Raw genomic sequence first — 144,179 nt, forward strand, 5'->3', positions numbered from 1 at the left:
GGCCGTGGTATGGGCAGTCACCGAGCGCTTTAAGCATTACCTCGCTTCTTCCCGGTTCACCGTATACACGGATAACAACCCGCTGACACACCTGGACACGGCAAGACTCGGTGCCCTGGAGCAGAGGTGGATGGCCCGTCTGTCCAACTACGAGTTCACAATTAAATACCGGGCAGGGCGCTCCAATACCAACGCGGACGCCCTGTCCAGGATGCCCAACCTGCCGGACGGAGGAGAAGATCCGGAGGGACTGGAAGAAGTTGAACTCCCTGCGTTCCACCGTCATGGGACTATCCAGTATTCCCACCGGGTAAGGAGTAAGCAGGCTGCTACGTTGAACCCCTTACCTCACTACAACTGGGCGGAAACGCAAGACAGCGACCCTGCCGTCCGACTGGTGAAGGAGATGCTGACTCGCCCGGAGGCTAGCCTGGAATCAGACGCTCCAGAGGAAGCCAAACAACTATGGGCAGAGAAGAGTCGACTGTTCCTTTACAAGGGGAAGTTGTGCCGCAGAATGGTTAACTCCAGGACGCATGAACTACTCTGGCAAGTAGTGGTGCCACGAAGAGACGCAGCCATGGTGATGGAGGCATACCACGACGGAGCTGGACACTTCGGGTGGAAAAAGCTGGAGTTCCTGCTGCGCGAGCGGTTCCACTGGGTAGGCATGAGGGGAACCATCGAGAAGTGGTGCAGAGACTGTGGCCCGTGCAATCTGAGAAGGAAGGACCGGGCCAGCCAGAAGACTCCCCTGCAGTCCATCGTCACCCGGCAACCGTTGGAACTGGTAGCCTTGGATCATGTAAAACTGACCCCCAGCAGAAGTGGCTACGTCTACGCGTTAACCATCGTGGATCATTACTCCCGGTTTCTGGTTGTCGTCCCCGTCAAGGACTTAACGGCTCGAACAGCAGCTAGAGCCTTCCAGCAGCACTTTTGCCGTCCACACGGGTACCCGGACCAAGTGCTGACGGACCAGGGACCTGCCTTTGAAGCAGAGGTCTTCCAGGAATTCTGCAATCTGTATGGCTGCCGGAAGATAAGGACGACACCCTACCATCCGCAAACTAATGGACTTTGTGAGAAAATGAACCAGGTGGTAATGGATCTTCTAAAAACGTTGCCCCTGGAAGAACGCAGTCTGTGGCCTGAGAAGTTGCCCGATCTGGTGGACCTATACAACCACATCCCGGTAGGTTCCACCAACTGTACCCCGGCTTACCTAATGAGGGCAAGACCTGGTAAGTTACCTGTTGACCTGGAAATGGGAGTCCTGACGCCCGAGGACACTTCACCAGAAACAGACTGGGACACAGAGAGGCAGCAGCAGTACCGGAAAGTACAGGAGAGCGTGGAGCGAAGTCTCTGTCAGGCTAGGGAAAGACAAGAGAAGACTTACAACCAGTATGCTCCCGCTGTTCCCCTGGTACCCGGAGAGCAGGTCTTGAAGAGGAAGAGACGGCTCCACAAGTTGGACGACCAGTGGGAGAAGGACCCGTACACCGTACTGCCCTCAAGCCACGAGAACCCGAAGGTCTGTACCATCAGTAAAGACGGAGGGGAAACCACAGCCATTGTATCCCGGGACCACCTGAAGAAGTGCCCCGAACAACTGAGGAACCCTGAGGAGGAACAGGAAGACCATCGACCCGTGGAAGAAAGGGAAGATATGGTTAGTACCGTGCTCGGGGACTTCCCTCGGTCTTGGACTCAAGTCAATGGTGCAGTTGTGGTACCCGTACTCACCTTCCTCCAACCATCATCCCAAGAACCTACGGAGCAACGGGTAGAGCTGGAAGAGCAGCCGGTCCAGGAGGCAGAAGACTCCACCCAAGCGGAACAGGAGAATCCACCCTCTGCTTATAGTGAGCCTGCCGTACCCCTAGTGAGACAAAGAGCCGGTAGACAGCTGCCCAGTTTACCCTTGACAGCTCCTACACCCTGTAGTTCAGGGCCAGACAGTCAGCTCCGTAGGTCCACTAGGGCCACTAGAGGCCAGTTACCCGCACGTTGGAGGATCTAAATGTTTAAGTTGTTTTACAATGTTTACCTGTTTATTGTTGCTTGTGTGTAATTTTGTGTTTCTAGTTGTTTTTAGGAGTCTTCGGTGGATTTACCGGGAATCCTTTGTATATAGTTGGAGCGTAACCCAGGATGGACTAGAGACTGTTAAGGACTCGGGGTAGGACAGACCCCTACCTGGTTACGTCTCCCTGTGTTGGTGAAATGGACACCTTTGCTTTTCTTCAAAGACTGCACCTGGTTGCGGACATCCGTGACCATCTTATTGTGTTTCCTTATTGTATTTTATTGTTCTTTGATATACCTTGTTATATTTTTCTAAAAAGTGTTTAGTCCCGGAGTACTAAATTTCACTAGGGGGGAGTGTGACACCCCAGGGGTCTGGTTGTCACAGTGATAGAGATATTACGTCTGAGAGCAGGTGGGAGGTCCTTTGGTCAGGGATCCTGTGCATGCCACACCTCCTGCCCAGCCTTGGGAGGGGAAGAACTTCCCCTGTATAAACCCGGGGCTGAGGCAGGGTTAGTAGGTCCAGGAAGAGTAGAGACAAGAGCAGCATAGGAAGCAGCAGAGTCACAAGGAGTCAGGGGCTGGCAGCTGCAGCGCTCGCCCTGACTAAGAAGATTCTTTACCGGACCCGGAGTCCGAGGCTGTGGGGACTAACTTCTACCCAGCAGCAGAATCCGTCAGGCAGGGGATTTCAGGTCCCCTGGCCCAGAAGCCCGAAGGCCCGGTCACACGCGTGGGACCAGCACCGCCATCGTGGAGCGGAAGCCATTAGAAGGCCCCGAGTCACCGGCCATATGGGTGAGCACCACACGGTACACTCAGGGACGTGGGCTACTTACATCAGCTTCTAGCAAGGTAGCCAGAAGAGTACAGTCAGCTTGGGAGGCCTACAACTACGCCTGGCCAGGGGAGATCCCATCTGCTCAAGGACTGACCAGGCCCCGTTCGCTAGCAAGTACTCCGGGAGGGTCTATCGTTGTTACCAGTAAAGACCCTGAACGCTACCATACCGTCTCTGAGTGGTTCCTGCTACCCCCATCATCCACGTCGGCTGCCCTGAGGCCATACCCCTCCCGTTGGGGGTTATACTATCACGCTGCACCATCCTTCCACCGGCCTCAGCGGTCTGCCCTGCAGCAGCAGCCCCCTGGCTGCATTCAACGGGTGGCGTAGTCATCAACCATTTTCTACCGCTAACAGACTGCCGTCCAGTTTGACTCCCTGGGCACGGACCGGGTCACCGCCACGAGACTACAACCCTAAACAGATCCGGCTCCGGGTAAGCTCCCGCGTGCGCAACGCAGCGCGACACAGGCCCAGGGGCGCGTCACATATATATATATTTTTTCTGGTTAGCCAGTAAAGGTATCACTCCGAGAATACTTTTGCCATTCTTGGGCATAAAAGTATTCACATAGAATTATCCCCTAATTAAAACAATTTATTTTTGCTAAATAAATGTATAAATTTTTTAAAATTTTATTTTATACATTTTCTCAGAGAACCTCTTTAAGAAGGAGATTTCAGAATGGGCTATAAGACATGTCCAACTTTGCTTTATTGACTCACCTTACTGTCCTTGTTGAACTGAGCTCCACTTTGTTCTTGGATGATATTGTAAGGAATGAAGACGTCTAGATGATACAAATCGGGACGTCCGACTAAGACTATTCTGTCTTCACCCAAGTCCAACACGAGATCTAGCAGAAGACTGTAAAGAGAAGACCAGCGTGGTAACAACGCTTATGTCGCTGAATGCTTCTGTACGGGAAAGAAAGTTGTAACCAACAAGTGCACAAAAATCTAAACTTTTATCTTGATACGTGACCAACTAGAAGTTACTGTGTAGCTCCACACGTCTCATACATTAAATCTGACACTTGGAGGAACTGCTCACAGAAAATGCTTCAAATATTTTTTATGATTCACACGGCATTAAAAGGGGTTGTCCACCACTTTAATACTAATGGAATATAGGATAGATCATCAATATTAAAGTGCCAGACAACCCCTTTAAGTGAGGCATAATGAATGGTACCAGAATTTCAGATAATGTAGCCTTCATTAGGCAGAAGGCCCAGTCGGTTATATGAAGAAATCTGGGGTCCCCAAAAGCAAACCCAGTAATCACCAGATTCCCGTGTGGTGACTACTTAATCTGCTTTTTGGGAAGACCAGAACTGACCCCTATATTTAACCAAGTGGGTCCCCTTAAGCTACATTATCCTGTCTGATGAAGGATACAGCTGAAACATTCTTAATCTTCATTATGCCTCATTTAACGCAATGTGAATCATGGACATGAGAAAAATCAAATTAAAAAATAAATACATTTAAAGCATTTTCTGTGCGATTCCTCCAAATGTCGCATTAATATAGAAAAAATAAAGAGCAGCGTGTTCTACACTATCGCAACAAGCCTCTTTCATCATTTATATCATCATTATAACATCATTTATATGCACCAGCACCATGGAATCAATGGCACTATATAATTAAATAATCTACTATATAATCGTCTTATCCCATCTGTCTCCCGGCCGGCAACAGCAGAAGGAACCCTACCGCTGGACCCATCTGCGGGACGGAGATGCAGCCGGGAGATGAGCGGCGCGAGGCGCTTATCTCCCGGCCGGTAGCAGCGGAAGGACCGCCGGCGCCGCTGACCTCCATGCGGAAGGGAGGACCGGGGAGCGGCGCTGGGGGTCGGGATACTTCTGCTGCGAGCACCCGCTATGTCCCGGGGTCTCGCAGCGTAAGTAGCCGCACAGGCAGCGCAGCTCCCCGGTCCTCACCAAGACGATTCGATGATTGGTCGCGGTCTTCGGACCCGACCAATCACTGATCTTAGCGCAAAACTTAAGCACCGCTGTGCTGATTGGACGCGGGCGCTGACCGCGACCAATCACCGATTTGGACGCCAAATTTAAATATCGGCCGCGATCAATCAGCACAGCGGTGTTTAAATCTGGAGCCAAGATCGGTGATTGGTCGCGGCCGATATTTAAATTTGGCGCCCAAATCGGTGATTGGTCGCGGGCAGCGTCCGCGACCAATCAGCACAATAGTGTTTAACTTTGGCGCCAAGATCAGTGATTGGTCGCGGGCCAAGACAGCGACCAATCACCGATTTGTGCGGCAGATTTAAATAGCGGCCGCGACCAATTGGATGTCAGCACCGCTCCACGGTCCTCCCTTCACACCCTAGCCGCATGGATGTCAGCGGCGCTGCCTGCGCGGGTACTTCCGCTCCGAGAACCCGGGACATGAGCGGGCGCTCGGAGCAGAAGTATCCTGACCCGCAGCGCCGCTCCCCGGTCTCCCTTCACACCCTAGCCGCTGATGTCCCCACAGTATCCGCATGGTGTTACAAAGGTCCGGACATTTGTGTTAAAAATCGCTGATTGGTCGCGGGCGCTGCCCGCGACCAATCACCAATTTGGGCGCCAAATCACCGATCTTGGTTCCACATTTAAACCCCGCTCTGCTAATTGTTCGCACCCGGCGGACGCGCCAATCAGCAATTTTGGCGCCAAATGTAAACCCCGCTCTGCTGATTGGTAGCGGTCGACGGCCGCGACCAATCAACAATATTGGCGCCAAATTTAAACACCGCTCTGCTGATTCGTCGCGGTCGCCGGGCGCGACCAATCAACAGTATTGGCGCCAAATTTAAATCTCGTTCTGCTAATTAGTCGCAACCAATCAGCCATATTGGCGCCAAATTTAAACACCGTTTCGCTGATTGGTTGCAGTGGCCGGCCGCGACCAAGCAGAGAAATTGGCGCCAAATTTAAACACCGCTCTGCTGATTGGTCGCGGTTACCGGTCGCGAATAATCAGTATTATTAGTGCCAAATTTAAACACAGCTCTGCTGATTGGTCACGGCAGCGACCAATCACCATTATTGGCGCCAAATTTAAATACCGCTCTGCTGATTGGTCACGTTCGCTGGCCGCGACCAATCAGCATTGTTGGCGCCAAATTTAAACCCCGCTCTGCTGATTAATCGTGACCGCCGGCCGTGACCAATCTGCGATTTAGGCGCCAAATTTTAACACCGCTTTGCTGATTGGTCGAGGCCGGCAACCGTGACCAATCAGCGATTTTGGCGCAAAATTTAAACACAGCTCTGCTTATTGCGCCCGGTCGGCCGCATACCTATTCTAGAATACCCGATGCATTAGAATCGGGCCACCATCTAGTATAATATATACATCTTCCCACCAGCTTGTTTTCCCTCTATCTCCTCTCTGGATCTATGAAGCCAGAACTGTCAAAGAAGAGGTGATGGTGGAGATGGAGGGGAAACAAGCAGGGGGGAAGGTTTATATAAATGACTGGTCCCGCTGTGAAGCACCGGGCGTCTGTGCTTGGTTTGAACAGTCGTTCTCTGCTGACAGAGTCATTCTTTCCCATTCCAACAGCTTGCAAACAACCCACCATGGTATGAAAAAAAAATTATATCATCATCATCCAGCAAATGTGTCACAACTGCCAGCAATTGGCTACTGTGGACACATCAAAGCTGTGATGATAAAAGTTGGCAGAGGAGGACTGGTAGCACGAGGTTGGCACAGACTTTTAATAAGGGAAGACTATTGGAAATCACATGAAATGCAAAAAGATCACAATCCTAAACCACATCTGAGGGTCTCACCACTTTAGGTAAAGAGATTTCAGCCACCAGAAAACTTGGGTGTCCTACAGGAGGTTCCGCCACAATCATGTAATTTGGTTTCACAGACACGTTTTTTGTGCAGAAATGTTCTTCCCTTGACAGTGTCCGATCGGACGATTTGACGACGATTGGTAAAAGCGGGGTTAAGAGCCAGAATACCAGGTAAAAAGCCATTTTTGAATGCCTCACAGCGTCAGAAACGTCTGCAGTGGGCCAAAGAACATTGTAAATGGACCACTGAACAATGGAGAAATGTTATATGGAGCGATGAGACACGCATATCCATCTTTGGCAGCGACGGTGTCTGCTACGTTCGACGACGACCTGGAGAGGACTGGTTGCCAGAGGGTACAGTACCCACCATGAAGCATCCTCTGAGTGTTATGGTAAGGGGCTGCGTGTCCAGAGATGCAGGTGGTAGGCTGCAGGTAATTGAAGGAACAGTTAATGCTGAAAAGGACATCAAGGAAGTCCTTCAGCCTAAACTCATTCCTTCGGCACATGATGTATTTAGTGAAGGGACACCGTTTATTTTTCAGCAAGATGGAGCCCCATGCCATACAGCTAAAAAATGTCTCTCTTGGTTCAAGGACAAAAATGTCCAGCTATTGAATTGGCCAGGAAACAGCCCAAATCTCAATCCTATTGAGAATCTCTGGGCTCGGCTCAAAAGAGAGGTGTCAAAACAGCGGGCTTCAAACAAGCAGGAACTCATTGCAGTCATCATCAAATCATGGCTTCATATCATCACACCATCTGATTTACACAAACTGGTAGATAGCATGCCAAGTAGATGCCAGGCAGTCATCAAGGCCAAGGGCTGTCCAACTGAGTAATAACATTTAGTGTTAGATATGAAAATAGGACAAATAAATGGCTTTTCTCCCACAGTCATCTGAGTGACAATAGTGTCCAATTTGTTGACAAATGAACAAATTTCCTGCTAATATTGTGTTTCTATATGAGATTTTATTTCTACTTAAAAACTTTACTGTGAAATCAAAACCATTCATGAAATTTGTATTTGTATTGGCAAAATGCTAAAAATTCATAAATCTTGGGGGTGTTGACTCAATTTTGGCCACTAGTGTATAGCGTTCCTCAGTATATTTATATGTTGTTCCCCATCACCTTTTTCATCTCTCCTTACAAGTATGCCTTGTATCTTAGCTAAAACATGATAGTAAGTAGCATATTACCCTTTTATAATGGGTAGTGTAGAATCGCTGCATATTTCAGGGTTATGCGCTCCTGAGGACTCATTAGTGCTGCCCTCCTCAGGCGAAACCTGGTTGTGACCTCGTATAATATGGGGCTAGCCGGTCTCACCTACCAGTTTGGGTCACAAACCCTTTTTCGTTTGCTTTGATGTTTTACTCATTGTTTATTAAGTTTACACCCCAAATCTCTCCTAATCCTGGAGATCAAACCTATGAAAGCAATTTATGAATGATCATAATACCTCTATGAAGGGTAATTATCATCTCCTTCATAAATAGACATTTATATGTATAAATACATATGTGGTCAATGCATAGTACTGGCACATGACTTATCACTTTCCAGGACCTTACAAAGCACCAGGAACATTGATAACAAGTGGAGGTGAGGCGATTCTGGCAACTTAATAGGAAAGGATTCTTTACAGATAGAGCAGTCAGACTGTGGAATGCCAACCACAAGATATAGTAATGGCAGATAGTATAACAGCATTTATAGAAGGGCTGGATACCTTTTTAACAAAACATGACATTGTGGGTTATAAATAATCTAGTAATAGAAAATGTATAACTTTGGAGGTAGACCTAGGACATTAAAGTTCAAACTTTTTCAACCTATGTAACTATGCAAGTATGTAGAATGCACATTAGGAAAATGCTTGAAATGCAATTCCCTATAATATTATTTTACAAGTAATTTCCTCTTAATTTTTGGCTTTGTAAAGTGCTAGTTATAAGCCCAATCTATGGATCTAAAAAGTGCAAAACACTCCTGAAACACTTGTAGGTATGTTCTATAATCTGTATTTCTTATGGTGCCTAAGGGAAGCCGTAATGATAAGACTTCTGCTTGGTAACAAGTGCAGTTAGTTGCCTCCATAATGAAAGTGAATTACCAATGATGAAAGGGTTAATACTTGGATCCTGCATCAGTAATAGCCCTTGTAGTAACCATGACAACTATTGTGAGGGCATAAACAAGTGTCATAAAGAAGATTCCATAAAAGAATGCCGCGCTGCCACGATCAGCGCCATTACTGATGATGCGCCTGAGGACCTTGAGCTTGACCACCCCACGTAATGTGCCAACGTTGGTGTAATTTGGAGGTTCTAGCAGGGAAAGGGGTTGTCTTCTTAGACACCCCGGAGGCATGGGAAGGTAACAGAGGGGGGGTCCCCAAAACAGGATCCCCTTCTGTTACTATGTACAAAGAGCTGCTCTTCTTTGGGAGTTCATGGATGGATCCTTGACTTTAATGGGTGATAAATTGGGAGGGGGAGGGGATACTCATCCTATTAGGGGTTATCCATAATGAGCAACCCCTTTAACCAAGTACCCAACTTCTTGAGAGACGGAGCTGGATCTGTAAGGGAGAAGTGGTAGATCCACCTGGGAAATAAGATCAACTAAATTCGTTCCAGCAATAAATGTGGTGACATATATCGCAGCCAGATCTCTCCCACATCCAGTTTATCACAATTATAGTCTATATTTGTTATGTCGTTCTCTGTAAATATGTACAAATTCTAAAACTCCGTCATATATCGGCACTAACTCTCTAAGCGCAAGGGAAGCGCAGCCCTCCAGCCATGGTTCTCTAGAGGTTTCCTCCACAGGGGGTTTTCCTCTCCTGAGCGCTGGAGGGTGACTCTTCGTGAATCGAGGGTTGTGCCATTTTCGGTGTCATGTAAATTTAAATAAAGTTGAGAACGTTTGACACCTAATTGCAATGCTTTGTGTATTTATTTTGTATGTGTCTGATTCATTTTGTTTGGGATTTGGGGTCCATCAAACATCACTGAGTCATACGTCTGGACATCTGCCGCCAGCAGTTTTGCCCCAGGGGTTGCCCCTGCTCTGGGGAGTTCGATGGAGCAGAGAAGACAAGAATTACAGCACTCATCCTCAGAATAAGGACTTCTATTACAGTATTACAAGCAGCTTCCTCGCCTCATTCACACAGTGAGTATTTTTGGCACTAATTTACATCAGTATTTGTAAGCTGAAAACCAGAGGGGAACAAACACAGTGAAAAATAGTAACTGAACACTTTCACCTCTTCTGTTTTGGATCCATTCCTGGCGTCTGCTAACAAATGCTGATGCAAAATATCACAATGGAAGTGCCCTAAATTCTTACTGACTGATTCGACTGTTTGAGTTGCAGTCAAGAAACAGAGGTTGCAAGCGTTAAAAGAGTTTTCTGGTATCAAAAACCCCTGTCCCCCTTGCCATTTTTCTCTATCCTGAACCTGTGCTGCCTGCCCCGATCTCAGACTGTCTGACCTAGTCTTTATCTTAGCTCTCCTGTATTTGGTACCCTGGTACCTCCGGAGTGCTGCTGCAGTCCCGGGGACTGCCCTGAAGTGGTACCTGGTGTCTACCGGCAGCCCAGTCTATCCTCACCACCAGAGGTTCTAGTGGAGACCCAGTAGACACCTAGTCACAACCCTCCTGTGGGGCAGTGGGTCTATATCTGACGCGCCCCCTGGGCCATATTCTTTTAAGGGAATATCCGGAGCCGGATCAGATGGGGGTTGTAGTCTTCCGAGCGGCTGTGACCCGGTCCGTGCCCAGGGTGTCAAACTCAGTGTTATGTGGCAGTCCTACAGATGTTATTAAAAGTTCTTTTGTGTCGACTACGCCACCCGTTGTGTTGCGGTCACTGTGGCCGCCGCTGCAGCAGGGTCCGCTGAGGCTGATGGTGGGTGCGCAGCTTGATAGTATAACCCCCAACGGGAGGGGTATAGCCTCAGGGGGGACAGGTGCAGAGGATGGGGGTTGTGGTGATGCAGTGCAGACGGCAATTAAAGACAGAGTCGGGTTGTGCAGTTTAGGGTGTTTACTTACTGCAGATGTTCCGGTCACTCCAGCTTCAAGTGACCACCCGAGCCGTGCTGCGTCCACCAGGTCCTGGATCCGGCCAACCCCCAAACAAGTCCGGAGCGTGGCCCTGAGCTCTCCTTTTGTCCTTTCTCTGGCCGTCCCCACCAGTGATCCACCTAGGTCCAGCTCCCTCGGGCCTTCTGTTGGGAAACCCTTGGCCTTGGGCTCCCTGACCCTCCACGTGGTGTGCCTTCGGGGTGGATGTGGTAGGTGGCCGTGGCAGATGCTGCCCACGGCCTCCGGTCTCTGGCTAGGGTGTGTTTTTGCCCCCACCAGTTTGGGTTCCGGTACCCTGTGCCAACTCTTCACCCGATGCTTTAATTTGGGTTCTTGGGTCCTCTCTGTTTTCCCCTCTGGGTACTCCTTCTCTGCTCCTCTCTCACTCTCCAGGGCCGCTCTTCTCCTCTGCTCTTCCTGACTTGCTCTCTGACAACTCACTTGCTGTCTGGCTCCTCTGCAACTGACCCTGATCTTAGATGGTGCCCTCCTTATATAACCCTCTATGTGTGAGCTCAGGTGACCAGCACCCAATGAGCTCCTAGCTCTACCCAGACTGCACCCCCTATCTGCCCCTACACTACAGGGATGTACCAACCCCCTCCCACTCCAGCCAGGGACAGACACGGTCGTACCTGCACATTTCTAAGTGGGAGTACCGTCGGCCTGCCCCTCGGAAATGGGATGTGTGTAGTGCATGCAGCCTACCGAGCTCAGTCCCACACTCCATCCTTACCCGGGAGTGGAATATCACACCTCTGGGTTGAGGTGCAATACTCCTGTAGCAGCCGAATCCTCAGGGTGCTACATTCCCCCCTGGTAAACCACAGCACGTCCTCGGGCTGTAAGACAAAAACACCAAAACATACAATTTTTTTCTTTTTCAATAATAACATAACATATAAACTTCATATAAAACACTATATAGATATTTATATAAATAACATTCTCGTCGTCTTCTAACTCCTCCTCCGGTCACTGTGCAACTGTTGACCGGGCAAAGTGCGACAGTCCTTTAAAAGGGTTTTCTATAAAACCAGTAGGGGGCGCTTTAGGAAGCGCAACTATATACAGGGGATGTGGCCGCTCTCAGTCCTCGGCCAGGTAAAGAGGGAAGGGGGATGGCTGCTCACAGTCCTCAGCCTGTGGGATTAAGGGACAAACGGGTAAACAGTTCACTGGTCCCAACGGGGACTAAATTTAAAGCAGCAACGGTTTCTTGGGTACCCCGACGGGTAACTATGTACAGTTTCTTTCAGTACCGTCCTTAACGACGGCGTCCTCCTGCTCCTTCTTTGTACTTCGGTGTAGCTTCAGACCCGTCCGGGTCCTCTGGCTCCTCCTCCTCGCACCGCAACTCCTCCTCCGTCAGGCGGTGTACGTGGAGGGCGTAAGGTCCTTTGGCACACTTGTGCCGGGTGAAAGTGACCTCGTCTCCGATGTAGAGGTCACGACCTCTATGACCCTCCGGCAGATGGGACTCGACATCTCTGCGCGTTACAAAAACGTCGCCGAGGGTGTTACGGTCCCGAATAAAGCCCCACCCATGCTGCTGGTTGAACTTGATCACCGTCCCGATGGTGCGGGGACGATGCGCTGCACGGGGGTCCCGCCTGGTCCGGCTCTTCTGCTCGGCACTCCGTATTTGGGCCTGTTGTTCTCGGACCCGCCTCTCTTCCCGCTCCCTTGCAAACTCCTCGAGCTGCTGACGGCAGCACTCAGCGCGCTCTGCTGCAGCTGCCCGGGTCTCTCCGGTGAACCCCATTAGATCTTCTCCAGTGGGGTCCCACTCAAATTGGGCTTCTTCCAGAGGGGGCGAGATCCGTGCCACGGGCTTCGGAGCCGGAATCAGGGGCTCACACAAGGGCCCTAGTCTCTCCTGCCGCTCCAGCTCATAGTACTCTTCGGGCCAGGTGAAGGGCCGCCCGTCCGGCCATGAGAGCTGGTTGAATAAGTCCTCCCCCAGATGTGGCACCCTTGGTTTTACGGGCGCGGGCGCGGTTGTGGCAGCGCCCGGGTTGCCCAGGCCTTGCGGCCAGGCCTGGGGCACCTGGAAGGTGAAGGGCACCGTTAATACGGCGGCGCCCTGGGCTACCTGGCCTTGCGACCAGGCCGGAGGCTCCGCGGAGGTAGAGGGCGCTGTTGGTGATGCGGCGCCCGGGGGTACTAGGCCTTGCGACCAGGCCGGAGGCTCTTCCTGCTTGGTCACGCTCCGGGTCGAGGCGTGTGACGTCACAGGGGTCGCGGCGGCGGCTTCCGGTCGGGGCCTAGTCCGTAGCGGTGACATGGCGGTTACGGGCACAGCAGGGGGACTTTCGGGCTCTGCGACGGGGAGCTGGGGCAGGTAAGCGGTTTCCCGGTTTGGGGTATAGACGTCCCCTTTACCTGCCTCCATGTGTTCGGCTCCCTTTTCAGCGCCGTCTCCGGCCTTGGGTCCTCCCGCGCCATCCTCAGAGGCGGTCTGTCTCCTCTTCCAGGGTAGCGTGCTCCGTTGACGGGTCTCAGCTTGCTGGGCCATCTCTCGGCTCCACTCTGCCAATATCTCGCGCTGTACCCGGGCCATCCTCCGTGCGAGGCCCTCCAGGGCAGTTTGTGCACACTCCCGGTCTCGGGGGAGCTGTGCCAGGACCTCCACTAGGCCTAGTGGGGTCGTGGATTCTAGCAGGCTCCTGACCATCGGGTCGGTGCTGCTCTGCTCTTCCTCCAGCAGGCTCCTGGCCAGCGGGCCGGTGCTGCTCTGCTCTTTCTCCATTCCCGGGTCAGCTCTCTTTCGACTGCTTGTCTCCAGGTGCGCTCGCTCCACACTCCTTGTCTCCGGGTGCGCTCGCTCTAGACTGCTCCAGGCGGCACCCATCTTCGTTCTTTTGTTCGGTCTCCTCCCACTTCGAGGGCGGTCCCGGGGCAACTCGGTGATTGTCAGCTCCAGGGGCAGTTCTTTCACGCTGACCGACACCTCTAGCATCACAGTCTCTGTTGGTGGGGGCGGTTTCCACTTTTGGCGCCATTTTCGGTCCTGGCCCACGATGGGAGGTGGCCTCTTGCCGTCCTCTGACACGCCCATAATGGCGTCCGCTCTTCCAAGGCGGGAAATCCTTGGAAATGGCGGGAATCGTCGCCCAGTGGCGGGAAACTCGGCAGATGGCGGGAACAAGCTGTTAATGGCGGACAACCGGCGGGAAACGACTGGTGATGGAGTCCGATGGCGTGGACCCTCCGGAACCGGCAGGAGACTTCTTTTTGAGGTAAACTTGCACTTTTCTTCAGGCACGCAGTACCCGGGTGTTGCGGGCACGTAATCCTGCCGACTACGCCAAAGTTGACGCGCCCCCTGGGCCATATTCTTTTAAGGGAATATCCGGAGCCGGATCAGATGGGGGTTGTAGTCTTCCGAGCGGCTGTGACCCGGTCCGTGCCCAGGGTGTCAAACTCAGTGTTATGTGGCAGTCCTACAGATGTTATTAAAAGTTCTTTTGTGTCGACTACGCCACCCGTTGTGTTGCGGTCACTGTGGCCGCCGCTGCAGCAGGGTCCGCTGAGGCTGATGGTGGGTGCGCAGCTTGATAGTATAACCCCCAACGGGAGGGGTATAGCCTCAGGGGGGACAGGTGCAGAGGATGGGGGTTGTGGTGATGCAGTGCAGACGGCAATTAAAGACAGAGTCGGGTTGTGCAGTTTAGGGTGTTTACTTACTGCAGATGTTCCGGTCACTCCAGCTTCAAGTGACCACCCGAGCCGTGCTGCGTCCACCAGGTCCTGGATCCGGCCAACCCCCAAACAAGTCCGGAGCGTGGCCCTGAGCTCTCCTTTTGTCCTTTCTCTGGCCGTCCCCACCAGTGATCCACCTAGGTCCAGCTCCCTCGGGCCTTCTGTTGGGAAACCCTTGGCCTTGGGCTCCCTGACCCTCCACGTGGTGTGCCTTCGGGGTGGATGTGGTAGGTGGCCGTGGCAGATGCTGCCCACGGCCTCCGGTCTCTGGCTAGGGTGTGTTTTTGCCCCCACCAGTTTGGGTTCCGGTACCCTGTGCCAACTCTTCACCCGATGCTTTAATTTGGGTTCTTGGGTCCTCTCTGTTTTCCCCTCTGGGTACTCCTTCTCTGCTCCTCTCTCACTCTCCAGGGCCGCTCTTCTCCTCTGCTCTTCCTGACTTGCTCTCTGACAACTCACTTGCTGTCTGGCTCCTCTGCAACTGACCCTGATCTTAGATGGTGCCCTCCTTATATAACCCTCTATGTGTGAGCTCAGGTGACCAGCACCCAATGAGCTCCTAGCTCTACCCAGACTGCACCCCCTATCTGCCCCTACACTACAGGGATGTACCAACCCCCTCCCACTCCAGCCAGGGACAGACACGGTCGTACCTGCACATTTCTAAGTGGGAGTACCGTCGGCCTGCCCCTCGGAAATGGGATGTGTGTAGTGCATGCAGCCTACCGAGCTCAGTCCCACACTCCATCCTTACCCGGGAGTGGAATATCACACCTCTGGGTTGAGGTGCAATACTCCTGTAGCAGCCGAATCCTCAGGGTGCTACATATCCACCAGCGTTACACCCACATAGCAAATGTGGTACCAATATTCAAGAAGGGGATAACATGTGAGCCTGGAATTTATAGGCTGGTAAGTTTAACTTGTACTGTGGGCAACATCTTTGTGGGTTTTCTAAGAGATACTAACCTGGAGCACCTCAATAAGAATAACCTATACATATGATTATGAGGGATCTGTCCTGCAAACTAATCTGAAAAGATTCTATGGGAGGTAAGTTCTAGGTTGGACCAGGGAAACTTAGTTGGTGTTGTCTATCTGGACTTTTCAAAGGCATTTGATACGGTGCCATACAACAGGTTGGTACATAAAAATTTTCAATATATTATATGGTAAACTTGCTCCATGAAAGAACAAGTCCTTGTGTGGTCGATGGAAAAATCAAGGAAAATATCAGTGATGTGGTCGTTACCTCTTGACAGCTCCATTTCGTACTTGTTCTCTTGTCCCTCCATGGCCACGGTGATAAAAAATTCCCTGAAAAGCTCATTATTCTAATAAAAAAAAATACAAAGTAAGGAGCTGACACAAAGGAGAGCAGACAGCTCGTATGTCAGAATAAGCAATTGCAGTTACCTTAATTTTCTCAAAGAAGGTGCCATTAATCACTATGTCGTATGCCGTGCAGCCGCCTCCACCTGTAGGACAAAGTGCACCAGGACTTAGATACTTTGCGGTGCCGACTCACCCACTGACCTTAGTAGGGCTGCTATGAATAAGTGGTATAAGTTCTTAAAGGGGAATCCAAGTAGTGGACAATCCCTTTAAGTCCCAAATCTAAACCAAAAAAGTTCAAAAGTCAACAACAAGATGTCAAACTGAAGTGGACCTACCAGAACCTGTGGAGATGGCACCTTCGACCATTGAGGATTAGTAAGTTGTAATACTTGCTATTTTAACCCCTTTAAGGATATCTCTGGACTACCCCTTTAAAAAGAGACGCGCTGTATTAAATTAAAAAAACAAAAAACGTACTATTATCAACTTCAACGTGGGGCTCTCCAAGGCTCATGGGGACTCGATAGCCGGAGGGATCATCAGATTCCAGGATGCTGACTAACTCCTGCTCCATCAGGTCCGGGGGCGCTGGGATCTGGTTCGACTTGCAGATGTTAATAAAGATTTCGGTATTTTTGGATGTGCGAGTTTTAATGCAGAAACCTAACACCGAAATAAAAACAAAAAGTGAACAAAAACACAATAAAATCGGCAAAAGCCAAGCAGCATTTACATGTAATCAATTGCATAAGAAAAAACAATGTGACCCCCACATTGGTTGCATCATGTGACCGTTGTAGTCAATAAGACCCCACTGCCCCACTGTGGTATCTGTCACATAATATGCACAAAGTAATCTGGATAATAATCAGAGGACGCCCATCTCACCCGGCTGGGGTCTGATCTGTCTGCTTTCTGGTAAGTTCGGTATTCTGCTCTGTATCTCCTGTTTGGCCTGAAATGAGGCAACAAGTGAGAATCAGTGAGTAACATGAACAGGATGGTTCTGCAAACTGATTTTTCCTGCCCCAAAATAGTACAACTATGAGGGGTCTAAAGCCAACAATACACATTAGTTAAATGTTGGAGACTGCAGCGCCCCCGGCGGCTGACGGAGGAGACATTCACCCGGTGATTGCTGGCCTCTCCAATTCATCTTTCGTACCTTCATCAGCATCTGTTAATACAGCGCTTCCTCCATGTGTAGCACCCCGAGGACTCGGCTGCTACAGGGGTATTGCACCTCGACCCAGAGGTGTGGTATTCCACTCCCGGGTAAGGATGGAGTGTGGGACTGAGCTCAGTAGGCTGCATGCACTACATACATCCCATTTCCGGGGGACAGAACTACGGTACTCCCACCAAGTAGATGTGCAGGTACGACAGCGTCTGTCCCTGGCTGGAGTGGGAGGGGGGTGGAACATCCCAGTAGTGTAGGGGCAGATAGGGGGAGTACTCTGGGTAAAGCTAGGAGCCCATTGGGTGCTAGTCACCTGGGCTCACACATAGAGGGAGTATATAAGGTGGGCACCATCTTAGGACAGGGAGAGTTCAGCCTGAGGAGAAGCTGAGGGAGAGTTCAGCCAGGAGGGCTGACAGGGAGCTGTGGCTCCGGCTGGGCCCAGCTCCAGGGCCAGGCCTGTAGAGGAAAGGAGGAAGAAGAAAGGCCCAGAGACGCAGAAAAGAGGGAACCCTGAGAGCCCAAGTGTGACCAAAAAGGGTGAAGGGTTGGCACAACAGGGTACCGGTACCCAAGCTGGCGGAGGCAAAAGTAATCCTTAACCAGGAACCGGAGGTCGTGGTCAAGTTTTGTCATGACCCTCACCACATCCACCAGGAAGGTACACCACGAGTAGGGTCAGGAAAGCCATAAAAGGTTTTACCATAGAAGGCCCAAGGGAACCGGACAAAGGTGGATCCCTGGTGGGAACGGCCAGAAGAGAGAGAGAGAGAGAGAGGGAAGCTCAGGACCACGCTCCGGAACTGCCTGGGGGTTAGCCGAGTCCCTCACCTGGTGGACGCAGCACGGCCCGGGTGGTCACTCAAGGCCGGAGTGACAAAAGGAACACCTGTGAGTAAAAACCCTGAAACTGCATCTTACGTCTCTGACTCTCCTTGCTGCACCATCACTACCTCCATCATCCGCATCTGCTGCCCTGAGGCCATACCCCTCCCGTTGGGGGTTATACCACCACACTGCACATACGTATACACCTGGCCTCAGTGGACTGTTCTGCAGCGGCGGCTTCAAAGCCGCACTCAACGGGTGGCGTAGTCGATCAAGTTAACATCTACTGCCATAGACTGCCACTTAGTTTGTCACCCTGGGCACGGACCGGGTCACCGCCACAAGGACTACTACCCCCTATCCAGATCCGGCTCCGGGTATCCCCTGAACATGGCCCAGGGGGTGCGTCACATGCTTGTGTTCATTTCTGCAGACAGCAGCGACTTGTCAGACGCCATTTTTTCGGTCAAAGGCAGAAGCTCAGGGATCTTGTTTTATAAGAGAAAATCTGAAAAATGAAAATATGTATTAATCTTCTCCACAGACAACGACAAGGGGAGAGTGCGGGAGCCTGACAGCCCACGACACGAAGGGGGTGCGGGAGCCTGACAGCCCATGGCACAAGGGGGTGCGGGAGCCCGACAGCCCACGACACGACGGGGTGCGGAAGCCTGACAGCCCACGACACGACGGGTTGCGGAAGCCTGACAGCCGACGACACGAGGGGGTGCGGGACCCTGACAGCCCATTGCACAAGGGGGTGCGGGAGCCCGACAGCCCACGACACGACGGGGTGCGGAAGCCTGACAGCCCACGACACGACGGGTTGCGGGAGCCCGACAGCCCACGACACGAGGGGGTGTGGGACCCTAACAGCCGACGACACGAGGGGGTGCGGGAGCCCGACAGCCCATGACACGAGGGGGTGCGGGAGCCTGACAGCCCATGACACGAGGGGGTGCGGGAGCCTGACAGCCCATGACACGAGAGGGTGCGGGAGCCTGACAGCCCACGATACGAGGGGGTGCGGGAGCCTGACAGCCCACGACACGAGGGGGTGTGGGACCCTGACAGCCGACGACACGAGGGGGTGCGGGAGCCTGACAGCCGACGACACGAGGGGGTGCGGGAGCCTGACAGCCGACGACACGAGGGGGTGCGGGAGCCTGACAGCCGACGACACGACGGGGTGCGGAAGCCTGACAGCCCACGACACGACGGGGTGCGGAAGCCTGACAGCCGACGACACGAGGGGGTGCGGGACCCTGACAGCCCATTGCACAAGGGGGTGCGGGAGCCCGACAGCCCACACGAGGGGGTGTGGGACCCTAACAGCCGACGACACGAGGGGGTGCGGGAGCCCGACAGCCCATGACACGAGGGGGTGCGGGAGCCTGACAGCCCATGACACGAGGGGGTGCGGGAGCCTGACAGCCCATGACACGAGGGGGTGCGGGAGCCTGACAGCCCACGATACGAGGGGGTGCGGGAGCCTGACAGCCCACGACACGAGGGGGTGCGGGACCCTGACAGCCGACGACACGAGGGGGTGCAGGAGCCTGACAGCCGACGACACGAGGGGGTGCGGGAGCCTGATAGCCGACGACACGAGGGGGTGCGGGAGCCTGACAGCCGACGACACGAGGGGGTGCGGGAGCCTGACAGACGGCAACACGAGGGGGTGAGAGACCCTGACAATATTGGGAGTGGGATTCTGCACACCTACATCTAGCTACTTATTGTCCTGAATGTAGTAATCACCTTGGTACAGTCCCATCTTCTTACCTGTAGTACAGACGCCAAACACCACTACTCTGACTGCAATCACCCAGCTACAGCGTCACCACGCCTCAGCAACAGGGGAGCGTCTAGATTGGAGTTGATTTCTTGAGGGGGAGGAGTGATTTCATGGAATCATGACGTCACCGGAGGGGGCGGGGCCTTCTCAGTCCAGTGGATATTAGCCGTGCAGCCGCAGCAGTGTGTACGTTGTGCTGGACGGGAGGACTGGTGATGAGGAGCTCCTGTAGTTGCTCCTGTAGTTGCTCCTGAGTTGTGCTGTGGAGAGGACTCCAGGACTCGGCTGAGGTTCCTGTACTGAGCTGTGTGCGGAGAGAGCTCCTGGGAAGGGAGGTTTGTTTTTCCATCTGGGACTTTTTGTCTGCCCCCTTCCCAGGAAAGAAGGCTCAGAGCGGGACTGGCCTCCGGGGCTGGGCCCCCGGCTCCCACCTCCCGGTCTAAGCCGGCGGGGGGTGGGAGGAACACCAACCAGGCTATGGCTGCAACATCAGGCCGAGGCAGCAGGGGTTCCAGCATGAAGACCTGGAGGACCCCCGAGGCTACGACCGCGGCGGCTCCTCCCTCTGGAGGTAGGTCGAGTGCCAGCAGAGGTGCTGCAGCGGTGCCCCCTGATTGGGGTACCAAGGTGGCGAGGGAGGCAACCGTCACCTATGCCTCCCGTGTCCATGCGCACCTCTGTGAGTATGAGGACACCGCAAAAAAGCTAAGTTCCCTCTGGGGGGAGTTGAGGGTAGCTCAGGAGAGGTCCGAGAGGGCCTCTGGCACCAAGAAGCCTGAGCTATCCGCCGCGGTCCTGAAAATCAAGCAAGCCATCCAAGAGCTGCAGGACCGCAGGAGCACCATATTGGCAGGCAGTGGACCCTTCATGGAGAAGCTGCGGAATGATGACCGGTTCAGAGCCATGACCGGTGGGGCTCTGGAGGGGTCGCAGGGCCCCGGCCAGGCGGTGGAGGAGGAGGAAGAGGTATGCGTGGAGGAGGTCGCACCCTACCCACCGCCTGGTGGCCTGGTAAGTGATCTCCAGGCATCGCATAGCGGGATAGCCCCTGAGCAGATGGCTCTCCCGTCTGATTCTAGCCCTTCAGAGGGCAGCGGGAGCGAGGGGGAGGATGAGGAGGATGGGAGTAGCAGCAGTGAGGGGGGCTGCCTTATCATGCAGCAGATCCAGCAGATCGAGTCCCCGGTACGTTTTGGTCAGCTTACATTCGGGGATGAGATCTGCGAGGATGAGGCACCCGGGAGGGGGACGAAGAGAAAAGCAAAAAAAAAAAAGAAAACATCTATTGCACATAAATTTGTGTATGTCCCCCTCTCTGGGGCCCCCCTGTCCCGTTGTGCGGCACCCGCCACCCACCCCGGCTTGGACTCTGTTGTGGGTCCACAGCGAGGGAGCAGGGAGAACATAGGCCATGGCACGCAGAGCGCTGCCTCTGTTTGTGGTAATGGAGGCAGTGGGTCCGATGTGTCTGATATGGAGCATGGCGCGGAGGGCGGCCCGACGGTGGGTGTCATTGGTGGTGGTGCTCATGCTGGAGCCCCTGTAAAAGGGGGGTCTGGCCTGGCACCTGGTGCTCCTGCTGGCATGCAGGAGGCGGCGTGTACATCTGCCGCTGCCTCCTGCGCTGCCGGCGGCGCACCGACAGCCGGGGCCGCGTCTCCGGCGGCGTGTGCTGGGTTGTCTGGGTCCCTCACACACGGATCCACTAAAAAATCTGGATCACTTTTAGGGACCCAGAAACCTGGTAAGGTAAAGGGCGCGGGGCCTGCGGCTCCGGCAGAGCCGGCTCATAAGCGTAAGGTGGGGCTTGCTCCCCTGGCAAAATCCGTGGTGAGGTCAGGGCCCCCTGCGCAGGGGCCCGGTAATGGGTCAGCGCGGGGGGCTCCACCGCCGCTGGGTGCCGAGGGGGAGTGGCCTAGCCTGGGGCCAGCCGCCGGAGCTGGGGTGGCCAGGCTTTTTGTGGCAAAGGGTGTGACGGTAGGGGGTGCTATGCCCCTGAGAGCTGGTGCCGCTGGTCCAGGGGCCCCTGTGAGTAGACTCGGTTCTGGGTCGGCTTCGGGGGTCCTGGCGCGGCCGGCTTTGGGGGGCGTGGCCTACCAGCCGTCCACGGCGCCAGTGGGAGTGGCCTCTGGGGCCCCCACCGTGCTGCCTGGTGCGGGGGGCGTGGCCTCCCTGTCACCAAAGGCACCGGTGGCAGTGGCCTCTGGGGCCCCCACCGTGCTGCCTGGTGTGGGGGGCGTGGCCTCCCTGTCATCCACAGCACCGGTCGGAGTGGCCTCTGGGGCCCCCACTGTGCTGCCTGGTGCGGGGGGCGTGGCCTCCCTGTCACCCACGGCACCGGTGGGAGTGGCCTCCGGGGCCCCCACCGTGCTGCCTGGTGCGGGGGGCGTGGCCTCGCAGACTAAACCCGTCCAAGTGGGCGTGGCTCTGCCCAAAAGAGGTGGGGCTTAGCGTTGGCAGCTGCTGGGAGCAGTGGTGCCACAGCTGTAACAGACAGCAGAGGTGGTGCCTGCCTGTCGGTGTCCCCTGTGCTCGTGGGCTTATCTGGGGCAGGGGCACCGGCAAAAGTCTCAGCACCTGGCTCCCAAATCCCCCCGGCAGGGAAGGTGCTGCCAGCAGGTGGCAGCAGTGGAAAAACTGCTGGCAAAAAATGAAAAACTGTGACCCCAGTGTGCATGTGAGTGAGAGTGGCCCAAGTGGGGTGACTGTTGACATGGATGGGGATGGCGTGGGTATGAATGTGGCTGTGGTTGAGGATACGAATGTTGGTGTGTCTGTGGCCGGGGGTAAGAATGGTATGTCTGTTGGTAGTGGGGGGAGTGGGGACAGGGCTGGTCCATCTGCCCCCCCGGCTGCTGGTCCTCGGAGTTTTGCGGGGGTAGTAGCCGGGGCCTCGGGGTCTTCTCGGGGGGCTTCCTCACCTCTGGACCTCAGGGATGGTGACTTGCGACGCCGTTTCCTGGAGGCCCTCAAGAAGGGAGAACGGACGATCCAGGTAGAGGGAAGAGAGGTGGACCTGGCCTTTTGGCTGGATAGACACGGCCTGGCCGCCTTCCAAGATAAAAGGGAGGGGGAGACAGTGTGGTCCCTCCCGACAGCCGGGCAGGGGGTGGCCAGGAGGAATGTAGTTCGTCTTCGGTAGAGGGGCAGTGAAGCGTGCCCGCCAAGAGCGAGGGTCGTGGAGCTCCTCCTGAAGATGGACTTCAGGGCGACTGACATCTTTGCCCTGATCCATCCTTTTGGTACCCCCGTCTTCGACATCAGTTTTGTTCGACCGGAGGGCCTAGAGCTTTTCTGGTCGAATTTTGAACTGGTGAAGGGGGAGCCCGGCTGGCGAGATTTTGCCGTGCAGGCGGTGTCTCGCCAAAATGGCGTAAAGAGGGTGACCGTTCTAACCAATAACGAGTCACTCTCTGGGGTCGATATCTTGACGTGGCTTTCTCGCTATGGGGAGGTCACGGACTTCCCAAAAAAGAACAGGGACGAGTTTGGCATTTGGTCAGGGGGCTGGACCTTCATGATGAGGTTGAAGGTCTCAGGCGGTACTGTCACCCACATCCCTTCCTCAGCATTTCTGGGGAGAGACAGGATCCTGATCTTCTACCAGGGGCAACCGAAGGTCTGCCACAGGTGCGGTGATCCCCGTCACTTCAGCGCGGGCTGCAAGGTGCAGAAATGTGCCTTGTGTGGCGGGGTAGGTCATCTTGCCGCGGCCTGTGGTGACATTAGGTGTCATCTGTGTGGTGACCTAGGTCACCCGTATAGCCGCTGCCCCCGCTCCGTTTCTAACACCATCTCTGGTCAGGCGGGGGAGAGCCGTGGGGGGGTCCCCAGCGGTGCATCCTCTGCTGGAGCTGGAGGTGGGGGCAGGAGAGGAGCTGAGGGGCCAGTGAGGGAAGGCGAGGCCAGTTCATCTGCCCACCAGCGGCAACAGGTGAGGCGCCGTGGGGGTAGGGGGCAGGATAAGCCTCAGGCGACTGGGGTGATGTCTGTCTCCACCCCAGAAGCGGCAGCCGGAGCCCCTAAGGCCCTGGGGGAGGAGGCGGTGAACGAGGAGATCAGGAGGATGGAGAGGGAGGAGGTGGCTGCTTCTGATGATTCCTCCCAATATGAAAGTCTGGACGAGGAGGTGGTGGAGCAGCCTAAAAAATCAGGTGACGGTAAGACCATTAAGAGTCGGAGGAGGAGGAACAAAAAAGGGGCAAAAACATCTAAAGCCCCCCCCCTGGCCGCTAAGGTGCCTACGGAAGGGCTCACCGGCTCCCCTCTGATCCCCCTCTCCAACCGGTTCCATGCCTTCGATGACTCTGCTGTGTCGGAGGTTGGGGGCGGGGGACCGGCGGTAACATCTGAGGTGCCTTCAGGGAGCGGCGGGGTCCATCCTCCGGGGGCTCACTTTCCTCTGGGGGGGGGGGGACTGCCCTGGGGTCCAGGTGTGAGGAACCCAGTACTGGGAAGGAGGTGGCGGGTACCATGGCCACCTCGGTGTCACTGAAGAGGAGGGGAGAGTCTGGCTCCTCCTCTGAAGGTGAGCGGAAAAAATCGGGGGGTACGGTCAAAAAGAAGGCCGTCTAACTCAATCACCCATGATGGCGGAACCTACCCAGTTGACTCTGGCGTCGATTAATGTCGCCAGTATAAAGTCAGATACGGCCAGATTTATGGCCTTTGATTTTTTCAACCGAGTTGAGGCTGACATTTTATTTTTGCAGGAGACCAGACTAACGGACATGGGGGCCATTTACAAAGCAAGGAGGGAGTGGAGGTGCGGGCCCTCATACTGATCTCTTGCGGCAGAGCCGTATAGCAAGGTAGCGGTCCTTTTTAAGGCCGCTTCGGTGGAATGCAGACGGGTGATCGAGGTAGAAATGGGGAGGTGCTTGGTCCTTGACGTCTTCATGGGGGGACAGGAGCTCCGGCTCATTAACATCTATGGTCCACAGTCAAGGTGGGACCGTAAATGTCTCTTCCTGAAGATCAAACCCTATCTTTTTACCAGCCGGCAGGTGGTCTTCGGTGGGGACTTTAATACTATAACTAGATCCCGTGATAGGGGAGGCCCCGGAGACCGAAGGCTGGATTTTGATAGTAATACTCTTAATAGCATAGCAAGCGAAGCTCGCCTGGTGGATGTCCACATCCGGCACACCCCAGGTCACGGGGGTTTCACCTTTCATAGGGGTAGTTGTAGGTCTAGGATAGATAGGTTTTTTTTAAAGGAGGAAGCCGTCTCTTCTGCAGTGTCCGCTGTTGAGGTGGAATTCTCCGATCACTGTTTTATTTTCTTTTCCTTGAATGTTACAGAGACTCCCCGGATAGGGAGAGGCCTATGGAAGCTGAATTCGTCCCTGTTGGGAGAAGCGGATGTAAGACAATCCTTTGAGGCATTTCTTCAGAGCCAGGTACCTCTCTTGGGTCTCTGTAGCAGTAAGTCTGAGTGGTGGGAGATCTTCAAAAGAAGGGTTGCGGGGTTCTTCCGTCAGCTCTCGAGCCTCAGAGTCCTGAACAGGTACCGCCTGTATCGGGAGCTGGGGAGGAAACTCGAGCAGCTCGTCTTGACTGGAGGGGACCGTGAGAAAATCTCCAGGGTGAAGGCCTTGCTCAAGGGGTGCCAGTATGATAGGCACACATCCTTAGTTTTTGAGAGGGATTTCGGGAGGTACCGCTCGCCCGACCCCTACAGGAACTGCAGGATGTCAGTGAGTTGCAAGATGGTAACAGGACTGATCGACAGTACGGGTTCCCTGAACAGATCCAAATCAGGGATCCTGGAGGTGGTCAGATCCTTCTACTCGCACCTCTTGGGAAGGAGGGATCCAGATCGGGATGAGATGTCGGCTTTCCTGGCTGAAACCATCCCTGAGCCAGGGGATGACCCCTCTCTTCATGTTTTGGCAGAAGCAATCAGGGAAGAGGAAGTGAGACGGGCCATTGATGGGCTCCGGCCCAAAAAATCGCCCGGTCCGGATGGCTTAACATCCGAGTTTTACAGGACTTTTAGGGACTCTTTGGTCCCCCTCATGACTGAGGTTTTTAATGAATGTCTCTCCTCGGACTTTCTGCCCGGTTCAATGAGGAAGTCCGCCCTGATTATTCTGTCAAAGGGTAAAGACTCGTCCCGTATTGAGAATTGGCGTCCCATAGCGCTTCTCAATACGGACCGAAAGGTTCTGGCAAAGGTGCTTTTCAATCGGTTGGTGAAGTTTGCACCCCGGCTCCTTTCAGGGGCCCAGCACTGCTCTGTTCCAGGCCGCAGTACTTTTAGTGCTGTGCTCGGTGTCCGGGAGGCAGTGGAGCAGAGCAGGGCAGGTCACTGGAAGGGGTACTTGCTGTCCTTAGACCAGGCGAAGGCGTTTGACCGGGTTAACCATGAGTACCTCTGGTCCGTCCTTCTGAGGTACGGTCTGCCCGGGAGGTTTGTTGATTGGTTGAGAGTATTATAGAATGGGGCAGAGACTTTTCCGCTTGTGAACGGTTGGGTCGGACCCCCTTTTGAGGTGAAGTCTGGTGTCCGCCAGGGCTGTCCTCTGAGCCCACTGTTATACGTGTTCGCGATCGACCCCTTTTTAAGGAGAGTGGAACGCGGACCGTTGGTAGGAGTCGGGATGGACCGGGCGGAGCCAGAGACCACCTTGAGGGTAGTGGCGTACGCCGACGACGTTTCCCTTTTTGTATCCTCGAGAGAGGAGGCAGACTGGGTCATGTCTGAGGTTGAGCGCTACTCTGTGGCATCTGGGTCCATGATCAACCGGGATAAGTGTGAGAGTCTCTGGCTAGGAGGGGGAGATCCTAGTTTTGATCTCCCGGACACCCTTCCAGGGCCTCAGGCCACAGCAAAAATTTTAGGCATCAGTTTCGGCCCGGGGGACTATCCCCAGCAAAACTGGGAGGGCAGACTTAAGATTGCCGCCCAGAAGGTGGATCAGTGGAAGGGTTGGTCCTTGACCCTGAGGGAAAGGGTTAACCTGGCCAAGGGGTATTTGCTCCCTTTATTAATATACCTGGGCAGCGTCTGCATCTTGCCAGAACCTCTTTGGACACGGGTCTACAGCCTGTTCTTCCAACTATTATGGGGGAATAGGCTGAACCTAATAAAGAGGGAGGTCACGTACCGCACGAGGAGACTAGGAGGGTTGGGTATGGTCAACCCAGTGGTGTTTCTAGTAAACACCTTTCTTAAGGCAAACATCGCCAACCTCTGGTTAGAGAGGGCTCCTCCGTGGGTATTCTCCTGTAGGGGGTGGTTTCGGCCTTTCTTCCAGCAATGGGAGACAGGAGGGCGGGTGAAGGACCTTCGCACGCCTCATGGGCATCTTCCGGCTTATGCTACCCTGGTTGTGAAGGTGATCCGCCGGTGGGGTCTGGGAGTGTGGGAGATCAGGACCTTGTCAAGGAGGTTACTTGACAATAGGGTTCTGTTGACCCACTTCCAGAAGCCCCTGGCCCTCAAGGATTGCCCAAGCCAGGATCTGGAGGTGGGGCTCGGGTTATTAAACTCTAAGCGGATCCCCTTGAAGTTTTGGGACTTGGCTTGGCGCTGCTTCCATGGGAGACTGTATGTGAGGGACAACCTGAAGTACAGGAACTCTGATGACCGGGATTGTCCCCGCGAGGAGTGGCGGCATGCTTGAAAGCATAGAGCGCTTCCTGCTTCGGTGTCCTTTTAATACAGAGGTCTACAAGAGGGTGGGTGCTTCCATTGGCTGGCCCAGGCTGGCAGGCCTTTCCTATGCGGAGTGGGCCTATGGGGCATTCAGATCCCTTGGTGGCCGAGATCGGGGCACTGTTTTCTTAGTTAGCTTAGTGACTAGGTTTTACACGTGGAACGCACGGTGTTTAGTGTCCACCCAGCAGAAAGTCCTCCCATGGGAAGAGGTGATTAGGAACATCCTGGGTGACCTGGCAAAAGTGCGCTCGCTGGAGTATGAGAGGCTGGGTGCAGGGAGGGCTTCCCTTCTATGGAGGGGGTTCTCATTTAATGTGCCCTAGGGAGAGTTAGGGAATGTGTGTCTGTGATAGGGTTAGTTTAGTCCCTTTCTATATTTTATATTTATTTGTAGGGTCAGATAGATGTGTAGGGTCAGGGAGGGACACGTAGGGACAGTCTTTAGGGACAGGTAGTTAGTATTAGGTTGGTAGTGAGGGACAGGTAGGGACAGGTAGGGAAAGATTGGTAGGGTGGTAGGGACAGATTTTTCTTTTTCTTTATTAGAGAGGGATAGGATTCTGTGTGATAGATTAGGGTGAGAGCCTCTGTAGTCTCCAGTTCCCGGTGGTGGGCTGTTACCCTCACGTGTAGTTTTTTGTTTTATGGTATTGGAACCCGTATATAGGGCTTGCAAGCACCGAACTTGGGTCTGATTTTGGTTCATGGTTGTTGTATATGGTAATGTGATTAAGTTTTTTAGGTTTATTGTAGTGTTATAAAGTTGCGTATATTATTTTTTATATGTCTGTGTATTATGATGTGTGTTTGGGGGGGGTTTAGTGTAGGTTGGGTGGGGGGTTTCAGGGGGGAGGGGGGGAGGGGTTTTGGTGGATGGGTTGGTGGTTTGGACATCCTAAAATGGATGGGAAAAAAGGCAAAAGGACCTGGTATCTTTGTGGGCCACAAACTTTAGTGGGACCCTGGTGTGATGAGGCCACAGACTATCGTGGGACCTTGGGTGTTGGGAGTGGGAACAAAAAAATAAATAAATAAATAAAAAACTACAAAAAAAAGGTTTGCTGTGTATTAAGTTTTTGTTTCGGCCAGGTGGCCTATTTCTTAGTTTTTGTTTCGGCCAGGTGGCCTATTTCTTTGTTTTTGGCAGTGGGCCAGTTTGTTGTTTTGTTTTGGGGGTTTAAGTATGAATGTGGAGTGAATGTTGGAAGGGGATATTTTTGGAAAAAAAGGGTTAAGGTCTTCCCTTGCTGGGGGGGACTTTTGGAAATGACGTTTTATGTTCCATGAACATTGCAGGACATTTTTGCCTTTTAATTCATACTGGACATTATAATTTGGACTTGTTTGTGTTTTGCAATTTGTTCTTTGTGCAGTGTGTTTTTATGGTTTGTTTTATACTTTTCTAATAAAAAGAGTTCCAGGACTCGGCTGAGGTTCCTGTACTGAGCTGTGTAACAACCTGTGCCCTGGCTACGGCTCTGCTGAGGAGCTCGTGTTCAGCATTCTGCTGTGAGGACTGATGCTGATCCGGAGTGGACTGAGGTGGGGAGAGCTGACCATGTGAATAAATGTTGTAGAGGCCTCCAGGGGGCAGCGTGGCTGGTGTGAGGGGGGCATGGGCTAGGTAGAGGGGCATCCAGGGGTGCTGCGTGGCTGGTGTGAGGGGGGCATGGGCTAGGTAGAGGAGCATCCAGGGGGGCTGCGTGGCTGGTGTTAGGGGGAATGGGGTATGTAGAGGGGTATCCAGGTCGCTGCGTGGCTGGTGTGAGGGGGGCATGGGCTAGGTAGAGGGGCATCCAGGGGGGATGTGTGCCTGGTGTGAGGGGGGCATGGGCTGGGTAGAGGGGCATCCAGGGGGGCTGTGTGGCTGGTGTGAGGGGGGCATGGGCTGGGTAGAGGGGCATCCAGGGGGGGCTGCGTGGCCGGTGTGAGGGGGGCCATGGCAACGAGTCCTGGTTCCCTGTCATGCGTGGTTCACCTTGATGGCCGTGCGTGACGTATCTGGCTGGGGCGGTTCAGCGTGCATGCGCTAATGGTCCAGGAGATGATTAGGGCCTGCGGTCACGTGACTGGAACGGACCAAAGTATATTTAAAAAGACATGGAATGTCCTATTAAACAATCCCCCCCCCCCCGAGGAATCCATAGGATATACCACGCGAAACACGCATTGGGGTCCTTGTTTATTCTGGGTGCTGATCTAATATGGGTAAGAGTGCAATATAATTCTTTAGCTTTTTTTCATAGGGCACTATAGGCCATATGGCACGTGGTACATATCCATAGTGATGAAATATGCCATAATTTTGTACCAGTGCATAAATGACTTGAATACTAGCACTTCTTGTACTTTGTCCCAATAGATATTTAACATCTATTATTATGTTGTATATGTGTCACCCAGTTTGGTTGTCTGTGTGTCGTCCTTTTTAATCATGTATGTCTTTTCTGTATATTGTTTACAATAAAGTTTTTTGATTCTTTGCCATATACTCTGTATTTGGTTCGTTTTTGCTATATAACAGCAGAAACAAGTCCGGGGGCGCCTCCCGCCAGGGAAAATATAGAAATAGTCCTTGGATGAGTTCAATGGATCCAGCAGATGAGGGACACAACACAGTCCCACGTGGCGGCTTCTATAAATCCACACATGCCACGAGGATCTGGCCGCAGCCTGAGACCCTCCAGCATCGGGAGGCCCCACGTAACTGACTGGGCCAAACATGAGTCTATTGTTCTGTCTACTGGGATCAGCCCCTGGATGGGGGAAGGGTTCACACCCTCTAGATGCAACAAGAGATGTTGACCTAGGCCTGATAACATTACAGTCCATGAACACAGTGGAGGGACACGCTGTTAGGCTGTGTGGCCACGATGCGTTTAAGCACCGGCAAAAACGCTGCAGAAACGCTTAAACGCATGGTAGAAGACCTGCCATGTTCCCCAAGGATAATCCGTGCTGTGCACATGCTGCGTATTTTTCCGGAATGATAATCCGCAGCATGTCCATTAATTTTGCGGACACGCAGCGTAATTGCCTCCATTGACTTGCATTGAAACGCATATCATCTGTGTCCGCACATTTGCACACATGGATAATATGCGTTTCTATGTGCGGATGGCACCCGGGTGTGGAGGACAGGAGACTCTCCTCCGGACCTGGGTACCATAGAACCTGTGAAAAAAAGAATAAAATAAAAAATAAATATTATTCTTACCTTCTGATGGCTCGCGGTGTCCCTTTCTTCACTTGCCGGCAGCGTGCTGTGGACTGAAGGACCTGCGCTGACGTCAGTCATATGACGGCAGGTCCTTCAGTGTACCGCGCGCTGCCGGCAGCCAGGACGGAGCGAAGCAAGACAGCGGGGGCCATCAGAAGGTAAGTATAGATTTATTTTTTACCATTCTTTCGGTCACACTATAAAAATCCATGCCGGTTGCATGGATTTATATAGTGTGACCAAGTTGTCAAGCACTTTCCAAGTGATGTTAAAATCGCTTGGAAAGCGCTTGTCAACCCGCATGCGGAAATGCAAGTGAAGAACGCTTCACATCCGCATGTGCAATCCGCATGTGCAATCCGCATGTGCAATCCGCATGTGCAATCCGCATGCGTTTTTTCTGCCAGGGAGATGCGGAAACTGAGCATTTCTGCATCGTGGGCACATAGCCTTACACTAAAGCAGGTTACATTACATAGAGTACATGAACACAGGCTGGGGACGGACACACTGTTACTGTCATATTGGATAAAACATAAGATGCTGAGGTTAGGACCACCAGGGACCCCAATGTTACTTAGGAAAGACTATGTCCATGTTTGATAAAATAATTTTCACGTATGCTTAGCACAGGTCTGTCCGTCCATTTATGGATTCTGTATGGGACTAATAAAAATAGGCCATCACAGCACTCGGCTATGTCATTTATGTACATAAATGCATACAAAATATTAACTACTCGAGCTAAATTGCTGCATTGTCACCTTAAAGAACTATGCACCTGATTAATGTCTTGATGAGAGGGCGGAGGTGAAGGACGCAGCTCCTGATTCATTAAGAGACATATTCATCAGAAGCGTCTGATGACTGGACAGCGCCTCCATGCTATGCCACTTACTGGAGGAGAATTTGTAGCGACCACCGCTGCTCATGATGAAGTTGCCAAACAGCAGTCATCACAACCCTGCCCACTTACCGATAAAAATGCCATTAGAAAGGAAAAAGTTGCAACATTTTTACATAGTCTTCAGTTGCATCCAAATTATACGATTGAGCATTTTATAACAGAATTCTGGAGTAAAAACTATGATGAATAGGGTCCTATGGGTTTTGTTCTGTTTAAGCTGAGTTGATGCAGGTCTGTGCTATGACGTCAATTCAAGTTAAACCCTTTTATCTACAGGTGCGTCTCACTAAATTAGAATATCATCAAAAAGTTAATTTATTTCAGTTCTTCAATACAAAAAGTGAAAGTCATATTATATAGAGTCATTACACACAGAGTGATCTATTTCAAGTGTTTATTTTTGTTAATGTTGATTATGGCTTACAACCAATGAAAACACAAAAGTCATTATCTCAGTAAATTAGAATACTTTATAACAGCTTGAAAAATTATTTTAAAATCTGAAATGTATGGTCAGTAAATGCCCTCAATACTTGGTTTGGGATCCTTTTGCATCAATTACTGCATCAGTGCGGCAATGTGGCATGGAGGCGATCAGCCTGTGGCACTGCTGAGGTGTTATGGAAGCCCAGATGGCTTTGATAGCAGCCTTCAGCTCGTCTGCATTATTGGGTCTGGTGTCTCTCATCTTCCTCTCGACAATACCCCATAGATTCTCTATAATAGATTCTCTATGGGGTTATGGTCAGGTGAGTTTTCTGCCAATCAAGCACAGTGATACTGTTGTGTGTAAACCAGGCATTGGTACTTTTGGCCGTGTGGACAGGGGCCAAGTCCTGCTTGAGAATGACATTTCCAACTCCAAAAAGCTTGTCGACAGAGGGAAGCATGAAGTGCTGTAAAATGTCCTGGTAGATGGCTGCGCTGACTTTGGTCTTGATAAAACAGAGTGGACCTACACCAGCAGATGTCATGGCTCCTCAAACCATCACTGATTGAGGAAACTTCACACTAGACCTCCAGCAGCTTGGATTGTGGCCTCTCCACTCTTCCTCCAGACTCTGAGACCTTGTGGAGTGTGTCAGTGACTGCCTTCTGGACATATGTCAAGCCAGCAGTTTTCCCCATGATTGTGGAGCCTACTGAAACAGACTAAGGGACCTTGTTAAATGCTTAGGAAGCCTTTGCAGGTGTTTTTTGTTAATTATTCTAATTTACTGAGATAATGACTTTTGTGTTTTCATTGGCTGTAAGCCATAATCATCAACATTAACAGAAATAAATGACGCGCCCCCTGGGCCTGTGCTGCTGCTGCTGTGCAGGGGGAATACCCGGAACCGGATCGCTGGAGGTTGGGGGTTGTAGTCTCCGTGTGGCGGTGACCCGGTCCGTGCCCAGGGTGGTCAAACCAGTGGCAGTCTATTTGTATTGTAATAAGTGTCCGACTACGCCACCCGTGGATTGCGGTCAGTGGGGACCGCCGCTGCACTGCAGACCGCTGAGGCTGATGTTGTTTGTGCAGCTGAGTATGGGATGACTCCCCACGGGAGGAGTATTGCCTCAGGGCAGCTAGTGTGGATAATGATGGGAGTGATGGTGCGAGTGTCCCAGTACTGATGGTGCTGGTGCGGCGATGAAACACAGAGACTTGTGGTGCAGTTTCCAAAGCTTTACTCACTGTTGTTGTTCAGATCACTTCGGCCAGCAGTGACCGCCCGAGCCGTGCTGCGTCCACCAGGTGAGGGACTCGGTCAACTCCCAGGCAATTCCAGAGTGCGGTTCAGAGCTCCCCTCTCTTCCTTTCTACTGGCCGTCCCCACCAGTGACCCACCTTTGTCCAGCTTCCTCGGGCCTTCTGTTGGTGAAACCTCTCTCCGGTTTCCCTGACCCTATGCGGTATGCCTTTCTGGTGGATGTAGTGAGGGGTCGCACCAAGATGTGGTGAAAACCTCCGGTTTTGGCTGAGGATTAGTCGCCTCCACCAATTCGGGTTCCGGTACCCTGCTCTGCCAACCCTTCACCCAGTATCTCCTCTGGGAATATGGGGTTCCTTCTGCCTTCGTGTCTCTGGGCCTTTCTCTGTGTTCCTCGCCTCCTTTCTCCTCTGTTTCAGTTCCTTTCTTACTCTCCTTGCTGTTCCTTCTCTTCTCTCCCTCTCTGCTGTCTCAGGCCTCTACTCCAGGCCTGGCTCTGGAGCTGGGCCCAGACTGAGCCACAGCTCCCTGTCAGCCCTCTCTGGCTGAGCTCCTCTCCTCTTCTCCTCCTGCCTGAACTGAACCCTGTCCTAAGATGGTGCCCACCTTATATACCTCCCTCTATGTGTGAGCCCAGGTGACTAGCAACCAATGGGCTCCTACCTATGCCCAGAAACCCACCCCTATCTGCTCCTACACCACTGGGTTTTCCTCCCCCTCCCCACTCCAGCCAGGAACAGAAGCTGTCGTGCCTGCACTCTGTCTAGTGGGAGCACCGTTGGTCTGTTCCTCGGAAATGGGGTGTGTGTGGTGCATGTGACGCACCCCTGGGCCTTCGTCGTGCGGCATCGCGCGCACGGGGGTTTACCCGGAGCCGGATCAGATAGGGGTAGTAGTCTCGTGGCGGTGACCCGGTCCGTGCCCAGGGAGTCAGACTGAGTGGCGGTATATAGCAGTTGATGTTAGAAAGTTCGACTACGCCACCCGTTGAATGCAGCTATGGAGCCGCCGCTGCAGGGCAGACCGCTGAGACCGGTGGTAAGATTGTGCAGCGTGGTGGTATAACCCCCAACGGGAGGGGTATGGCCTCAGGGCAGCAAGTGTAGATGACGGTGCAGCAAGGAGACTCAGAAACGTATCATGCAGTTTCAGGGTTTTTACTCACAGGTGTTGCTTCAGTCACTTCGGCCGGGAGTGACCACCCGAGCCGTGCTGCGTCCACCAGGTGCGGGACTCGGCCAACCCCCGGGCAGTCCGGAGCGTGGTCTTGAGCTCCCCTCTCTGTCTTTCTACTGGCCGTTCCCACCAGGGATCCACCTTTGTCCGGCTCCCTTGGGCCTCTCGATGGTAAAACCTTTTATGGCTTTCCTGACCCTACTCGTGGTGTACCTTCCTGGTGGATGTGGTGAGGGTCGGGCCAAAACTTGACCACGACCTCCGGTTCCTGGTTAAGGGTTACTTTTGCCTCCGCCAGTTTGGGTTCCGGTACCCTGTTGTGCCAACCCTTCACCCTTTTTGGTCACTCTTGGGATCTCAGGGTTCCCTCTTGGCTAGTGACTCTGGGCCTCTCTTCTTCCTCCTTTCCACTACAGGCCTGGCCCTGGAGCTGGGCCCAGCCGGAGCCGCAGCTCCCTGTCAGCCCTCCTTGGCTGAGCTCCTCTCTCTCTACTGACTGACCCTGTCTCTAGATGGTGCCCACCATATATACTCCCTCTATGTGTGAGCCCAGGTGTCTAGCACCCAATGGGCTCCTACCTCTATGCCCAGAGCCCCTCCCCTATCTGCCCCTACACTACTGGGATGTTCCACCCCCCTCCCACTCCAGCCAGGGACAGACACTGTCGTACCTGCACATCTACTTGGTGGGAGTACCATTGATCTGTCCCCCGGAAATGGGATGTATGTAGTGCATGCAGCCTACTGAGCTCAGTCCCACACTCCATCCTTACCCGGGAGTGGAATACCACACCTCTGGTTTGAGGTGCAATACCCCTGTAGCAACCGAGTCCTCGGGGTGCTACACATGCAGCCTACTGAGCCCCGGTCCACACTCCATCCTTACCCGGGAGTGGAATATCACACCTCTGGTTCGAGGTGCAATACCCCTGTAGCAGCCGAATCCTCAGGGTGCTACATAAACACTTGAAATAGATGACTCTGTCTGTAATAACTCTATATGAGTTTCACTTTTTGTATTGAAGAACTGAAATAAATTAACTTTTTGATGATATTCTAATTTAGTGAGATGCACCTGTATTTTTAGAATTATCACACCAGTACACCTGTTTTCTCATTTGCAAGATTTAAGTTAACCTTGTATGATATCATTTGTGAATGTCCTTATACTTTCAAGCAGAACCTAGAAACCCCACAATGCAATAACCCATCTATCACTATAAGCCCTCCGTTTTCCATGGATATCCATATTATGGACTGTGTATGACGCGCCCCTGGGCCTGTGTCGCGCTGCGCAGGCGAGAGCTTACCCGGAGCCGGATCTGTTGAGGGTTGTAGTCTCGTGGCGGTGACCCGGTCCGTGCCCAGGGAGTCAAACTGGACGGCAGTCTATTGGTAGAAAATGGTTGATGACTACGCCACCCGTTGAGTGCAGCCAGGGGGCTGCTGCTGCAGGGCAGACCGCTGAGGTCGGTGGAAGGATGGTGCAGCGCGTTAGTATAACCCCCAACGGGAGGGGTATGGCCTCAGGGCAGCCGACGTGGATGATGGGGGTAGCAGGAACCACTCAGAGACGGTACGGTGGAGTTCAGGGTCTTTACTGGTAACAACGATAGACCCTCCCGGAGTACTTGCTAGCGAACGGGGCCTGGTCAGTCCTTGAGCAGATGGGATCTCCCCTGGCCAGGCGTAGTTGTAGGCCTCCCAAACTGACTGTTCTCTTCTGGCTACCTTGCTAGAAGCTGATGTAAGTAGCCCACGTCCCTGAGTGTACCGTGTGGTGCTCACCCGTATGGCCGGTGACTCGGGGCCTTCTAATGGCTTCCGCTCCACGATGGCGGTGCTGGTCCCACGCGTGTGACCGTGCCTTCGGGCTTCTGGGCCAGAGGACCTGAAATCCCCTGCCTGACGGATTCTGCTGCTGGGTAGGAGTTAGTCCCCACAGCCTCGGACTCCGGGTCCGGTAAAGAATCTTCTTAGTCAGGGCGAGCTCTGCAGCTGCCAGCCCCTGACTCCTTGTAACTCTGCTGTTTCCTATGCTGCTTCTTGTCTCTACTCTCCTTGTCTCTTAACCCTGCTTCAGCCCCGGGTTTATATAGGGGGAAGTCCTTCCCCTCCCAAGACTGGGCAGGAGGTGTGGCATGCACAGGATCCCTGACCAAAGGACCTCCCACCTGCTCTCAGACGTAATATCACTATCACTGTGACAACCAGACCCCTGGGGTGTCACATGTATACGTTTCTTATGAATGAACTGCGCACCCCTTGGTGAAGACAGTGAGTTTTTTGGGGGTAGCTTATGGTCGGCTCAGGATATGAACACCCCCTGATCTGCTTGAAAATATAACTGAAATAAAATGTTGAGAAAAAATTTAAAATATCACGTTGACCCTTCAAGTCACTGTCTTGTAAATCTTTATCACTTCTCCACAGAATAGGTGATTGGTCTGAAATCACTCGGGGTGTAAAGAGAATCTGTCATCACAGAATAACTAATCAAACCAAATCGCAGCCCCTCAGTATATCATGGCACCCTGTATTTTGATTGGCAGCTGTAGCTTTATAGACTCGAGTGGGGGTCTCAAACATTTGGCCACAGAGGCTGCTTCATGCAGCCCGCAGGCACCATACACCTTGAGGATTGTGGCACGTCAGCACTTTTTCAGTGGAACATATTGCAGGTGCCGTGCACAGACAAGCTCTTTGCTCAGCTATACCAATGCCAACTGTGGGTCAATCACAGGCCAGCAGCTAATGTCTGCAGGGGACCAGGATGGGAACAGTACTAGAAGATGAGGATCAGGATCTTGACATTACTACAAAAAGGGGACCAGGAAGGGACACGTTACTGTGAGATAGGGAGCCGAATGGTGAGATTGCTACAAAAAGGGGACCAGGTAAGAGGATATTTCTACAAGATGGCCATGATGGGAGACAATAAAACAAGATGAGGACCATGATGGGGGACATAAGCACAAGATAGGAACCATGATGGGGACATTACTACAAGATGTTGGCCAAAACTACTATATGGCGCTAATAGTAAGATTGTATTACAAAAAGGGGCTAAAATGTAAAAGAAAACAAAAAAAATATAGATTGGAGTTGCTGCAGGGTGTTTTATTATTTCTTGGCAGACATTATACAAGATTACAACCACAATTCATGAAGAAACAAATTTTGCATGCCAGTATTTAATAAAAGGTGAGAGGTAGAAAGCTTTTTTTTTGTTAAATTAAAAAATTTGTTTGTTTTTTATATTATCACTTTTCATAGTTTAAAAACTTACACAAAGCTCTGATTGTTCATGTTTGACAAAATTTTACTTTTCTTGTCTGTCCACCAGTCCTGGTCAGCACCTGTATTTTGAAGAGCGGGTGGACATTATCATAATTTACATCACAAATGTGGCAGAAATGATCACATAAATGTTGTCTAGCTCCGCCCACGCTTCAGAAATGTCGCTGCTGTGGCTGGGACTGGTGGAAATACAGTAAAAGTCAAATTTGGGCAAAACTGAACAAGCAGTGCTGTGTGTAATTATATATGTCACAAAAAGTGACAATACATACATACATTTATAATTCCTATGCCACGAGATTGGAATCTATGAGGAGCTCCTGGAATTAACTCCATTCTGGAGGTTTCAGTCATGAGCCGTCTAGATTGGATTTGATCCTATGAGGACATCGCTCCAGCAACTCCATTCTAGTCAGGTCACCAATGAACTGTACAGAATAGAGGCTACAGGGAGATCATCTAAAAATCCACACCGATCTAGACGGCTCACTAGTGATTCAGCTAGAATGGAGTTCCTCAAATGAGGTCCTCAAAAAATCCACTCCAATCTATATGGCTCACTAGTGAATCAGCTAGAATGGAGTTGCTCAAATGAGGTCCTCAAAAAATCCACTCCGATCTATACGGCTCACTAGTGAATCAGCTAGAATGGAGTTGCTCAAATGAGGACCTCAACAAATCCACACCAATACAATGTTGTAAATTATGAGGACTCTGTTGCTGCGCTCTGTTACGTTACTCCCTGCGAAGCTCCGCTCACTCTTTGAAAAACTCGATTCCAGTCACCTCAGCACCAAACAGTACAGTTTGGAGGCTACAGGGAGATCCTCAAGAAATCCACTCTGATCTATACGGCTCACTAGTGAATCAGCTAGAATGGAGTTGCTAAAATGAGGTCCTCAAAAAATCCACTCCAATACAATGTTCTAAATTATGAGGACTCTGTTGCTGCGCTCTGTTATGTTTCTCCCTGCGAAGCTCCGCTCATTTTTTGAAAAACTCGATTCCAGTCACCTCAGCACCAAACAGTACAGTTTGGAGGCTACATGGAGATCCTCAAAATACCCACTCCGATCTAGACGGCTCACTAGTGAATCAGCTAGAATGGAGTTACTAAAATGAGGTGCACAAAAAATCCACTCCGATCTATACGGCTCACTAGTGAATCAGCTAGAATAGAGTTGCTCAAATGAGGTCCTCAAAAAATCCACGCCAATACAATGTTGTAAATTATGAGGACTGTGCTGCTGCGCTCTGTTACGTTACTCCCCGCGAGGTTCCGCTCACTCATTGAAAAACTCGATTCCAGTCACCTCAGCACCAAACTGTACAGAGTGAAGGCTACAGGAAGATCCCCAAAAAATCCACTCCGATCTATACGGCTCACTAGTGAATCAGCTAGAATGGAGTTGCTAAAATGAGGTCCTCAAAAAATCCACTCCAATACAATGTTGTAAATTATGAGGACTCTGTTGCTGCGCTCTGTTATGTTTCTCCCTGCGAAGCTCCGCTCACTCTTTGAAAAACTCGATTCCAGTCACCTCAGCACCAAACAGTACAGTTTGGAGGCTACAGGGAGATCCTCAAAATACCCACTCCGATCTAGATGGTTCACTAGTGAATCAGCTAGAATGGAGTTACTAAAATGAGGTCCTCAAAAAATCCACTCCGATCTAGACGGCTCACTAGTGAATCAGCTAGAATGGAGTTACTAAAATGAGGTCCACAAAAAATCCACTCCGATCTACACGGCTCACTAGTGAAACAGCTAGAATGGAGTTGCTCAAATGAGGTCCTCAAAAAATCCACTCCAATACAATGTTGTAAATTATGAGGACTGTGTTGCTGCGCTCTGTTATGTTTCTCCCTGCGAAGCTCCGTTCACTCTTTGAAAAACTCGATTCCAGTCACCTCAGCACCAAACTGTACAGAGTGAAGGCTACAGGAAGATCCCCAAAAAATCCACTCCGATCTATACGGCTCACTAGTGAATCAGCTAGAATGGAGTTGCTAAAATGAGGTCCTCAAAAAATCCACTCCAATACAATGTTGTAAATTATGAGGACTCTGTTGCTGCGCTCTGTTATGTTTCTCCCTGCGAAGCTCCGCTCACTCTTTGAAAAACTCGATTTCAGTCACCTCAGCACCAAACAGTACAGTTTGGAGGCTACAGGGAGATCCTCAAAATACCCACTCTGATCTAGATGGTTCACTAGTGAATCAGCTAGAATGGAGTTACTAAAATGAGGTCCTCAAAAAATCCACTCCGATCTAGACGGCTCACTAGTGAATCAGCTAGAATGGAGTTACTAAAATGAGGTCCACAAAAAATGCACTCCGATCTAGACGGCTCACTAGTGAATCAGATAGAATGGAGTTGCTCAAATGAAGACCTCAAAAAATCCACTCCAATCTATACGGCTCACTAGTGAATCAGCTAGAATGGAGTTGCTCAAATGAGGTCCTCAAAAAATCCACTCCGATCTATACGTCTCACTAGTGAATCAGCTAGAATGGAGTTGCTAAAATGAGGTCCTCAAAAAATCCACTCCAATACGATGTTCTAAATTATGAGGACTCTGTTGCTGCGCTCTGTTATGTTTCTCCCTGCGAAGCTCCGCTCACTTTTTGAAAAACTCGATTCCAGTCACCTCAGCACCAAACAGTACAGTTTGGAGGCTACATGGAGATCCTCAAAATACCCAGTCCGATCTAGACGGCTCACTAGTGAATCAGCTAGAATGGAGTTACTAAAATGAGGTCCTCAAAAAATCCACTCCGATCTATACGGCTCACTAGTGAATCAGCTAGAATGGAGTTGCTCAAATGAGGTCCTCAAAAAATCCACGCCAATACAATGTTGTAAATTATGAGGACTGTGCTGCTGCGCTCTGTTACGTTACTCCCCGCGAGGCTCCGCTCACTCTTTGAAAAACTCGATTCCAGTCACCTCAGCACCAAACTGTACAGAGTGAAGGCTACAGGAAGATCCCCAAAAAATCCACTCCGATCTATACGGCTCACTAGTGAATCAGCTAGAATGGAGTTGCTAAAATGAGGTCCTCAAAAAATCCACTCCAATACAATGTTGTAAATTATGAGGACTCTGTTGCTGCGCTCTGTTATGTTTCTCCCTGCGAAGCTCCGCTCACTCTTTGAAAAACTCGATTCCAGTCACCTCAGCACCAAACAGTACAGTTTGGAGGCTACAGCGAGATTCTCAAAATACCCACTCCGATCTAGATGGCTCACTAGTGAATCAGCTAGAATGGAGTTACTAAAATGAGGTCCACAAAAAATCCACTCCGATCTACACGGCTCACTAGTGAATCAGCTAGAATGGAGTTGCTCAAATTAGGTCCTCAAAAAATCCACTCCAATACAATGTTGTAAATTATGAGGACTGTGTTGCTATGCTCTGCTATGTTTCTCCCTGCGAAGCTCCGCTCACTCTTTGAAAAACTCAACTCCAGTCACCTCAGCACCAAACTGTACAGTTTGGAGGCTACAGGGAGATCCTCAAAATACCCTCTCTGATCTAGACGGCTCTCTAGTGAATCAGCTAGAATAGAGTTGCTAAAATTAGGTCCTCAAAAAATCCACTCCGATCTAGACGGCTCACTAGTGAATCAGCTAAAATGGCGTTGCTCAAATGAAGACCTCAAAAAATACACTCCAATCCTATGTTGTAAATTATGAGGACCGTCGGCTGCACTCTGCTATGTTTTTCCCCGCGAGGCTACACCTTCTCTTTGAAAAACTCAATTCCAGGTGTGTCACCCTGGCCTGGATGCCACAAGTATAATTAAAGCTGTGTCTGAGAGCAAGGGGGAGGTTCTCTGGTCAGGGGAACATTAGCATGCAATGCCTCCTGTCTCAGGCCAGTAGGGGGAGCAGGCTGCCCCTATAAAAGCTGGTACTGGGGGCAGGGTTAGAGAGAACTTGATGGCCTGTCTCAGCATTGAGACTTGTCCCAGAGCAGAGCAGGGACAGACAGTTGCACTGCACCTAAGAGGAAGTGTGGCAGGAGGAGAGCCACAAGCCAGAGACAAGAGGCGAAGAGAGCCTGTCTTGGCAGATAAAAGACTTACTTTACCAGACTTTGGTGTCTGAGGCTGGGAGGATTCCACATTCTCCATCAGATAACCAGTTCGCAAGGGACTTTATATTCCTTGGCCTAAGAAGCCTGGAGGCCCTGCCACAACCGAAGGGACCAGTAAAGCCGTACAAGGCTGGGAGCAGAAAGGAACCCACGTCGCAGGCCATACAGGCGAGAATACACGGAAAGCTCGGAAACGTGGGCTGTTACCCTATAACGAGGAGATAGCCAGAAGGAGCGCAGAAAGCACGGTAGGCCTACACCCTCACCCTGACCAGGGCCAATTTCCCCATTGCTCTCAGACATCCAGGTCCCCTCCTAGCCGGGACTGTTTATGGGTCAGTTTATCTGTTTTAGTAAAGACCCTGGACTGCAACTTGTTGTCTGTGTGCTCCTTGCTCCTCCAGCACTATCGGCACCGGGACTCTCACTACCATCACTCCCACCATCCACCACACTGCCCTGGGGCCGCACTCTTCCCGTGGGGAGTCACACCATCCCAGCTGCATATATCATCAGCCCCAGCGGTCTGCCCTGCAGCGGCGGTTCCTAATGACCGCAAATCCACGGGTGGCGTAGTCGGACATAATCAATAGCACATAACGGACTACCACTGGCCTGACCACCCTGAGCCACGGAACCGGGTTGCCACTACTACCCCCATCGCTCCCTATTGCCCGGATCCGAGTGACCCACGGCCCAGGAGGCGAGTCAGCTTTGGCATAGTCGGCAGGATTTCGTGCCCGCAACCACCGGGTACTGTGTGCCTGAAAAAGACTTTTGTAACTTACCTGTGGCGAAGTTTCCCGCCATCCGGAGCCGATTCCCGCCATCAGACGCCATCTTGGACCGTTTCCCGCCGTTTTCTGCCGTCTTCCCGCCATCCGCAGCTGCTTCCCGCCATCGGACGCCATCTTCAGGACGCCGCGCGGGAAGAAGAGGTGCGTGGACGTCAAAACCGCGCGAGATCCGAAGCTCCGCCCCACGCACCGACGCTGCGCAAGGTCCTGGAAGGGAAAGAGAGTGACGCTGACGTCATCAGGACGCGACGCCAGGTCCTCGTCCATAGCAGCAGCAGCGGAGCCGCGGCCTACAGAAGAGGATCGTCGGAAGGTTGGCCACGCTTAACTAGGGGGGAGAAAGATGTCGGATACAGAGGCGCCCACTACCACCAACGCAGCTGCAGCAGCGGTGATGCCCTTTTCCCTGCCCTACATCCCTGGAGAGGCCTGGCTGCCCAAATACTCAGGGGAGCCCCATGCCCTAACTGACTTCAAGGAAAGGCTATACAGTTTGTTCCAAGTTTACCCCCTGACAGAGGAACAGAAGGTCAGCATATTAACAGGGCAGTTAACTGGCGCAGCCCAGAGGGAGGTAAAATCATGGCCCACTGAGGAGAAAAGAACTGTGAAGGGTATTCTGGCCCGGCTGCGGGGTACCTTTGACACACGTACCTCCGCTGAAATTAAAATGAGGTTCTATGGGTGTAAGCAGCGGGCACAGGACAGCATCAGAGACTATGCCCTAAATCTGCAGGAAGCCCTGAGGGCTATTCAACAAACTGACCCTGGCAGTGTGCAGGAAACGGATAAGCTGCTAACAGAACAATTCATAGAAGGTCTGCTGTCTAGCGCCCACAGGGCCCAACTGCGCCTCATGTTCTTTCAGAACCCCGACCTGACCTTTGCCCAATTTAAGGACAGGGCCATAAGGGTGCTCCGTGAATCTGCAACCAGTGGCGCTATAAACCCCCGGCGCCCTGCACTCACCAACCACCAGGAGGCGGCGCCCTCCTCTATGGATCTCGTGGGGGCTGATGCACAGGCCCTGAACCAAGCCCCGTCGAAAGACCTGCACCACCAAGTCCAGGAGCTGACCAGGAGCGTCGCGGCATTGACCAGGACCGTCCAGGCGTTGCAAGTGGACACGTCAAGACCCATCGAGCTGGCTTCAAGTCCGGAGGATGTCCCGTGGCGTCGACAGAGGAGGATCCCGTCGTTCCGAGGGAGGCCCACAGACCGCTACGCAGAGGGTGGACAGCCCATTTGCCGTCGATGCAACCAGCCCAGACACATTTCCAGGTACTGTAATTTAAACGGGTCCAACCTGGGGCAGAGGGCCAACCCCCAGGCATAAGATCACCAGGCCCTTACAATTGGCGTAATAAGTACGTTGGGGGGCGCCCGGTTTTACCCGTGGTGCTGGACGGTATCCCCATGAGTGCCTTGCTGGATACTGGGTCACAAGTAACCACTATCCCTTATGTACTTTTTAAGCAGTATTGGACTGATGCTGATATCACACGGTATCCAGACAGTAACTTGAGCATCATCGCCAGTAATGGCTTACCCGTGCCGCAGATGGGGTTCAAGGAGATGACCATTAAAATTGGTAAAGTTGAACTACCGACACAGGGAGTGATTATTGTGGACATTGACCGTCGTGAAAGTCACCCTAAAATAACAGTGGGTACTAACGTAATTGAAAATTGTCTTTCAGAGGTAATTGTAATCTTACAACAGGTGGCGGTGAATGCTAGTTCCAGCCAACAGAGAGTCCTCAACAAGGAGATAAAAGCCCTGATGAGACGGCAGCAGGTAGAACTGTCTGGTGGTGAGATCGGTAGCGTAAGACTGAGTGACCCATTCCCCATTTCCATGCCTCCCAAAAGTGAAATGATGATCTGGTGTCGGACTGCAATCGGGTTGAGAGGTAGAGACTACCAAGCCATGGTAGAACCCGTGTACTCAGACAGCAGGCCCACCATTTTGACAGCCCGGGGGGTGGTTGATGTCCGTCATGGGAAGGTGCCCATCCGCATTCTCAACATTGGGGAGAGGGAGGTACACTTACCCAGGTACGCTACACTCGCCAAGCTGTTTGTGGTCGAACACAAAGCTATCAGGGCCGTGGAACCCTTGCCTCCATCTCCTCAGGCGGAGGGTAATGGCTCCCAGAAACAAAAGGAGGACTGGTGCCAGAAACTCCACGTGGGTGCTGACTCCACTCCCCTGCACCAAAAACAAGGAGTCTACCGGGTGGTACAGGAGTACGAGAGAGTCTTTAGTAAGCACCCGCTAGACTTCGGCAGAGTAAAAGGGATAGAACACCACATCCCCACAGGGAGCCACCCACCGATAAAAGAAAGACACAGACCTGTACCCCCTGCACATTATCAGAACGCAAAGGGCATGCTAAGAGAGATGAAAGAAGCTGGGGTCATTAGAGACAGCTGTAGCCCCTGGGCAGCCCCCTTGGTTCTGGTGAAAAAGAAAGACGGCACCATGAGAATGTGCGTGGACTATAGACAAATCAACCGTATCACCCACAAAGACGCATATCCGCTGCCTAGAATAGAGGAGTCTTTAGCCGCACTAAAATCAACTAACTTCTTTTCTACTTTGGACCTTACTAGCGGGTACTGGCAGGTTCCTGTGGCAGAGGCTGACAAGGAGAAGACCGCCTTCACCACCCCGATGGGACTGAGCGAATTCAACTGCATGCCTTTCGGGCTCTGCAATGCACCAGTGTTAGGATTTGAACCTGTGACCCATTGCTTGCTAGTCTGTTCCTTTGCTGTGGAGCTATTCGGAACTTGTTTAACTCCTGCCTGAAACCATATGTTAGGATTTGAACCTGTGACCCATTGCTTGCTAGTCTGTTCCTTTGCTGTGGAGCTATTCGGAACTTGTTTAACTCCTGCCTGAAACCATATGAACTTCGTCTGGGATAGAGATCATCACCTGCCCTGCTGATTGTTCCCGCCCTGATTGAGATTGATTGGACCTGCTATATATACCTGGCCCTGTGCAGCTTCCTGTTGCTGAGTATTGTGGTGCTCAGTCTAACTGAGTGAAGCATTATCTGAGCTCCTGACCTGGAAGGTGTTCTGCTGGCGCTTTCCTGTTTCTTGTGAAGACTCTGCTGTTCCTACCTCGAACTCCTATTGCCTAAACGAACCTGGTGCTCGTGTGTGATCCCGGCCGGCCCTTGCTCGGGCGGGCCCCTGCATCTGCTGACAAGGTGAACTACTACCGCCATATACTGCATCTTCTGACAAGGTGAACTACTACCGCCATATACTGCATCCCCAGAAGTCTTCCCACGGTCAGGTCACCTGTACACATCTGCTCCGGCCACTGACCTCCAGTCCAGTATCGCCAGTAGAGTGACAGTTATCTACTATATATAGAGGTGCTGTCAGTCATTGTACAGGAGGAGGAGGAGGTGAGCTGTGACATCACATATTCTGAATGGTGGGTCCCCTGTGTCATCTACTGTATATAGAGATGTTTTCAGTCATTGTACAGGTGGAGGAGGTGAGCTGTGATATCACCTATTGTGAATGGTTGGTCCCCTCTGTCATCTACTGTATATAGGTGTTATCAGTCATTGTACAGAAGGAGGAGGTGAGTTGTGATATCACCTATTGTGAATGGTGGATCCTGTGTTATCAGTCATGGTACAGGAGGATGAGTAGGTGAGCTGTGATATCACCTATTGTGAATGGTGGGTCCCCTGTGTTATCTACTGTATATAGAGGTGTTATCAGTCATTGTACAGGAGGGGGTGAGCTGTGGTATCACCTATTGTGAATGGTGGATCCCCTGTGTTATCTACTGTATATAGAGGTATTATCAGTCATTGTACAGGAGGAGGATGAGTGGAGCTGTGATCTCAAATATTGTGAATGGTGGATCCTGTTTAATCTACTGTATATAGAGGTATTATCAGTCATTGTACAGGAGGAGGAGGTGAGCTGTGATCTCACCTATTGTGAATGGTGTGCCCCCTGTGTCATCTACTGTAAATAGAGGTGTTATCATTCATTGTACAGGAGGCGTAGGTGAGCTGTGATCTCACCTATTGTGAATGGTGGATCCTGTATTATCTACTGTATATAGAGATGTTATCAGTCATTGTACGGGAGGAGGAGGAGGTGAGCTGTGATAACACAGGATCCACCATTCACAATAGGTGATATCTACTGTGTATAGAGGTGTTACCAGTCATTGTAGAGGAGGGGTTGAATTGTGATATCACCTATTGTGAATGGTGGATCCTGTGTTACCTACTGTATATAGAGATGTTATCAGTCATTGTACAGGGGAGGAGGTGAGCTGTAATACCACCTATTGTGAATGGTGTGTCCCCTTTTTTATCTACTGTATATAGAGGTGTTATCAGTCACTGGACAGGAGGAGGAGGAGGTGAGCTGTGACCTCACATATTGTGAATGGTGGATACTGTGTAATCTACTGTATATAGAGGTATTATCAGTCATTGTACAGGAGGAGGAGGTGAACTGTGATATTACCAATTGTGAATGGTGGATCCTGTGTTTTCTACTGTAAATAGAGGTGTAATCAGTCATTGTACAGGAGCAGGAGGTGAGTTGTGATATCACCTATTGTGGATCCTGTGTTACCTACTGTATATAGATGTGTTATCAGTCATTATACAGGGGAGGAGGTGAGCTGTAATACCACCTATTGTGAATGGTGGGTCCCCTGTGTCATCTACTGTATATGGAGGTGTTATCAGTCATTGAACAGGATGAGGAGGTGAGCTGTGATATCACCTATTGTGAATGGTGGATCCTGTGTAATCTACTGTATATAGAGATTAGAGATGAGCGTTGTTCTACTCGAACTGTTCGCCAATCTCAAATTCGAGCTGTTTTGGGCGGTGCTCGAGCCGTTCGGCGAACACGAACGATTTGAGAAAAATTCGGCTGTTCGAGGTTATGTTCGATAACTGTTCGTGCACCAAAATCATAACTGGATTTTTTCTCAGTAATGATGAAAATTAATGTTAATACGCAGTTTGAGTGTACAGCGGGGTGGGGGGAGGGGCAGGGGATGGATCTCTGCAGGAATAATGAAGATCTCCATTTTTTTTCTCTTTCCCGCATTTACAGTGGGGAGGTGCAATCTGTCAGCCTATCAGCAGCGCACACACGGAGCGAAGTGCTTTTTTTCACACAAGCAAGGGCATGTGTCATTGGCAGTGTATGTCACATGTCCTTGCCCTATAAGACCAAGCCATTTTCCCCGTCGCCACCATTTTCTCACTGCTGCAGCTGCGTGTTAGACGGCACCGCTGTTGCTGTGTGCGCTATACCTTGTTAATTTCAAGCCAATTTTCAAACAAATCTACAGATAGCTTGGGAGTAGGGAATAGTTGTGATTGCAGTCCTTTTAAGGACTAGGTTACAGCATTTCCTACAACTTTTATCAGGGAGGTCTGTGCTCTTAAATAGATAGATTGTGGGAGTAAAGACTAATTGTAATTGCAGTCCTTTTCAGGACTAGGTTACATCAGTTCCTATCAGTTTTTGCCAGGCAGGTCTGTGCCAGTGCTGTGCAAGTTTTTTTCACAGCATTTGGCTGAATCTAGCAAAGCTAATCCTTTTTGGCCTATTGCAGAGTGTGTTAGTCAGTGGAGTAGCCTATCTGTGTTGCAAGATATACCACCTGTGTATAGAATACCAATTTTTTTTACTGCACCTAGTGAAGTAAATCTTTTGGGCATAGCATGATTCTATTAGTCCATCTATACTGACCTCCATCAGGTTGCAAATTAAAAATAATTTTTATCTGCATCTAGCTCTGAAAAAATATTTGGGCTTCTAGCAGTGTGTGGGACTCATTGTATTAGGCCATCTATACCAAGCTCCACCAGCTTTGAAATTAATAATAATTTTTAGCTGCATCTAGCCCTGAAAATAATTTTTCCCAATAGTGGTAGCAATAGAAATATGGGGCGCGCGCCTGGCTAACAAAAATATACGCTTCATAACACAACACCAGCCTAGCGCACTGCATTAATAAGATGGCATCATCGTCTCTCCCAGTGCTAGGCCTACTACGCAGGCTAGCATTCCTGTGCCTAAAACACAATGTATGGGTCCGCGCTAGCCACTATGCTGAGGGGTATAAAGCTGCTGCTAACGCTTTATAACAATTCAATTGGCAGATTTTCACAGAGCTCTTCCACAACGCCCACCCATCGGGCAACAGTTGCCCACCCTCCCTATGGGATCTAGTGGCGAATAGTTGATGCCATTAATCAGAGCGTCAGTTGCCCCGTCAACGTGGCAAGCATACGGTAAGGCATGGGAAGAGTGGACACGACTAGTAGCAGGCAGACGGGTTGACCAATGTGAACAAGCCAGATCACAAGTCACCATAGAATTTCTCCACCAGCTAATGATGAGGGGCATATCAGGGGCGTCAGCGCAGCGGTGTCTGACTGGAGTAGCATTTCACTTCCAACTACTGAATTGGGGAGATGTGACAAAGATTCATCATCAGATGAATAAGTAATGATCCAATATTAACTGGTCATTTACCGGAATTTCCTCATGTCATATATCGGAGGAGTAAAAATCTAGGAAACTATATAGCCCCTAGCAATACAACAATTGGTAGAAGACCGAACCATTCAGCTCCTATTAGCAATAATGGATGTTATAAATGTAATGTCCCTAAATGCTTATGCTGTCAATCCATTGATAACGGAGCCAAAACATTCGTCTCTGCGGTCACTGGAGAGATATATCCCATTCGCTTTAGACTTACATGTCAGTCCTCATATGTGATCTATCTGCTCCGGTGCACCTGCGGCCTGCAATACATTGGCCGCACTATCCAGGAGATGCGCTCCAGATTAAATAAACATCGCCAAAACATTAGAAACGGCTTTCCCCTACATAGTGTTTCTAATCATTTCTTAAAAGAACATCAAAAAAATCCTAACAACCTAAAACTAACTATCATTGATCATATAGTTGATACACACCCTGATAGACTAAATCGTCTCATTACACGTGAAAATTATTGGATTTTCAAAATGGGAACCTTGTCTCCTGAAGGTTTGAACCTTAATATAGAGAAGACAACTTTTTAAATAATTGTTTTCATATTTTAGCAAATTTATTATATATATCTTTTATATGGAGGAGGGGGGAGGAGAGAGAGAAGGAGGGAAGAGGGGAAAGGAGAGAGGGAGGAGAGGGAGAAGGAGGGAAGAGGGGAAAGGAGAGAGGGAGGGGAGGAGGGAGGAGAGAGAGAAAGGAGAAAAAAATTGAAAGGAAAAAAAAAAAAAAAAAAAAATGTATTTATTTTTATTTTTTTTCTCTTTCCTTTCTTCATCTACTTTTCCTAATTACAATGATAGAAACTGATTGTAATTTTATACTTTATATTTATGCATTGTTTTAGGTTGTATGTAAAAATTATTATTTTTTTTATATAATCTAAAATATAGGGTGGTAGATGACAATATATCCTATGAAGTATTAAGATTATAGGATTCACAAGTTTTTTTTTTTTTTTTTTTACAGCGAATCCTTTTTATAAGAACCCTATATGCTTCATTAGGCATTATTTTATAACAATCCTTTTTACTCTATTGAGCATATATGAACTCAAGGGGTTAATATAGAGGTATTACTCTGTATCTGGCCCCGCCCCTTTTAAGTAATTGTATACCTAGTCAAATGTATATAAGGATCAATTGTTTGCTGCTTGTCACACCTGATGAAGGTGGCTGTGTCCACCGAAACGCGTTGTGTGTGTGTGTATTAATAAATCAGTCCTTTTAATATTTTTGCCCTGTTATTGGCGCTCTGGTACCGCTATTCATATTCACAGGGGTAGAAATGTCCTTGCGAATCCATGATTTGTTCATCTTTATGAACGTGAGTCTGTCTACATTATCAGTGGAGAGCCGCGTGCGCTTATCTGTCAGCCCACCACCAGCAGCGCTGAACACACGTTCAGAGAGAACGCTGGCTGCATGGCATGACAAGATCTCCAAGGCGTGAGTGGCGAGCTCCGGCGATTTTTCCAGATTGGAAGCCCAAAAAGAGCAAGGGTCCAGTGACACAGTCATGGCTTCGATGTTCACTTGGAGATTCTCCTATACCATCCTCTCTAGGCATTGACTATGTGTCAGACTTCTTGTCTCCTGTGGCCTTGCAAAGGATGGGCTAAAAAAGTGGTGAAACGATTCCACAAAATTGCTGTTACCAGCAGATACTGTGTTACTGTTACTGTTTGAGTGATGAAGACTCGACAGTCCCACCGTTGGCAAGTTAGAACTCTGAGATTCACTACGTGCACCACTGGTGTTTTGTGGAAAAGCACATGTAAGATTCTGCAACAGATACTCCTGCATTCGTCAATACCTTTTTATGGCAGGAATTATTTCGGCAAATATACTTTTGTACCGGGGATCTAAGTGTGGCAACCCAGTAGTCGGGATTACTTCGAATTCTGACAATCCGGGGGTCATGTTGCAGGTAGTGCAGCAAGAAGGCACTCATGTGTCTTGCGCATCCAGAAGGACCAAGTCCTTGTTGCGTTGGTAGCGAGGAAAGAATCATGCTTCCTTCCTCTGCCCTCTCCCTCCAACCTCGCACAACAGAAATGTGATCAAGGTCTCCCTCATCTGATGAGTCTTCCATGCCCATTGCCAGTTCGTCCTCCACTTCTTCCTCGGCTCCTGCACCTTCCTCAACAGTTTGGCTGCTACCATGCGCCCTGGTTAATCCCTCTCCCCCACCCTCCCATGCCTGCCGCCTTGGTGCTGCCAACCGTCTGGACCTTGGAGATGTTATCCCTTCCGCATACGACTCCTCCTCTACTTCCTCCACCTCCTCTTGTCCCACCACCTGACTCTGAATTCTGTTTAATGTGTGCTCCAGCATGTAAATCACTGGAATAGTCATGCTGATAATGGCATCGTCATCAGCACTAAACATCTTCGTCGCCATTTCAAAACTGTGCAGAAGGGTGTGTGGCGCCCCTGAGGGTTCAGTCGCCTCAGAGTTACTGCATCTCACCCAGAGGTGTGGTATCTCACCCTCGGGTAAGGAAGGCGTATGGCTCGGGACCCTAACACCTGCATCCAACACATACCCACACTGGGGGTAGGGCGAGATTGCTCCTAAGGGAGAGCACAGTCCCAGGTCCCTAGCTGGTTTGAGGGTCCTATGTAGTGGGTGCTCAGGGGAGCAGCTTAGGGGAGCACATGACAAGGAGAGTATAAATAGGAAGCCATCTTAGAAAGAGCAAGCCAGACAGAGGAGGAAAAGTGACAGGAGCAGAGACTAGGCATGAGCTCTGCTCCGGAGGTGGGCCTAGCCTGGGAGGCCCAGGACTGAAGGAGAGAAGAGAGGAGTGGGAGCTGGAAGGCTCCAGGAACCGAAGGGACCCTACGGCTACAGGCCGTGCAGAAGGCCACCCGTACTCCCGCTGCTACCAGGAGGTAGAGGGGTCAGGCCAGATAAGGGGAACCGGTCCCTCAACTAGCGGAGAAACAGCAATGCTCAACTAGAAACCGGAGGCTGCTGCATTTCATGTACTGCAGGCCAAAGTCCACACCAGTCTCACTAAGAAGGTAGCCACATAGGACCCAGGGGACGGAACACACGTCACCCGCCAAGGCCCGAGGATACCGGATAGAAGTGTCACTGGGTGTGAGGTGCAGGGAGAAGGCCAGAGAAAGGACACACAGAAGGGGGTCCTGCTAAGTACTCCAGAGCTATCTGGGGGTGGACTGAGCCCCTCACGGAGTATGCACAGCACGACGGGGGATATTGCTCTGGTACCTGTAATCTGGACTACAACAACTGTGAGTAATATCTTGAGACGGCATCACACGGACTCTGTGTTCATTACTGACTCCCTGCACTACAACCACCATCATCCACCCACACTGCCCTGAAGCTACACTCTTCCTGTGGTGAGTAATAATACCGTTGCTGCAAAACCACCAGCTTCAGAGGACTGTTCCGCAGCGGCGGCCCCTTTGGCCGCACTCCACAGGTGGCGTAGTCAGACATTATAAAATCCATATATACAAATTACCCTTGGATTGACCGCCCTGGGTCACGGACTGGGTCACCGCCACAGTGACTACAACCCCCAGTGTCTACCGGCCCGGCTCAGGGTACCCCATGGCCCAGGGGGCACGTCAACTTCATAGGTCCCTGATCTGAGACCACTCCTGCAGCGTGATTTGCCCCACCTCTGGATCTCGTTGGCCCAGGCTATACGTCAGAACGTATTGCACCAGGGCTTGTCGGTGCTGCCACAGTCGCTGCAACATGTGCAGAGTTGAATTCCACCATGTCGGCACATCGCATTTCAGCCGGTGAACTGGCAGGCCCAACGACTTCTGTAGAGATGTAAGTCGTTGAACTGCGGGATGCGAACAGCGGAAGTGAGCACACAGCGACCGTGCACTCTGCAGAAGGCCATCTAGTCCGGGATAGTGGGCTAAAAATTGCTGGACAACCAGGTTCAACACGTGAGCCATACAAGGCACGTGTGTGACATTGCCCCGGCGAAGTGCCGCACCCAGGTTTGCAGCATTGTCGCACATGGCCTTCCCTGGTTGCAGGTCCAGTGGAGACAACCTTTCATGAAACTGGGTCTCCAGAGCTGACCACAACTCCTCAGCTGTGTGACTCACATTTCCCAGACATTTCAAAGTAAACACTGATGCGTTGAGCCCTGCTGCCAGCATAGTAAGGAGGTGTGCAGGATTCCTTCTGCGCAGTTAGAAAGCAGGTGGCATTACCAGACAGGCTTTGGGTGCAGGTGGTGGACCGAGAGGAGGTTGAGGAGGCAGAAGCAGTGGAGGAACTTCGAGATAAAGAGGATTGACGCACAACTCGTGGGGACGGTAAGACTTGGACAGCAGCCCCTTGTCCTGCTGTCACCATAGTTACCCAGTGCCCAGTCAGCGACATGTAACGCCCCTGTCCATGCCTTCTCGTCCAAGTGTCTGTGGTGAAGTGCACCCTGTCACACACAGTTTCTCAAAGAAGCGGTGATGTTGTGTGCGACATGCTAGTGGAGCGCAGGCACACCTTTCTTTGAGAAGTAGTGCCGACTGGGCATCTGGTACTGGGGCACTGTGACGGACATAAGGTCTTGAAAATCCTCTGTGTCCTCCAGGTGGAAAGGCAGCATTTCTGTAGCCAACAGCTTGCAGATGGTGAAATTCAACCTCTTAGCTTTCTCATGGCTAGGAGGAAATGGTCTTTTACTTTTCCACATCTGAGGGACCGAGGGCTGGCTGTTGTGCTTAGACGGTGTTGAGTAGGGTGTCCCCGGCAACTGCCGGTCTGTGAGGAAGATGCAGGCGGACATGTTAGGTTGCCTTGATCCAAAGGTGGTGCTCTCGATGTCGGAGAGCGCTCAACACTAGCAGGTGTTTCCACTTCCCAATGAACTGACGACCTGCCAATCACACTGGCTGTTGCGGGTAAAGAGGTGGCAGGTCTGCGTCCAAAAACATGTGTGACTGCTGTCCCCCCAGTCACAGAGGATGAAGAGGCTGCGGATGCACAAGATGGGGCAGACGGTGGTTGGCCCAGCCGGCTAGGCCGCATTGTAGCACAGTGAGCTTCCCACTGCAACTTATGCTTCATATCCAAGTGACGTTACATGCATGAAGTACTCAAACTATGGATTTTTTGGCCTCTACTTAGCTTTTGCTGACAAATATTACAGATAACACGAGTTGGGTCATCCTTATCGATCTGAATAAATGCCCAGGCTATGCAAGGCTTAAAGCCGATGTGACCTGAATAGCCACTACGACTTGTGGTCAGAGGCAGAGTTGTGGTTGAGGATGCAGTTGTTGACGTGCTTCCAGTACTCCGTCTCTGTTCAGGAAGGCGCAACCTAACCTCGTCGTCAATAGCATCTGTGATGCCCTGCTGCACTTGGTATCACAGATCCTAGAAGAGTGCATTGATGGAATCCTCCACAAGAGGCCCCCATAAACATTCACACATCTCCACCTTCCACCTCAGACCAGCAGAGGGAGCCCGTTAGGGATATAAATAGGGAAGGTGGAGCTAGGCAGTTCAGTTCCTCTGAAGAGTTCCTGCAGTAGAGAAGCCTAAGAGAGGTCAGTCTGCAGTGGAGCTCAGTCTAGTCTAGAGAACGCAGTTAATAGTTCAGCAGTGGAGCACGAGGCTCCTGCTTGCTAGATTCAGGGAGCCCAGATAGAGCTTAAGGTGTGCCGGTGCCGTAAGATCAGTGAAGCGCGGCAAGCTGCCGTTAGTGTGTATAGCCTAGTGAGGGCCCGAGTAGGCCGAAGGCGAGTGGCGAGTTAGTACATAAGGGGCAGAGGAGCTTAACCAGCTCACCCCGAAGCATTTACCGGACACAGGATCCGAGCTTACCGGTATCTCTATGACCCAGTAAGGCATAACCGGAATCCCTGGAGAACTACAAGTCCCAGGATCGCTAAGGTGCTGATATGTAACAGAGCCAGGAGACGCTTAGGCCCGCATACTGGGAGCGTGAACTCCAAGAGAAGGCCCTACCACAAGGTCAGCCAGCGCAGGACAGAGACAAAGTTAGGCCTAGCTCCAGGCAGGTCAGAAACTTACTACGCAGAGGCAAGAAACAGGAGGCCCTACACCCGCTCATTGGGGAGGATCCTGATATGCACCCTTCACCCTACAGTGCTCCGGGATGTGCCTGAATTTCCACCAGTAAAAGGTACTGAAGTGACTACCGTGCCCGTTCCCGTTCTTGCTCTGACCCAGCTGGGTCTCGCCTGTCCTGCATTCCCCCTGCATACGCTGCCCTGAGACCTAGCTCCACCTGTGGGGAGCTATACCATCGAGCTGCCTTATCACCGGCCTCAGTGGACTGCTGCAGCGCTGGTGCTTGTCACCAGATGCCACAGGTGGCGTCATGAACTCTTATAAAATTAACAATTATCCACCCTTTTAAAGAGAGACCCCAGGGTATGGGCCAGGGAGCCGACAACCGCGACATCCCCAAGGCCAGGCAAATGCCCGAGTACTGAGTCATCCCCAGGGCTAGTCACATCCTCCTCCACCTCCTCTGCTGACCTCATCGACTGTCTGACTGTGGGTTGACAGTAAGTGGGATCTCCAACCTCGTCATCATCACCCTGTGTGTTATCACACCCGTCGCCCTCAGAGCCAACCTCTTCCTGCCCTGACCGAAAAGTCAAGTTGTCGCTCCAATCAGGTATTTGAGTCTCATCATCGTCTTCATCATTGTCTCCACCAACAGGAGTTACAGTTTGGGAACAAGGGTCTACATTATGCTCAGAACCTTCTTCATCTGCTCCTGGATCCAACTTATAAAGATTCTGGGCATCGGATCAGATCATTTCCTCATCTGGATTAACAGAAGCTCTGGAGCAGACCTCCGTTTCCCAGGCTATAGTATGAGTAAACAGCTCTGCAGACTCAGCCATCTGTGTTACCCCATACTCAGACGGGCAGCTGGAGACTTGGGAGCTGTGAGGAAGCAAGTGCGATTGGGGTGACACCTCTGAGGACTGGAGTATTTGTGATGTTGAAATTGAGGTGATGGAGAGCCCACTTGAAGGAGCACTTGATATCCGTTGAAGCACCTACTGTTTTTGTGCCTCATCTAGAATTTGTAGCGATGGGCGTGTCCGTAAGAATGGGATCGTATCACATTGTCCACGAAAAGAAGTCGACATCTTAGTTTAGCTGGAAGATGGTCTTTCTTCTGCAGATGTTACTCCCCCCCCCCCCCCCCCCCCCCACCGTGGGGGGCCTCGACCCACCGGCGGACAGGCACCAGTATTGGGATAGGGGGGCTGGCCGTCAGGGTCCACCGCGGCTCTGGCACAAACCCGGCGACACAGAGGTGGCACAGGCAGGAACGGACTGGCCGTGTCGGCTTCTCACTTTTTGGATTTTAGAAGGGCATGACATGCCTATATCTGTGTCTCCCCCTCCTTTTACTCCTCCACCTCTTTTCTTTTCGCATGACTATATGTACTTGTCACTTTTCCATGTGTTAGTTGTGTCTTCTGAGCAGTTTGTCAGCTTTTGGACACCTTTGAAGGTGTTTCTATGTGTTTTTGTTTGCCTGCCATTGGTTTTAACGATGTTCGAAGGTGTTCGGCGAACACACGGGTGTTCGACGAACCGAACCGAACTCGAACACTACGGGGGTGGCTCAACACTAATAGAGATGTTATCAGTCATTGTACAGGAGGAGGAGGAGGTGAGCTGTGACATCACATATTGTGAATGGTGGGTTCCCTGTGTCATCTACTGTATATAGAGGTGTTATCAGTCATTGTAGAGCATTAGGAGGTTGAGCTGTGATATCACCTATTGCTGCTTTTTCTTTATACTTTTTTTTTTTTTTTTTTTTTTATACTATGCTCTTATGAGATAGAAATAATCTGTATAAGCCACCACGATTGATGCCACAGAAAAGACAATTATATGCAGGTTCACTAGCATGAAAAAATGATTAGCTTAGTATGATAGAATGTAAAGATGGTTCCATGATGGGGGATGATATCAAACAGCCAGTCTGTGCTAGATGAGTTTGCCACCTTGTGAATCACCTCTCACGGGTAAATATAGTTATTAGTTCTAGATGCCGGAAGTAGCCGACCGGAAGTGACATTATGAGTTCCAAATACCCGAAGCCGCATCAGAAGAGGAGAGGCTATGGCCGGAAGTGATCCCATGCTAGTATCAGATATGTGTACCAGAAAACAGCACACCCCCTCAGAAAGTGTCAGGCTCTATATCTCCTGAGCGCAGATGCACTCAATAATGGAACGCAGGCAAAAAGTGCCACTTGGAATACTTAATATATTAACTATCATGATCTGGGGAAATTTGTGAATACTTCCGGTGCTACTGGTTTATTGAAGACGTCAATTCAGAAGGGTTTTTTAAATTGCGGTTTAAAATAAAAAATAAATAAATAAAAAAACTATTCTGAATTGACGTCTTCAATAAACCAGCAGGTCCGGAAATATCCACAGATTTCTGCAGATCCTGATATTCATCGGTTTTGACTTAAAAAGCAAAAAAATACGGATCAGGTTAGCACAATCTGATATAAATACTTTTAAATACTTTTAAATGTTTGTTGGATAAGACCCTATTTGCGCTACTTTCTCCTTAGTGTTTTATCTAATATATGCACAGCCCAACATGAGCAATCCTATTCAATATATTTATAAATATAAAACATTTCTGCAGAAAATAATTATTCCTGTAGTTTTGGGTACCATAATGAAATGTGTGTGTGTGTGTGTATATGTGTGTGTATGTATATATATATATATGTATATATATATATATATATATATATATATATATATATATATATATATATATATATATATATATATATATATATATATATAAATAATATCCCCATCTCTTTTTAATGGGATCATTAGTAAAGCCTAAAACCCATAAGGGTCAGTGGGTAAAAAGCAGGTTTTAAGGATCCATTATATCAAACATAGGGCTGAAAACCAGGTGTATTATAGAAGCATCCATACTGTAATTGCTCATTTAGTCCCAAAGGGCTAATTGTTTTCATTCAATGGATCAATTTAGCTTCCTTTTGCATTATTTTTCTTCTAGTCTCCTCCTCTAGGTGAGAGTGCAATCACCTCAATAACATTAAAACAGAAACAGTTCAGATTTCCTCCATGTGTTCCCTAATGTGCCTAGAAATAGGGGTATCACAAGAATTTTTTATATCCCTTATGTGGTCACTGATACTTTTCTGAGCTATTGCTTCGTTTTCGTCTTCCCATAATGCTTCATTTTGCATGTGCCCTTAAAAAGGAATACAACTCCCATAGTCCTACAGTTGGCAAAACTCTGACCGTCATACGTTCTCCCGGTCACTGCACTATGGGATTTCTTATCCACCTTGATGTATTTGCAAAAGCTACATTTCCACATCTAAAAATGCCCACACTTCTATTTTCTAGCCAGGTGGGATGACTTGATCGACCTTCCTCTTTTGTATGTTATAGCTGGAAAAGAAGGTAAAAGCCCATTCAAATCCGGGTCAGCTGTTAAAATCCTCCAATAATTTTTCAAGATATTTCTCACTTTTTGTGCACGGTTGTCAAATCTACCAGTAATCCTAATCTGTTCACTTTCTTCCTTTTCTCTGGGTCTCAGCAGAGAATACCTATCCTGAGATAGCACATCCTGGAATGCACAATTACGTGTGTCCTGTGGGTATCCTCTTTCACGAAATCTGTCTTAATTCTCTAGCCAGCGTATAGTAGGTACTTTCTGTAGAACAGTTCCTCCTTATCCTATGGTATTGGCCCTTGGGTATCCCGGTCTTTAAATTATATGGATGATGGCTCCCCCAGTGTAGTAGATTATTAGTAGATGTTGGTTTACGAAATGTCCTTGTTACTAGCTTTGAATCGTAATGTCCAGAAAGCTAATACTGGTATGATTAATCTCAGATGTAAATCTCAATCCTATTGTATTATTCAGGTCCTCTATGAATTTGGTAAAAGATACAAAATCTCCTGACCAGAGCAATAGGACATTGTCAATATAACGTCCTCAAAAGATGATATGGGGGCTCCACCAGAGGACATCAACCTCCCTAAAAACGATGGTATCTTCCATCATCCCAGGAACAGAGTAGCGTACGTGGGGGCGCATGGGCTCCCCATCGCAGTGCCCCTGAGCTGGTGGTAAAATTTGCCATTGAATTGGAAGTAGGTATGGTCCAGTGCGAAATCAAGAAGCCCAGAGATGAATCGATTGTGACCACACAAATGGATACCTCTAGAATTTAGAACATAATTTGTCACTTTTATACCATGTTCATGAGGAATGCTACTATAAAGCGTCTCCATGTCGGTAGAGGCCAGCTGTATGTCATCATCAATTGTGAGGTCCTCACAATCGCGCAGCCCCCCTGGATGCCCCTCTACATACCCCATGCCTCCTGACACCAGCCACACAGTCCCCTGGATGCCCCTCTACATACCCCATGCCTCCTCACACCAGCCAGACAGCCCCCTGGATGTCCCTCCACATACCCCATGCCTCCTCACACTGACCCCTGGATGCCCCCCTACATACCCCATGCCTCCTCACACCAGCCACACATCCCCCTGGATATCCCTCTACATACCCCATGCCTCCTCACACCGCCCCCTGGGATGCCCCTCACACAAGCCACACCGCCCCCTGGGATGCCCCTCACACAAGCCACACAGCCCCCTGGATGCCCCTCTACATTACCCATTCCTCCTCACACTGCCCCCTGGATGCCCCTCTACATTACCCATTCCTCCTCACACTGCCCACTGGATGCCCCTCTACATTACCCATTCCTCCTCACACCGCCCCCTGGATGCCCCTCTACATAACCCATTCCTCCTCACACCGCCCCCTGGATGCCCATCTAGATACCCCATGCCTCCTCACACCAGCCACGCAGCCCCCTGGATGCCCCTCTACATACCCCATGCCTCCTCACACCAGCCACACAGCCTCCTGGATGGCCCTCTACATAGCCCCTGCCACTCACACCAGCCACACAGCCCCCTGGATGCCTCTCTACATACCCCATGCCTCTTAACACCAGCCACGCAGTCTACTGAATACCCTTCTACATACCCCATGCCCCCTCACACCAGCCACGCAGCCCCCTGGTTGCCCCTCACACCAGCCACACAGCCCTCTGGATGTCCCTCTACATACCCCATGCCTCCTGACACCAGCCACACAGCCCTCTGGATGTCCCTCTACATACCCCATGCCTCCTCACACCACCCACACAGCCCTCTGGATGCCCCTCTACATAGCCCATGCACCTAACACCAGCCACACAGCCCCCTGGATGCCCCTCTACATACCTCATGCCTCCTCACACCAGCCACACAGCCCCCTGGATGCCCCTCTACATACCCAATGCCTCCTCACACCAGTCAGACAGCCCCCTGGATGTGCCTCCTCTCACCACCTCCTGGATGCCCCTCTAGATACCCCAGGCCCCTCACACCAGCCACACAGCCCCCTGGATGCCCCTCTACTTACCCCATGCCTCCTCACACCAGCCACACAGCCCCCTGGATGTCCCTCTACATACCCCATGCCTCCTCACACCACCCCCTGGATGCCCCTCTACATAACCCATTCCTCCTCACACCACCCCCTGGATGCCCCATTAGATACCCCATGCCTCTTCACACCAGCCCCTGGATGCCCCTCTACATACCCCATGCCTACTCACACCAGCCACGCAGCCCCCTGGATGCCCCTCTACATACCCCATGCCTCCTTACACTGCCCTCTGGATGCCCCTCTACATACCTCATGCCTCCTCACACTGCCCCCTGGATGCCCCTCTACATACCCCATGCCCCCTCACACCAGCCACACAGCCCCCCTGGATGCCCCTCTACATACCCCATGCCTCTTCACACCAGCCCCTGGATGCCCCTCTACATAACCCATTCCTCCTCACACCGCCCCCTGGATGACCCTCTACATAACCCATTCCTCCTCACACCGACCCCTGGATGCCCCTCTACATAACCCATTCCTCCTCACACCGACCCCTGGATGCCCCTCTACATACCCCATGCCTACTCACACCAGCCACGCAGCCCCCTGGATGCCCCTCTACATACCCCATGCCTCCTTACACTGCCCTCTGGATGCCCCTCTACATACCTCATGCCTCCTCACACTGCCCCCTGGATGCCCCTCTACATACCCCATGCCCCCTCACACCAGCCACACAGCCCCCCTGGATGCCCCTCTACATACCCCATGCCTCTTCACACCAGCCCCTGGATGCCCCTCTACATAACCCATTCCTCCTCACACCGCCCTCTGGATGACCCTCTACATAACCCATTCCTCCTCACACCGACCCCTGGATGCCCCTCTACATAACCCATTCCTCCTCACACCGACCCCTGGATGCCCCTCTACATACCCCATGCCTACTCACACCAGCCACGCAGCCCCCTGGATGCCCCTCTACATACCCCATGCCTCCTTACACTGCCCTCTGGATGCCCCTCTACATACCCCATGCCCCCTCACACCAGCCACACAGCCCCCCTGGATGCCCCTCTACATACCCCATGCCCCTCACACCACCCGCCTTTATGCCAGCACAGCATTTATTCACATGGTCAGTTCTCACCACCTCAGTCCTCACAGCACAACGCTGAACACTAGCTCCTCATCACCAGTCCTCCTGTCCCAGCACAATGTGTGCACTGCTGCAGCTGCTGGTGGAATAGTGTCCACTAGACTGAGAAGGCCCCGCCCCTTCTGGTGACGTCATGATAGAATGAAATCACTCCTCTCCCTCAAGAAATCAACTCCAATCTAGACGCTACCCTGTTGCTGAGGCGTGGTGACGCTGTAGCTGGGTGATTGCAGGGTTGCGTCTAGTTTGTTTGTGGTCCACAAACAATCAACTCCATTCTAGCTGATTCACCAGTGAGCCGTCTAGATCGGAGTTGATTTTTTGAGGCCTCATTTTATCAACTCCACTCTAGACGGCTCAGCACTGAAGTGACTGGATCGGAGTGGATATTTTGTGGTCCTCATTCCAGTATCTCCACTCTAGATGGTTCACTGCTGAGGTGACTAGATCGGAGTTGAATTTTTGAGGCCTCACTGTAGTCACATGTTTTTGAGGACCTCATTTTAGCAGCTCCACTCTAGCTGATTCACTGGTGAGGTGACTGGATCGGAGTTGATCTTTTGATGATCTCTCTGCAGCTTCTCCATTCTAGACAGTTCAGTTTCTACAGCAGTGGTTCTTAACCTTGTTTGAGGTACCGAACCCAGCAGTTTCAAATGCACATTAACCGAACCCTTCTTTAGTGATAAATCAAATATGATTTTTTTCCAAATTCAAGACATAGGTATGTTTTTTTACTGGTACACAAAATGAACCGTGCATGAACATCACCTTGATCAAAGAACAAAACCAACACAGTGCATGAACTCACAACAAATTACATACCTGCAAATCAGTGTGAATTCGGCTGTTGTTTTTGAGAGACCAGTTCAGATATGCGTGGCTTCACCTTGGCAAGTGCTACTCTCATGTAATTTTCACAGCAAAGTCTGTTCCTTTTCTTTGTTTTTATGTCCAGCATCCTCGAAAAGGATTGTTCGCAGAGATATGTTGTAACAAATGGTATAAAAAATTCCAGGGCTTTCTTAGCAATAATTGGGTACTTTTCCAACTGTCGACACCAAAACGATGAGAGAGTTGTTGTTCTGTAAAGTTGCTGTTGAACCTGGCTCTGCTGAATTTCAATGATTTAGTCGAGGTATTCATAATTGACATCTGCTGTCTCAACAGTAAACGTGAACGGCTGTCTCACCCATGCTGGATATGACTCTCTTGTAGGGAAATATCCGTCGAGAGACTTTGCAAGCTCATCTAAGTGCGTGGCAATTGTTTGCTTCAGTTCCATGGATACAGAAATGTCTCCGATTTAAGACACATCTTCGATCTTACTTACACAGTCGTCCAGAAGGGGAAAGTTTGCGAATTTATTGTTCTCTGTTCGTCGTTTCCATAACGGTAGTTTTTTTTTGAAAAGCCTTCAGGTTTTCTTCTGCTTCCATGATGTTGACTCCACCACCCTGCATTTGCTGATTGAGATGATTTAGAGCTGCAAATATATCACCCATGTACGCTAAAATGAGAATGAACTTTTTTTTTAAGCAATCTGCATGACAATGTTGGTGCTCTTGCAAAAACAGGGCTAATTCCACACGCATGGCAAAAACACGATTCAGCACCTGTCCCCGGGATAACCACCGAACATTACACCGTGTGCAGAATTATTAAGCAAGCTGTATTTTAGAGGATTGTTTTTATTATTAATCAACAACTATGTTCTCAACCAACCCAAAAGACTCATAAATATCCAAGCTTAATATTTTTGGAAGTTGGAGTGTTTTTTTTTTTTTTTTAGATTTCGCTATCTTAGGAGGATATCTGTTTGTGCAGGTAACTATTACTGTGCAGAATTATTAGGCAACTTAATAAAAACCAAATATAATCCCATCTCGCTTCTTTATTTTCACCAGGTAAACCAATATCATTGCACAAAATTTAGAAATAAACATTTCTGACATGCAAAAACAAAAACCAAAAAAATTAGTGATCAATATAACCACCTTTCTTTATGATGACACTCAACAGCCTTCCATCCATATATTCTGTCAGTTGCTTGATCTGTTTTCGATCAACACACAGCCTCCCAGACACTGTTCTGAGAGGTGTACTGTTTTCCCTCCCTGGAGATCTCACATTTTATGATGGACCACAGGTTCTCTATGGGGTTCAGATCAGGTGAACAAGGGGGCCATGTCATTATTTTTTCATCTTTTAGACCTTTACTGGCCAGCCATGCTGTGGAGTAGTTGGATGCATGTGATGGAGCAATGTCCTGCATGAAAATCATGTTTTTCTTGAACGATACCGACTTCTTCCTGTACCACTGCTTGAAGAAGTTGTCTTCCAGAAACTGGCAGTAGGTCTGGGAGTTGAGCTTCACTTCATCCTCAACCCGAAAAGGTCGCACAAGTTCATCTTTGATACCAGCCCATACCAGTACCCCACTTCCACCTTGCTGGCATCTGAGTCGGAGTGGAGCTCTCTGCCTTTTACTGATCCAGCCTCTGGCCCATCATCCATCTGGCCCATCAAGAGTCACTCTCATTTCATCAGTCCATAAAACCTTTGAAAAATCAGTCTTAAGATATTTCTTGGCCCATTCTTGACGTTTTATCTTATGTTTCTTGTTCAAAGGTGGTCGTTTTTCAGCTTTCCTTACCTTGGCCATGTCCCTGAGTATCGCACACCTTGTGCTTTTTGATACTCCAGTAACGTTGCAGCTCTGAAATATGGCAAAACTGGTGACGAATGGCATCTTGGCAGCTTCACGCTTGATTTTCCTCAATTCATGGACAGTTATTTTGCGCCTTTTTTGGCCAACACGCTTCTTGCGACCCTGTTGGCTATTTGCCATGAAACGCTTGATTGTTCGGTGATCACGCTTCAAAAGTTTGGAAACTTCAAGACTGCTGCATCCCTCTGCAAGACATCTCACAATTTTGGACTTTTCAGAGCCTGTCAAATCTGTCTTCTGACCCATTTTGCCAAAGGAAAGGAAGTTGCCTAATAATTAAGCACACCTTATATAAGGTGTTAATGTCATTAGTCAACACCCCTCCTCATTACAGAGATGCACATCACCAGATTTACTTAATTGGTAGTCGGCTTTCAAGCCTATGCAGCTTGAGAGCCAACTAATTATTCTGCATGCGGTATAGAATGGTACAGGAGTACCTCGAATTCAGAGTCTATTTCTTTACACAGCTCACTGAAGATGCGGTGCCTCAGAGCACTATTTCGCACATAGTTCACACATTCCACTACAGTTTTTAATACTTCTGCCATTTTTGGAGGCAAGGTTTTTGTTGCCAACGCATGCCTGTGCCAACGCAACGGGTAGCAATGATGTGTGGTGCATCGGCTTTTACTAGGGCACCAAAACCAGACTTTCTTCCCAGCATGACTGGAGCTCCCTCCGTACAAACTGCAGAAACCATATCCCATGAAAGATTGTTGTCTCTGAGGAAGTCATCAACAAGCTTCTTTCCATCGGCTGCCTTAGTTGTTGTTGTAAGAGGCTTACAAAATAAAACTCTTCTTTTATCATGTTGTCTTTCACATAACGCACGAAAACAGCAAGCTGGCTTAGATTAGAAACGTCTGTGGTCTCGTCGAGTTGAAGACTGAATTTTGCCGGACTTGAAATTAGATCTGCAACTACTTGAGCCAAGATGTCTTTACTCATGAACTCTATTCTGTCACTGATGGTGTCATTTGAAAGAGGACTTTGAGATAATTTACCTTTGGCCGCTGTTCCGAGTATCAGATTCGCCATCTTTAACGCTGCTTGTTTTATGAGTGTTTCACCGATGGTGTGCGACTTGCCCTGCTTTGCGATCAGGTAAGCAACTTCGTACGATGCGGTGAGGATCGGTTTGTTCACGGGTACAAATCCAAGAGCAGGCAGAGTGGTCCTTTCATCAAATCTGGCTCTTTTCACCTTGAATTCAGCAAGCGTTGTGTTCTTGTATTCCCCATCTCCATTCAGCTACAAGAAGTGTTCCTTCAGTTTTGCCGGTGCGAGACTAGAGTTGCTCAACTTGGCATTGCAAATCATGCAGATAGGACGCTGATTGCCATCACGTTCCGTGATGCATGTGAATCCATGTTGTACATATTCGTCCGACCACTTTCTTTTTTTGCTCGACATAGTTAGTATGGATTACTGAGCACACTAAATTCCCCGCAGCACTGATTGGCCATTTAATGTAACGTGATCATCTGCAGCAAGTGATGGCCAAGCGGGGCGGGTCATCACGAATTTACTTAATGAGTCGGGTGTGTCTTGACCTCCGTGGCGGAGGCTCCGCCAAACCCTGAGACCGACTCACCGAACCCCGGTTAAGAACCACTGTTCTACAGTGATGTTCCTCAAAAAAACAACCCCAATGTCCAAAATGGAGCAGATTCCTGGATCCTCATAGCCTGCAATGTAGTGGAATTGGAATGTACACACATTGTAGATATATATCCGCTTTATAATTGTAATGATTTCATGTTTTTATTTTTTAGCTACTTGCTGAAACTGTTATATTTATTATGTATTTCCAAAGGGCAAAATTTTATTTTTTTTCATAATTAATCAAAATTGCATTTTATCGCTTTTTGTAATATAAATAATCACACACAGCGCTGATCGTTCAGTTTTATGCGGGGAATAACGTAACAGAGCGCAGCAACAGAGTCCTCATAATTTACAACATTGCATTGGAGTGGATTTTTTGAGGACCTCATTTGAGCAACTCCATTCTAGCTGATTCACTAGTGAGCCGTCTAGATCGGAGTGGGTATTTTGAGGATCTCCATGTAGCCTCCAAACTGTACTGTTTGGTGCTGAGGTGACTGGAATTCAGTTTTTCAAAGAGTGAGTGGAGCTTCGCAGGGAGAAACATAACAGAGCGCAGCAGCACAGTCCTCATAATTTACCACATTGGATTGAAGTGGATTTTTTGAGGACCTCAAGCAGCCTCTGTGGCCAAATGTTTGAGACCCCCACTCGAGTCTATAAAGCTACAGCTGCCAATCAAAATACAGGGTGCCATGATATACTGAGGGGCTGCGATTGGTTTGATTAGTTATTCTGTGATGACAGATTCTCTTTACACCCCGAGTGATTTCAGACCAATCACCTATTCTGTGGAGAAGTGATAAAGATTTACAAGACAGTGACTTGAAGGGTCAACGTGATATTTTAAATTTTTTCTCAACATTTTATTTCAGTTATATTTTCAAGCAGATCAGGGGGTGTTCATATCCTGAGCCGACCATAAGCTACCCCCAAAAAACTCACTGTCTTCACCAAGGGGTGCGCAGTTCATTCATAAGAAACGTATACATGTGACACCCCAGGGGTCTGGTTGTCACAGTGATAGTGATATTACGTCTGAGAGCAGGTGGGAGGTCCTTTGGTCAGGGATCCTGTGCATGCCACACCTCCTGCCCAGTCTTGGGAGGGGAAGGACTTCCCCCTATATAAACCCGGGGCTGAAGCAGGGTTAAGAGACAAGGAGAGTAGAGACAAGAAGCAGCATAGGAAACAGCAGAGTTACAAGGAGTCAGGGGCTGGCAGCTGCAGAGCTCGCCCTGACTAAGAAGATTCTTTACCGGACCCGGAGTCCGAGGCTGTGGGGACTAACTCCTACCCAGCAGCAGAATCCGTCAGGCAGGGGATTTCAGGTCCTCTGGCCCAGAAGCCCGAAGGCACGGTCACACGCGTGGGACCAGCACCGCCATCGTGGAGCGGAAGCCATTAGAAGGCCCCGAGTCACCGGCCATACGGGTGAGCACCACACGGTACACTCAGGGACGTGGGCTACTTACATCAGCTTCTAGCAAGGTAGCCAGAAGAGAACAGTCAGTTTGGGAGGCCTACAACTACGCCTGGCCAGGGGAGATCCCATCTGCTCAAGGACTGACCAGGCCCCGTTCGCTAGCAAGTACTCCGGGAGGGTCTATCGTTGTTACCAGTAAAGACCCTGAACTCCACCGTACCGTCTCTGAGTGGTTCCTGCTACCCCCATCATCCACGTCGGCTGCCCTGAGGCCATACCCCTCCCGTTGGGGGTTATACTAACGCGCTGCACCATCCTTCCACCGGCCTCAGCGGTCTGCCCTGCAGCAGCAGCCCCCTGGCTGCACTCAACGGGTGGCGTAGTCATCAACCATTTTCTACCAATAGACTGCCGTCCAGTTTGACTCCCTGGGCACGGACCGGGTCACCGCCACGAGACTACAACCCTCAACAGATCCGGCTCTCGCCTGCGCAGCGCGACACAGGCCCAGGGGCGCGTCATACACAGTCCATAATATGGATATCCATGGAAAACGGAGGGCTTATAGTGATAGATGGGTTATTGCATTGTGGGGTTTCTAGGTTCTGCTTGAAAGTATAAGGACATTCACAAATGATATCATACAAGGTTAACTTAAATCTTGCAAATGAGAAAACAGGTGTACTGGTGTGATAATTCTAAAAATACAGGTGCATCTCACTAAATTAGAATATCATCAAAAAGTTAATTGATTTCAGTTCTTCAATACAAAAAGTGAAACTCGTATAGAGTCATTACAGACAGTCATCTATTTCAAGTGTTTATTTCTGTTAATGTTGATGATTATGGCTTATAGCCAATGAAAACACAAAAGTCATTATCTCAGTAAATTAGAATAATTAACAAAATACACCTGCAAAGGCTTCCTAAGCCTTTAACAAGGTCCCTTAGTCTGTTTCAGTAGGCTCCACAATCATGGAGAAGACTGGTGACTTGACAAATGTCCAGAAGGCAGTCATTGACACACTCCACAAGGTCTCAGAGTCTGGAGGAAGAGTGGAAAGAGTGGGGAGCCATGTCATCTGCTGGTGTAGGTCCACTGTGTTTTATCAAGACCAAAGTCAGCGCAGCCGTCTACCAGGACATTTTACAGCACTTCATGCTTCCCTCTGCCGACAAGCTTTTTGGAGTTGGAAATGTCATTCTCCAGCAGGACTTGGCCCCTGTCCACACGGCCAAAAGTACCCGTACCTGGTTTACACACAACAGTATCACTGTGCTTGATTGGCAGCAAACTCGCCTGACCTTAACCCCATAGAGAATCTATTATAGAGAATCTATTATAGAGAAGAGAATGTATGGGGTATTGTCAAGAGGAAGATGAGAGACCAGAGCCAACAATGCAGACGAGCTGAAGGCTGCTATCAAAGCCACCTGGGCTTCCATAACACCTCAGCAGGGCCACAGGCTGATCGCCTCCATGCCACATTGATGCAGTAATTGATGCACAAGGAGCCCGACCAAGTATTGAGGGCATTTACTGACCGTACATTTCAGTAGGATAACATTTCGGTTTTAAAATAATTTTTCAAGCGGTTATAAAAGTATTCTAATTTACTGAGATAATGACTGTCGTGTTTTCATTGGCTGTAAGCCATAATCAACATTAACAAAAATAAACACTTGAAATAGATCACTGTGTGTAATGACTCTATATATGAGTTTCACTTTTTGTATTGAAGAACTGACAAAGTAACTTTTTGATGATATTCTAATTTAGTGAGATGCACCTGTAGATAAAAGGGTTTAACTTGAATTGACGTCATAGCACAGACCTGCATCAACTCAGCTTAAACAGAACAAAACCCATAGGACCCTATTCATCATAGTTTTTACTCCAGAATTCTGTCATAAAATGCTCAATCGTATAATTTGGATGCAACTGAAGACTATGTAAAAATGTTGCAACTTTTTCCTTTCTAATGGCATTTTTATCGGTAAGTGGGCAGGGTTGTGATGACTGCTGTTTGGCAACTTCATCATGAGCAGCGGTGGTCGCTACAAATTCTCCTCCAGTAAGTGGCATAGCATGGAGGCGCTGTCCAGTCATCAGACGCTTCTGATGAATATGTCTCTTAATGAATCAGGAGCTGCGTCCTTCACCTCCGCCCTCTCATCAAGACATTAATCAGGTGCATAGTTCTTTAAGGTGACAATGCAGCAATTTAGCTCGAGTAGTTAATATTTTGTATGCATTTATGTACATAAATGACATAGCCGAGTGCTGTGATGGCCTATTTTTATTAGTCCCATACAGAATCCATAAATGGACGGACAGACCTGTGCTAAGCATACGTGAAAATTATTTTATCAAACATGGACATAGTCTTTCCTAAGTAACATTGGGGTCCCTGGTGGTCCTAACCTCAGCATCTTATGTTTTATCCAATATGACAGTAACAGTGTGTCCCTCCCCAGCCTGTGTTCATGTACTCTATGTAATGTAACCTGCTTTAGTGTAAGGCTATGTGCCCACGATGCAGAAATGCTCAGTTTCCGCATGCGGATTGTACATGCGTTTTCCTGCCAGGGACATGCGGATGTGAAGCGTTCATTTGCATTTCCGCATGCGGGTTGACAAGCGCTTTCCAAGCGATTTTAGCATCACTTGGAAAGTGCTTGACAACTTGGTCACACTATATAAATCCATGCAACCGGCATATAGTGTGACCGTAAAAGAATGGTTAAAAATTTAAAAATAAAAAAAAAAAATCTATACTTACCCTCTGATGGCCCCCGGTGTCTTGCTTTGCTCCGTTCTGGCTGCCGGCAGATCGTGGTACACTGAAGGACCTGCCGACGTCAGTGTCGCGTGACCTGTCACATGACTATGACGTCAGCGCAGGTCCTTCAGTCCATCGCGATCTGCCGGCATGGGAGGACGAGCGCAGCGGGGGCCGCCAGAAGGTAAATATAAAATAAAAAATAAATGTTATTTTTTTTTCAGTGTCTATGGTACCCGGGTCCGGAGGAGAGTCTTCTCTCCTCTAGACCTGGGTACCATCCGCACATTGAACGCTTGTATTCCGCATGTGATTATCTAGTGAAGCGGAATGCATGCTTTCTAATGCAAGTCACTGGCGGCGAAAACGCAGCGCTTGCGCAAAATAATTGGTAGTGCTGCGTTTTTGTCCGCAGCTCGCGGTACACTGAAGGACCTGCTGTCACATGACTAAAGGACGTCAGCGCAGGTCCTTCAGTCCACAGCACGCTGCCGGCAAGTGAAGACAAGGAGAGCGGGGGCCATCAGAAGGTAAGTATAATATTTTTTATTTTATTCTTTTTTTCACAGGTTCTATGGTACCCAGGTCCGGAGGAGAGTCTCCTGTCCTCCACACCCGGGTGCCATCCGCACATAGAAATGCATATTATCCGTGTGTGCAAATGTGCTGACACGGATAATATGCGTTTCAATGCAAGTCAATTATGGCAATTACGCTGCATGTCCGCAAAACTAATGGACATGCTGCGTATTTTTCCGGAATGATAATCCGCAGCATCTGCACAGCACGGATTATCATTAGGGAACATGGCAGGCCTTCTACCATGCGTTTAAGCATTTCTGCAGCGTTTTTGCCGGTGCTTAAACGCATCGTGGGCACACAGCCTAACAGCGTGTCCCTCCACTGTGTTCATGGACTGTAATGTTATCAGGCCTAGGTCAACATCTCTTGTTGCATCTAGAGGGTGTGAAACCTTCCCCCATCCAGGGGCTGATCCCAGTAGACAGAACAATAGACTCATGTTTGGCCCAGTCAGTTGTGTGGGGCCTCCCGATGCTGGAGGGTCTCAGGCTGCGGCCAGATCCTCGTGGCGTGTGTGGATTGATAGAAGCTGCCACGTGGGACTGTGTTGTGTCCCTCATCTGCTGGATCCATTGAACTCATCCAAGGACTATTTCTATATTTTCCCTGGCGGGAGGCGCCCCCGGACTTGTTTCTGCTGTTATATAGCAAAAACTAACCAAATACAGAGTATATGGCAAAGAATCAAAAAACTTTATTGTAAACAATATACAGAAAAGACATACATGATTAAAAAGGACGACACACAGACAACCAAACTGGGTGACACATATGCAACATAATAATAGATGTTAAATATCTATTGGGACAAAGTACAAGAAGTGCTAGTATTCAAGTCATTTATGCACTGGTACAAAATTATGGCATATTTCATCACTATGGATATGTACCACGTGCCATATGGCCTATAGTGCCCTATGAAAAAAAGCTAAAGAATTATATTGCACTCTTACCCATATTAGATCAGCACCAGAATAAACAAGGACCCCAATGCGTGTTTCGCGTGGTATATCCTAAGGATTCCTCGGGGGGGATTGCTTAATAGGACCTTCCATGTCTGTTTAAATAAACTTTGGTCCGTTCCAGTCACGTGACCGCAGGCCCTAATCATCTCCTGGACCATTAGCGTATGCACGCTGAACCGCCCGAGCCAGATACGTCACGCACGGCCATCAAGGTGAACCACGCATGACAGGGAACCAGGACTCGTTGCCATGGCCCCCCAACATGCGCAGACACCAGACAGATGCCGTGCATGACGCAGAGGCAAGGGGAGGCACAGCACCCACGTGCTCGCCAAAGAGAACAACACAGCAATGCATTAAGACAAGTATAGTAACGCAACTACTTAATAATGCAAAAATGTGTTAGAGTAAGCAGTAACATTTTCCTATAATTGCAACACGATTCTGTCAGTACGAAAATCTATTTTCTTGGTCCAATTTAATTGTTGCTCGTAGTATCCTCATATTGATTAACCATATGTAGGTGATCCATATAGATGGTGCATATAGACTATGGAGGGAGAAAGTTACAAATGACAAAGAAAACATCTTTGACTGAAAAAATGGCGTCTGACAAGTCGCTGCTGTCTGCAGAAATGAACACAAACATGGAAGCGCTGTATGAACAGATGCTGATGAAGGTGGGGTCTTAATGACTACAGCGCTCACATGATGCAACCAATGTGGGGGGTCACATTGTTTTTTCTTAAGCAGTTGATTACATGTAAATGCTGCTTGGCTTTTGCCGATTTTATTGTGTTTTTGTTCACTTTTTGTTTTTATTTCGGTGTTAGGTTTCTGCATTAAAACTCGCACATCCGAAAATACCAAAATCTTTAACATCTGCAAGTCGAACCAGATCCCAGCGCCCCCGGACCTGACGGAGCAGGAGTTAGTCAGCATACTGGAATCCGATGATCCCTCCGGCTATCGAGTCCCCATGAGCCTTGGAGAGCCCCATGTTGAAGTTGATAATACTACTTTTTTTTTTTTTTTTTTTAATACAGCGCGTCTCTTTTTAAAGGGGTAGTCCTGAGATACCCTTTAAAGGGGTTAAAATAGCAAGTATTACAACTTACTAATCCTCAATGGTCGAAGGTGCCATCTCCACAGGTTCTGGTAGGTCCACTTCAGTTTGACATCTTGTTGTTGACTTTTGAACTTTTTTGGTTTAGATTTGGGACTTAAAGGGATTGTCCACTACTTGGATTCCCCTTTAAGAACTTATACCACTTATTCATAGCAGCCCTACTAAGGTCAATGGATTGAGTCGGCACCGCAAAGTATCTAAGTCCTTGTGCACTTTGTCCTACAGGTGGAGGCGGCTGCACGGCGTACGACCTAGTGATTAATGGCACCTTTGAGAAAATTAAGGTAACTGCAATTGCTTATTCTGACATACGAGCTGTCTGCTCTCCTTTGTGTCAGCTCCTTACTTTGCATTTTTTTTTATTAGAATAATGAGCTTTTCAGGGAATTTTTTTATCACCGTGGCCATGGAGGGACTAGAGAACAAGTACGAAATGGAGCTGTTAAGAGGTAACGACCGCATCACTGATATTTTCCTTGATTTTTTCCATCGACCACACAAGGACTTGTTCTTTCGTGGAGCAAGATTACCATATAATATATTGAAAATTTTTATGTACCAACCTGTTGTATGGCACCGTATCAAATGCCTTTGAAAAGTCCAGATAGACAACATCCACTAAGTTTCCCTGGTCCAACCTAGAACTTACCTCCCATAGAATCTTTTCAGATTAGTTTGCAGGACAGATCCCTCATAATCATATGTATAGGTTATTCTTATTGAGGTGCTCCAGGTTAGTATCTCTTAGAAAACCCACAAAGATGTTGCCCACAGTACAAGTTAAACTTACCGGCCTATAAATTCCAGGCTCAGATGTTATCCCTTTCTTGAATATTGGTACTACATTTGCTATGTGGGTGTAATTCTTGTGGATATGGACCCACTGCCCCACGGGAGGATTGTGACTAGGTGTCTACTGGGTCTCCACTAGAACCTCTGGTGGTGAGGATAGACTGGGCCGCCGGTAGACGCCAGGTACCACTTCAGGGCAGTCACCGGGACTGCAGCAGCATTCCGGAGGTACCAGGGTACCAGACACAGGAGAGCGAAGACAAGGACTAGTTCAGACAGTCTGAGATCGAGGCAGGCAGCACAGGTTCAGGATAGAGAAAAATGGCAAGGGGGACAGGGGTTTTTGATACCAGAAAACTCTTTTAACGCTTGCAACCTCTGTTTCTTGACTGCAACTCAAACAGTCGAATCAGTCAGTAAGAATTTAGGGCACTTCCATTGTGATATTTTGCATCAGTATTTGTTAGCAGATGCCAGGAATGGATCCAAAACAGGTGAAAGTGTTTCAGTTACTATTTTTCACTGTGTTTGTTCCCCTCTGGTTTTCAGCTTACAAATACTGATGTAAATTAGTGCCAAAAATACTCACTGTGTGAATGAGGCGAGGAAGCTGCTTGTAGTACTGTAATAGAAGTCCTTATTCTGAGGATGAGTGCTGTAATTCTTGTCTTCTCTGCTCCATCAAACTCCCCAGAGCAGGGGCAACCCCTGGGGCAAAACTGCTGGCGGCAGATGTCCAGACGTATGACTCAGTGATGTTTGATGGACCCCAAATCCCAAACAAAATGAATCAGACACATACAAAATAAATACACAAAGCATTGCAATTAGGTGTCAAACGTTCTCAACTTTATTTAAATTTACAAGACACCGAAAATGGCACAACCCTCGACTCACGAAGTGTCACCCTCCAGCGCTCAGGAGAGGAAAACCCCCTGTGGAGGAAACCTCTAGAGAACCATGGCTGGAGGGCTGCGCTTCCCTTGCGCTTAGAGAGTTAGTGCTGATATATGACGGAGTTTTAGAATTTGTACATATTTACAGAGAACGACATAACAAATATAGACTATAATTGTGATAAACTGGATGTGGGAGAGATCTGGCTGCGATATATGTCACCACATTTATTGCTGGAATGAATTTAGTTGATCTGATTTCCCAGGTGGATCTACCACTTCTCCCTTACAGATCCAGCTCCGTCTCTCAAGAAGTTGGGTACTTGGTTAAAGGGGTTGCTCATTATGGATAAACCCTAATAGGATGAGTATCCCCTCCCCCTCCCAATTTATCACCCATTAAAGTCAAGGATCCATCCATGAACTCCCAAAGAAGAGCAGCTCTTTGTACATGGTAATAGAAGGCGATCCTGTTTTGGGGACCCCCCCCCTCTGTTACCTTCCCTTAACCCCCGGGGTGTCTAAGAAGACAACCCCTTTCCCTGCTAGAACCTCCAAATTACACCAACATTGGCACATTACGTGGGGTGGTCAAGCTCAAGGTCCTCAGGCGCATCATCAGTAATGGTGCTGATCGTGGCAGCGCGGCATTCTTTTATGGAATCTTCTTTATGACACTTGTTTATGCCCTCACAATAGTTGTCATGGTTACTACAAGGGCCATTACTGATGCAGGGTCCAAGTATTAACCCTTTCATCATTGGTAATTCACTTTCATTATGGAGGCAAATAACTGCACTTGTTACCAAGCAAGAGTCTTATCATTATGGCTTCCCTTAGGCACCATAAGAAATACAGATTATAGAACATACCTACAAGTGTTTCAGGAGTGTTTTGCACTTTTTAGATCCATAGATTGGGCTTATAACTAGCATTTTACAAAGCAGAAAATTGCGAGGAAATTACTTGTAAAATAATATTATAGGGAATTGCATTTCAAGCATTTTCCTAATGTGCATTCTACATACTTGCATAGTTACATAGGTTGAAAAAGTTTGAACTTTAATGTCTTAGGTCTATCTCCAAAGTTATAAATTTTCTATTACTAGATTATTTATAACCCACAATGTCATGTTTTTTTAAAAATGTGTCCAGCCCTTCTATAAATGCTGTTATACTATCTGCCATTACTATATCTTGTGATTGGCATTCCACAGTCTGACTGCTCTATCTGTAAAGAATCCTTTCCTATTAAGTTGCCAGAATCTCCTCACCTCCACTTGTTATCAATGTTCCTGGTGCTTTGTAAGGTCCTGGAAAGTGATAAGTCATATGCCAGTACTATGCATTGACCACATATGTATTTATACATATAAATGTATATTTATGAAGGAGATGATTACCCTTCATAGAGGTGTTATGATCATTCATAAATTGATTTCATAGGTTTGATCTCCAGGATTAGGAGAGATTTGGGGTGTAAACTTAATAAACAATGAGTAAAACATCAAAGCAAACGAAAAAGGGTTTGTGACCCAAACTGGTAGGTGAGACCGGCTAGCCCCATATTATACGAGGCCACAACCAGGTTTCGCCTGAGGAGGGCAGCACTAATGAGTCCTCAGGAGCGCATAACCCTGAAATATGCAGCGATTCTACACTACCCATTATAAAAGGGTCTAATATGCTACTTACTACCATGTTTTAGCTAAGATACAAGGCATACTTGTAAGGAGAGATGAAAAAGGTGATGGGGCGCAACATATAAATATACTGAGGAACGCTATACACTAGTGGCCAAAATTGAGGCAACACCCCCAAGGTTTATAAATTTTTAGCATTTTGCCAATACAAATAATTTGTTCATTTGTCAACAAATTGGACACTATTGTCACTCAGATGACTGTGGGAGAAAAGCCATTTATTTGTCCTATTTTCATATCTAACACTAAATGTTATTACTCAGTTGGACAGCCCTTGGCCTTGATGACTGCCTGGCATCTACTTGGCATGCTATCTACCAGTTTGTGTAAATCAGATGGTGTGAAGCCCGCTGTTTTGACACCTCTCTTTTGAGGCGAGCCCAGAGATTCTCAATAGGATTGAGATCTGGGCTGTTTCCTGGCCAATTCAATAGCTGGACGTTTTTGTCCTTGAACCAAGAGAGACATTTTTTAGCTGTATGGCATGTGGCTCCATCTTGCTGAAAAATAAACGGTGTCCCTTCACTAAATACATCATGTGCCGAAGGAATGAGTTTAGGCTGAAGGACTTCCTTGATGTCCTTTTCAGCATTAACTGTTCCTTCAATTACCTGCAGCCTACCACCTGCATCTCTGGACACGCAGCCCCCTACCATAACACTCAGAGGATGCTTCATGGTGGGTACTGTACCCTCTGGCAAACAGTCCTCTCCAGGTTGTTGTCGAACGTAGCAGACACCGTCGCTGCCAAAGATGGATAGTCGTGTCTCATCGCTCCATATAACATTTCTCCATTGTTCAATGGTCCATTTACAATGTTCTTTGGCCCACTGCAGACGTTTCTCACACCGTGAGGCAATCAAAAATTGCTTTTTACCTGGTATTCTGGCTCTTAACTCCGCGTTTACCAGTCGTCGTCGAACCGTCCGATCGGACACTGTCACTCCGGTGCTGACAAGCTCCTTGTTGATGTTAACAGCAGTTTATTTCCTGTTATTTAGGGCGATTCTAACAATTCTTCTATCAGTCTGAGGAGTTGTAGCCTTCTTCTTTTCTCTACCTGGTTTATTCTTTATCGAACCAGTCTCTTGAAACCGCTTACACACTTTGAGAACAGAAACATGTAATTGCTTACCTTTTGATGACAAACTGGCTTTAAAATATAAAAACCGTATTTTAATCGCACAATATCTGTCTTAAATCACACCCAGGTCACTATAAACGAACATAGAATACATATCACAGAAGAGGGCGTGTGTACAAGTAGGTCAGTGAAAACGTCCATTAAATATTGGTGAAAAACTGAAGGTGTTGCCTCAATTTTGGCCACTCGTGTAGAACACAAAATATAAACAAAAAAGAAAGGGAAGAACATTTCTGCACAAAAAACATGTCGCTGGGCAGGAAAATTCCTTTGATATTGCGTTTTTTGAGATATTTTTTTCCCGTTCTTTAGAAACCCTGCAAAAATACTGAAAGAATAGACATGAAACTGCTTCAAATCTGGAAGGATTCACTTTTCCTGCTTTTCCTGGTACTATCAAACATAGCATTTTTGGGAACTTGGAGCTCTATATTACAAATATGTCCGTCCCTCCAGTTGAAAGAAATTAACATTTTCCTGGAGGGAAGTTTATATTTTACATTATGTCAGTTTTTGTCTATCGATGATAAAGTGCAGTTTGCAGCAATTTTTATTGTGACATATACCCAAATCATTCACGAAAATATTTCACACTCAACGCGCGTCGGGCGGGCCTGCGTGCTCTCACATGCCAGGGCTGAGTTTCAGTTCCAGTCCGACCCTGTTAATCATCTATGGTCTCCCTTCAGAGTGGAAAATGCTGAAAAATCGGAAGTTCCTGGGATCCATTTTTGAACATAGTATCAGAACCAAATCAAAACCGATGATTCAGGAAATGGACACAATGGGGTAAGTCCCAACTCTAAGGTACAAGTCTAAGGCATACAGTCTGTAAAAGACGACAGAGTAGGCTGCTGTTGAGCATCGGCGGCTTCTTCTCTGATGTTCCTCGCTCATCCGTGCAGTACATGGTCGGCCATTCAATTGATTGGATGTCTTATAATACCACATTTCCCCTAGGGACACAATGTATGACAAGCGCCACTCCTCCTGGTGATAGGTTATACCCAACAGATGGGGGAAGTTGCAGAATTGCTTGTTATGGTGCAAGAATAATGTGGACATTGTTTTTTTTTTGTTTGTTTTAACTATTATGCATTTATGTTCTTTATTTTTTTCCTACAGACCCTCCCAGCAAGTCCCTCATCTCAGAAGTTGAAAGGTTTGGGTTACTTTGAGGTTTAATGCATGTATTTACTTTTTTTAGAATCCCATCTTACAAAAGATATAGGATATCCAACTTCTTGGACTCCAAGAATAAGGGGGCTGCAGCCTGGAAGTAACCCCGCTGCCCTTTTTAAAGGATATGCTGGTGTGGGGCAGCTACCCGGATATTCGCTGTGCAGGAGAACTGCAGCTAAGCCCATTCACTTTTCTGGATCTATGCTGTCGTTCCGCTGCACAGTGGAGGCCATGATGCCAATGTGCAGGGAATGACTGTGAAAGGGGCTGTTCCTCATTACAAGCATCAGTGCCACTTTATTATATTAGAGATTGACCCCAACAGATCATAAATTGATGGTGTACCCTTTAATATACTGCTTCCTTCCTTTTTTTATCAGTTCACCCGTGAAACCAGATTACATAATTGTGGCAGAACCTCCTGTAGGACACCCAAGTTTTCTGGTGGCTGAAATCTCTTTACCTAAAGTGGTGAGACCCTCAGATGTGGTTTAGGATTGTGATCTTTTTGCATTTCATGTGATTTCCAATAGTCTTCCCTTATTAAAAGTCTGTGCCAACCTCGTGCTACCAGTCCTCCTCTGCCAACTTTTATCATCACAGCTTTGATGTGTCCACAGTAGCCAATTGCTGACAGCTGTGACACATTTGTTGGATGATGATGATATAATTTTTTTTTCATACCATGGTGGGTTGTTTGCAAGCTGTTGGAATGGGAAAGAAGATCTCTGTAAATGACTCTGTCAGCAGAGAACGACTGTTCAAACCAAGCACAGACGCCCGGTGGTTCACGGCAGGACCAGTCATTTATATAAGCCTCCCCCCCCTCCCCCCCTGCTTGTTTCCCCTCCATCTCCACCATCACCTCTTCTTTGACAGTTCTGGCTTCATAGATCCAGAGAGGAGATAGAGGGAAAACAAGCTGGTGGGAAGATGTATATGACGCGCCCCCTGGGCCATGTTTTCTTGGGATACCCGGAGCCGGATCTGGATGGGGGTAGTAGTCCGTGGCGGTGACCCGGTCCGTGCCCAGGGTGTCAAACTAAGTGGCAGTCTAAAGCAGTAGATGTTACTTTGATTGTCGACTACGCCACCCGTTGAGTGCGGCTTTGAAGCCGCCGCTGCAGAGCAGTCCGCTGAGGCCGGTGGTATATGTGCAGCAGTGATGGTATAACCCCCAACGGGAGGGGTATGGCCTCAGGGCAGCAGGTGTGGATGATGGGGGGTTGTTGTGGTGTAGAAAGGAGACTCAGAGTCGGGAGGTGCAGTTCAGGGTTTTTACTTACTGATGTTCTTTTGGTCACTCTGGCCATGAGTGACCACCCGAGCCGTGCTGCGTCCACCAGGTCCTGGACTCGGCCAACCCCTAGGCATCTCCGGAGCGTGGTCCTGAGCTCCCTTCTGACCCTCTCTCTCTGGCCGTTCCCACCAGGGATCCACCTGTGTCCGGCTCCCTCGGGTCTCTTGGTGGTTGAACCTTCTCTGGCTTCCCTGACCCTATGCTCTGTGTGCCATTCTGGTGGATTTGGTGAGGGTCGTGGAAAATCTTGACCACGACCTCCGGTTCCTGGCTAAGGTGTGCTTTGGCCTCTGCCAGCTTGGGTTCCGGTACCCTTGTTCGCCAACTCTTCACCCTTCTGTCTTTATTCTGGGATCTTGGGGTTCCTTCTTGTTTCCTTCTCTGGGTCCTTCTCACTCCTCTCTCTCTCTCTGCAGGCTTTGCTCTGGAGCTGGGCCCAGCCGGATCCACAGCTCCCTGTCAGCCCTCTTGGCTGAGCTCCTCTGCTCTGCTCCTCTGGCTCTACAAAAGACCCTGATCTAAGATGGTGCCCACCATATATACTCCCTCTATGTGTGAGCTCAGGTGACCAGCACCCAATGAGCTCCTAGCCTTACCCAGACTACTCCCCCTATCTGCCCCTACACTACTGGGATGTTCCACCCCCCCCCTCCCACTCCAGCCAGGGACAGACGCTGTCGTACCTGCACATATATCTGGTGGGAGTACCGTAGTTCTGTCCCCCGGAAATGGGATGTATGTAGTGCATGCAGCCTACTAAGCTCAGTCCCACACTCCATCCTTACCCGGGAGTGGAATACCACACCTCTGGGTTGAGGTGCAATACCCCTGTAGCAGCCGAGTCCTCGGGGTGCTACATATATATTATTTAATTATATAGTACCATTGATTCCATGGTGCTGGTGCATATAAATGATGTTATAATGATGATATAAATGATGAAAGAGGCTTGTTGCGATAGTGTAGAACACGCTGCTCTTTATTTTTTCTATATTAATGCGACATTTGGAGGAATCGCACAGAAAATGCTTTAAATGTATTTATTTTTTAATTTGATTTTTCTCATGTCCATGATTCACATTGCTTTAAATGAGGCATAATGAAGATTAAGAATATTTCAGCTGTATCCTTCATCAGACAGGATAATGTAGCTTAAGGGGACCCACTTGGTTAAATATAGGGGTCAGTTCTGGTCTTCCCAAAAAGCAGATTAAGTAGTCACCACACGGGAATCTGGTGATTACTGGGTTTGCTTTTGGGGACCCCAGATTTCTTCATATAACCGACTGGGCCTTCTGCCTAATGAAGGCTACATTATCTGAAATTCTGGTACCATTCATTATGCCTCACTTAAAGGGGTTGTCTGGCACTTTAATATTGATGACCTTACCTAAGGATATTCCATTAGTATTAAAGTGGTGGACAACCCCTTTTAATCCAGTGTGAATCCTAAAAAATATTTGAAGCCTTTTCTGTGAGCAGTTCCTCCACGTGTCAGATTTAATGTATGAGACGTCTGGAGCTACACAGTAACTTCTAGTTGGCCACGTATCAAGATAAAAGTTTAGATTTTTGTGCACTTGTTGGTTACAACTTTCTTTCCCGTACAGAAGCATTCAGCGACATAAGCGTTGTTACCACGCTGGTCTTCTCTTTACAGTCTTCTGCTAGATCTCGTGTTGGACTTGGGTGAAGACAGAATAGTCTTAGTCGGACGTCCCGATTTGTATCATCTAGACGTCTTCATTCCTTACAATATCATCCAAGAACAAAGTGGAGCTCAGTTCAACAAGGACAGTAAGGTGAGTCAATAAAGCAAAGCTGGACATGTCTTATAGCCCATTCTGAAATCTCCTTCTTAAAGAGGTTCTCTGAGAAAATGTATAAAATAAAATTTAAAAAAATGTATACATTTATTTAGCAAAAATAAATTGTTTTAATTAGGGGATAATTCTATGTGAATACTTTTATGCCCAAAAATAGCAAAAGTATTCTCGGAGTGATACCTTTATTGGCTAACCAGAAAAAAATATATGTATAAAAGCTTTCAGAGCACAGAGGCGCCTTCTTCAGGCAATATTACAAATGAATTCATAACATTTGTAATCCTGCCTGAAGAAGGAGCATGTGTGCTCTGTAAGTTTACATATATATATGTAAACTTACAGAGCACACATGCTCCTTCTTCAGGCAGGATTACAAATGTTATGAATTCATTTGTAATATTGCCTGAAGAAGGCGCCTCTGTGTTCTGAAAGCTTGTATACATATATTTTTTTCTGGTTAGCCAATAAAGGTATCACTCCGAGAATACTTTTGCCATTTTTGGGCATAAAAGTATTTACATCAAATTTTCTGGCTAACACGGTACCACAATATAAATTGGTACTGTACATCGCAATTAGGGGATAATAATTGCGTATGGACATAATGGCCAACTATGTTAGCAGCCATCCATCCTAGATGGGTGAAGGTAAACTGTTTGAGACGGACATCTCTGACCTACCTGTCGGAATCAAGAATTTGCATCTATGTCATCGATTGACTGACTGATCACGCCCATGAGTCAACATGCTGTAAACCTGTCATGATGAGTGAGCAGATAGATAAGTTCCTGTCAGGGTGAGGGGCAGCATCCTATCACAACATATAGTTGCCCAGAGACATCTGAATGCATCGGCTTTCCTTTATGCCATTCATCAAACATGTCGTATATTTTGTGTATAGCGAGTCACAAGCCTCGCACTGCTCTGCGTCTTATCATTGGTTCTATGAGCTGCAGTAAAACGTGCTGACTATCACAATGCCGGTCCAGCCAGCATAGCGGTGGGCTCAGAAGATCAGCTTTGGAAAACGTTCCTCTTATATAGATCCAGTGGATCCTACTTACATTTGCTGCTGTTTACATTGTATGGTTACAATTCTATTTAGACTTCAATATGACTCCAGAATAAATTTTTGTCTTTCTTATACTTGCTGTATATTTTTCCCAAGGAGGGAGTTTAGGTATTGTGCTCTTTTTTTTTTTTTTATTTCTACTGTAATATTTCATAATATCTGTGAATAAGTCTTGAAAATAATTTGCATTGAAAAGGTTGAGATCCTCTGAATCTACAGGGATTTTTAGGAATTAAAAATCTACAGCAGTAAATCTGCAGCAGAATTTAAATTTTGCACCATGTCTGGATTTAGTAGCAGCTGCCCCTTTAAATGGAATATGTCAGCAGGTTTTTGCTACCCCATTTGAGAGCAGCATAATCCGAGGCCCTGATTCCAACGATGTATCACTTACTGGACTGCTTGGTGTTATTTTAATAAAATTACATTTTTTTTTCTCATGCAGATCTCTGAATGCTGAGCTCTGTATAATAACCCCACCCACACCACTGATTGGCAGCTTTCTGTGTACACTGTATATAAACTGCCAATCAGTGGTGGGGGGCGTGGTTGGACTACCTGGCAGCAGGTTTACTAGTCCTCTAGTGATAATCTTCTGCTGATAAAAGTGTGATTTTTATCAAAACTACAACAAGCAGCCCTGTAAGTGAGACGTCCCTAGAATCAGGGTCTTTGTCTGTACATCATGCTGCTCTCAACAACAACCAATATATAGTACATCCGACAAGGGGTCAATGTGTTAAAGACCTTTATTATAACAATTTGGGTACATGGCGGCAAAAGAAAAGAGCACACACACATATATATATATATATATATATATAGTAATACCATATAATAGTGAGGAGGTATAATGTAAATATTTGAATTGCAGAGACACCAGGGCTGGATAGTAGTAGCTCCAATTGGGCTAATGCATACTGATAGTATATCCTAGGTCACATAGTAAAAGGATATAATCCTAAATAATAAAAGCCAATATAGGCATTCCCAAGATAATGACCTTTTGGTATATACATATATCAAGGGATGTATTATATCCAAGTAGGTTAATTCCCAAGTAACAATAATGTTGTATTGGCTTCATTCATACCTGGTATATATTGTCCTACTCCTAGTGTGGCGCTCACCCCATCATGCTGCTCTCAGAATAGCCAAGAAAAACCTGCTGACAGATTCCCTTTACAAATAGCTGAAATGGCTCCTAGATACCAGAGAAGGAAAACTTTATTAAAACGGTTTTGTTTCCTAAATAGAAAAGCAAATTAAACACCACTGGATAATGTGGTGTGTGAAACCGTCCATTGGATTGCTGTTTCGGGTGGGCTCAGGAGCAGCGCCCCCATCCTACACAGCCAACATCTTGCTGTAACAGCAGCGGCCAGAGCGGAGCGTGAATCACTGTTTAACCATTTATATGCCGTCAATCACTGATGGCAAGTTAAATAGCGCAATCGCCGGTACGCTATGCAATGTTACTAGAATTTTTTTTTTACTTTTCCATTTCCTTGAATTACTTGTTGTGGTTTGCGGATCCATTGACTGGCCAAGTGGAAGGGCTGCAGCCGATCATTCATGTACGTAGCAGATACACATTTCCATGTGTAAATAGGCCCTTATAGAAATCAATCAATAGAACGTATACCTGGATATCTAGGTTTATTCTTTGCATACATTTAAAGAGGTATAAGTCATGGCATATTACTAGGATGTCATTCTTGGGGGTCTGACAGCCTAATTTAGAAAGAAGTGGATGCATTATTTTTTTCACGCTCCCAATTTAACAATTTGAATACAGTTGGATCTATTGGGCTTTTTTGCACTATGGGTGGGTGGTTGAGAGTACAGCTGTGCAGGAAAAAGAAAGCTTATAGGTTCTCAATTCCTTCATTCTTGGGATCGGTAACGGAACCAGATGTCGGACCATCGCTAATCAAGATATTATATCCCCTCACACTCATCATTGCTCCCAATTAACAATTTGAGTACGTGCATTTTTTTAGGGTATTTTTTTTGTAGGGTATTTTTGCGCAATGGGTGGGAGCACAACTGTGCAGGAAAAAAAGCCAATAGGTTCCCCATTCCTTCATTCTAAGGATCGGTGGTGGAACCAGAGGGTGGATCATCTCCAATCAAAATATTATATCCTTCACACTCATCGTTGCTCCTAGTTAACAATTTGAGTACGGTTGAACCCATTGTGTTTTTTTAGGGTTTGTTTTTTTTGCACTGTGGGTGGGTGGTTGGAAGCACAGTTGTGCAGAAAAAAAAAAGCTGATAGGTTCCCCATTCCTTCATTCTAAGGATCGGTGGTCAGACCATCGCCAATCACAATATTATATCCTGGCAATATGCCATAATATTATATACGGAGTTGTCCTCCTGGCAGTTGCCGTGATCCTCTATTCCTTACCTGCTACCTATATACTGTATATGAAATGACAATATGTGAGAAATATTAATAATGTTGCTCTCATTTTCTAAAAAAACAGGTTGGAACACAAACTCTCAATTAGTTGTTTTTTTATTTGTCTACCAATCTAAAATGTCCACTTTGAGGCACCAGAGATAAATGCTGGCATATAATGTACAATGCTCCCGTCCCTAGCAGCTGGCGTGTATCAGGCGACATCGGAGGATCTTCAAGTAGCTGTCAATCTGGTGGGAATCTCTGCGGAAACAGTGAAGCAAGTGGTAGACGGGGAACATGTAGGAATCGCCCTGTGGCGCCGTTACATCGATTGGTCCAAACCACTGGGGGTAAACGTGTTCTAGATCAGTCAGCATCAGCAATAAACAATGGGTGAATGCGGGTGTAGAATTTGGTTGGAGTAAACGTACAATCTAATACTACAATTATCCAAACGTTGTGCCTATTACAGCATTACCACCAGTCACAAGCAAACTCAATATCTTCCTAAAAGGAAAAATATTGTGGATGGACATTCTTTCTAAAAAGGGAATCTGTCAGCAATATGATGTAGGTGCTGAGACCCTGATTCCAGCGATGTGTCACTTACTAGTCTGTGTTTAGCTGTTTCGATACAATAAGTGTTTTATCAGCAGGAGATTATCACTACAGGACTAGGGGCCTTGTGCTTTCTTGTCAACCTGCTCTAATACAAGCAACAGTGATAGTATCAAAATGACAGCATGCAGACCAACAAGTGACATATCGCTGGAATCAGAATGTCTGCCCCTACGTCATGCTGCTCTCGGATTACATAAAAACCTGTTGACAGATTCCATTTAAAGAGAATTTATTGTTGCACTTATTGCCACTTCTCAGCAACTCTACGGTTTACTCAGTCAGTTCCGCTTTGGTTTATACTCGTACCATATAGCCTAAATTCATGACCTACGTGAAGGAAGAGAGGATGTGTGTGATAATAATGCTGCTTACTCTCCAGAGATCCTGTCTATTCCTCCTTGAAGAATCCTGGTGTGCTCCTCAGCTTCTTTCACTTTTTTCTCCATGTTATTTGGCGCCCCCATGGACAAGTACTGCAGGGGTTGGGTCCAAGAGCGCAATCATTTCTTTCTAAGGCTCAGCAAGTCTTCGTGCTGTGGAAGCAGTAGACATCAGTTAGGAGGGATATCAGGCTGAGAACATATAGAAAATCATATGCCGAAAAGGGAATGTACCAGAAGTTGTGGATGCAAGAAAGTGCCCATGATTCCGCGCTCCTCCGGGTCACACGAAGTGATGCAATACCCAGTGGTTGGTTAAGAAGCCATTTATTTAGAAGCTAAAATAAGAGGCGTTTCCTGGACGTCCTGTCCACTTCATCAGTGCATAGCTTGTGTCCGGTATAGCAAGGAGTGGACATATATATACAAAAAATGGGAAAAAAACTGCCGCCAAAACAATGTGGCCGTTAAGGCAGAAAAATACAATCAATAAAAAGGCAGAAATTTGAGTATCCATCAATGTATATATGCATCGGGAATAAAATATTGCTAGCATGATTAAAAATTAATTAAAAACCGATATAGTTCAATGTAAAAAAAATATAATAAATATATATATATGTATAATTCCTGAAGCAGGAATTGAACCTGGTGTACTGCAATCAAATGGATCATGTTTAGATCCTAATCATGGTACAACCCTCTAAGCCACGGGTGCTCATGGATATTGTGATTGATCTTGTTCTGATAGGAGGTAATAAACGGATATTAGACGATATATCTAACTTATACTTACATACTAAACAAAATAATTTTAATTCTTCTTATAATAGAATATGTGATCGTATCGGCAACATGAATAATTTCTTTAGGAGTGTGTCCGTATTATCGGTGTAGTACTAGAGAATAGTCGTGCGCATTAATGTCCACTAGGTGGTATGATGAGCACTGAAAGTGTCCTAGGGAATGGTGCAGACTACTGGGAACAGAACGCAATGATCATAAGAAGAAAGGAAACTGAACTCTGTGAAACCCTGGATCGGGACAGTGGATCAAGAACAAGCCAAGACACATGTTCCTGACCATGTAGAGGACAATTATATTTGTCAGTGCTTTCAAATAAAAGCCTCTGATGTTTCATTGAGACCCCAAGGTTTCCAAGTATTTAGTTGATCTATCCAGTATCTCTCTTTCTATTGAGACCCTGAATTCTATTGGGAGTGGTGCATGGAATATGCTCTATGGGCAGGATTTTAAGACACCCAAAGTCTTTATTGTGATGGATTGCCATATGTCGTGATAAACCATGTTTTAAAAAACCTGTAGCGACATTATGCCTATGAGAATTTCGTCTTTTATGAAAGGGTTGCATAGTTCTGCCGCCATATTGCTTGGGACATGTGCCTTCAATCAGATATATGACAGAATCAGTGTCACAGGACATATTACTATTTATTGTGGAGCGTTCATTGCTTGATGTGGATGCAGAAGTGTCGGCTCCATGAGTGATATTCATGCAGCACATGCCGTTCTTTTTGCCACATCTGGTGATGGTTTTATTCTTATTATTGATCTTGCTACAATCTAGAGTAGAAAGGGTGTGTATCCTACGGGGGGCTCAAATGTTCCTTAGAGTGGGGGCTCTCCTATACACAATGGAGGGTTTTTCTGGGATAATCTTCTTGAGTATCGGATCATTTAACAGAATATGCCAATTCTTCTGCAGGATATCTCTAAATGATTTATGCTGAAAATTCTATGTAGTGATGAATTTTACACAGCGCTCATAGGACATTTTATCTGAATTAGATTTTAATAGAAGTGAATTCTGGCTACAGGTATCCCTTACCCTTTCACATGATTCGCCAACAACATTTTTGGGATAGCCCTGTTGTAGAACTTTCTGTTTCAGCATACCTGATTGCTCTGAAAAACTATTTTCAGAAGTGCAATTCCTTCTGATCCTCTGAAATTGATTAAAAGGAATATTACGCAGCCATTTCTGGTAGTGGCCACTGCTGTAGTGGATGGAACTATTCGCATCCACTTGTTTAAAATAAGTCTTGGTGCAAATCCTATCGTTCTCTATAAATAAGGTCAGATCCAGAACATGAATACTGGTGTTATTTGTATCGGAATTGAAGGAAATACCCCAGCAGTTGTTATTTAGAAAACTGGCAAGGGCTGAGGGTTCTGCGATGTCCTTATTAAGAATGAAAATTAAGTCGTCAATGTATCTTTTGTAAAATATAATGCCTTCCCAAAATGGACCCCCATAGATGAACACCAGTTCAAATATGCCCATGAAAATATTAGGGAACGTAGGTGCGACCTTTGACCCCATCGCGGTCCCTTTGATCTGATGGTAAGTGTGTTGGAGGAAAGTGAAATAATTGTTATTAAGGATGAAAGATAACCCAGATAGAATAAATGATTTGTGGGAGGACGACAGGCCGGTGTCTTTGGAGATCATATGTTCAACACATAATAAACCAATTTCCCAATCAGTATTGGTGTAAATGGATGTAACATCAAGGCTTAAAAATACAAATGATTCTTCCCATTGGATGTCCTTAGTAAGGTTGATGAGGTGGCTGGAGTCACGAAGGTAACTCCTCAACCTTTTAACATGGGGCTGAAGGAGAACATCAATGTACTCTGCATGTGTTGTAGATTGGCCATGCAATACACCCATAATATCACATGATCACGTTCTGTACGTGGACCGGAAATACATGTCCCACTGAGCACAATTCCCAGTATGTTGTATAGGGGGCGCTGTGCCAGGCCAGGATTTCCCCTCCTCGATGCAGTGTCCTACAGTGTCCTACATCTTCTCCAGTACAGCTGCTCACAGATTAACCTTGGAATAAACCCGCAGCGTCCCTAATCCCTCCCCACTCACAATGTCGCTGATTACTGGACACACGGCCCCGGGATGGACGTCGTGACTTACCAGGGTCAAGAATCAATGGAGAAAAGACGACTTCATGGGAATGGGACCTGTTGTTAATTAAGTGCCAGGTTTTTATGTTTTTTTTTTTTTTTACATATTATTATCTATATTAAAGTCTTGCAAATTTTCACTCTGGCAACCATTGTACAGGAGGAGGAGGAGGAGGTGAGCTGTGACATCACCTATTGTGAATGGTGGATCCTGTGTTATCTACTGTATATAGAGGTGTTATCAGTCATTGTACAGGAGGAGGAGGTGAGCTGTGACATCACCTATTGTGAATGGTGGATCCTGTGTTATCTACTGTATATAGAGGTGTTATCAGTCATTGTACAGGAGGAGGAGGTGAGCTGTGACATCCTCTACTGTGAATGGTGGATCCTGTGTTACCTATGTGTGAGTGTGACGCTGACCGGCCGTGACGCTACTTCTGGTTTGCCGGCGGGAATGCCGCCCGCATTCAAACCGCTGCCACGACTGTACTTGCACAACTATACAAAGACCACATCTCCCCCTGCCACTATATTTAACCCCCTGGAATAAGCTAAATTGCAAAACGCGCGTCAGGGCCTATACCACATCTTCAGGTAGTATCTCTTACTCTCTGCACTATAGAGCTATGTATTAATCTGTTTTAATTTCTACCCTGCCCAGTACCTTTCTGCACTATATTCAGCACGTTTTTCTTAAAGCTATTGGTCTCGCGACCTATTCTTATGAATTTACAGTATATATTGCTCAGACCTTATTTGTGTCTAGCAGGATTGTTTTCCGCTTAAGTACATTGCTATGTCCTCAATATATGTGCAGTCTGGGTACTCCACTGTGTAATTATCACACGATGTTAAGCACTTTTCTATCCTTCTACTTGTAGTTCTAAAAATGTAATTATTGTAATTTATGCTCATTATTGAATCATTGGTTGCATACCATTTCTTTGCAGGAATTTTTCCCCACTCTTACTGGACTTGTTCTCCGTGAAATACGTCTTAGGGCAGCTTATACATGCAAACTTTAATAGGAGTTGTTAATAGAAAATTAATTAATCTGTGCTGCTATAACTATACACAAATAGTGCTTTGGCTCCTCCATGTGGATCAGTTTGGTACTGCCAGTGGATGTGATTAATCCTGCTTGGTTTCCCCTTGTTTTAAGTATGTTTTATACATCTTGGTTTTGATTAATAAAATACTGTGTATGTTGATTTTGGGTGGCATTTGTTTCCATTCCTTTATAGGTTTTTGCAATTATTTGGAAGTGCCATGACAATATGGGCCGTTTCTAGGTTAAATCTATTTGGAAGAGAAGCCATTGAGGTGACCATATCAGCTGTCACCCAGCTTTCCCAGGACCTGATAAATCCAATGTCCACTGAAAGATTACATGTGCTGAAGATTATAGATGTATAATGGCAGCATCTAGTGGTCAAAGGCGGTATTGCCATTATCATAAACTTAAGCCTCATTTACACTTTGCAGTTCAGGACGATCAGGTTACGTGTAGATTTCATTATATTATTCTGAAAGTGACCACTCACCCGTTGCTGGATTCTTAGTAGCGTACGTCTGCCTTCCATTCGGTTTTATCCATTTGCCACCGATAAAATGACCAAAGCTTCGTTCGTGACTGTCAAGCCAGGCCTAGAGAGGGAAAAAAACAAATAAAACCATAAGTATAAAAAGATAAAAATAAAATCATAAATTCAGACAATGAGCCATTAACTATAGAATTAAAAATCCAAGGGTATATAGCAAAGTTGCCCGTTATCAAGAGGACTTTGACATTTTTTAGCCATTTATCATGATGACAAAAAGCGTTTATTGCCCGCCTTTTGATGGAAACCACGCTTAGAAATGACCAGAGAGGGATTGTTTGGTTTAAAATCTCCTTGTATTGTAAAAGTCGTCTCAAAAATCAGTAATCCACAAGTGAACCCCACGGCAAGTGTTCACTTTTCCTGCAGCGCCACCACAAGCAAAGTGAAGAATTGCAGTTGCTCTAAAAATCAACAACAACCTACAAATTTAATGGAAGCAAACAACCAGTAGCATAAAAATAATCTTTATTAACAAAAATAAAAAAACATTTTTAAAAAAGGAAAATAACTAGCAGAATTTTTTTCCCCAAAAAACTGGTCATATCAAACTGTACCACTGGAGGGAGCCCATGTTCACAAGTATTATAATTCATAGTGAAAATCAAGAGTAAGCTCCATATGTTAGCAGCATATGCATAGACCAGTATCCTAAGTAACTCCAAATGGTATTAGCGTCTATACATATAAAGCTCGCAGGTCCACAATAGCATCATTCAAAATAAATGGGGGATAGGTACATCAAAGTGCAAGATACTAAATAAATATATAAAGTGCTATGTGCAAATGCATTTAAATCAATGACATTAGACAAGGTATAGTGCACAGGATTACACATCCAATATAGTCGCAAAGAATATAAAGTGCTTATAGTGAAATAGGGAGCAGCAGGTACGACCTGAGTTTGAAAATAATGGCCCCAACGCGCGTTTCACACGATGCCTCTTCCAGGGGGATGGGTATCCTCCCATTTATTTTGAATGATGCTATTATGGACTTGCGAGCTGTAACGGGTCTGGTAGGCGGAACCTCTGAGCAACTATACAAGGGGGTGGTCCTTGTAAGGAAGCGGGTGGCTCCCAGGGAAGACGGGCAGGTAGTCACGGCAAGTGACAAGGACAGTCTCTGGGTAGAAGGGCAGGTAGTCACGGCAAGTGACAGGGACAGTCTCTGGGTAGAAGGGCAGGTTGTCACAGCAAGTGACGGCAGAGCCTCCAGGTAGGCTAGCAGGCAGGTAGCAGGTGAGCGCTCCCAGGTGAGCGGGCAAGAGTCTCTGGACTGGCAGGTGGTCACGGCAAGTGACGGCAGAGCCTCCAGGTAGGCTAGCAGGCAGGTAGCAGGTGAGCGCTCCCAGGTGAGCGGGCAAGAGTCTCTGGACTGGCAGGTGGTCACGGCAAGTGACGGCAGAGCCTCCAGGTAGGCTAGCAGGCAGGTAGCAGGTGAGAGCTCCCAGGTGAGCGGGCAAGAGTCTCTGGACTGGCAGGTGGTCACGGCAAGTGACGGCAGAGCCTCCAGGTAGGCTAGCAGGCAGGTAGCAGGTGAGTGCTCCCAGGTGAGCGGGCAAGAGTCTCTGGACTGGCAGGTGGTCACGGCAAGTGACGGCAGAGTCTCCAGGTAGTCTAGCAGGCAGGTAGCAGGTGAGCGCTCCCAGGTGAGCGGGCAGGCTGGTCCATAGACAGACTGACAGGTGTCTGAAGGCAGACCGTCGGACCGCAGGCTTGCAAGCAGGTAAGCGGATATCAGGCAGGTATCAAGCAAGAATCTGGCAGGTGACTGGCAGGTAACTGGTAACGGGACCTGAGGGCTGAAGCAGAGTGAAGGCTTTGCAACAACATTGCTCGGGCACCTCCATTTTGGAGGAGGTGCCTTATATATGGTGAGGTCCTCCGGCCATTGGCCGGGGACTCCTTAGGACGGCGCGCGGGGCCCCTTTAAGAGAGGGGGAGCGCGCGCGCGCCCTAAGCACAGTGGCCAGGAAGCAGCGCGCGCTGCCAGCAGAGCGGGAGGAGGACGCCGGGCACGGAGCGGAGAGGTGAGGGGAACAGCGTCCCTGCCTAGCAGGAGGCAGGGACGCCGACGCTACAGTACCCCCCCCTTTAGGCCCCCCCTTTTTTAGGCCAGACAGAAATTTATCAAGGATGAGAGGGGCATGGATGTTCTCCCGGGGCTCCCAAGTTCTCTCCTCAGGACCAAACCCCTTCCAATCTACCAGAAAAAAGTTTTTTCCTCTTACCCTTTTGGTGGCCAGAATGTTCTCTACCTCAAACTCGTTTTCAGCGGAAACCGGAGCAGGAGGCGTACCTGTAGACTTGGAAAAAGAGTTAAGTACCACGGGTTTGAGGAGAGATACATGGAAGGAGTTAGGGATCCGCAAGTTGGCCGGGAGTTTCAATTTATAGGCCACTGGGTTGATTTGTTTGATAACTTCCAGTGGGCCGATGAACCGAGGCCCTAACTTGTAGGAAGGAATCTTGAGCTGGACATACTTGGACGAGAGCCAGACTTTGTCTCCAGGACGGAATTGTGGAGGATCCAGGCGTTTTTTGTCAGCGTGTTTTTTCATCCGCTCGGACGACTGAAGGAGTGCGGATCGGGTACTCTCCCACATGGAGGAAAATTTGCTAACGAGAGATTCCGCAGCCGGATTGTCCACCGAGGTGGAGACGGGAAATGGGATCCGAGGATGCTGACCGAAGACTACAAAAAACGGGGATTTGGAGGAAGATTCGCTCTCGTGATTATTGTAAGAGAATTCGGCCCATGGCAGGAGATCCACCCAGTCTGAATGGTGGGCATTAACGAAGTGCCGGAGGTAACTGGTCAGGATCTGATTGATCCGCTCCACTTGACCATTGGACTGTGGGTGGTATGGGGAGGAGAAGTCCAGGGTGACGTCTAGCAGCTTGCATGTGGCTCTCCAGAAGCGTGAGGTGAACTGAACCCCACGATCCGACACGATGTGGAGGGGCAGGCCATGGAGACAGAAGATGTGGTGGATAAAGTCTTTAGCCAGCTCGGGTGCAGATGGGAGGCTTGGCAGTGGAATGAAATGAGCCATTTTGGAAAAGCGGTCAGCGACCACCCAAATGACCGTACAACCGGCTGAGACAGGAAGATCTGTTATGAAGTCCATAGCTATATGCTGCCAGGGGGCAGCAGGTACTGGAAGAGGAAGGAGGCGACCGGCTGGCAGGTGTCTCGGAACCTTGTTGCGGGCGCAGGACACACAGGCAGAAACAAAGTCTATTACGTCCTTGTGCAGGGTAGGCCACCGGTAGTGCCGGGTGATAAGCTGGAGGGTCTTTTTCTGACCGGCGTGGCCAGCAAGCTTAGACGAGTGACCCCAGTGTAGGATCTTCTCCCGATCAGGTACCGTTACGAACGTCTTACCGGGAGGGAGACGATTTAGACTCACGGGGGCCACCTGCATTACTCTGGCGGGATTGATGATGTGTTTAGGTTCCTCCTCAAGATCAGACACCAGGAAGGATCGGGACAAGGCGTCAGCTTTGATGTTTTTGTCAGCCGGGCGAAAATTAAGAACAAAATCAAAGCGAGCAAAAAACAAGGACCACCGGGCTTGGCGCGGGTTAAGTCTCTGGGCACTCTGGAGGTAAGCCAAGTTCTTGTGGTCCGTGTAAATTATTACCGGGTGAAGAGCCCCCTCGAGCAGGTAACGCCACTCCTCCAATGCCAGCTTAATGGCCCATAACTCTCGGTCTCCTATAGAATAGTTGCGCTCTGAAGAGGAGAAGAGTTTGGAGAAGAAGCCGCAAGTTACCATTCTCCCGGAAGATGATTTTTGGGTAAGTACCGCTCCGGCTCCAGAGGAGGAGGCGTCAACTTCCAGGAAGAATTGCTTGTTGCCGTCCGGGCGATGCAGCACCGGGGCGGAAGAGAAAGCCTGTTTTAAGGAAAGAAAGGCTTCCTCTGCTTCGGGCGGCCATTCTCTGGGATTAGTGCCCTTGCGGGTGAGCGCAGAGATAGGGGCAGTCCGGGAAGAGAAGTGCGGTATGAAGAGGCGGTAGTAGTTGGCGAAGCCCAGGAACCGCTGAATAGCCTTCAACCCCTCTGGTCGAGGCCACTTCTCGATGGCAGACAGTTTCTCAGGATCCATTCGTAGGCCGGTCTGAGAAATTATGTAGCCCAAAAACGGAAGCGAGGTCTGCTCAAAGAGGCACTTCTCATATTTAGCGTAGAGGTGGTTCTGCCTGAGCCTGAGCAGAACCTGACAAACATCCCTCCGGTGTGTGGGGAGATCCGGAGAGAAGACCAAGATGTCGTCCAGGTACACCACTACGCAGGAGTAGAGAAGGTCCCGGAAGATGTCATTGACCAACTCTTGAAAGACGGCGGGAGCGTTACAGAGACCGAAGGGCATTACCAGGTATTCATAGTGGCCGTCCCGGGTGTTGAATGCCGTCTTCCATTCATCCCCCTGACGGATACGGACCAGGTTATACGCCCCACGGAGGTCCAGCTTGGTGAAGATTCTAGCCCCCTTCAGACGGTCAAATAATTCCGGAATGAGCGGAAGGGGGTATTTATTCTTCACCGTGATCTGGTTAAGGCCTCTATAGTCTATACAGGGACGGAGTGAGCCGTCCTTCTTTTTGACGAAGAAGAAGCCTGCTCCCGCCGGGGAAGTAGATTTCCGGATGAATCCCCGGGCCAGATTCTCCTCAATATATTCTGACATGGATCGGGTCTCAGCAGCGGACAAAGGGTAAATGCGCCCACGGGGAGGAGTAGCGCCGGGCATCAGGTCGATTGGGCAGTCGTATGGTCTATGAGGGGGTAATGTCTCTGCCTCCTTTTTATTAAAGACGTCCGCATACGACCAATAAGGAGCCGGAAGACCAGGTAGATTGGCTGGAGTAGGAGAAGGACGGACAGGATGGACGGGAACTAAACAAGTCTTATGGCAGTCCTGTCCCCAGCGAAGGACTTCTCCGGTCTGCCAATCAAGCACGGGTGCATGTCTCTGAAGCCAAGGTAGGCCTAGTAAGAGGGCGTGAGAGAGTCCAGGCAGAACGTGAAAGAAGATGCTCTCAGAGTGCAGCATTCCCACCTGCAGGGTTATGGATTCGGTGATGAGTTGGATGGGATGTGGTAAGAGGCCCCCATCCACGGCAGCGACAGATAAGGGTACAGCTAGAGGTTTGGTGGGAATGCGGTATTTCTCTACCAGAGACTGAGAAATGAGATTTCCGGCAGCTCCAGAGTCAAGTTGGGCTAGTTCAAAATAACGGTTCTCCCCGCAGAGACCGACAGCAACAGAGATGGAGAGGGTTTACTCTTGTCTAGGATGACCTCTCTGAACGATCCTAGACACAGGCGTTTCCCGACCTCTCCGGGCAGGAACGGATACGGTGCTCCTTACTGCCACAGTAGAAGCAGCTCCCCTCGGCACGGCGTAACTCTTGACGGGTTTTGACCATCTTGGTCTGGTCGACCTGCATAGGCTCGGGTGAGTGCTCCTGGGGAGTAGCGGGAGAAGTGACAGGTTTCTGAAAGGTAGGGGCTAGACGTGGAAACCTCCTCTCACGTGTGACCTCTTTGGCACGTTCCTGGAACCGGATGTCAATCCGGGTGGGAAGAGTTATTAAGTCGTCGAGAGTGGTAGGTATGTCCCGACCGGCGAGTTCATCTTTAATACGGCCGGACAGACCCTCCCAAAAGACAGACACCAGGGCGTCGTTATCCCAGGCCAGCTCCGAAGCAAGGGTACGGAACCATATGGCGTATTGGCCCACGGTGAGATTTCCTTGATGGAGGCGTAGCAGAGATGATGCGGATGAGGTCTTCCGTCCGGGTTCGTCGAAGACTTTCCAGAAAGCCGTGAGAAAGGCTGGCAGGTTGGACACCAGGGGGTCTCCTCTCTCCCATAGAGGATTTAGCCAAGCCAGTGCCTCTCCCGTGAGATGGGACATGATGAAGGCTACTTTGGCCCGGTCGGAGATAAACTGGTGGGACAGGAGTTCAAAGTGCAGGGTGCACTGGTTTATGAAGCCCCGAGCTTGAGCGGGGTCGCCTCCGAAGCGAGGAGGTGCAGAAAGCCGGGGTCCGGGGCAGGATGCCATGGTATTGGTGGGCAGCGGCGCTGCCAGGCTGCGAGTCATGACACTAGCGGTGGTTGCTGGTGGAGCAGTCAGAGTGTCCAGGCGAGAGTTGACATTCCGCAGATGACTCAGGATGGACTCTTGTTGGGACCTCTGACGGGACAGTTCATGACATAGGTCCGAGAGCGAGGGAGCTTGGGTGCCACTGGGTTCCATGGCCCGAGCAAGCTGTAACGGGTCTGGTAGGCGGAACCTCTGAGCAACTATACAAGGGGGCGGTCCTTGTAAGGAAGCGGGTGGCTCCCAGGGAAGACGGGCAGGTAGTCACGGCAAGTGACAGGGACAGTCTCTGGGTAGAAGGGCAGGTAGTCACAGCAAGTGACGGCAGAGCCTCCAGGTAGGCTAGCAGGCAGGTAGCAGGTGAGCGCTCCCAGGTGAGCCGGCAAGAGTCTCTGGACTGGCAGGTGGTCACGGCAAGTGACAGCAGAGCCTCCAGGTAGGCTAGCAGGCAGGTGGCAGGTGAGCGCTCCCAGGTGAGCAGGAAAGAGTCTCTGGACTGGCAGGTGGTCACGGCAAGTGACGGCAGAGCCTCCAGGTAGGCTAGCAGGCAGGTAGCAGGTGAGCGCTCCCAGGTGAGCGGGCAAGAGTCTCTGGACTGGCAGGTGGTCACGGCAAGTGACGGCAGAGCCTCCAGGTAGGCTAGCAGGCAGGTAGCAGGTGAGCGCTCCCAGGTGAGTGGGCAAAAGTCTCTGGACTGGCAGGTGGTCACGGCAAGTGACGGCAGAGTCTCCAGGTAGGCTAGCAGGCAGGTAGCAGGTGAGCGCTCCCAGGTGAGCGGGCAAGAGTCTCTGGACTGGCAGGTGGTCACGGCAAGTGACGGCAGAGCCTCCAGGTAGGCTAGCAGGCAGGTAGCAGGTGAGCGCTCCCAGGTGAGCAGGCAGGCTGGTCCATAGACAGACTGACAGGTGCCGGAAGGCAGACCGTCGGACCGCAGGCTTGCAAGCAGGTAAGCGGATATCAGGCAGGTATCAAGCAAGAATCTGGCAGGTGACTGGCAGGTAACTGGTAACGGGACCTGAGGGCTGAAGCAGAGTGAAGGCTTTGCAACAACATTGCTCGGGCACCTCCATTTTGGAGGAGGTGCCTTATATATGGTGAGGTCCTCCGGCCATTGGCCAGGGACTCCTTAGGACGGCGCGCGCGGCCCCTTTAAGAGAGGGGGAGCGCGCTCGCGCGCGCCCTAAGCACTAAGGCGCGCTGCCAGCAGAGCGGGAGGAGGACGCCGGGCATGGAGCGGAGAGGTGAGGGGAACAGCGTCCCTGCCTAGTAGGAGGCAGGGACGCCGACGCTACACGAGCTTTATATGTATAGACGCTAATACCATTTGGAATTACTTAGGATACTGGCCTATGCATACGCTGCTAACATATGGAGCTTACTCTTGATTTTCACTATAAACTTTAACTACTAGTGAACATCGGCTCCCTCCAGTGGTATAGTTTGATATGACCATTTTTTTGAAAATTAGTCATATATTAGTATATACTAATTGTGCCTGTAAGTAGGCTTAATGCTCTTAAAATGAACAGGCTGAGCAAGTGACGCACCATGTACTTGACAGTATTACAGCTCCTAGATACGTGGAGCCATCATGTGGGACAGATAGATTGTGGATTACAGCCTCCAGTGATATGGGGGACACGCGCGGCTCGGTCTTATCTTTAGGTCTCTTACACTCTGCAATCACCGAAAATCCACCAGACTGTGAAGGTCAGTGATGAAATACCATGAAGTACAAACAGATTTTCAACTCCTTCATTCTGATGTTCTTGGGGGTGATGACCCACCGGACTGCGGGGGAGTGACCCCAAATAATGAGAGGACAAGGCCGAGGAGGAAGACACAGCGTGTACAGATCATGGGGACTTATCAATGATACCGGGGAGAAAACACATGGACCAGGGAGCAAGATTGTGACCACGGTAAAAGTCAGCATATATGCAGAGTTAGAAAAAGTTTATTTTTTCAGTAGGAAAAGTTATAAAACTTTTTAAATCACTTTATTAGGGAATTTATCCTCATTCCTGTAAAAAAAAGCCATGCTGGACAAAATAAATGAAAAAAAAAAAAATTGTATTTAAATTACTCTTTAAGGGGAATCAGAGCAGCATGATGTAGGGGCAGAGAGTCTGGTTCCAGCGATGTGTCACTTATTAGGCTGTTTGCTGTAGTTTCAATTCAATCTGTTTTATCACTTGCACAGCAGTCCAGTTAATTTGTAACTCCACCACTGATTGGCAGTTTGCTGACAGTGTACACAGGAAGCAGCCAATCAGGGGTGTGGGCGGGGTTATATACGGCTCAGCATTCCGAGATCTACAGCAGAGAAAACAGGGATTCTATCAAAACTGCACCAAGCAGCTCAGTAAGTGACATCACCGGAATCAGGGTCTCTGCTCCTATATGATGCTGTCCTCAGATTACATAGTAAAACCTGCTGACAGATTCCCTTTAAGGGTAATCTAACAAAAAAAATCTTCATTGTGGCTGCACTGGGACAAGCATATTCATGATATATTTGCCTTAAAGAACTGAAGATTTATTTTTTTTTAGCTTTGAAGCTGCAGATCAACTTCAGACAAAGGGTTACAAGATGACGCCGGGCTCCTGGAGGCACGAGGATCCTGTTAAAATGTAGCCTGCACTGACTAACAAGAAAGGAACCTTTGTCCGCTCCCGGCCATTGTGATGTATAGGAAGCCATGTACACAGGGGAGGCCTCGGCTCCCAGCCAATCCCTGCAGACCTGGGGGGCGAACGCTCTCAAGTCGCCTCCGTCACGCACTGCCATACAATACAGGAGCAACAGCGTTAACTATTTGTGGACGGATTTCAAAAGTTTGAAAAACTTCATCAATTCAGGGCCCCATAGAAGGTAAAATCATTATACACTCGCCTCCCGCAGCCGCACCACTCCAGCATTGTCAGCGCTGCTGCTACCAGTAGTGTCAAGTGACCACTGCAGCCAATGAGCCGTTGCTGATCAGCTGCAGCGCATCAATATTCCGTAAAATCGAACAAAATAGTAAAGGCTGCAGCCAGTCAGTGGCCACTGATTGACAGTGTGGTGCCATGTAACTGCTGCTGCCAATCAAAGAGAACAGCATCGCAGACAATCAGTGATGGAGGCATGGTTGGACCAGAAGGCACGAGACACCTCGTCCTGTAGTGATAATCTCCTGCTGATAAATCACTGATTTTAATGAAAAGGCAAAACACAGCCTAGTAAGTGACACATCGCTGGAATCAGGGTCTCTCCACCCTCATAATGCTCTCAGATTACATAGCAAAACCTACTGACGAATTACCCTTTAAGAAAAGAGTGGTGATACAAAGTACCTATAAGCCAAAACTAGAACTCTTCCAAAATGAAGAGAAACCCATCAGCTGTTTTGGCATTCTCGTCAGTACAGGGCAAGGCTTTAATTTGGATCTTAGGGGGTACTGCAGACACCACTAGATTGTGAAGAGAAACATGCCAGCAATACTGAAGCAGCCGCCTATAAATGGTGCTTCAATCTTTTTTGAGAAGGCTCTAGCTGTACTTTATACTACATTCACTTACAGTGCACCCGTCTCCAACCAGTGGCAGTATTTTTGCTTTTTGGTGTATACCTTTTTTATCCCCAGGGAGCATTGCCTCGCTTTAAGACTCAGTGCATCAGCTGCTGTTGTCCACACCTTCACCACAAAAACCCCCTGTCCTGGAAAAATAAAGGGGCTCAGTGTCCCCCCCTTCTTTTTTTGACTTCCAAAATGCAATGATCTTGATTGGCCATTTTTGGTTTTTGGAATTAAGGAAGGAAAAGAGCTCACTGATACCAGCGCGGTCCTGTAATAAGAGTCCAGACCTCCTCTGGTATTAATATGAGCACAAACACTGCGCCCCTGCCGGAAGCTTCATGCAGCCGTATATCACCAAGCACAATGCAGAGTGTCGGCTGGAGTGGTGTAACGCCATCACCACTGGACTCTGGAGGAGACGTGATCTGTCCAGTGACGGATCACACTTCTCTATCAACGTCTGATGGAGAAGTCTGGGTTTGGTGATTCCAGGAGAACACGACGGCTCCTTTCTGATCTTTCTCAAGGAGAGAAGACGCCTCCTGGAAGTCGTGTACAAGTCATGTGCAACAACGAAGAGGAACTGGAGGATTACACAGAGCAAAACCTTACCAAGCCATCACGTGAATCTGATGAGGGAAACAGTCAGCAATCTGTCCTCAACAACCTCCAATCTGACCTCAATCAACATCTGGATCGGAGGTCTACAACTCCAAGAAATGGCCGCATCATGGCATGATGGGTGTAATAGTTCCCCAACAGCCTTGAGTTACATATATAGAGAAGGATTCATTTACTGTTAAAAAAAAATCCCTTGGATCCTGAAGTTATTTGTTATTGACTAATGAAAACTTTCACAAACATAAAAAACAGTTTCTAAAAGTTAATTAACTTCTGATGCTTAAATGTTTGATCAAAATTAAAAAAAAAAGTGTTTTTTTCTTTTCTTTCTAGAAACAGCGCCACTCTTGTCTGTTGGCGGTGTATGGTATTGCAACCCAGCAAGATGGTTGTACGGTCTGATACAGAGTGCAATGTAATATTACCTGGTGGTAATATCTAGGTAATGGAAACGGGCTTTGTATATAGACAGAAGGTGACGATTTGCCGGAGACTCTCTCACACCATTAAGCCGCATTCACACATTGGTGTTTGTCACCTTGTTGTGCATTATCCCGACTGACGCACATTTTATGGGGCTATTCTCTTTTTTCGTGGACCGAGGGTCTGCATGGACCAAATATGGGAAATGAACGGAACAACAAATAAATTAAAAAGACTTTTTTTGTCACATTATGATTTATAAAAATAAATAAAATAAAAAAATCACAAAAAAAGAAAAAAAAACTAAAGTCCCAGTTTCATCATTTGTATATTTTTAAGTCACTTATTTATTTTTTGGGTTTTATGGTCACCTATTTTCTTTTGAGCACGTGTTCAGGACTTTTGCCCAGAATAAAAAATACTCTATTTTTTTTTCTTGCTATTTTTTAGTGTAAAAAGCCACAGGTTGCAACATTTCAGCGAAAAATTACAGATGGACATTAAAAAAAAATCCCTCTGTGGTGGGAGATGGATACATTTAAGCAAAAACATCTGAGACCGCCAACCTGTGCCGACAATGGGAAATAAATTAATTAATAAATAAATAAAGTAAATAAATAAAAAAAAAATGGACATATAAAATAGACTTTAAAAAAGGCGCAAATGGAAAGAAAAATACGATTTCAGGAAACTCATTCACTTTGCTGGTCCTATAAAATGCAGCGATTTTTTTTTTTCCTATGGAAAAATTGCAACATGTGAATACGCCTTTAATAAAACTTAATTGACAAAGTCAGAAGATTGCAAACGCATATAAATCCAGATGCATTTTTTTTTTATTAGCGGGTTTTCCCAAAACTTGTGTTGTGGAGTTCAATATCTAGCTGATTCACTAGACAGCCATCTAGATCGGAGTGGGTATTTTGAGGATGTTCCTTGTAGCCTCCAATCTGTACAGTTTGGTGCTGAGGTGACTGGAATCAAGTTTTTCAAAGAGTGAGCGGAGCTTCGCAGGGAGAAACATAACAGAGCGCAGCCGAGAGAGTCCTCATAATTTGCAACATTGTATTGGAGTGGATTTTTTGAAGACCTCATTTTAGTAACTCCATTCTAGCTGATTCACTAGTGAGCCGTCTAGATCGGAGTGGATTTTTTTCCTTTACACATCGCTCTTCCAGAAGAATAATTTACTCCTATTTCGGCATTCCTGTCTGACGCGGTGCAATGTGTGACCATCAGACCTAACAAGTCCATAGAAGGTTGCTAAGGAGACACAGACGGGGTCTTCACAATTACAGGTTCTTCAGCCAATCCAAGTTAGGCCCAACTTTGTCGCAGGGATGGCTGGGGATATCTGGCATGTTCCCGTCATCCCGAACAGGAACTGATAGAAAAACACATTAATGAAACAATTAAGTACGTTGGAATCTTACTGTATCCCAGCCTGCAAGGAGGGAATCTCATCTTGTATGGTGTATGATACGTGCAGCACATTAAAGGGCATCTGTCAGTAGGATCTGGGCATCTATATGGCCATGTAAGTCATAGGAAGCTGAATAAAATGATACCTTGATATCTGTGATCCGATGTATTATTCCAGAGAAACACCAAGGTTACTTACCGGTAGCCGGTTTTTCCAGAACCCATGACAGCACACCTGAGAGAGAGGATCCGCCCTTCAAGGACAGGAAACCATCTGAAATAAAAGGGCGGCACCTCTCCCCCGCTTCAGTTGGTTACAGAGCATTGAGAGGACCTCCATAAAAAAGAGTTAAACACAAATCCAACACCACATCAAATAACACCCAACACACGTGCACACCCATATGGTGAGAGAGAAGGGGGGGGAATATACGGGTGCTGTCATGGGTTCTGGAAAAACCGGCTACCGGTAAGTAACCTTGGTGCTTTCCCTTCACCCTATGACAGCACACCTGAGAGAATTTTGGAGAAAAACACCTTAGGGAGGGACCACCGATTGTAGCACCCTTCTATCAAAGGTTAAGTCAGATAGGCAGGATAGATCCAAACGGTAGTGTTTGAAAAAGGTAGATGGTGATGACCATGTAGTGGCCTTACAGATTTGATATATCGATACCTCTGCCTTCTCTGCCCAGGAGGTAGCCACGGCCCTGGTGGATTGAGCTTTGATGCTGTCCGGGATCGGGGTGCTACTTGTAGAGTAGGCTAAGCAAATGGCCTCCCTAATCCATTTGGCTATAGTTGCTTTTGTCACCCCATACCCCTTCCTACTCCCCTGGAAGGCTACAAACAGGGATTGGCTACGCCTTCACTGGCTAGTTGCCTTTATGTATTGTAATAGAGCACTTCTAACATCAAGGTTATGAAACTTTTGCTCCCCTGGGTTCTTTGAGCTGTTATAAAAGGAGGGCAGAACAATTTCCTGAGATCTATGAAACCTGAGCGCAACCTTAGGAAGGTAGGCTGGATCAGGCCTCAATACTATTCTATCCTCAAATATTTGCGTATATGGAGGATGTATGGATAGAGCCTGTAAATCACTTACCCTACGGGCCGATGTTAAGGCTACCAAAATAATTGTTTTGAGAGTTATGTATTTTGCGGACAACTCCTGAACTGGTTCAAAGGGTTCCATAGTTAGTGCGTCAAGTACTAAATTTAGGTTCCATGGAGGAACTTTGGGTATTGAGATTGGCCTAGATCTACCGCAGGATTTAATGAACCTTGTAATCCATTTATTGGCTGCAAAGTTATGGTTATATAGCGCACCCAAGGCAGAAACCTGGACCTTAAGTGTACTGGTAGCTAGACCTAACTCAAACCCCTTCTGTAAGAACTCCAGGATGGATTTAATTGGAGGTTTTTGGCTTAATGGCTTTCCTAGAAAGTGCAAAAATTTTCTCCATGTTCTACCATAGATTTTGGTGGTTATGGGCTTTCTACTTTTTAAAAGAGTAGACACTAAACCTGATGAAAACCCTTTGCCCGTCAATATTGCCCTCTCAAATTCCATGCTGCTAGGTGGAAACCCTTCACTTGAGAATGGAATATTGGTCCCTGAGCTTGAAGGTCCGGGGTCTCTGGTAGGATCCATGGGTCTGATTGTGACATCATCCTCAAAAGGGGAACCATGGTCTCTTTGGCCAGAAGGGGGCTATGAGAATCACTCTCGCTTGATCCTTCCTGATCTTCCTCACCACCAGAGGTATCATAGCTATTGGCGGGAATGCATTGGCCAACTTGAAGCTCCAAGGAATCTGGAGAGCATCTATTGCCAAAGGGTTTCCCCTTGGGTCTAGTGAGCAGAATTTCTCCACTTTCCTGTTGTTTTTGTCGGTGAACAAATCTCTCTCTAGTAGACCTCACAGCTGTACTATCTGATGGAATACTCTGGGATTCAGGGCCCATTCCCCTTGTCTCAACTTGTTGCGGCTTAGGAAGTCTGCTTTTGCGTTGTCTATTCCTCGTATGTGTAGCGCTGTGAGAGGTAAAAGATTTTTCTCCGCTATTTGAAAGAGCCTGCCTACTGCTTCCAGAAGAGAATAAGATCTTGTTCCCCCCTGGTGGTTTATGTAGGCCACAGTGGTTCTGTTATCCGACATAACCCGAACATGGTGACCCTGGAGTAAAGGGAGGAAGCCTTCTAAAGCGTTTCTCACCGCCCATAACTCCTTTAGATTTGATGACCCCTTTTCCTCTAGGAATGACCAAGGGCCTTGAATCATGTGATTTTCTAGGTGTGCGCCCCACCCTGAGTTGCTTGCATCGGTCATGACGATGTCCTGTACTGGTGTGTCCCACTGGACCCCCCCCCACCGAGATAAATTTGACCTGTCTGTCCACCACAAGAGGGCATCCCTGGTTCGCAAGGAGAGATGTACCTTTCCTTCTAAATACCCTTTTAACAATCTTTGTGCTGACAAGATTTCCCACTGAAGGTTTCTTGTGTGAAATTGGGCCCACTTGACTGCCGGAATGCAAGATGTTAGGGTACCTAGCAGGGACATAGCCTTCCTTAAGGACATGTCTGGGGTGTGTATGGCTGCTGACACCAAATTTGTGACTTTGTCTATTTTGCTGTTGGGTAGAAGACAAGTCTGACTCTCTGAGTTTAGGGTAAACCCCAGAAAGGCCTGGATCCTTGCGGGCTCTAGCCTTGATTTTTGGGCATTGATCATCCAGCCTAAATTCTGCAAGACAGCCATGACTTGATTCAGTAGTGAAATACAGTGGCTCTCTGAATTCCCAACTATAAGGAAGTCGTCCAGATATGGTATTATAACTGTATTCTGAATGCAGAGAAAGGCTGTTACCTCGGCTATCAGCTTGGTGAATACCCTTGGAGCAATCGACAACCCGAAGGGAAGAGCTTGGAACTGGAAGTGTCTGAGACTTCCTTGAATGTAAAGAGCAACCCTTAGATACTTTTGATGACCTGGGTGAATTGGGACGTGATGGTACGCGTCTTTGAGATCTATCACTGCCGTAAAGCAATTGTGAAAAAGAAGCTTTATTGTTGAGTTTATTGTCTCCATTTTGAAAGTATGGTTGCTTACAAACCGGTTGAGGCCCTTTAGATTTATAATAGTTCTGAATGAACCATCCGTTTTTTTTATTAAAAAGAGAGGGGGATAAAATCCCCTTCCTTTTAGACTGACCGGAACCTCGCATAGCACTTGCTTGTTCAACAGGTTCAAGATCTCTGATTCTAGGGCCAGTTGTTCGTCTAGGGATTTTCTTACCGGAGTGATCACAAACGAGCGGTATGGCTGCTGAAGGAGTTGAATCCTTAGTCCATCTCTTACTATGTTGAGGACCAGGGACTGGAGGAAATGTTTTCCCAGGCATGAGAAAAAAAGAGAAAGTCTCCCTCCAACTTGTGGCCTGGCGTCATTGTGGAGGCTTTTTGGAGGCAGCGGAGGGACCCCCAAACATATATCCGGACTCTTTTTTGTTCTTAAAATCCCACTTTCTTTTTTCTCCCAGGGGGCGACCTCTACTAAATTTCCCCCTCCGAAAATAGGTCTTTCTGGCATCCGCCAAAAACCCAGGGAACCTTCCTTTCCTGTCACTTGCTTTCTCAAGGACATCGTCCAATTTTTTGCCAAAGAGAAATAGGCCGTCACAGGGGATAGAACACAGTCTAGACTTTGATTGTAAGTCCCCAGGACATCCCTTGAGCCACAGAGCTCGTCTAGCCGCGTTTAATAATCCAGCCGACCTGGCTGCCAGTTTTACTGAGTCAGCAGAGGTATCTGCTAGGAAGGCAGCTGCACCATGGAACATGGGGAGGCTGGCTAGAATTTTTTCCCTTGAGGTCTTTTTATTCTTCAGCTGATCTTCCACCTGTTGTAACCATACCATAAGGGAACGAGCGGTACATGTTCCTGCAATGGCCGGCTTTAGACCTCCTGCTGCGGATTCCCAGGCATGTTTTAAAAAGGTATCTGCCTTCTTGTCTAAGGGGTCTCTAGGTACCCGAGAGTCTTCAAGAGGGAGTGCCGATCTTTTTGATGATCTAGACACTGCAGCGTCAATTTTTGGCACCTTGTCCCAGTTCTCAGAGTCCTTTAGGTCAAAGGGATACTTTCTCTTTGAGGATGAAGGCAAGGCTCCTACTTTTTCAGGTTTCCTCCATTCTCTATTGATAAGTGCCTGGACCTTAGCGTTCACCGGGAAGGTGCGTTTTTTCTTTTCTTCTAACCCTGCAAACATGATATCTTCTAGGGACTTAACGGATATATCTTCCGTTAACCCCATAGTGGTTCTGACGGCCTTTACCAATTTGTCTGTGTCTTCTATAGGGAAGCATGGTCTCCCCCCTCTATCGCTGTCCAAAGAGGAAGAGGATGAGGATGAGGCCCCACTATGATACTGTCTATCCGATAATCCAGAGGAGTCAGAGTCAGAAGAAGGATCAGATATGATTTTCCTTCTTTTTTTCAAAATAGTTTTAAGTGAGCTCTCGACCTCCGATCTGATAACCGATCTGAGGCTGGCTGCAAAATCCGGGGTGCCCTCACAAATAGTTTTTTTAATGCAGTCCGAGCAGAGCTCCTCCTGCCAGTCTATTGCTAGCGGGCATTTGCATATGGCACATTCTCTGTTCCGCCTCTTTGCGGTTACTTTCCTGGGTTCCTCCTGGTGATTGAAACACACAGTAGGAGCCCATTAGCAAAATATCTAATGACATTCACGAAGATCACTCACCCCGCCACTGCGGATACCGGACTTGAAGGCTTTTTCAGGATACGCGACGTATCCCTCCTGGAGACCGTGGAGTCCTGAGAAGCTTTACCCCTCTGACTCAGACGACCGCTGCTCCTTCCGCTGGACCCTCTAGACCGGCCAGCAGACAGAGGTGGCGATGAAGGTGGTAGCAACTGTGGCCAAGGCGACAGCTGCTGTTGCTCCATGTCAGACATTATGACGAGCGGTGTTCTGACCCCAGGTGCTCCTCTTTATAGGGAGTCGGGCGAAGTCAGCCACCTCCTGGTCCCTGCGGTCTCCCTTCCGGTAATTAGGCCCCTTCCCCAGGTGCCGTTCTCCTCGCAAACGCCGCCAGCGTTTTTTGCGACGCCGGCCGGCATTACACAGGACACCGCCATGTTTTCCTTCGGCGCCGCCCCCGACGTCATCGGGCACCCCCTATCCAGCGTGCCCCGCACTATGACATCAGAGGCACATGACCGCGGTCACGTGGACAGCCGGGGGAGGGAGGCGCAGCGGTGTACGGAAGCCCAGGACCTCTGCACCGCCTGCGCCAGTACATGCGACAGGTTCCCGGGGAACCTGCGGACGGCTCTACCAGCACCTGAAGGCCGGCGCCACGGACAAAACTGCCCGCTCTTCCAGCCCCGGGACAGGTCTGGGTAAGTTTTTCTTCAGCCTAACAGCCGCCTGATTACTTCATGAGGATTCCCATCAAAGACAGGAAACCAACTGAAGCGGGGGAGAGGTGCCGCCCTTTTATTTCAGATGGTTTCCTGTCCTTGAAGGGCGGATCCTCTCTCTCATGTGTGCTGTCATAGGGTGAAGGGAAAATACACATTATTCTTTATATGTAAATGAGCTGTTAAGATCTAGGGGCCGGACATAGATCTCCATGAGAATCTGCCTCCTGAGATTATTGTAAATGAAAGGGGGGTTACCAGTGTGAGACATGTAGATCAGGAGATCAGACTGTCAGTCATTACATGTCTCATGCTGGTAAACTAAGCTCTGGAGGCAGATTCTCAGGGAGAGCTATGTCCCTCCCATAGATCTTAACAGCTCATTTACATATTAAGAAAAAAAGTGGGTTTCTCTTGAATAACACATCGGATCGCAGATATCAAGGTGTCATTTTATTCAGCTGTCTACGACCTACACTTCTTCCGGTATTTTCTGAGCTGACCTGCTTTAAATATAAAGAAAAGTGAGAAAATACCGTATTTTCCAGAATTTTTTTTACATTTTTTTCAGGAGCTAGCAAAGGTTCTTGCCCATAGACGTACACTCCCATTCTTGGGTGCTTGTGCCTTTAATATGGTCCATCAGTCAGAGACATGAAACCTCTCTCACCTGGGTAACTGTAGGGTACAGCTTTGTTGTAAATGGCGGCGTATTTTGTATAAGGACTGATGAAAGGAGCAATAGCGGCTGCAACGAGAAAGGTGACAAATTATTGTCTGATCAGAACACGGCACACTCATGTACAAGGGCAGTATGGGAAATGCTGGAGCTCTGACAAACCCCCATATCTGAAATTAAAAGGAACCATCTACCTTTGGGGACCAATTTTTTTTATATTAAATGCATATTATTGGAGCGAATAATCATTTATGCAATTGGGTTGCCTTCAACATTTTGCACCATTTGCCTCTGGACTGCACTGTCTGACAGGCTGCAGAAAGAGTTAACTGAGAATCTGTCGGTGAACTCACTATGATGGTCTGCAGGCAGTGTGTTTCTGAGCTGATTTATCAACACAAAGTGTAGCAGAGATCAAAGTGTGGTGAAAACAAAGAGCCTGTAAGGAGGACGGTGGAAAATTTTTAATCAAATCCAAAATGACTTAACCTTAAATACATGAATTTAGGTAAAAAAAAATAAAAGAAATTGGCCCCATAAGTGGAAAAAAAACCTTTAAATCAAGAGAATAGGTTATCATTGCTATTGTTGGTAATCTATGGTAGAAAAGCCAGGGACGCTCACAGAGGTCAGCCCCACCAGTGATATCTTAGCAATACGACATTTAAAAAACCCTTAAAGGGAATCTGTCAGTAAGATGAACCTCCCACCCCCTCCAAACTGTATACATGAGCATGCAGGTCTTTGAAATGTAAATCCATTGACACCTTTATATCTTCTATCTGTTGCTGCACTCCCAAATAACTAGTTTTTTCATTCATATGAAAATGAGTCTTTAAGTGCTCAGAGTGTGACAGAGCACTTCCCGAGCCTCAGCCTCTAGAGGTTGTCCCCCCCCCAGCATAAGCCCCCTTATCTTGACTGACAGCTGTCTGTGTGATATCAAACAGTAAGCCATCAATCAATCTAAAGGTTCTGGTGCTGGATGGGAAAACAACCTCGGAGTGCTATGTCACGCCCAGAACACTTAAAGCTTCATTTGCATTTGAATTCTGATTTCTCAGGAATGCAGCAACAGATAGAAGACATAAAGGTGTTGATGGATTTATATTTCAGAGCCCTGCACGTCCATAGTCCATATGTGCGAGTACCAGTCCTTTGTGGGTGGGATGAGACCTTAGACACTGTCAGCACTGTTTGGGCCGTACCTGGGCTATCTAGAGCAAGTCCCTATACACTCAGCCTTTTTAATTCTATGCTAGGAGATCTTACCCAAAATCCCGACGGGCACAGTTACAACTGGTTCTTTATTCCAGGCATTTTTGAGGAACGCTCCCACTTCTTTAAGAAACAAAACAAAGAAAAAAATATGATGATGAAGCAATTTACAGCCTATAGCTTGTAAAAGGATGAGGCACCAAAATTCAACATGCCCAATCCATCTCTATGACGGCCCTCACACTTGAGATGAGTGATCGATTCCCTCTGACAGGATTTGGTCCAGTGGACGGTCCTATCAGTGACTGACAGCTACCTCTGTATGCATTCATATATGGAAGGCTGTCGCTCACCGACAGGACAGTCGTCCACTGGACCAAAACCCCAGAAAGAGCCGAAGATTAAATGATGAAAACACGGCTTAAAGTGAATATTTCCTCACAAAACTATATATCCATCTGCTCAGCCCCTCCTGCTCTATAACATGCTGCCCGCAGATTAGACTGCATCTTCATGGTGACAGGTTCCCTTCAAAATTAAAAAAAAAAAGTTTAAATCACCTCTCTTATCCCCCAAAAACAAAAAAACAAACCAACTTAAAGCGAACAAGTGGCGGACGCAACACAAAACTAAATTATTTTTTTAACCACATACCGGTATATTTTTCCTGTATAGTTTGGACACACCTTCTCATTTAAAGATTTTTCTGTATTTTCATGACTATGAAACACGTATATTACTTACCGGTAATGTGTTTTTTCGGAACCCATGACGGCACAGCGAGAGAGGGGATCCGCCCTTCAAGGACAGGAAACCTTCAAGATAAAAAGGGTGGCGCCTCTCCCCGCTTCAGTGGATTACAGAACATGAGAGGACTCTCCGGTTAGAGCACATAATTTTAATAACTATAACGAATTTCACCCATGTGAACACTCAACACCCACCCACCGGAAGGTGTACACCACAGTGACATGGAGGTAATATAAAGGTGCCGTCATGGGTTCCGAAAAAACACATTACCGGTAAGTAATATACGTGTTTTTCTGTCACCCATGACGGCACAACGAGGGAATTACAGAGAACTAAGTATGTGAGGGAGGGACCACAGCCTGCAGAACCCTTCTCCCAAACGTGAGATCAGAGGAGGCAGAAAGGTCAAGTCTATAGTGGTTATAGAAAGTGGACGGAGATGACCATGTGGCCGCCTTACATATTTGCTCAATGGGCACGTCCGCCCTTTCTGCCCAGGAAGCAGCCATGCCCCGAGTAGAGTGGGCTTTCAAATTGTCAGGGGGATCTCTGCCTGACCCCATGTAGGCCCTCACAATGGCTTCCCGGATCCACCTTGACAGAGTGCCTTTTGAGACCCTCAATCCCTTTCGGGAGCCCTGGAAGGAGATAAAGAGAGACCTATCCTTCCTCCATGAGCTTGTGAATGCTAAATAATGTATAAGGCATCTCCTGACATCCAAGGTATGAAACCTTTCCTCCTTGCTATTTTTGGGTTCTGGACAGAAGGATGGTAGGGCTATCTCCTGAGACATATGAAACCTAGAAACCACTTTAGGGAGGAAAGCAGGGTCTGGTCTCAAAACTACCCTATCGTCTAGTACTAGGGTAAAAGGTGGATCTGCCGACAAAGCCTGTAACTCACTAACCCTCCGTGCTGATGTTAAGGCCACCAGAAGTATTGTTTTTAGGGTACGTAGTTGTATGGACCCTGAGCTAAGGGGCTCAAAGGGAGAACCTGTTAATGCGTTTAGCACCAAGTTTAAATCCCAAGAAGGGACTCTTACTGTAGGGACTGGATTTGGCTCTACTACATGCCCTCACGAACCTGGAAATCCACTTGTTACCGGCCTGATTATAACTGTATAAGGCTCCCAAGGCAGAGATTTGGATCTTTAAGGTGCTCACTGCTAGACCCTTTTCTAGCCCCTTTTGAAGAAATTCTAAAATGGCTGTAATGGGACCCCCCCCCCAGGGAAACTCCCTGAGATGATGACAAAAACTTCTTCCAGACTCTACTGTAGGTCTTAGTAGTGACTGGCTTCCTACTCTTTAGAAGAGTAGTGACTAGATTTGATGAAAAACCCCGACCCTCTAGCAACGACCTCTCAAGTTCCAGGCCGATAAGTGCAATTCTTTCACCTGAGGATGGAATATAGGCCCTTGAGCAAGAAGGTCGGGAATCTCTGGAAGAATCCAGGGGTTCGTGATGGACATGCTTCTTAGCCAGAAAAACCACGGCCTCTTGGGCCAGAAGGGGGCTATGAGGACCACTCGAGCCTGATCCTCCCGAATTTTTCTCAACACCGCTGGAATTAGGTACGTTGGGGGAAAGGCATAGGCCAGACTGAAATCCCACCTGCACTGGAAGGCGTCTACTACTAGCGGGTTCTCTAAGGGATTCAGTGAGCAGAACTGCAAACAGGTCGACCTCTGGAGACCCCCACATGGCCACTAGCTGGCGGAAGATCGAGAGATTTAAAGCCCATTCTCCCTGCAAAAATGGCCTGCGACTTAGAAAGTCTGCCTTCATGTTGTCCTCTCCTGTGATATGAAGGGCCCTTAACGAGAGAACTTTTCCCTCCACCAGCGAAAATATTCTCCCCGCAACCTGCATTAGTGACCTTGAACGGGTTCCCCTCTGGTGGTTCACATAAGCCACCGCAACCTGGTTGTCGGACAGAATCTTCACGCGATGACCTCCTAATAGGGGCAAGAAGCTGATCAGTGCTTTCTCTACCGCCCGTAACTCCCACAAATTGGAGTACTCCAGACTCTCCTCCTGTGACTAAGTCCCCTGTATCGGGTGGTTGTCCAAGTGCGCCCCCCACCCCCTGGGGCTGGCGTCTGTAGTAATCACCCTGGTGAATTGGGGAACCCAAGAAACGCCTGTCTGGAACATGCTTGTCTCCAACCACCAATACCGAGACTGAATCACATTCTGGCGGAGAATTAGCCTGCTTTCTAGATGTCCCCTCAGGATCACTTAGTTTCTTAGTACGTCCCATTGGAACTCTCTTGAATGATATTGGGCCCAGGGTACTGCGGGGATGCAGGAGGTGAGGGATCCCAACAGAGACATTGCCCCCCTGAGAGTCATGCCGACGAGAAGAAAGGTCCCCCATCAAGGACAGGAAACCACTGAAGCGGGGAGAGGCGCCGCCCTTTTTATCTTGAAGGTTTCCTGTCCTTGAAGGGCGGATCCCCTCTCTCGTTGTGCCGTCATGGGTGACAGAAAAAATTGTACATTCACACTGAAGGCATCAAAACTATGAATTAACACATGTGGAATTATATACTTAACAAAAAAGTGTGAAACAACTGAAAATATGTCTTATATTCTAGGTTCTTCAAAGTAGCCACCTTTTGCTTTGATGACTGCTTTGCACACTCTTGGCATTCTCTTGATGAGCTTCAAGAGGTAGTCACCGGAAATGGTTTTCACTTCACAGGTGTGCTCTGTCAGGTTTAATAAGTGGGATTTCTTGCCTTATAAATGGGGTTGGGACCATCAGTTGTGTTGTGCAGAAGTCTGGGGGATACACAGCTGATAGTCCTACTGAATAGACTGTTAGAATTTGTATTATGGCAAGAAAAAAGCAGCTAAGTAAAGAAAAACGAGTGGCTATCATTACTTTAAGAAATGAAGGTCAGTCAGTGCGAAAAATTGGGCAAACTTTGAAAGTGTCCCCAAGTGAAGTTGCAAAAACCATCAAGCACTACAAAGAAACTGGCTCACATGAGGACCACCCCAGGAAAGGAAGACCAAGAGTCACCTCTGCTTCTGAGGATAAGTTTATCCGAGTCAACAGCCTCAGAAATCTCAGGTTAGCAGCAGCTCAGATTAGAGACCAGGTCAATGCCACACAGAGTTCTAGCAGCAGACACATCTCTACAACAACTGTTAAGAGGAGACTTTGTGCAGCAGGCCTTCATGGTAAAATAGCTGCTAGGAAACCACTGCTAAGGACAGGCAACAAGCAGAAGAGACTTGTTTGGGCTAAAGAACACAAGGAATGGACATTAGACCAGTGGAAATCTGTGCTTTGGTCTGATAAGTCCAAATTTGAGATCTTTCGTTCCAACCACCGTGTCTTTGTGTGATGCAGAAAAGGTGAACGGATAGACTCTACATGCCTGGTTCCCACCATGAAGCATGGAGGAGGAGGTGTGATGGTGTGGGGGTGCTTTGCTAGTGACACTGTTGGGGATTTATTCAAAATTGAAGGCATACTGATCCAGCATGGCTACCACAGCATCTTGCAGCAGCATGCTATTCCATCCGGTTTGCGTTTAGTTGGACCATCATTTCTTTTTCAACAGGACAATGACCCCAAACACACCTCCAGGCTGTGTAAGGGCTATTTGACTAAGAAGGAGAGTGATGGGGTGCTACGCCAGATGACCTGGCCTCCACAGTCACCAGACCTGAACCCAATCGAGATGGTTTGGGGTGAGCTGGACCGCAGAGTGAAGGCAAAAGTGCCAACAAGTGCTAAGCATCTCTGGGAACTCCTTCAAGATTGTTGGAAGACCATTTCCGGTGACTACCTCTTGAAGCTCATCAAGAGAATGCCAAGAGCGTGCAAAGCAGTCATCAAAGCAAAAAATATTTTCAGTTGTTTCACACTTTTTTGTTAAGTATATAATTCCACATGTGTTTATTCATAGTTTTGATGCCTTCAGTGTGAATGTACAATTTTCATAGTCATGAAAATACAGAAAAATCTTTAAATGAGAAGGTGTGTCCAAACTTTTGGTCTGTACTGTATATATATATATATTTACACATATGATTATTATTTACACATATGATTATTATTTCTCAACCATATATTTTCTGATTATTTATTTATATATATATATATATATATATATATATATATATATATATATATATATATATATATATATATATATATATATATATATATACAGTTATATGAAAAAGTTTGAGCACCCCTATTAATCTTAAGCTTAATGTTTTCTAAAAATTGGTGTTTTTGCAACAGCTATTTCAGTTTGATATATGTAATAACTGTTGGACACAGTAATGTTTATGCCTTGAAATGAGGTTTATTGTACTAACAGAAAATGTGCAATCTGCATTCAAACAAAATTTGACAGGTGCATAAGTATGGGCACCTCACCAGAAAGTGACATTAATATTTAGTAGATCCTCCTTTTGCAAAAATAACAGCCTCTAGTCACTTCCTGTAGCTTTTAATGAGATCCTGGATGAAGGTATTTTTGACCATTCCTCTTTACAAAACAATTCCAGTTCAGTTAAGTTTGATGGTCGCCGAGCATGGACAGCCCTCTTCAAATGATCCCACAGATGTTCAATGATATTCAGGTCTGGGGACTGGGATGGCCATTCCAGAACATTGTAATTGTTCCTCTGCATGAATGCCTGAGTAGATTTGGAGCTGTGTTTTGGATCATTGTCTTGCTGAAAGATCTATCCCCTGCGTAACTTCAACTTTATCACTGATTCTTTAACATTATTGTCAAGAATCTGCTGATACTGAGTGGAATCCATGCCTCCCTCAACTTTAACAAGATTCCCGGTGCCGGCATTGGCCACACAGCCCCAAAGCATGATGGAACCTCCACCAAATTTTACTGTGGGTAGCAAGTGTTTTTCTTGGAATGCTGTGTTTTTTTGCCGCCATGCATAACGCCTTTTTGTATGACCAAACAACTCAATCTTGGTTTCATCAGTCCACAGGACCTTCTTCCAAAAATAAATTGGCTTCTCCAAATGTGCTTTTGCATACCTCAGCCGACTCTGTTTGTGGCGTGCTTGCAGAAGCGGCTTCTTTCGCATCACTCTCCCATACAGCTTCTCCTTGTGCAAAGTGCGTTATATAGTTGACCGATGCACAGTGACACCATCTGCAGCAAGTTGATGCTGCAGCTCTCTGGAGGTGGTCTGAGGATTGTCCTTGACTGATCTCACCATTCTTCTTCTCTGCCTCTCTGATGTTTTTCTTGGCCTGCCACTTCTGGCCTTAACAAGAACTGTCCCTGTGTTCTTCCATTTCCTTACTATGCTCCTCACAGTGGAAACTGACAGGTTAAATCTCTGAGACAGCTTTTTGTATCCTTCCCCTGAACAACTATGTTGAATAATCTTTGTTTTCAGATCATTTGACAGTTGTTTTGAGGAGCCCATGATGCCACTCTTCAGAGGAGATTCAAACAGGAGAACAACTTGCAAGTGGCCACTTTAAGTAGCTTTTCTCATGATTGCATACACCTGGCTATGAAGTTCAAAGCTCAATGAGGTTACAAAACCAAAAAAAGTGCTTTAGTAAGTCAGTAAAAAGTAGGTAGGAGTATTTAAAACAAGAAAATGATAAGGGTGCCCATACTTATGCACCTGTCAAATTTTGTTTGAATGCAGATTGCACATTTTCTGTTAGTACAATAAACCTCATTTCAAGGCAGAAACATTACTGTGTCCAACAGTTATTACATATATCAAACTGAAATAGCTGTTGCAAAAACACCAATTTTTAGAAAACATTAAGCTTAAGATTAATAGGGGTGCTCAAACTTTTTCATATAACTGTATATATATATATATATATATACAGATAGATAGATATCAGAAAATATATGGTTGAGAAATAATAATCTTATATAATGTGTGCGTGTGTAATATATATATATATATATATATATATATATATATATATATATATATAAATACATACACACACATACATATAAATAATACACATATATCTATATATATATATGTGTGTATTATTTATATGTGGGTATATTATCTATATATACAAGTGTGTGTATTATTTTTCTAGATATATGTATAATATATATATTATATATATGCGTGTATTATTATGTATATATGTGTATATATATTACACACATAAGAAAAATAAATGTAAATATATAGGATTAAAAAATAACTTTGTACACACATAAAATCACTTTTCCTTGTTCTTTTTGTATAATATATATATACTAGATGGTGGCCCGATTCTAAAGCATCGGGTATTCTAGAATATGTATGCGGCCGACCGAGCGCGACTAATCAGCGAAGCAGTGTTTAAATGGGTTGTGCACTACTTTAAATTAACCCCCCAAAGTATCCCCCCGGGGCCCCTAATGAATTTTGCAATTATGTCATGTTGTCAATACTGCTTGTGACAACATCGCTGACCACGCACAGCCAGCACGTAATTCCCCCGCCTGCAGCTGGCTCCTGCTTCCGCTTACATCACGACTATTTGCGGTTGCAGCCAGGGGTCTACTGTTCCGCGTACCACGGTGAATGATGGTCTGTGGGCGGGGTTATCCCCCATCGTGTCACACCCAGCATCCACCGCTCGCTCTGTCAATGAATGCGCGTGCGGTGGATGTCGGGTGTGACAGGATGGGGGATAACCCCGCCCACAGCCCATCACTCACCGTGGAACGCGAAACAGGAGACCCCTTGGCTGCAGCCGCAAATAGCGAACCGTGTTAGTGAGGACCGGGGAGCGGCGCTGCCTGTGCGGGTACTTCCGCTGCGAGCCGCCGGGAGATGACCGGCGCTAAGCCAGGAGATTGCCGCTGACCTCCATGCGGCTACCGTCGGGAGATCAGCGGCTAGGGCCCGCTAATCTCCCGACGGCAAGTGTGAAGGGAGGACCGGGGAGCGAGGCTGCCGGTCGGGGTACTTCTGCTGCGAGTAGCCGGGAGATGACCGGCGCTAAGCCAGGAGATCGCCGCTGACCTCCATGCGGCAGATGAGCCGCTAACGGCCGCCATCTTGTTCTGAAATCCCGCGTCGCTGATTGGCCGCGGCCGGACCAATCTGCGATGCGGGATTTCCTGGACGGACAGACGGGATAAGCCGATTATATAGTAGAAATTTTGCATATACAGATATATTCTTTTTAACTATATATATATATATATATATGTATATACAGCTATATGAAAAAGTTTGGGCACCCCTATTAATCTTAAGCTTAATGTTTTATAAAAATTGGTGTTTTTGCAACAGCTATTTCAGTTTGATATATGTAATAACTGTTGGACCCAGTAATGTTTCTGCCTTGAAATGAGGTTTATTGTACTAACAGAAAATGTGCAATCTGCATTCAAACAAAATTTGTCAGGTGCATAAGTATGGGCACCCTTATCATTTTCTTGTTTTAAATACTCCTACCTACTTTTTACTGACTTACTAAAGCACTTTTTTTGGTTTTGTAACTTCATTGAGCTTTGAACTTCATAGCCAGGTGTATGCAATCATGAGAAAAGCTACTTAAAGTGGCCCCTTGCAAGTTGTTCTCCTGTTTGAATCTCCTCTGAAGAGTGGCATCATGGGCTCCTCAAAACAACTGTCAAATAATCTGAAAACAAAGATTATTCAACACAGTTGTTCAGGGGAAGGATACAAAAAGCTGTCTCAGAGATTTAACCTGTCAGTTTCCACTGTGAGGAACATAGTAATGAAATGGAAGAACACAGGGACAGTTCTTGTTAAGGCCAGAAGTGGCAGGCCAAGAAAAACATCAGAAAGGCAGAGAAGAAGAATGGTGAGATCAGTCAAGGACAATCCTCAGATCACCTCCAGAGAGCTGCAGCATCAAGTTGCTGCAGATGGTGTCACTGTGCATCGGTCAACTATACAACGCACTTTGCACAATTAGAAGCTGTATGGGAGAGTGATGCGAAAGAAGCCGTTTCTGCAAGCACGCCACAAACAGAGTCGGCTGAGGTATGCAAAAGCACATTTGGAGATGCCAATTTCATTTTGGAAGAAGGTCCTGTGGACTGATGAAACCAAGATTGAGTTGTTTGGTCATACAAAAAGGCGTTATGCATGGCGGCAAAAAAACACAGCATTCCAAGAAAAACACTTGCTACCCACAGTAAAATTTGGTGGAGGTTCCATCATGCTTTGGGGCTGTGTGGCCAATGCTGGCACCGGGAATTTTGTTAAAGTTGAGGGACGCATGGATTCCACTCAGTATCAGCAGATTCTTGACAATAATATTCAAGAATCAGTGATAAAGTTGATGTTACGCAGGGGATGGATCTTTCAGCAAGACAATGATCCAAAACACCGCTCCAAATCTACTCAGGCATTCATGCAGAGGAACAATTACAATGTTCTGGAATGGCCATCCCAGTCCCCAGACCTGAATATCATTGAACATCTGTGGGATCATTTGAAGAGGGCTGTCCATGCTCGGCGACCATCAAACTTTACTGAACTGGAATTGTTTGGTAAAGAGGAATGGTCAAAAATACCTTCATCCAGGATCCAGGAACTCATTAAAAGCTACAGGAAGCGACTAGAGGCTGTTATTTTTGCAAAAGGAGGATCTACTAAATATTAATGTCACTTTTCTGGTGAGGTGCCCATACTTATGCACCTGTCAAATTTTGTTTGAATGCAAATTGCACATTTTCTGTTAGTACAATAAACCTCATTTCAAGGCAGAAACATTACTGTGTCCAACAGTTATTACATATATCAAACTGAAATAGCGGTTGCAAAAACACCAATTTTTATAAAACATTAAGCTTAAGATTAATAGGGGTGCCCAAACTTTTTCATATGACTGTATATCATAGTAGTGTTATAATTCACAACCAATAAACATAGTACAAAAAAAAATGCTATTGGGATGAGCGAGTCCCGGCTGCTGCCAGTGTGGACGGGGCAATGACATGACGTCACGGAGCCCTCTCACCCGACCGTCATTGCCCGGCCCTGCACGAGCCCACACCTGTCAGCACCATAACGCCCAGCACCTGCGAATCCCAGGAGTCTCCTTGACTGACACTGACTGGAGAACACCGCCACCTTTCCCTCTGACCTGCGAGCGGAAGCGGAAGTGCGGCACGCTATGACTGCCGGGAATTGTAGTCTTCTACATGTCAGAGGGCGGGGCTTATTTTCCGGGCTCAGCCCGCAGACCTGCTAGAGCAGATGCTTTCTGACGATGAGTCTGGTAACATCCCTCTTACTGAAGTGGATTCTAATGGAGCCCCTGACATGCGCAATAAGCGTAGTGTGAACCCAGACCTAAGGCCTAATAGCGGCGCAGTGGTAACTCGCTCCTCTGCCGCCAAGAGAGAGGGACCGTCTAGTCTGTGGCGCTGCAGCCAACCTAAAGCAATGAGCTGGAGTTGGTATACATGCAGCGTGTAGGCGCACGTTCACACTGGTCATAAGGCAAAACCTAACATAAACGAAATGAGCCTATACCATGCTGTAAGTAAAAGCAATAGTTCACACCATTTTTGATAAAAAAAGAAGCATAAAAGCCATCCCACCACGACAAGGTGGGCACACATAAAAGTACCCAATCAGAACAGTTCTAATCTCTGGTATTAAAAAAAAGACCTCAATGTGAATGAGGGCCAAGCAGGAGCGGGGCCGACTATGGACACAGGGATAGGAAGCTACATAAACCTAATACCCAGCTCACAGGAAGGAAGGCCCGGCCCTTGTGTGCATTGAGTGCAAGAAACAAATGCAATAAATATATTTGGAGGACTATGTGGGCCCATTATACTGTATGGAGGACTATGTGGGGCCATTATACTGTATGGAGGACTATGTGGGGCCCATTATACTGTATCGAGGACTATGTGGGCTCATTATACTGTATGGAGGACTATGTGGGGCCCATTATACTGTATGGATGACTATATAGGGCCATTATACTGTACGGAGGACTATGTGGGCCCATTATACTGTATGGAGGAGTATGTGGGGCCATTATACTGTATGGAGGACTATGTGGGGCCCATTATACTGTATGGAGGACTTTGTGGGCCCATTATACTGTATGGAGGACTATGTGGGGCCCATTTTACTGTATGGAGGACTATGTGGGCCCACTATACTGTAAGGAGGACTATGTGGGGCCCAATATACTGTATGGAGGACTACTTGGGGCTCATTATACTGTATGGACGACTATGTGGGGCCCATTATACTGTATGGAGCACTATGTGGGCTCATTATACTGTATGGAGGACTATGTGGGCCCATTATTCTGTATGGAGGACTATGTGGGCTCATTATACTGTATGGAGAACTATGTGGGGCTCATTAAACTGTGTAGAGGACTATGTGGGGCCCATTATACTGTATGGAGGACTATGTGGGCCCATTATACTGTATGGAGGACTATGTGGGGCCCATTATACTGTATGGAGGACTATGTGGGCCCATTATTCTTTATGGAGGACTATGTGGGGCTCATTATACTGTATGGAGGACTATGTGGGCCCATTATACTGTATGGAGGACTATGTGGGCCCATTATACTCTATGGAGGACTATGTGGGGCTCATTATACTGTATGGAGGACTATGTGGGGACCATTATACTGTATGGAGGACTATGTGGGGCCCATTATACTGTACGGAGGACTATGTGGGCCCATTATTCTGTTTGGAGGACTATGTGGGCTCATTATACTGTATGGAGGATTATGTGGGGACCATTATACTGTATGGAGGACTATGTGGGGCCCATTATACTGTATGGAGGACTATGTGGGCCCATTATTCTGTATGGAGGACTATGTGGGGCCCATTATACTGTATGGAGGACTATGTGGGCCCATTATACTGTATGGAGGACTATGTGAGCCCATTATACTGTATGGAGGACTATGTGGGCCCATTATACTGTATGGAGGACTATGTGGGGCCATTATACTGTATGGAGGATTATTTGGGGCCCATTATACTGTATGGAGGACTATGTTGGGCCCATTATACTGTATGGAGGACTATGTGGGCTCATTATACTGTATGGAGGACTATGTGGGCCCATTATACTGTATGGAGGACTATGTGGGGCTCATTATACTGTATGGAGGAAAATTGTGGGCTCATTATACTGTATGAAGGACTATGTGGGCCCATTATACTGTATGGAGGACTATGTGGGGCTCATTATACTGTATGGAGGACTATGTGGGCCCATTATACTGTGTGGAGAACTATGTGGGGCCCATTATATTGTATAGAGGACTATGAGGCCCATTATACTGTATGGAGGACTATGTGGGGCCCATTATACTGTATGGAGGACTATGAGGGGCCCATTATACTGTACGGAGGACTATGTGGGGCTCATTATACTGTATGGAGGACTATGTGGGGCACATTATACTGTATAGAGGACTATGAGGCCCATTATACTGCATGGAGGACTATGTGGGCCCATTATACTGTATGGAGGACTATGTGAGGCCCAATATACTGTATGGATGACTATGTGGGGCTCATTATACTGTATGGAGGACTATGTGGGGCCCATTATACTGTATGGAGGACTATGTGAGGCCATTATACTGTATGAAGGACTATGTGGGGCCCAGTATACTGTATTGAGGACTATGTGGGCTCATTATACTGTATGGAGGACTATGTGGGCCCATTATGCTGTATGGAGGACTATGTGGGCCCATTATACTGTATGGAGGAGTATGTGGGGCCCATTATACTGTATGGAGGACTATGTGGGGCCCATTATACTGTATGGAGGACTATGTGAGGCCATTTTACTGTATGGAGGACTATGTGGGGCCCATTATACTGTATGGAGGACTATGTGGGGCTCATTATATTGTATGGAGGACTATGTGGGCTCATTATACTGTATGGAGGACTCTGTTGGCCATTATACTGTATGGAGGACTATGTGGGGCCCATTATACTGTATGGAGGACTATGTGGGGCCCATTATACTATATGGAGGACTATGTGGGGCCCATTATACTGTATGGAGGACTATGTGGGCCCATTATACTGTATGGAGGACTATGTGGGTCCATTATACTGTATGGAGGACTATGTGGGGTCATTATACTGTATGTAGAACTATGTAGGCCCATTATACTGTATGGAGGACTATGTGTGCCCATTACACTGTATGGAGGACTATGTGGGCTCATTATACTGTATGGAGGACTATGTGGGACCCATGATACTGTATGGAGGACTATGTGGGGCCCATTATATTGTATGGAGGACTATGTGGGGCTCACTATACTGTATGGAGGACTATGTGGGGACCATTATACTGTATGGAGGACTATGTGGGGCCCATCATACTGTATGGAGGACTATGTGGGGCCCATTATACTGTATGGAGGACTATGTGGGGCCCATTATACTGTATGGAGGACTATGTGGGGCCCATTATACTGTATGGAGGACTATGTAGGCCCATTATACTGTATGGAGGACTATGTGGGGCCCATTATACTGTATGGAGGACTATGTGGGCCCATTATACTGTATGGAGGACTATGTGGGGCCCAATATACTGTATGGAGGACTATGTGGGGCTCATTATACTGTATGGAGCACTATGTGGGCTCATTATACTGTATGGAGGACTATGTGGGCCCATTATTCTGTATGGAGGACTATGTGGGGCTCATTATACTGTATGGAGGACTATGTGGGGCCCATTACACTGTATGGAGGATTATGTGGGGCTCATTATACTGTATGAAGGACTATGTGGGCCCATTATTCTTTATGGAGGACTATGTGGGGCTCATTGTACTGTATGGAGGACTAAGTGGTCCCATTATACTGTATGGAGGACTATGTGGGCCCATTATACTGTATGGAGGACTATGTGGGGCCCAATATACTGTATGGAGGACTATGTGGGGCTCATTATACTGTATGGAGCACTATGTGGGCTCATTATACTGTATGGATGACTATGTGGGCCCATTATTCTGTATGGAGGACTATGTGGGGCTCATTATACTGTATGGAGGACTATGTGGGGCCCATTACACTGTATGGAGGATTATGTGGGGCTCATTATACTGTATGAAGGACTATGTGGGCCCATTATTCTTTATGGAGGACTATGTGGGGCTCATTATACTGTATGGAGGACTAAGTGGTCCCATTATACTGTATGGAGGACTATGTTGGGCTCATTATACTGTATTGAGGACTATGTGGGGACCATTATACTGTATGGAGGACTATGTGGGGGCCCATCATACTGTTTGGAGGACTATGTGGGGCCCATTATACTGTATGGAGGACTATGTGGGGCCCATTATACTATATGGAGGACTATTGTGGGGCTCATCATACTGTATGGAGGACTATGTGGGGACCATTATACTGTATGGAGGACTATGTGGGGCCCATCATACTGTATGGAGGACTATGTGGGGACCATTATACTGTATGGAGGACTATGTGTGGCCCATCATACTATATGGAGGACTATGTGGGGCTAATTATACTGTATGGAGGACTATGTGGGGCCCATTATACTGTATGGAGGACTATGTGGGCCCATTAAACTGTATGGAGGACTATGTGGGCCCATTGTACTGTATGGAGAACTATGTGGGCCCATTATACTGTATGGTGGACTATGTGGGGCCATTATACTGTATGGAGGATTATGTGGGGCCCATTACACTGTATGGAGGACTATGTGGGGCCCATTATACTGTATGGAGGACTATGTGGGCTCATTATACTGTATGAAGGACTATGTGGGCCCATTATACTGTATGGAGGACTATGTGGGGCTCATTATACTGTATGGAAGACTATGTGGGGCTCATTATACTGTATGTAGGACTATGTGGGCCCATTATACTGTATGGAGAACTATGTGGGGCCCATTATACTGTATAGAGGACTATGAGGCCCGTTTTACTGTTTGGAGGACTATGTGGGGCCCATTATACTGTATTGAGGACTATGTGGGGCCCATTATACTGTATGGAGGACTATGTGGGCCCATTATACTGTATGGAGGACTATGTGGGGCCATTATACTATATGGAGGACTATGTGGGGCCCATTATACTGTATGGAGGACAATGTGGACCCATTATACTGTATGGAGGACTATGTCGGCCCATTATACTGTATGGAGGACTATGTGGGCCAATTATACTGTATGGAGGGCTATGTGGGGCCCATTATACTGTATGGAGGACGATGTGGGGCCCATTAAACTGTATGGAGGACTATGTGGGGCTCATTATACTGTATGGAGGACTATGTGGGGACCATTATACTCTATAGAGGACTATGTGGGGCCCATCATACTGTATGGAGGACTATGTGGGGCCCATCATACTGTATGGAGGACTATGTGGGGCCCATTATACTATATGGAGGACTATGTGGGGCTCATCATACTGTATGGAGGACTATGTGGGGACCATTATACTGTATGGAGGACTATGTGGGGCCCATCATACTGTATGGAGGACTATGTGGGGCCCATTATACTGTATGGAGGACTATGTGGGGCCCATTATACTGTATGGAGGACTATGTGGGCCCATTATACTGTATGGAGGACTTTGTGGGGCCCATTATTCTGTATGGAGGACTATTTGGGTCCATTATACTGTATGGAGGACTGTGTGGGGCCATTATACTGTAGAGGATTATGTGAGGCCCATTATGCTGTATGGAGGACTATGTGGGCCCATTATACTGTATGGAGGACTCTGTGGGCCCATTATACTGTATGGAGGACTATGTGGGCTCATTATACTCTATGGAGGACTATGTGGGGCCCATTATACTGTATGGAGGACTATGTGGGGCCCATTATACTGCATGGAGGACTATGTGGGGCTCATTATACTGTATGGAGGACTATGTGGGGCTCATTATACTGTATGGAGGACTATGTGGGCCCATTATACTGTATGGAGGACTATGTGTGGCCCATTATACTGTATGGAGGACTATGTGGGGCTCATCATACTGTATGGAGAACTATGTGGGGCCCATTATACTGTATGGAGGACTATGTGGGGCCCATCATACTCTATGGAGGACTATATGGGCCCATTATACTGTATGGATGACTATGTGGGGCTCATTATACTGTATGGAGGACTATGTGGGCCCATTATACTGTGTGGAGGACTATGTGGGGCCCATTATACTGTATGGAGGACTATGTGGGGCTCATCATACTGTATGGAGGACTATGTGGGGCCCATTATACTGTATGGAGGACTATGTGGGGCCCATCATACTGTATGGAGTACTATGTGGGCCCATTATACTGCATGGATGACTATGTGGGGCTCATTATACTGTATGGAGGACTATGTGGGCCCATTATACTGTATGGAGGACTATGTGGGGCCCATCATACTGTGTGGAGGACTATGTGGGGACTATTATTCTGTATGGAGGACTATGTGGGGCCATTATACTGTATGGAGGACTATGTGGGCCCATTATACTGTATGGAGGACTATGTGGGGCCCATCATACTGTATGGAGGACTATGTGGGGACTATTATTCTGTATGGAGGACTATGTGGGGCCATTATACTGTATGGAGGACTATGTAGGCCCACTATACTGTATGCAGGACTATGTGGGGCCATTATACTGTATGGAGGACTATGTGGGGACTATTATTCTGTATGGAGGACTATGTGGGGCCATTATACTGTATGGAGGACTATGTGGGCCTATTATACTGTATGGAGGACTATGTGGGGCCATTATACTATATGGAGGACTATGTGGGGCCCATTATACTGTATGGAGGACTATATGGGCCCATTATACTGTATGGAGGACTATGTGGGGCCATTATACTGTATGGAGGACTATGTGGGGCCCATCATGCTGTATGGAGGACTATGTGGGGACCATTATTCTGTATGGAGGACTATGTGGGGCCATTATTCTGTATGGAGGACCATGTGGGCCCATTATAATGTATGGAGGACTATGTGGGGCCATTATACTGTATGAAGGACTATGTGGGGCCCATTATACTGTATGGAGGACTATGTAGGGCCCATTATACTGTATGGAGGACTATGTGGGGACCATTATTCTGTATGATGGACTATGTGGGACCATTATACTGTATGGAGGACTATGTGGGGACCATTATTCTGTATGGAGGACTATGTGGGGCCATTATACTGTATGGAGGACTATGTGGGCCCAATATACTGTATGGAGGACTATGTGGGGACCATTATTCTGTATGAAGGACTATGTGGGGGACATTATAATAAGTGAAGGACTATGTGAGAGCCATTCTACTATGTGGGGGCTATTATACTATTTGGAGGGCTATGTGGAGGATATTATACTATATGGAGGGTTATGTGGGGCCATTATATCATATGCAGTCAATTGTACAGCTTGAAGGTTTGTGTGGGGTCCATCATACTTTGTGGAGGGCTTTATGGGCGTCATTATTCTGCCTGGCTGTGTTTTTGTGGCCATTATACTGTTTTCAGGGCTAGTGGGAGCCACTATACAGTGTGAAGGGCTGTGTTGGGGCCATCATAATACTGTGTAGAGAGGTGAGGGGGCCATTATACTGTTTGGATCGCTACTGTGGGCCATTATACTGTTTGTAGGCCCATCATAGTGCACGGAGAGCTGTGTGGGGGTCACAGTTGGGGCATTATACTGTGTTGGGATCACCATACTTTGCCGGTGGAGTTGAGGTGGGGTGTAGTAGGGTCATTATACTGCACATGTGGAGGAATTCACCATGGGGGTATCATACTGTGTCTGGGGACACTTTTGTTGGCATCATACTTTATGGGGGCAATGAATGGGGAATCTATGGGTTTCAATAGGGGGAAAATGACTTTGTAAGTCCTACAAAGTTGTGAGATCTGCTCTTCTGTGACCCTACCGAATATTATTATTGTTATTATAATTTTTTTTGTTTATGGAGAGCCCGAATAGGACTTCTGCTATAGTTTCTATATAAGCCCCTGCCTGGGAAGTAGAAAGAATATTGCAAGGTACAGGACAGGCAACCATATTGGATTGTTCATAATCCCATTCTTTAAAATTGATGACCTATCTATGCTATCAATGCTATTTTGGGCAGGCCTAACTCAGTGCACCTGTTGAGCGTCATTGTATCATTAGTGACTGTTCTTGTGGCTTTGACATATACAGGTGAATGGAGCTGCAATACCAAGACCAGACACTACTAAACCTGCGGTGCAGAATCCCAGGCTCTTCATTCGATTATACGTCATCGTTGAAGCTCACAGGACTGGCTAATCAAATATCACAGCCAGGGATTTTGGTAGGTGTGTGGAGTTTTGGACGGCTGTACTTTGGTGGCCATGGACTACCAAAATAGACACTGGACTGGGGCCCGGCAAATATTTTTCTGAGAGTCAGAAACCACCGGAATAATATTACATCTCTAATTGGACCATCACTATCTTATGGTAAATATTTATACTTTGCTTTGATTATTATTTAGACAATTAAATCTACCTATATATCTTTGATCATTTTGTATTTTAGTATTAGCTTTATAAGTGTTGATAAAAGCAATAACATAGGGCATTGTCTCTGATATAGAGGTGTCTTTGTGTTAAAGTTTTCCTTGTTTGTGTCACTAGTGTGTCAGGTCTCACAGACAGTCATTCTGGATCCGGCCGTAGAAGGTCGCTACACTTGGCCTTGCAGACACCTTCTTGATCCTTTCACCATTTTTCCCTCTCTAGGACCCAGTTGTGATCTCCATCTTCTGCTGCTAATTGATGCACCCATGCTGGGTCTTTAAATGCACTCAGTTTCTCTGTTCAGGTCTGGTCAGCTAGATTCTCCTTGGAGTTTCTTTGTGGATTGTGGTCATGATCTCTCTGGTGTCTTCTCAAAGCTAAGTGTATCCCCTTGTCTGTTTCCCTTGTTTGTCTTTAGTTGCATTGGCGCTGACTAGTGCTCACCCTTCCCCCTCCCTAGCTAGGACGTAGCTCTAGGGTCAGCCAGGGCTAAGGTATCCTGCTCGGCGATGGGTGCGGAACCTATTTAGAGACGATAGGGGAGTCAGAGTGTTGTTAGATCTTCTTAGGGGTCTCCACTCTCCCTTTCCCTAGTTACTGGGCTTTCCCCCTTTTCCCATCGGCATGTGCTGGGTTCTTTCGATACCTAGTATGACACTTAGTTTTAAAAAGTATAGTTAATTGGAAGGAGCCAGTTCAAGGACTTCTGCAGGATCCATAATTTACGACTTTGTTATTCCCAATTAAAATACTTTCTTAGGTAATGTATTAGTCATTCCCCTTTCTCCTGGGGGTGTAATAAAATACTTGTTGCTTGAGATTTGAGGGCAGACATGAATTGTACACTGACAGACACTGGCTGTGTGTTATTTTCTTATCTCCGATGCATCGTATTATTTATTTTGAACCAATAATGGCAGATCTGGAGATCGTTTGCATCTCAACCCAAATTAGTTCTTTTTAGAAGAGGCTACCATGACATCTAGAAAAGGTTAAAATAAGTGCCCATAATATCAAGTCCCGTCTGTACTAGTACTAGCTGGACTGTATGGTTTTTCGGCAGTGCCATGGCATGTAAATCTTGAACATGGTGGTGATGTGGGATGTATTTCATTTTGTGTCATAGAAGTTATCAAACCACCAGATAGAAAGGGAGATTGGGACAAGAAAATACTGCAATGAGGAACATGTTGGATATATTGGTTGGAGTCTCTAAAGGACTCAATGCACAGTTGACCTTCTGTAGCTTCATCTGACCCCACGTTTGTCCTTTGGAACCAATCATGTGTGATTTTTTGAGACACCGTGTTTCTTTTTATATTTAAATCGCTTATTATGGTGGTATATACTGTATATTATTGTTTTATGGCTTTATTCTCTTTATATTTGTACTACTGGTAGTTTGTTCTTTAGGGTATTCGGGAGTATATATATTTATCGAGGGCGTTATATTATTAGATAATACATATTTTGCAATAGGGTAGTGTGACTGACAAGGATTATTAAGGACATCTTTAATCTAAACTACCTAAATATATATGTAGATACCCTTATGCAATGTGACCAATCCACACGGGGATATTTTACATGTCTTGTTGTGAGTCCGCATGCTTTTAAAATATTAATAAAAGTTACATTTTAGAGATTTAGTTTGTTTTTTGGTTTTCAAGTATCTGAGATCCTGCTCTATGTGAATAATAGTTTTTTTTCGATAATGTGTCCCAGCCCGGCCGGTCTTCATTTTGACCCTCAGGTCTGGCCACACTCGGACTTATCTAGTATAGGTCACGCTTGCTGTAGGTCCTCACTTGCCTGCTATGAAGAACTACTTCTGCCACTTGACCCATGTGTTCCTCACAAGACGGGAGGATGGAGGCCTCATAGTAACCTGCTCTTTCAGTGTAATCACCAATACCTAAAATGTGCAACTGTAGCACCCTGAGGATTCGGCTGCTACAGGGGTATTACACCTCAAGCCAGAGGTGTGGTATTCCACTCCCGGGTAAGGATGGAGTGTGGAACTGAGCTCAGTAGGCTGCATACACTACATACATCCCATTTCCGGGGGACAGATCGACGGTACTCCCACCAGTGTATATGTGCAGGTACGACAGTGTGTGTCCCTGGCTGGAGTGGGAGGGGGGTGGAACATCCCAGTAGTGTAGGGGCAGATAGGGGGAGCAGTCTGGGTAAGGCTAGGAGCTCATTGGGTGCTGGTCACCTGAGCTCACACATAGAGGGAGTATATAAGGTGGGCACCATCTTAGATCAGGGTCAGTCTTTTGTAGAGAGTTGGTCTTTTGTAGAGAAGTCCAGGAGAGCCTGCAGAAAGAAGAGAGAGAGGAGAAGAGAAGGACCCAGAGGGGAAGAAGAAGGAACCCCAAGAACCCAGAATCAGAATAGCAGGGTGAAGGGTTGGCACGCAGGGGTACCGGATCCCAAGCTGGCAGAGGCAAAACACACCTTAGCCAGGAACCGGAGGTCGTGGGCAGGATCTGCCACGACCCTCACCAAGTCCACTAGGAAGGCACACCGAACATAGGGTCAGGGAAGCCAAAGAAGGTTCAACCAACAGGAGACCCGAGGGAGCCGGACATAAGTGGACCCCTGGTGGGAACGGCCAGTAGAAAGGAGAGTCAGAAAGAGAGCTCAGGACCACGCTCCAGAATTGCTTGGGGGTTGGCCGAGTCCAGGACCTAGTGGACGCAGCGCGGCTCGGGCGGTCACTCAAGGCCAGAGTGACCAAAAGAACAGCAGTAAGTAAAAACCCTGAACTGCACAGCCCGACTCTGAGTCTTCTTACCATCCACACTGCACCTCTACAACCACCATCCTCCACATCTGACCCCCTGAGGCTATACCCCTCCCGTTGGGGGTTATACTACCACAGCTGCACACATACCACCAGCCTCAGCGGACCCTGCTGCAGCGGCGGCCTTTTGACCGCAATTCAACGGGTGGCGTAGTCGACACTAAGAACAACTAATAACATCTGTAAAGACTGCCACACACTGAGTTTGACACCCTGGGCACGGACCGGGTCGCCGCCACTCGGAGACTACAACCCCCATCTGATCCGGCTCCGGGTATTCCCCAAACAGCACTGGCCCAGGGGGCGCGTCAACTTTGGCGTAGTCGGCAGGATTTCGTGCCCGCAACAACCGGGTACTGCGTGCCTGAAGAAAAGTTCACCTTTACCTCAAAAAGAAGTCTCCCGCCGGTTCCGGAGGGTCCCCGCCATCGGACCCCATCACAGGTCGTTTCCCGCCGGTTGTCCGCCATTTGCAGCTTTTTCCCGCCATTTCCAGAAGATTTCCCGCCTTGGAAGAGCGGACGCCATTATGGGCGTGCCAGAGGGTGGCAAGAGGCCACCTCCCATCGTGGGCCAGGTCGAGGAATGGCGCCAAAAGCGGAAACCGCCCCCACCAACAGGGACTGTGATGCTGGAAGTGTCCATCAGCGTGAAGGAACTGCTCCTGGAGCTGACAATCACCAAGTTGCCCCGGGACCATCCCCAAAGAGGGAGGAGACAGAACAAAAGAGCGAAGATGGGTGCAGCCTGGAGCAGATTGGAGAGAGCGCACCCAGAGACAAGAAGTCTGGAGAGGAGTATGGAGAAAGCAGACCCGGAGATGGAAGGAGAGTCAGGCAGCACCGACCCTGTGGTCAGGAGCCTGCTGCAAGCAACCACCCCACTAGGTCTGGTGGAGATCCTGGCACAGCTCCCCCGAGACCGGGAGTGTGCACGGACCGTGCTGGAGGGCCTCGCACGGAGGATGGCCCAGGTGCAGCGAGACACGCTGGCGGAGTGGAGTCGAGAGATGGCCCAGCAGACCGGAACCCGTCAGCGGAGCACGCCACCCGAGACGAGGAGACAGACCGCCTCTGAGGATGGTGCAGGAGGAGTGAAGGCCGGAGACGGCGCCGAGAAGGGAGCGGAACGGACGGAGGCAGGTAATGGGGACGTCACTACCCCGACCCGAGAAACCGTGAGCCTGCCCCAGCTCCCCGTCGCAGAGCCCGAAATACCCCCTGCCGTGCCCGTCGCTGCATCGTCACCGCTCCAGACTAGGCCTCAAGTAGAAGCCGCGGCCGCGACCCCTGTGACGTCACGCGCCTCAACCCTGAGCGCGGCAAAGCAGGAAATACCACCGGCCTGGTCGCAAGGCCCAGTGCCCCCGGGCGCCGCAATTCCAACAGCGCCCCCTACCTCCGCGGAGCCACCGGCCTGGTTGCAGGGCCGAGTAACCCCGGGCGCCGCAGTCCTTACGGTGCCCTTTTCCTTTAAGGTGCCCCAAGCCTGGTCGCAAGGCCTGGTCAACCCGGGCGCCGCTACCATCACCGCGCCCTCAACATCTCGAGTGCCGCACCTGGGTGAAGATCTATTTGCCCAGCATACGTGCCCGGATGGGGAGCCTTTTATATGGCCCCAGGAGTACTACCAACTGGAACTCCAAAGAGCAAGGCCCCTGTGCGAGCCCCTGATTCCGGCTCCGAAGCCCGTCAGGAGAACCCCGCTCCCGCTGGAAGAGGCGCAGTTCGAGTGGGACCCCACCGGAGGAGACCTCATGGGGTTCACTCAAGAAACACGGGCAGCCGCAGCGGAGCGAGTGGAGTGCTGCCGCCAACAATTGGCAGTCTTCGAGCAAGAACGGAGAGAGAGGCGGGTCCGTGAGCAGCGGCTGCAGGAACAGAGCGCAGGGCAGAAGAGCAGGACCAGGAGGAACCCCCGTGCAGCTCATGGTCCCCGTACCACCGGGACTGTGATTAAGTTCAACCTGCAGCATGGGTGGGGCTTCATAAGAGACCATCACACCCCCGGCGACGTCTTTGTCACCCGCAGAGACGTAGAAAGCCATCTGCCGGAGGGACACAGAGGTCGTGACCTATATGTAGGGGACGAGGTCACGTTCACCCGGCACAAGTGTGCCAAAGGACCCTACGCCCTCCATGTACACCGGCTGACGGAGGAGGAGCTGCGGTGTGAGGAGGAGCAAGAGGACCCGGACGGGTCTGAAGAATACAAAGAAGGAGCAGGAGGACGCCGTCATTAAAGTACGGTAGAGAGAGACTGTATATAGTTACCCGTCGGGGTATCAGAACTGTTGCTGATTTAAAATATGTTCCCCGTTGGGACAGAGTGTGAATTGCTGCTAATGTATATATAATGTTTGATATGTTTTATATGTTGATGTTTCATGAAAAAAAAAAAAAAAAAAATTGTATGTTTTTGGATGTTTTATTCTCTTACAGCCCGAGGACGTGCTGTGATTTACCAGGGGGGAATGTAGCACCCTGAGGATTCGGCTGCTACAGGGGTATTACACCTCAAGCCAGAGGTGTGGTATTCCACTCCCGGGTAAGGATGGAGTGTGGAACTGAGCTCAGTAGGCTGCATACACTACATACATCCCATTTCCGGGGGACAGATCGACGGTACTCCCACCAGTGTATATGTGCAGGTACGACAGTGTGTGTCCCTGGCTGGAGTGGGAGGGGGGTGGAACATCCCAGTAGTGTAGGGGCAGATAGGGGGAGCAGTCTGGGTAAGGCTAGGAGCTCATTGGGTGCTGGTCACCTGAGCTCACACATAGAGGGAGTATATAAGGTGGGCACCATCTTAGATCAGGGTCAGTCTTTTGTAGAGAGTTGGTCTTTTGTAGAGAAGTCCAGGAGAGCCTGCAGAAAGAAGAGAGAGAGGAGAAGAGAAGGACCCAGAGGGGAAGAAGAAGGAACCACAAGAACCCAGAATCAGAACAGCAGGGTGAAGGGTTGGCACGCAGGGGTACCGGATCCCAAGCTGGCAGAGGCAAAACACACCTTAGCCAGGAACCGGAGGTCGTGGGCAGGATCTGCCACGACCCTCACCAAGTCCACTAGGAAGGCACACCGAGCATAGGGTCAGGGAAGCCAAAGAAGGTTCAACCAACAGGAGACCCGAGGGAGCCGGACATAAGTGGACCCCTGGTGGGAACGGCCAGTAGAAAGGAGAGTCAGAAAGAGAGCTCACGACCACGCTCCAGAATTGCTTGGGGGTTGGCCGAGTCCAGGACCTGGTGGACGCAGCGCGGCTCGGGCGGTCACTCAAGGCCAGAGTGACCAAAAGAACAGCAGTAAGTAAAAACCCTGAACTGCACAGCCCGACTCTGAGTCTTCTTACCATCCACACTGCACCTCTACAACCACCATCCTCCACATCTGACCCCCTGAGGCTATACCCCTCCCGTTGGGGGTTATACTACCACAGCTGCACACATACCACCAGCCTCAGCGGACCCTGCTGCAGCGGCGGCCTTTTGACCGCAATTCAACGGGTGGCGTAGTCGACACTAAGAACAACTAATAACATCTGTAAAGACTGCCACACACTGAGTTTGACACCCTGGGCACGGACCGGGTCGCCGCCACTCGGAGACTACAACCCCCATCTGATCCGGCTCCGGGTATTCCCCAAACAGCACTGGCCCAGGGGGCGCGTCACAACCATATTTAACCGTTCAGTCTATAGAGCTGATCATTGCAGATGTATTTTTTGAGTGTCTTTCCTGCTACATGACTCCAAAATGCATGCCTCCAATCATCCGGTTTCTCTCTGGACAGTCCTATGATTGTAGGGCAGTCCTGAAGAAGGGTGCATGTCCGGATTTCAATTGTACCTGCATCTTTACCTCTGTCGCCTGAGGTTTGGAGCAGGAGGCCTAATGGCCTCATTTCATCAAGACTCCTGCGCTGGTAATAGATTGGTGGGGGAATGAGGGGCATTATATTGTGTGGGGTAGGACTGTAGGGGCATCATTATTTGAGGGGCCTTGAGGACATAAAGTGTAGGTGACATCATAATGTGTGTGGGGACTGTGGCGGCCTTATACTGTGTGGTAGGTCTCATTGTGTGGGGGTCTTATACTGTGTGGGGGGTATCATTGTGTGGGGGCACATGAGGCATTATATGTGTGTGGTCACTGAGGGAATTATAAAGTGCGGTGGTGGACTATGGGGGCATTACACTGTGGAGCAGGTATAATTTTGTCGGGGCGCTAGGGGAATCCTCATGTGGGGGCATCATTGCGTGGAGATCACTGTGGAGGCATCATACAGTCTGTAGGGGGCCATTAGTATCTTTGGGGTGTTATACTTCATTGAAGCCATAAAAGAGCTATTACATTTGGTGTGAACACTAAGGGGCTTCATTAGGGGCATTATTTTTTGAGGGGCACACAAAAAAGACTGGGTAGGCTTAAATGGGGTGTCCAGAATTATTTAAATTTTTTACTAAGGGTCGAAGAACTAATAGGCAGGTGATTCCCCTTCCTCATGAATACATACCTCCCAACTTTTGAGGGACAGAAAAAGGGACAGATCATGCAGCGCGCGTTGCAGCAAATTTTGGCCACACCCCAATCCACGCTCATTTACCATTTCTTTCTCCCCTGACAAGAGGAGTTGTCAGAGGGGCGGTGGTAGTGGATGACATTCAGCAGACGCTCGAAACTGCAGGGTGTAGACCCAAATCTGGGGCTGTCCTCTATATCCGGGACAGTTGGGACTAGAGATGACTGGATGGATTCCTGGGTCTCTGGTCCAGTGTCCAGTTCAGGGCTACCTGGCGGCTGAACAGGAGGCCGTGAAGCTCTTACCTTCCAGCGTCCCCGGCGGCTTTTGATTAGTCCGGGCAGCACGCCGTCATCTGTGCGTCCTGCTCATCTCTAGTTGGGACCTGTGGATTATTTTTTGTTCCTCATTCACAGTCGGAGCCGCCAGAACTTTCTCATCTTTATGTAGCTTCACTATACGACATCCGGCTTTCTTGTATCTGTAAGGCCGTGTTCACACACTGCATACATACTGTGTTTTTTGTTTTCTGCAGATGTCCTCACCATACTACACAATAACAAAAGTCTCCCTTTTACATCACTAGAGCTGGTGGCTCAGCAGCTTAAAGGGGTTGGGCACTACTAGAAAAACCCCTTCTTGAACTAAATGTTTGGCGCTGATAAAATGAAAAAGCCTATACTCCCCTCCTGTGCCTGCTCTGTGTCAGCACTCCTGGTCCTGGGACTCTGGTGCAGTTGTTGTGACGCCGGCGCCCAATCATCACTGGGGTCACTGTCTCCACCTATGTAAGAACTGAACATGAAGAGAGAGTCCAGGCGGCAGGTGATCTCTCAATTCCTCTTCATGTTCAATCCATACGTCGGTGGAGACTTGGGCGCTGGTGTCACATGACACAACAACCGCACCAGAGCCCCGGGACCACAAGTGCTTTCTTCACCTCAGTATACAGGAACCATAAAAATACAGTTATACACAATGTATCTCTATGGCCATGTATACTCTGCTTCTGGTTCACTGCCTGCAATAGTGGTCAAGATTACCAAATTCTCCTATCCTCATCATTGTGGGCTGTGGCGCATTGGTAGAGCAGCAGCCTGCAAGCACTGAGATGCGAGTTCAAGTCCTGGCGAGACCCGATCACAGCAGAGAGCGGAAGTGAATATATAATTAAATTTATGCACTGAGCAGAGATAAGCGGCCCTGCCCCGAGGAGGAGGAGCAGCAACAGAGTGATGAAAACCTCGGAGAGGGGAGTATAGAAGTGGGACAGTCCCGCTGAATATGGGATGGTTGGGAGCTATGTGAATGTTCTCTGGAGGATCTGATTACTTGGAGTGGGGGGGGTCCTGACTTCAGGGGGCAGCGTTGTAGCAGATCCTCTATACCCCACTGTGCCGCATCCAATGTATCCAGAACAGGCTATGCTCTGTAAGCTGAATAGTTCCCAGCTGCTCTGACACACTGCAACAAACCCTCTCCTCTATTAAATGACCAGTACAATTAATGTCTGGTTTACGAAACCCAGTCTTTCCTATGGGAATTAGAGAAGAAACCGGCTCAGTGTTCTCATTTATTAGCCGAATGGAGAAAGGCAACAGCATCTCCTGCTCCAGACCTGACACTCCCAGGAATCAGAGCAATCAGCTGATTTATCACCACAGGACAGTCATGATATCGGGGGTTCGACCGTACATTCTCCTTCCCCAGGACTATTGTTCCTGAACTCACCAGATGGAAACTTAGCACAGGCCGCTCCTGGGGTAGAAGATCTTCGGGCTGGAGGGATGTCAGATGCCAGCCCAGGATTGGAGGAGGCCAAATCAAGAGTCTGGAGCAGCAAAACAGTGGCAGTGGTCCGGCATGAAGATGGTATAGAGAGAGTTGATGTTGACGGGCAGCCGAGGTGACCTACAGCAGCAGAGACGAGGTACGGGTCAGGAGGCATGGAGTTCTGGGCAGTTGGCACGGGCTCATCCTGCAAGACATAAGGGGAAGACATGAAATCTTCTGTCTACTGCATCTTCTGTTATTATGGGAATGATCTTTATAATGAACCATTCCGCTATGTAACATCAGATACAATGTACTGATATAATAGGTGTCTTGTGTGGACAGCGGTCACTCACCAGATGGTCATGGATTCTTTCACAGTCCAGATCTTTTCATCCACCTAAGAAAAAGAGAGACATAAAGTCATTACCGGAAAGTGAAAAATTACAAGATGGATGATGACAATTACCACAATGTGAGAACACCTGATGGGAGTTATCCCCAGAGGAGGAGATACTTACCGGGCCCAACTTGGTGACACGTACGTAAATCCGGCCACGGGGTGAAGGACTGTATGCTCCGGCCACTGCAGATGATGGTTCTCCAGAACAGGCCTGAATGGTGTAAATGGTGGCACTGCTCTCCTTTCCTCCAGTTCCTCCCAGCCGATGGTGGTAAAGAATGGATGCTGTCGGATGTTCCCGCTCACACCCAGGCGTGTCTGAGGGTCTTTGCGCAGCAGCTTCTTGATGAGATGTTTCACGTCAGCATCAAGCCAAGATGGAAATTTTGGCTTGTCGTTGATGATAGCTTTGAAAGCCATTTGCTTGACGGGGCCGTTGTAAAATGGGGATCGTCCTGCTGCCATCCTAGACACCACGATCCCCAGGCTCCACCAGTCCACTGCTGCGCCGTATCGTTTCCTACGAAACACCTCAGGGGCCATGTAGTGGAAAGTGCTCGTCACTCCAGAGATGTTTTTGGAGGATGTTACGCCATCTTGGGCAAACCCAAGGTCGATGATACGGATGTGGCCATTTGCATCCAGCATGATGTTATCCGGCTTTATGTCTCTGCAAAGAAAGAAGAATACCAATTAAGAAATCTGTCCATTGATAACAAGAAATGGAAAATGGGTCACTACAAGATCAGGTAGAATAAGGGAGAGAACACCAGCAAAGCTGGGGGCCATATCTCCAGAATGTAAAGGGGACAGAGAGAAGGAGGAAAGTACTGCTTACCGGTGGACGATGTTGTGTCCGTGGAGGAACTGGAGGCCACATACAATCTCTGCTGTGTAGAATCTGGTGAAGAGAACAGAGTGTAGTATCAATGTCATCAAAACCTTCTCTAGCAATCCCCAAATACCCTGGTACCCCATCTCCTGCATCTAGAACCCTAAATATATGCCCTGCCAGTGCTCCCTTAGTTGCACCCTGACCTCAGTTTTTTTTTCCATCTCCTTAGCTCTCTTGTAGGCACATTCTCCGCTTTCTCACCTCACATTGCCGATGTTCAGGCAGCCGCACATCCTGATCAAGTCCTCCAGGCTGCCACCGGACAGATACTCCGTGATGAAGAAGGCCCTGTGCTGAGACTGGTGTGCGGCATAGAGGTGGCATAGGAATGGGCAGTCTCTGGCCGTCAGGAGTATCCGCCGCTCTCTCTTGATGGTATCCTCATTGTCCTCTTTTTTGGTGATCATTTTGACGGCCACATTGATGTTACGGCCGGGGACTGATGCCAGGACCACCTGAGAAAGACAAATGGAGAATACTTAGAAGGTGTCTGCAGGGGGTGGAAGGGATGTGGATTTTATAGTACACAAGGCACATGAGAAAACTGAGTGGTCGCTCAATCTGCTGGTGATCAGGACCGGATGGACAAATCTATCTATCAGCATAATGCACTGCCTGATCCATGGATGGGATATGGAGAGGTGTTGAAAAATAATCATCATTTTATTTTTCATTTCATAAATCAACAATACACATGAAAATAAGCAATTTTGTAATAAATCTTTTCAGAGAAATCTGTTTTTTTCTCTGCCAGGACAGATTCTCAGTTTTCAAAATTCTCTGTTTCCTTGTAAAATCAATATTCAATGAAGGCAGATTGAGATTACTGAGAGGAGATGACAGTTGGTGCTGATAATATGCTATGTAAGCGGGAGGAGGGAGAAGTACTGCATTTAGCTCTTCCCTCTCTCCCTTCTACATAGAGTACTATCAGCACCAACTGTCATGCTTTGAGTTGGCATTAGTGTGGTCCAAATCTCCTTGTCTATCTAGATTTAATAAAAACACAGTGACCAATGTATGTACAATATGGCCGCCTGATAGGAGCCGATATAAACGATGGCATGTAAAAAAAACAATGTCCCCCCGCCCCCTATTGTTGTGACCCCCCAGATGTGGGACTTACTTTGCCAAAGGCGCCCCTACCCAAGACCTGGTAGATGTTGAAGCGGCTGATGTTAAGCCTGGCATAGGGGCTGGATGATCCATCGTCTCCGCTACATCCAGGTATTGGCTCCTCCAATCCGTTGTGGACTCCTCTACGCTTCTTGAATATCTTCTTGAATCCAGTGATATCACTGTCATCTTCTCGCTTCCTCTTGCCTTCTCTATTCTCCATGCTCTGCTCTCCATGTCTAGTAGACTCCATTAGCATAAATTTCTTCCAAACCGCAAACTTCCGTCCGATCGCTTCAGCCGACAGTAGAAAGTAAACGGCAGTTGGTCGTGTGCAGGTGATGTCAGAGGTGACAGTTTAGAGTCCAGAGCAATGGCACAGAAGTTCATGGCGACAGTTTGTGATTTTTTTAAATCTATTCCCATATACATCAGGAATAAAAAAAAAAAAACATGCAAAAATTAATACTATTAATTTATTAGCTCTTCCTCTTACCAATGTAATCCTTCTATATTTCAGAATTTTTTTCTTCTTTTCCTGTCATTGTAAGATGCTACTTTTCATACAGTGTCATGTAAAAATTTGGGCACCCCTGGTCAAATTTACTGTTATTGTGAAAAGTTAAGCAAATAAATCATGAAATGATCTCTAAAAGGCCTAAAGTTAAAGATGACAAATTTCCTTTGTATTTTAGGCAAAAAAAATATATATTTTAATCTTTTACATTTTAAAAATTACAAGTAGGAAAATGGGCCAATGGAAAAGTTTGGGCACCCTGCATAGTTATTACCTAGTAGCTTCCCCTTGTGAAAGTATCAGCTTGTAAATGCTTTTTGTAGCTAGTCAAGAGTCTTTCAATTTTTGTTTGAGGGATTTTCATCCATTCTTGCCTGGAAAATTCGTCCAGTTCTGTGAGATTCCTGGGTCGTCTTGAATGCATTGCTATTTTGAGGTCTAGCCACAGATTTTCAATGATGTTCAGATCAGGGGACTGTGAGGTCATTGGAAAAACCTTCAGTTTGCGTCTTTTGAGGTCGTCTATTGTGGATTTTCCTGTGTGTTTAGGATTATTATCCATTTGTAGAAGTCATCTTCTTTTCAACTTCCTTTTTTTACAGATGGTGTTATGTTTGCCTCAAGAATTTGTTGAAATTTCATTGAATTTTTTTTCCCTCTACCTGTGAAATGTTCCCCGTGCCATTGGTTGCAACACAACCCCAAAGCATGATTGATCCACCCCCATGCTTAATGGTTGGCAAGATGTTCTTTTCCTGAAATTCTGTGCCCTTTTTTCGCCACACATACCTTTGATCATTGTGGCCAAAGAGTTCTATTTTAACCTCTTCGGTCCACAGGACTTGTTTCCAAAATGCATCACATTTGTTTAGATGTTCTTTTGCATGCTTTTGCATACTGACTTTTATTATGAGGACACAGAAGTCAAGCGGGGGTTCTGATTTGCCTCTCTAGCAATCCTACGAGCAACTCTCACTGAAATTTTGCTTGGTCTTCCAGATCTTATCTTGACCTCCACTGTTCCTGGTAACTGCCATTTCTTAATTACATTTCGAACTGAGGAAAGGGCAACTTGAAAATGTTTTGCTATCTTCTTATAGCCTTCTACTGCTTTGTGAGCCTCCACTATTTTCATTTTTAGAGTGCTAGGCAGCAGCTTAGAAGAACCCACGGCTGCTGTATTTTGGCACAAGGTTAGAGGAGGCTGGGTTTTATAAAGCTGGGAAATTTGCATCACCTGACCTTTCCTAACGATGATAGTGAACAAGCCATAACCCTAACAGGCCAATTAAGGTCTGAAACCTTTGTCAAAGTTATCTGAGCACACAGATCTCCAAGGGTGCCCAAACTTTTGCATCAACACATTTCTCTTTTTGTAATTTTTAAAATTAAAAAAATTACAATATACTCGTATATATATATATATATATATATATATATATATAGGCAAAAGTGCAAAGGAAATGTGTCATCTTTAACTTTAGGTTTTTTTTTGATTCAGATCTTTCTTTCACTCCTCACATAAAATCACTCGCTCGTTCATGTCATCTACACCTCAAAAACATCTCAAGAATCAGGACTTTTCTCACCTTTGACTCGGCAAAAACTCTTACTGTCGCTCTTATTCATTCTCGTCTTGACTATTGCAACGCTCTACTAATCGGTCTCCCTCTTACTAAACTCTCCCCTCTCCAATCCGTCCTGAACGCAGCAGCCAGGATCATATTCCTCACCAACCGCTACTCAGATGCCTCTTCCCTGTGCCAGTCATTGCATTGGTTGCCCATCCAATATAGAGTTCGTTTTAAACTTATCACGCTTACCCACAAAGCGCTCCATGCTTCAGTACCCCCCTACATCTCCTCCCTTGTCTCAGTCTACCACCCTACACGTGCCCTCCGTTCTGCAAATGACTTGAAATTAAAATCCTCCATAATCCGAACTTCCCACTCCCGTCTCCAAGATTTCTCGCGTGCTGCGCCAATTCTCTGGAATGCACTACCCAGGACAGTTCGATTAATTCCCAATACCCACAGTTTCAAGCGAACCCTAAAAACACATTTCTTTAGACTGGCGTATCACCTAAACACACTCTGTCCATCCCAGCTTTCCCCCATATTAAAATCTTCTTCAACTTTGGGTTCAAACCAACCATGCACATAAAAGCCTCTGTCAGGGCTGCACACATACTGGCTGGCGACCAGTCCATGTATTATTATTTATCCTATTCAGTATATCAAGGCTGCATTATACAATTGTAGCACCCTGAGGATTCGGCTGCTACAGGAGTATTGCACCTCAACCCAGAGGTGTGATATTCCACTCCCGGGTAAGGATGGAGTGTGGGACTGAGCTCGGTAGGCTGCATGCACTACATACATCCCATTTCCGAGGGGCAGGCCGACGGTACTCCCACTTAGAAATGTGCAGGTACGACCGTGTCTGTCCCTGGCTGGAGTGGGAGGGGGTTGGAACATCCCTGTAGTGTAGGGGCAGATAGGGGGAGCAGTCTGGGTAGTGATAGGAGCTCATTGGGTGCTGGTCACCTGAGCTCACACATAGAGGGCTATATAAGGAGGGCACCAACTAAGATCAGGGTCAGTTGCAGAGGACAAGTCAGTCTGCTGCAGAGGAGAAGAGAGTCAGCAAGTCAGAGGAAAAGAGCGGCCCAGAGTGAGAGAGGAGCAGAGAAGGAAAGACCCAGAGGGGGAAACAGAGAGGACCCCAAGAACCCAAATTAAAGCACCGGGTGAGGAGTCGGCACAGGGTACCGGATCCCAAACTGGTGGGGGCTAAAACACACCCTAGCCAGAGACCGGAGGCCGTGGGCAGCATCTGCCACGGCCACCTACCACATCCACCCCGAAGGCAAACCACGTGGAGGGTCAGGGAGCCCAAGGCCAAGGGTTTCCCAACAGAAGGCCCGAGGGAGCTGGACCTAGGTGGATCCCTGGTGGGGACGGCCAGAGGAAAGGACAGAAGGAGAGCTCAGGGCCACGCTCCGGACTTGTTTGGGGGTTGGCTGGATCCAGGACCTGGTGGACGCAGCACGGCTCGGGTGGTCACTTGGAGCTAGAGTGACCGGAACATCTGCAGTAAGTAAACACCCTAAACTGCACAACCCGACTCCGTCTCTAATTGCCGTCTGCACTGCATCACCACAACCCCCATCCTCTGCACCTGTCCCCCTGAGGCTATACCCCTCCCGTTGGGGGTTATTCTATCCAGCTGCACTAACACCATCAGCCTCAGCGGACCCTGCTGCAGCGGCGGCCACAGTGACCGCAACACAACGGGTGGCGTAGTCGACACAAAGAACTTTTACAACATCTGTAGGACTGCCACATACAACTGAGTTTGACACCCTGGGCACGGACCGGGTCACAGCCGCTCGGAAGACTGCAACCCCCATCTGATCCGGCTCCGGGTATTCCCTTAAAAGAATATGGCCCAGGGGGCGCGTCACAATATATGTA

Source organism: Phyllobates terribilis, unplaced genomic scaffold (genome assembly GCF_046119375.1).
Source record: "Phyllobates terribilis strain yellow unplaced genomic scaffold, ASM4611937v1 Scaffold_10__3_contigs__length_209671492, whole genome shotgun sequence".
In the NCBI taxonomy this organism is placed as follows: Eukaryota; Metazoa; Chordata; class Amphibia; order Anura; family Dendrobatidae; genus Phyllobates; species Phyllobates terribilis.